The 144,179-nt window shown below is 37.4% G+C and overlaps 2 protein-coding genes, 2 long non-coding RNA genes and 4 other non-coding genes across 20 annotated transcripts in view; 2 read left to right on the plus strand and 6 right to left on the minus strand.

The window, feature by feature from the left end:
- The window catches only part of kalrna (kalirin RhoGEF kinase a), a 273,633-nt gene extending 225,482 nt beyond the window's left edge, over positions 1–48,151 (plus strand). For 4 of the 13 annotated variants that reach the window (XM_017357741.4, XM_021478826.3, XM_009304454.5 and 1 more), the window contains 26 exons: positions 6,341–6,606; positions 9,222–9,365; positions 12,874–12,969; positions 14,899–15,014; positions 15,261–15,327; positions 17,500–17,603; positions 17,689–17,758; positions 17,844–17,930; positions 19,921–20,013; positions 20,119–20,169; positions 20,815–20,892; positions 22,536–22,721; positions 23,968–24,139; positions 24,225–24,433; positions 26,878–27,134; positions 29,710–29,845; positions 32,015–32,077; positions 35,239–35,266; positions 37,439–37,601; positions 38,514–38,635; positions 38,748–38,879; positions 39,902–40,066; positions 41,741–41,819; positions 41,915–42,115; positions 42,853–42,991; positions 47,119–48,151. In XM_017357741.4, coding sequence (XP_017213230.2) covers positions 6,341–6,606; positions 9,222–9,365; positions 12,874–12,969; positions 14,899–15,014; positions 15,261–15,327; positions 17,500–17,603; positions 17,689–17,758; positions 17,844–17,930; positions 19,921–20,013; positions 20,119–20,169; positions 20,815–20,892; positions 22,536–22,721; positions 23,968–24,139; positions 24,225–24,433; positions 26,878–27,134; positions 29,710–29,845; positions 32,015–32,077; positions 35,239–35,266; positions 37,439–37,601; positions 38,514–38,635; positions 38,748–38,879; positions 39,902–40,066; positions 41,741–41,819; positions 41,915–42,115; positions 42,853–42,991; positions 47,119–47,664 — 3,770 coding nt within the window. In that variant the 3' untranslated portion in view covers positions 47,665–48,151. Of the gene's footprint in view, positions 1–6,340; positions 6,607–9,221; positions 9,366–12,873; positions 12,970–14,898; positions 15,015–15,260; positions 15,328–17,499; positions 17,604–17,688; positions 17,759–17,843; positions 17,931–19,920; positions 20,014–20,118; positions 20,170–20,300; positions 20,893–22,535; positions 22,722–23,967; positions 24,140–24,224; positions 24,434–26,877; positions 27,888–29,709; positions 29,846–32,014; positions 32,078–35,238; positions 35,267–37,438; positions 37,602–38,513; positions 38,636–38,747; positions 38,880–39,901; positions 40,067–41,740; positions 41,820–41,914; positions 42,116–42,852; positions 42,992–47,118 lie in introns of those variants that run through there. The other 9 variants (XM_009304450.5, XM_073912398.1, XM_073912399.1 and 6 more) reach the window with 6 other exon arrangements.
- An 8,766-nt stretch (positions 48,152–56,917) lies between these two features.
- Positions 56,918–63,517, minus strand: LOC141376050 (uncharacterized). Its single transcript, XR_012385131.1, has 5 exons — positions 58,797–63,517; positions 58,440–58,612; positions 57,796–57,895; positions 57,591–57,694; positions 56,918–57,125 (listed from the first exon to the last, which is right to left on the minus strand). It is a non-coding gene; the product is annotated as an uncharacterized lncRNA (long non-coding RNA).
- Positions 63,518–65,420: 1,903 nt separating this feature from the next.
- Positions 65,421–65,492, minus strand: trnap-cgg (transfer RNA proline (anticodon CGG)). The gene has a single exon. It is a non-coding gene; the product is annotated as a tRNA-Pro (tRNA).
- Positions 65,493–65,921: 429 nt separating this feature from the next.
- On the minus strand, positions 65,922–65,993 carry trnaq-uug (transfer RNA glutamine (anticodon UUG)). Its single transcript has one exon. It is a non-coding gene; the product is annotated as a tRNA-Gln (tRNA).
- Positions 65,994–66,597: 604 nt separating this feature from the next.
- Positions 66,598–66,669, minus strand: trnaq-uug (transfer RNA glutamine (anticodon UUG)). Its single transcript has one exon. It is a non-coding gene; the product is annotated as a tRNA-Gln (tRNA).
- Positions 66,670–66,766: 97 nt separating this feature from the next.
- trnap-cgg (transfer RNA proline (anticodon CGG)) lies at positions 66,767–66,838 on the minus strand. Its single transcript has one exon. It is a non-coding gene; the product is annotated as a tRNA-Pro (tRNA).
- A 16,541-nt stretch (positions 66,839–83,379) lies between these two features.
- kcnj3a (potassium inwardly rectifying channel subfamily J member 3a) lies at positions 83,380–118,116 on the minus strand. Its single transcript, XM_002663310.8, has 4 exons — positions 117,411–118,116; positions 112,166–112,834; positions 107,734–107,950; positions 83,380–86,025 (listed from the first exon to the last, which is right to left on the minus strand). The coding sequence occupies exons 2-4, from the start codon at positions 112,826–112,828 to the stop codon at positions 85,433–85,435; spliced, it is 1,473 nt and encodes a 490-aa protein (XP_002663356.3). The 5' UTR covers positions 112,829–112,834; positions 117,411–118,116; the 3' UTR covers positions 83,380–85,432.
- LOC141376053 (uncharacterized) lies at positions 113,063–115,834 on the plus strand. Its single transcript, XR_012385134.1, has 2 exons — positions 113,063–113,161; positions 113,981–115,834. It is a non-coding gene; the product is annotated as an uncharacterized lncRNA (long non-coding RNA).
- Positions 118,117–144,179: the final 26,063 nt, after the last annotated feature.

Consider the following 144,179-nt stretch of genomic DNA (forward strand, 5'->3'; position numbering starts at 1 on the left):
TGTGATGAAGATTTGGAATCAGAACCAGAAAAGGCTTTATTGCCAAGTATGTTTACACACTCAATGAATTTGTCTTAGTGACAGAGCTTTGTAATTAAAATGTTAAAAATCATTTAGGAAATATTTTTAAAAAATAAAATAAAATCAAAAGGGGGCTAATAATTCTGTCTTCAACTGTGTGTGTGTGTGTGTGTGTGTGTGTATACAGTTGAAGTCAGAATTATTAGCCCCCTTTTGATTTTATCTTATTTTTTTTAAATATTTCCTAAATGATTTTTAACAGAGCAAGGAATTTTATACAGTATGTTTGATAATATTTTTTCTCCTGGAGAAAGTGTTATTTATTTTATTTCAGCTAGAATAAAAGCAGTTATTAATTTTTTAAACCATTTTTGGGACAAAAATTATTAACCCTTTAAGCTAATTTTTTTTTCCATAATCTACAGAACAAACCATCATCATACAATTACTTGCCTAATTACCCAAACCGTATTAACCTAGTTAAGCCTTTAAATGTCACTTTAAGCTGTATAGAATTGTCTTGAAAAATATCAAGTAAAATAATATTTCCTGTCATCATGGCAAAGATAAAATAAATATGTTATTAGAAATAAGTTTTTAAAACTATTATGCGTAGAAATGTGCTGAAACAATCTTCCCTCCATTAAACAGAAATTGGTGAAAAAAATAAATAGGGGCGCTAATAATTCAGGGGGGCTAATAATTCTGACTTCAACTGTATTCAACTGTATATATATCTTACAGGAGATTTCCAGAGACTAGAATCTAAAATGTGTCAGTGGGATTTCCTGGCAATTAAGTTGGCCATAAGAGCAGTCATATGATCCAGTCGAAGCTTTCTGTGGAAATGTGATGTGCTCATTCGAAACAACAAAGAAACCTCTGTGTCTATCTGTCTGTCCGCCTGTCGTTCTGTCTTTTACAGAGGCAGGATAAGTGTGTGTTTGTGTGTAAAGGGCAGCTCTTAATGACTGCTCTCATCAAACCTCGTCTTCACTCCACACATAATCACATGCTCACAAGACTGCGTATTTGTCGTCAGCCAGTCTGTGTTTTACGCAGGTTCACTCTTCAAAAAGCACTGTAGGGCTCAACATGGACACTTCGTCACACTTCGGCACACCGTGATGGCTAGATCTCAGGAACTGCTCTCGTGTGTGATTTGTAACATTTTTGAAGAGTCCATTTTTGTTTTTTTGCAGAAATACAGGTGCTTTCAATACAACCTTTATGATCTACTCTTCTTAGGTCACTTCCTCTAATAAGTCAGCTGTAAAAGACCATACTCAACAGACACATACAGATTTTAAACTGAACACAAATCTGCAGATTTTTTGTGATTTAAACATTTTGAAATGAAACTAAAGAGACAGTTGTTGTTTAATTTTATTAGTGATTACGGATATGAAATTGAATCATAAGTTTGGCTACACTGTAAAAAATAAATCCGTAAAATTTACGGTAAAAAAACGGCAGCTGTGGTTGCCAGTACTTTATCGTTAAAAACATGGTACAAACCGTAAAAGTAATTTCTCATTTTTACAGTAAACGACAGTATTTTATTAATTTATAGAGGTAATATGTCTGTATTTTGAATGATCAACATCTACACATCTTTTGTTACACAGTTAGACACGTTTGCACATTCATATTCAGGTAGTGATGAGGAAGTTACATAATGAGCCAATGCTCATCAAAATCAACTTTTCCCACAAACAGAAATGAGTATCAGCAAATAGAAGGTGCTCAGTGTCATTCACACAGCTACTAAACACCGGTATGGTAACACGCATAAAATTAAAGTCATGAAGTAAATATTGTTTATCAAAATTAGATGTTACATAAATCTCTAATGTACATAACTGATGGGGACACAACTAAGAAGATTCATATTAATGTCAACCAAATGCAAAAAAAGTGATGTGCCATGCAGGGAATTCTGGGAAAGTAAATTTACGGTTATTCGTCGTTTATATTAAGGAAACATACCGTTAACCAGGTTACGGATTTGTACTGTAGCATTTTTACAGTTTTTTTACTGTTGAAATCACGGCCATTTATTACAGTGTAGCAATTTTGGAGATTTTGATGTTTCCATATTCAAACAAAATGCCCAAGCATCCTGCCCAAGAGGCATTTTAAAGATGGCTACAGAGTAAAATGATTTGCCTTAAAGAGACTTTGCTTGAACCCTGAAATGCTATTTCATACATCAAAATTTTGCATTAAAAACCTGCTAGAGGTTCCAGCACTGTTGTGTGTGTTGAATAGAGGAATGGACCAAGCACTGAACCCTACTCTTTAATGTGCCATTAATACTAATGTGTTTTTGTTTTAAATGTCTACACCAGTGGTTCTCAAACTGTGGTACGTGTACCACCACTGGTACGCAGGCTTCCTTCTAGTGGTACGCGGAGTTATCAAATATGTCATATGTACATGCTACATATAATTAAATGTATCAACAATTATTTATACATGAATATGACATAAACTATTATTTATTTTATGACATATAGCATATAATTTTGAGGCCCAGGCAACATTTCCAGGTGTTGATGAATTGGCTACTATATATGTTAATACTTTACATTGAAGTACAGCAGTTTTCTGTTTACTTTTAAAGAACATTAACCTACCATTTTTAACTTTTAAAAGCACATTTTAATTTAAATGTTGACGTTTTTAGTTGGCTTTTTTTTTTTTTTTTTTTTTACATATTAGCACAGTACAGTGTTAACGTTCAGACTATTTATACTGTTTAAAATGGCTGACAATAATAAATATTCTTAATAATAGAAATTAATCTGCCACGTTTTAGAACTGTGCAGAGCTGCAGATGCTTTACTGGGCCTACTACGCTGCTGTATTTCAATACTGCTTATTATGGTGGTACTTGGAGAGACAAATTTTTTCTGAGGTGGTACTTGATGAAAAAAGTTTGAGAACCACTGGTCTACACTAATTTGCTTCTTTGACCCACGGACCCACGGTGATATTGTACCTTTGGAAACCATGTCATGCCTATCAGTAACTCTCTAATATGACCGTTACACAAGAGGCATACTACAAGTATGTATGCCTGCAAAAAAATGCACTTGCCCAGTAGGCGTAAATGTTAACGGATCTTTTTTGAGCTGTAAAGTGTGGACGACGATTGTTGCAATAAAAACAAGATGATGAAAATAACTTTTATTCCAAAGATTCAGTTTTTTAAACACTCATGTAAACAGACTAGGGTTTTCTTGATACTGGAATTCGGTATCAATTGATACTGAATTTTTTTTAAGCATTTGAGTGCTGTTGAGCACGTTCTTAAACACAGCTGATTTTCCAGTGTATACACATGCTCAACAGAAATGACTGTGATTGGCCATGAAGGTCATCAGTTCACCTAACGCGATTCCTCAGCGCATCACTCGTATGTCAGCTTATAGACAAAGCAGCTGACTGACGTAACTTTGAAACTCTCCAGTGTCCCTGTATCTGTGTTTACACTCAGCTTTGAGTAAACAGCTGTGAGTTTGGTGAGTTGAAGACCTTCACGGCCTATCACAGTCATTTCTGTTTAAGAACGTGCTCAACAGCGCTCGAATGTTAGCAGGAAATGGTTTTTAAAACTTCAATATTGATTGGTACCGAATTCCAGTATCGTGACAACCCCAAAACAGACCCTAATAAAACCCTGGAGCATCTACCTGTAAGCTAAGAGCAGGTAGCCTGGTGTTAAAGTCTAGGTGATGTACACTGATTATTTTGGGAGAATCTGCAGTTACTGTTTGCAAGATTTCAGTGAATATCCCATTTTAAAGTCATTTTTTTCCTCCCCCTTAAGAGAAAGGCTAGATTGTTGGAAACTGGTTTAAGGGTTTTTAATTGAAAAAAGGGTGACACCAGTTTTCCAGTTGTATGTTTGAATTTGTAGGCAATTGAGATACCCAAGACTGATTAAATGTGGTGAGGAAAGTTCCAGTGAGGAATGTTGTTTTGATGATGGTTGACCAACTTACATCAGTAATGCATAAAGAACTTACACACCCTTAGAAATGAAGAAGAAAAACTAATGGAAAGAGGCATTGGCAGCCAAACAACTCAAATAATAAATGTTTACTAAAGGATTGACGTAATAGACTTGACTTCCATTATTCATGTTTTTACGTATTTAATTATTTGTTTATTGATTGGTTAATGGATGGAGTCTCAGTCTGTGGCAATCAATGAACACTGTCTTTAGTGTTTAATTCCAGCAAAAGCCCAATCACTGTGGCCTTCTGGTGCTTTTGAAATGCTATTCTGTTTGTTTGAGCACCTCAACAATTGCAAGAGAATTGAGGGTGTTTTTCTGTGAACTGGGTGTTTGGTCACCCTTTGGTTGTATACAGGATTGCAGAGTTGTTGAATATATGTAACTTAATTACATATTTTAAATAATACACAATATTGGTCATATTATCTAATCACATTAAAATTGAAAAGTATTTTAGAGTACTTCAGTTTGGATAATTTTCATTGTTACATGCATGTTTCTCAACTGCTTTTGGAATGGATGGATGGATGAATAGATTGATTGGTTGATAAATTGACGGATTGGTTGGTGGATGGATGGATTCATTGGTTGATGGATTAATTTGTTGATAATTCAATGGTTGATGGATGGACAGATGGATTGGTGGATGTATTGATGGATTAGTTGATGGATTCATTGGTTGATTGGTTAATGGGCGGACAGATGGAGGGAGGGATGAATGGATGGATTGGTTGATTGGTTTCATTAATGATGGATGGATTGGTCGATGGATTCATTGGTTGATGGATGGGCCGATAAATTGATTGATGGATTGCTTGGTTGATGGATGGATTGAAGATGGATAGATGGAGGGACAGACGAATGGATGGATTGATTGAAGAATGCATTTTGACATTCATCTTTCAAACACAGGAAAACTGAGGCCCTCAAACATGAGCCATGAAAGATTTTACTAAGAGTAAAATCATTACTTTTAGAACAGAATGATCCATATATTTTCCTTATCATTTTTTTTGACTATATATTTTTATTTTGCTTTTTCAAGAATTAACAATACAGAACATCAAAACAACAAACAAACTAAATTAAAACATACACAGTATATTAAATAAATAAGTAAAATTTAATTAAATAAATAAATGAAAAGGGAGGAGATACAGTATAAGCTAGTAGAAACAAAAACATTTTGTCAAATCAAATCAAGTGGTACTGTTCTAATGTAGTTCAAAAATGGATTCCAAATCTTTTTAAATACTTCATCCTTTCCTCTCAAGGAATATGTGATCTTCTCCAATGGTATACAGTTGCAAACTTCTGAGATCCACAGTCCAATTGGTACATCAAGGTCTGTTTTCCATTTTAAAGCAATGCATTTTGTAGCTATTGTCAGCAACATTTCTGTAAGGTTAATAGCAGAGTTATGCTGGAGGTTAGAATTTGTGTAATTACGCAATAAACATATCTCTGGATCCAATGGAAAATCAATTCCATGAATCTGTGATAAAATATTACATACTTGTACCCACAACACTTTCACTTTAGGGCACAGCCATGTAGAATGCAAAAAATGTACCTTCTTCTATACCACATCTGAAGCAGAGAGGAGAAATACTGTTTTTAAATTTGTGTAATCTGGACGGAGTATAATAAAGCTGGTGTAAGAAATTAAACTGGATTAGTCTAAATCTGGAATTCAAAGTTGAGGTTACCCCATCTCTACATAGCTGACCCCACAGGTCATGTTCCAGTGTTATCCCCAAATCCTGCTCCCATCTAGTTTTAGACTTATCTGGGTCAGTCAAAGGTTGTCTAAGCATCAAAGCATCATATATTCTAGAAATTGTTTTATGTAATGGTTTATCAGAGAAAACAAGTTCCTCCATAGCTGTTAAATTGGGTATCTTGGAATAATTTTTTAATGTGACCCTTTTTCCTTGTCTTTTATTATGCCGATTTTTAAATTCAGTACTGAAATCCAAATGCAAATACTTGCATGTTTCCCAAAAAAAAGTACAATGTACCCCAGTCATCCATTTTAAAATCCCCATCAAGTTCCTGCTGCAAGAAAGCAAGAAAGGCTTTCTTTTCTTTAGAAAGCCCTACTTATCTTACTAGTGTACTCGTAATCTGTAATGAAATATATTTTAAAAAGTAACCTTCCCAACACTGTTTCTATATTGTCAAGTCGCATTTAACCTGGAATATTTCTTTAAAAATTCTCTCAGGTTTGATCATTAACATTGTCACAAACTTCAGTTCCATTCACCTCTCACTGTGTTCTTCCTCCTGCAGAAAACTATACAGTTAGTGGCCCAGAAGGAAAGACAGAGTCAGTGGCCACACTGCAGCCACAGCCATCCCTGAACTCTCTGCAGAGTAGCTCTCCTGGACCCAAGCGCTCTGGGAATACACTGAAGAAATGGCTGACCAGTCCTGTCCGACGTCTAAGTCATGGCAGTAACATCAAGAAGATCCCAAGTAAACAGAAACAGAAACGTGATGGTCGCAAGAGTATTGATATGGGGCCGCCCGAACTACAGGATGACACCTTGGAAGAGGTATAGCGCTGTTTTTCAGTTTTTCTATTTTATTTATTTATTATATTTGTCTGAGTTTTTTTTTTTTTTACAGTATAATGCCTCCTTCATTTCTCCATAGCAATTTTTTACACAATCATTACTGTACAGAGAAAAGTAGCCCTCTTGTTCTGCAGCCAGTATTAACGCCATATTAAAGGGTCTCTTTGGCCCCGTTCAGATCAGAGGGTGATGATTAGCCTGACTTTTTAAAGCTGTGTGCCATATAATGTGCTGCTACAAAAGAGCTTTTGTATTTCTACAGCGGGGTTTGTGGAGCTCACAACAATGGAAGATATTACCCATGCCTGCTGTCTTCCAGAGCTACAGCAAATTCTCCAACGATAAATTCAAAGCATTTCATCTATTTCACTAGAAGCCAAACAATAAATTAATAGAAGTGCTTGAGGCTGTGAATCAAGAAGATTTCAACACAGTTTGAAAACACATGGTTTTCAGATTTGTGTTGGTGTTTGAACATACTAATGTACAGTTGAAGTCAGAATTATTAGCCCCCTTCAATTTTTTTTCTTCTTTTTTAAATATTTCCCAAATTATGTTTAACAGAGCAAGAACATTTTCACAGTATGTCTGATAATATTTTTTTCTTCTGGAGAAAGTCTTATTTGTTTTATTTTGGCAAGAATAAAAGCAGTTATTAATTTTTTAAACACCATTTTAGGGACAAAATTATAAGCCCCTCTAAGCTATATTTTTTCTCGATAATCTACAAAACAAACCACTGTTATACAATAACTTGCCTAATTACCCTAAGCTGCCTAGTTAACCTAATTAACCTAGTTAAGCCTTTAAATGTCACTTTAAGCTGTATAAAAGTGTCTTGAAAAATATCTAGTCAAATATTACTTAGTCATCATGGTAAAGATGAAATGAATCAGTTATTAGAAATTCTTTCTAGTTCTTAAAACTATTATGTTTAGAAATGTGTTAAAAAAAATCTCTCCGTTAAAATGAAATTGAGGAAAAAATAAACAAGCGGTGTAATAATTCAGGGGGGCTAATAATTCTGACTTCAACTGTAAGTAGCTAAATACTTATGTAAAGCAGCTAATAGTAATTTATAATAAATTCTATAGATACCATTAACTTTTTTTTTTTTGCTTTTTCTTCACATAATTTTGTAAAAAGAAATAAATAAGAAAATCTGTTGATGTATGTGAAATGTTTTTATGAGTGCGGCAACTTAAAACCTGAGATAAAAATAAAAATACACTCAAAATCCAAAAATATACCGCATTTTTTGGTAAACAAAGCTAAAGCAGTTTTCTTATCTAATACTGTACATCTACTTAAAGACAGAAGATATTACTTTATTCTATACATGTACATAACTTATCTAATCATTTGCATATCACATTATATTACAGAGATGAAATAATATAGGAATAAATATGTTTACACACAATTACACAAGTAAATAAATCTATTGAATAATGGGCTCAGAAATCTGTGGATTTCTTTGTGCGCAGACTTTGTTTCCGCATAACCATAACCTATATAATAAAGTGTATTTTACTGTACATATTATATTTACAACACTTTTTAAAATAGAATCGACTGTAGTTAACTGAAAACATGTAATAAATACTTTAGTGTACTTCAATTTTACTACATTAGTTGCAGAAAAAAATTAGTTGTATAAAACTACAAAATGTGGGAAAATTGTTTAAATTACTATAGTTGTGTTATATTAGCAACAATAGAATTACCATAACTGATTAATTTGAGTTCATTGCATTCTAGTATGGTTCAACAACACTATAGTATTTACTATAAGTTGCTAATAGCATATTTTCAGGTGGCTCAGGTGATTTAAATATGTCCGGGTTCAATATATAAAGCAAATAATCCTCAGCGATCGCTTTCTAAGCCAGATTTTGAGTGTGTTCTCAAAAGATTAGCATGGTTTTCTTGGTCTTGTTTTTTTTTTTTGGTTTGTTAGTTTTATTTAATTATCTTAATAAATTATCTTATTGTTATTGTTATTTTATAGTTTTTTTTTTGCTTATTTGTTTTTATTTATTTGTTTGTTAGATTTTAATTTAATAATAATAATAATAATAATAATAATAATAATAATAATGTCATTTATTTGTAAATGTATTCGTTTGTTTATTTGATTGTTTATGTTTGTTTCTTTTTATTTATTTAATTGTTTTTTATTAATTTACTTTGAATAATTTCTGTGATTTATTTTTTGTTTGATTTTATTTGTTTATTTTATGTTTGTTTTTATTTGTTTTGTATTATGTTTTATTTTGTATTTTATTTTTTATTTTTTGTTGCTGCTCTATTCATTTCTTTATTTATTTTTGTATATTTTTGTTTGTCTGATTGTTATTTATTTATTTATTTATTTTATTATTTTTTTTAAATAATAATTAATTCAATAATTTTTTCTCTAATTTGTCTGCAGAAAAAAACACTGTTGTAATAAAAATAAACATGTAATAGACTGTGAATTTCAGACACTTTGCAGAATAGCTCCGATGTGAACAATAACAAGTCAGTCTCAGTCTGAAGTTCAGGATGGAGAGGAAGAGCTGCCATCATGTTGTCTATTCTTGTGTTTCCAGCGAGTGCAAAAAGAAGAGGGCACACTCTCCAAGTCTTCGTCTGGGATGCACAGTGGAGGAGAGGAAGAGCCTGAGGACGAGTCTCACACTCCTCTACCTCCACCAATGGAGATCATTAAAGACCCGTCGGCTCAGGAAGAGAAGGTACACAAGCACAATACAGACAATAGATTTATTCAATACATCACTCATCATGTGTTCATAACTAACTCCACCCGCCCCCCTCATACTTGTATGCAACCCCTTCACACAAAGGGGCTTTACTAACTTTACTAATGATTTTTTCCTCCCTGATGTCAGTGTTGTTCATAACTCTTGGGTGGAGGCGTCCCATCTCAGTCAACTAACCATAAGTACATCCTATTGTTGCAGGGAAGCTTAAATCATGTAGTTGTGAAATATTATTGTGAAATTCAACTCTGGTTCTTTTTACACACTGTGCCTTGCAGTTGTAGTAGTAATGTTTATATGACCCCAAATGTATCTGAATTAAGTGAATGTTGGATGAATATTTTCATATACATACATACATACATATATATATATATATATATATATATATATATATATATATATATATATATATATATATATATATATATATATATATATATATATATATATATATATATATATATATATATATATATATATATATATATATAAAAGAGCGTATATGTTAACATTATATGGAAACATTCGTTTATATTTTCCAGAACAACTGACCACAGAGTTATGAGACCAGAAAAATATCAGTCTGTAAACATGTTTTGTACTATATATGAGGGAAATAAACATGCATTATGGATGTGACCATAAAAGTCTGTGGGTTAACAGTATACAACATACTTTGTAGAAATTCTGTGAATTAAACTGCACAACGCAAAAGAAACAATGATAATCAATAGGATAAGACTTGGCTCTCTATAAAACAAAAATTATTTATCAGGAAAAAGTGTCGTTTTGTATGTGACGTCTCTCCATTATTGATCTGACAGATGTGAAACTGCCACTTATGTGATTTTGGCAAATCAAATCGAATAGTTTGAAAACATTGACGGATACATTTTTGAGTATTTCTAAAGTACTGTAAAATACTTGCTTACCCAAAAAACCCAGAAACGGTTTTCATGGTAAGGTTGACATTTGCACAGAATTGCTTATAATATATATATATATATATATATATATATATATATATATATATATATATATATATAACAAGACCTTTTTTGTACCCCATTTTTAAAATAAATATTTGTATTTATTTTTCAGTAAATATAAGTGATATATTTTAATACGTTTGAACAAAACAGGTCTATCAAATATCAATATATTTATTAAAATAATTTTTAGTCACCGAACATTTTTTCGAAATAAAAACATTATACATTTCCATGCGAATAAATTGAGGGGTAAAATTACAAACTACAAAATGTTATAATTTTTTGGATTCTTTAGAATTTTCCTCTTTTTTTATTTTATTTTTGTTTTAGTATTTTTCCTAACATTTAAATTTGGGTGTACTGATTTTAGATGGTTATCAAAAGTTATTTTGTTCGATTAGCTCTAGATGTGGCTTCAGTACTGACTAATCTAATGTATAAGCACAAATATAATACTGTACAGCTTCATTCAGAAAATATGAGAGACTTGTGGGCGGTGAACTCGTATATGTTGAGAACTGTGTGTATGTGTATTTATCAACACAATCTCACGGCAATTCCTAACTTTTTAATTTAGTGGCTAATTCGTATGAATTTGTACGATCTAATTTATACAGTTTAGTACAATTTGCTCATCCCCCAATGACTGTTGGGTTAAGGAGTGGGGTTAGGCGCCACACCTCCTTTTTAAAATCTTACAATTTCGTAAGACTGAACTCGTACAAAATCATACGAATTAGCCACTAAACTGACAAAACGTAAAATACTTATGTTTTCTCGTGAGATTAGGCTGGTATTTATATATTGCAAATATCAGTATATATATATATATATATATATATATATATATATATATATATATATATATATATATATATATATATATATATATATACTGATATTTGCAAATATCAGTATATATATATATATATATATATATATATATATATATATATATATATATATATATATATATATATATATATATATATATATATATATATATAGTATTAATATTATATATAGTATACACACCAGTATAAATAAAATATTACAAATGTTCTATACCATTCCAAATAATCCAAGCTGTTCTAAAGCAAAACACTTGCTGGTTCAATATAATTTGTTCGTTTAAATCTATCATTGTAATGAGCATTTGAGAAGATCATGTCAACGTAAGATTTGTAGTGGCCATTGAAGTACACTGTAAACAATAGTCATATATACAGTTTTCCCTATTTTGTGATTCATGTTTTAATTGTGTTCTCTTTTATTTATGCTTTTGAATTGCATTATAGGACCTTGATCTTTCTTACAAAAACTTTACCCCGTTAAAGTTAAAAAAGTGACTTTTATTAGCATTTTTAATAGTTTGCAGTGATGTATTGTCTGGGTCGGTGTTGCATATTATAATACCAAAACCTTGTAATAAACTGCCAGTGCATTTTCTGTTCTTTTGCAGACTTATATCTCTATACGTTAGTTTATCATTAATATTATCAATAAAAGTCACTTTGTTAATCTGTAGAGTTTAATTTTCTACATCAAAAGTCGACAGAGACTAGATTAAGCTCCCATAATGCAATTCACAATTGTTTTTAAACGAAAAAACACTTGTGAATCAAAACATGGAAACTGTGAATTTACGAAGATTATTTTACATTGTAGGCCTTATTTACTTCATGTAAAATAGAATGAAAATTTTAACTAGATTCGGAGCAGAAATGTTTAGTGTCAACCTTTTCTTCACACGTGTAAAGGCTGATTTATACTTCTGCGTCAAACGCCGGCGTATGCTACGGCGCTGACGCATAGCCCTTCGCCGTGGCCGTCGGCATCGCTGACGTGCACCTCTCAAAACATGTAACTACACGTCGCAACGACACGTAGCGCAAGCTCTGTGATTGGACGGCTTGGTAGCGCTGACGAGTCTGGGCGGGACAGAGAGCCGCGTGAATGGTGCGAGCCTGATGGAGCGATTGTTTACAAGTGTGGAGTCCTGTGAAGGAGCTCCGGATGGAAAGTTTTGTTTTGTGTTTACCTCATAGTTAAAGTTGTTGCACGTCCGCCGCTTCCTACCTCAAAATGAGCGAGTTTGAGCCACTTGTACATCCCGGAAGTGTTCAGGAAAACAAAACAGCAGCGAAGAAACTCGACACAGGAATATTAACACCTCACTGCCAACTAGTGTTTTGAAAGTGTAATGCAGACCATTAGAGACAACGCGCAGAAGTATAAATGCACAGCTACGCGCGTGCATGCGCCGTGGGTTACGCCGGTCACTTGACGCAGAAGTATAAACCAGGCTTAAGATTGTCACAGGCCTTCTCTTCTCTTCTCTTCTCTTCTCTTCTCTTCTCTTCTCATACCAAAGCTTTATCATGCTAACTGCTTCTCCAGTACCCTGAGCAGCTGCTGTTCTGACCTGCCTGTGTGTTTTTCCTCCATCTAATGTCTCTCCCCTCCTCCACTGCTGTCCCCTGTAGTCGTCTGTGCTTCTGGCTTCCCGGCAGAGCTCGGCTGATGTCCCCAGTGCTGCTGAGCTTGTCAGTGCTATAGAAAAACTGGTCAAAACTAAAATGGTGAGTAGGGCTGCTGAACCCAAACCTGATTTCCCTCCTCTGGCAGGAAGGGACTGATCCAACAACCTCCGGGTTTTCCTCTTTTTCTGTCTTTCTTTTCCCCCTTGCTTTGAGACAATCACTAATGCTTGGGCATGTGCTGCATTAATGAGTTAATCTGCACACAAGTCACAAGTGTTGATCTGTTTGATGTACATTTGACATTTGTTTATACACTGTAAAACACGATTAGTTGAAAAAAAAAAGAGTAAACGTGTTGCCTTAAAAGCAATGAGTTGACTTTACTTTAAAAATGAGTCAGTTGTAACTTGGAATGGTTAAGCTGGCTTAATTAAGTTGGCTTAGTGCTTTCCTTGCTATTGACAAGATAATGTATACATTACAAAGTAGTTACTTTTTCATGAAATCTACATGGATTTAAGTGGATATAAAACATGAACACATGAAGATAAAATAAATTGGTTTTAAAGCAGAGGGTGGGATCTTTAGTTTGATATATATTATATTACTGGATGAAAATATTCTGAGGGCTGTCAAATTTAGGTGAAAATCAAAAATGCTGGCAACTTAAAAAAACAGTGGCAGGGAAAGAGTTAATAAGATTAACTTATTTTTTAAATAATTATTGAAATTTTAAGGCAATAAGTTTACAGTGGTCCCTTGTCATTCACAGGAGATTTGTTCTAAAAATAACCTGCAATAGGCAAAATCTGCGAAGTAGTCAGCTTTATTTATTTTTTTACAATTATAGATGTTTTATATAGATGTTCAGGTGTGTTTGAATAGGGTTGGAGCTAAAATCTGCAGGACACGGGCCCTCCAGGAACAAGTTTGGTGACCACTGCTATACACTATTAAATACAGCTCATTACACCAGTATTATAAGGATATGGTTCTTCTAAGCTTTGTACTGTTGATAAGGGAAAACTGTCTTTTTTAAGGGGACTAAGCCAAAAAGAACATGAATGAATGAATGAATAAATTATTATTATTAATAATAGTTATTATTAAGTCTAGTAGTTAGTGCGTCGACATGTAGCACCCAGGTGCTCGCGGCAACCCGAGTTCGATTCCAGACTCGAGATCCTTTGCCGATCCTTCCCCTCTATCTGCTCCCCATGCTTTCCTGTTTGTTAATCTCTACTGTCCTGACAATAAAGGTGAAAACCCCTAAAAAATAATTATACAAATGTTTTTTTTTTGTTTTTTTTTTAGAAAGAAAATCAGATTCGGTCAATATCTGTAGCGACGATCACACTTAGCAAAAAGGAAAATTGGAATCAGCCTAGACGATTGCAAAAAGTGCATCTCTTGCAGACAGTACATCAACACACTGAAATAAAAGTCTCAACAACTTCCTGACAATAAATGAAGTCAGCTCTGATAATGATAAAGTGACAAACAGCCTTCAAAACTCTTAAAAAACCTTTCAAACTTGCCCAAAGAAGGAACATCGATACATTTGTCATTACTGTCATTATATGACTTGCCTAATTACCCTTGTCCAATTAACCTAGTTAAGCCTTTAAATGTCACTTTAAGCTGAATACTAGTATCTTGAAAAATATCAAGTAACATATTATGTACTGTCATCATGGCAAAGAATTCAGTTATAAGAAAGGAGTTAATAAAACTATTACGTTTAGAAATTTCTGTTAAGCAAAAATTGTAGAAATAAAACATACAGTGGAGGGGGGCTGATTATTCAGGAGGGTTAATAATTCTGACTCCAACAGTTTGTGGTTCACTTTGTTAGCTTAAGTGAATTTTCTTTTTCTCCTCAGAATGTCTTGAGTAGGTCTGATGATGTTTAGGGCTGTCTCACACACACAGAGACACACACTGTTTGTGTTTTCCCACATCAGGTCTGGCTTCTGCCAAATACAGGGATTGAATCTGAGCGTGTTTGTCTTGTCTGTGTTCCTCTAGACACTGGAGCCAGGCTCATACCCGGGATTCAGCTCAGTCAATCCAGCAGAGCAGAGCCCGATTCCACCCAGAAACCCAGAACTAGAGCAGAAAGCCAAAGCGCTACGAGGACGAATGTAAGAGACACCTGCCTTTCACTTATTTGTAAATTGTACATTTCATTTATTATCAGGAACTATTAAAGTAATTCTTGATGTATTTATTCATTATTATTTATGTTTTGTTTGAATAAAATTGAATTTTTACCACAAGACCATTAAATAAAAAGTGTATTGTGCCTGATCTAAAATTTATAGATGAATCCTTTCGTGTCAGTTGAAAAAACAATCTTTATTAACTATACTATGCTTCTTCTTTTGTAGGTTTGTAGTCAAGGAATTAATCCAAACGGAAAAAGACTATGTTAAAGATCTGGGAATTGTGGTTGAGGTGAGAAACAAGCTTTTAACAGAAAACAGCAAACATAACGACACTCTGTTTACACTGCCCGTTAAATGAGACCCAATTCCGTTTTTTTGCTCCTATGGGACACAGATCGGATCTGTTCTATTCGGATATTCAGAGATCGGTTTCAGAGATCGGCCTCCTTCATATGTGGAAATAAATCAGATATAGATCGGATATGTGACAATGCGACTCATGTAAACAGGCAGATCGGATTTATTGAGGCATTCCGTTCTGTACATCATTAAACTTCTGACAATGTGGTGCTTCTCCACGGTTTAATGACAGAAGGAAGAGAGTGTGTGGAGATGCCGACGCGATAAACAACAACAGAGGAAACAGAGGAGGAAAGTGGTCGATCGCCACAATTTGCTCCCACCAGACCTGAGATCTCTCTCGTACCCACAAATTCCTCTGAATGGTGGAGGACATCATAAAGCATATAAACCATAAGCGCAGGCTGCGATGACGGCCCTTTCCCACCTCCGCCTCAAAATCATTTTAAAGTTGGGCGAACTTCGTGTTGTAACTTTTGCTTTTTGTCGCTATTAATACACGCACTGCGGGCTACACATAGAACAACTTTATTCACTCCAACACCTGTGCATACCTGTCAACCCTCCCGTTTTTCCCGGGATTCTCCCGTATTTTACAGTTCTATCCCGCTATCATCCCGTAAAGGTATTTTCCCGTATTTCTCCCGTATTTTTAGTCTTTCTCTCTATAGCCTCCCTATACGCAACCCATACCCCCGAACCACCAGGGGTCGCTCCTTGCTCTACAACGTGAGTCTTCTGTGCTTTCACTTTGTTTAGGAATAAAAACACTTATAAATAAATATTAAAAACGCCGCAATTCCATTTCCTTTTGATTACAAGTGCCGTCGCTCATCCTATACAATCCTCAAAACAGTCATATAACTTAATGTTCCATGACTGTCAGCTGACGTGCTCCATAGTGATAAACAGATGGTCTGGCTTTTATGTGCATGTTTAAACAGACATACACACATAATTATTAATAATAACATATAAAGATGTCGATCTTGGTGTTTTTTTTTTTTTCCAAACACAACTAATTTCGTCTTAAATGAGCATAAAAAGTTAGGAAAGCAGTCGAATGCTTTCATTATAACATTAGATGTGTGCATTTTTAAAGTGACACCTCTTATTTAATCTAATAGAACAATCTTAATAAATGAGAGATTCATTCGTTGCTCTTTAATCAGAATGTGTAAGTTATACAGTGGAGTAACGGATAATGAGATTGATAGCTGGATTCTATTTCATTATAATAGCTATTGATTTTAATAAGCTGAACTGTTTGCTAATGTATTTGCTGCTAATGTATATATTTATTTTTCTTTTGTTAATAATAATTTAAAAACGTATTACTGACCATTTAACTGTTTATTTATTTACAATGAAACAGCTCCAAATTAACCTATTTAGTAATTTGGGGATATTTTTAGGGGGGAGGGGGGGTAGTTGGGGGAATCCCTTATTATGGTGGGCATATCCCTTATTTTCACATCCCAATGTTGACAGGTACAGTATGCACCAGTGCGCACACAGGCAAAGGCTACATCTTCAACTACACACACACACATCAGGGCCATACCATTACATAAACTGCGTGGGGGTAAATCTGGACTGAACCATTCACAGCTTATACTACACCACGCATATTTCGCAGAGCTAAAAACAAGACAATTTCTTCCATCGTGGCTAGTGTGGCACAGATGCTAGAACCCGCCTTTATGCATACGCGACATCGTAATTGTATAGCAAGTGTAAATGCATGAAATAGATATGCGTCACAATTAAAACAATGTGTAAACAGACAGGCAAACAAATCAAATATAAGCAACAAATCGGAATTGGGCATCAAGACCTGACAGTGTAAACGGGGCCTATGATAGTGACTGAAGGCACATTTGATGAGATGTAGCATCAATATAAGTCCTTTCTCTTTAAACTTTATTCATTTTTCTTTCCTACCTTGTTTTACTCTGCTTTTGCATTTGAATCATAAGAGCTTTTACTTGAGTGGAAGTGATGTCATCCTACTGTTTGTTTATTATCATTTACAAACACTATAGATGGACATGTGCATTACTGTTGCTTATCATTGCTACAACATTTGGTTTTTCTGAAGGGGTTTATGAAGAGAATCGAGGAGAAAGGAGTTCCTGATAACATGAAAGGAAAAGATAAGATCGTCTTCGGAAACATTCACCAAATCTATGACTGGCACAAAGAGTATGTTTCTCAGGTTGTCTTATTCTTATTTGCGGACGACAAATGGTGGAAATGAAAGTAATTCTGTTGTCAATTGCTGTTGAAGTTTTTTTGTTGGAGAACTGGAGAAATGCCTGGAAGATCACGAAAAACTGCCTGAACTGTTCTGTAAACATGTAAGTATGTGTTTGACATGAGCTGTGATTTGGTTGAACTGTGTTAAGGCATTGCTCGTTAAGTTCTTGTGTCTTGTGTGTGCAGGAGAGACGGTTACACATGTATGTAGTTTACTGTCAGAACAAACCCAAATCCGAGTTCATCGTTGCAGAATATGATTCATACTTTGAGGTAAGATGCACTTGGTTTACTATCATCCTGGTTCCCTTTGCAAAAAAGCCAGACCTTTGCCCTCATTGACCTTTGGATTATTGGGCTGACATTTATGATACATGTTTTGCTCGTGAAGAAAATCTCGGGAAACGGCACTAAGTTTAAATACAACTGAAAACATAGGGCTGGGCAATAGGCATGGGCCTGTTTAAGACTGTGATGGTATAATAACCTTGGATAAAGATATCCTGGTTTCACGGTATTGTGATTACTGCTTTAAAATATGTTCTTTTAAAATGTCATTAACTTTTTCTCCATGAACACAATATATTTTATTTTATCGTGCATTTTCTTTTCTTTTTTCTCTCTCACTGGTTTCATGTTGTGACGTGCTCTTCTATCATCAGCACACTCATTTCACTTCCATAGCTTTATCATTACTTTGCTTCATACTATAGTACCATGATAATACGTTTTGAATACTTCAGCTAAGTATGACTCTGTACTTTGCTGAATACTAGGATGTTATAAAGATGACAACATCCTTGATTCCACACTCAGTCATTCCATCATCAAAGTACGCCTTTCTTTAGTGTGGATATGTGAAAATTACATACTCTGCCTTTAGGGATTATGCAACCAGAATTTCAAAAACTTTTTTATGTACTTGCAATATTTTGAATCCATAAATATTTACATTAGATGTTGCCTACGATATTGTTGTCTATTGTAAGGAATGTGTCAATAGAGCCGCTATTTTACTACAGAGTAGCACACCTTTGAAATGAATGTGGGGCTAAGGTGCACTAAGGAAATTTTCACAGTATGTCTAATATTTTTTTCTTCTGGAGGAACTGTTGTTTTATTTCAGCTAGAATAAAAACAGTTCTTAATTTTTTAAAACCCATTTTAAGGTCATAATTATTAGCCCATTTAAGCAATATGTTTTTTGATAGTCCACAAAACAAACCAACATTATAAAATAACTTGCCCAATTACCCTAACCTGCCTAGTTAACCTAGTTAAGCCTTTAAATGTCACTTTAAGCTGAATACTAGTGTCTTGAAGAGTATCTAGTCAAATATTTTTTACTGTCATAATGGCAAAGATAAAACAAATCGGTTATTAGAAATGAGTTAATACCACTAATATGTTTAGAAATGTGTTAAAGAAATATTCTCTCCGTAAAACAGAAATTAGGAAAAAATATGGTCAGTATGCAAATATATATTTTTTGAATTACACAAATTATAATTTGACATCACTTTTCTACATTGATGGATAAGTGACCGCACGGGCATTGCTGATAAAGGGCATGTGTTTGTCTGCATGGAAATGTATTATCCTCCCTACCAGTTAAATTTGATCTAATTTGTGTCCTGAAACACACCCCCTCTCCTGCTTTTACTTCTGATTCTAACAGAGGGAGTGATTCGTTTGTGAATAAATCTTCGTTATGAGTGACTCGTTCACTCAGCGACAATAATACAAGTTTCAACACATTTCTGAACATAATAGTTTTAATAACTCACTTCTATTAAGTGATTTCTTTTATCTTTGCCATGATGACAGTAAATAACATTTGACTAGATATTTTTCAAGACACTTCTATACAGCTTAAAGAGACATTTAAAGGCTTAACTAGGTTAATTAGGTTAACTAGGTGGGTTAGGGTAATTAGGCAAGTTATTGTGTAACAATGGTTTTTTCTGTATAGTAAAAAAATACATATAGCTTAAAGGAGCTAATAATTTTGTCCTTAAATGTTGTTTAAAAAATTATAAACAGCTTTTATTCTAGCCGAGAATAGATAAATAAATAAATAAATAAAACTTTCTTCAGAAGAAAATATATTAAGACATACTGTGAAAATTTCCTTGCTATGTTAAACATAATTTGGGAAATATTTAAAAAAGAAAAAAATCAAAGTGGGGCTAATAATGCTGACTTCAACTGTATATCTATGTTTTGAATCTCATTAGCATGTTTGTGTGTGTTTGGGTCACAGGGGATTCAGCAAGACATTAACTCCAGACTGAGCATCAGCGATTTTCTCATTAAACCCATTCAGAGAATTACTAAATACCAGCTTTTATTAAAGGTACTGTGGACATCAGCGGTTTGATGCAAGTAGTAAATAATACTGTTTAATTGATGTACAACATTTAAATTTATTTATTTTTTGTTTGTTTTTGTTGTTATCAAGGATGTTTTGAAGTACAGTACAAAAGCAGGACTGGATTGTCAGGATATAGAGGTAAACATACATTCAATTTTGAAGAAGTTGGTTCAATTTCCCCATGATTATGGATTCTGTGAAGATTGTCCAAATAAGAAGTGGTAAACTAATAATAATAATAATAATAATAATTCCTTACATTTTTATAGCACTTTTCTGGGCACTCAAATCACTAAACACAATGGGGGGAATCTCCTCATCCATCACCAGTGTGCAGCATCCACCTGGATGATGCGACGGCAGCCATTTTGTGCCAGACCGAACACCACACACTAGCTGATTGGTGGAGAGGAGACAGAAGCTGCGTCTCAAATGGCACACTATACACTATGCATTCATGCACTGTGTACTTCTGGCAACTATTCCACAATGGCCAAAGCCCAGTATCCCTTTTTTTTACTTTTATTTGGGAACATTTACGATTTCTGAACATTTAGCAGATGTTAACGGTCACAAGTTTTAGATAAATAAGAAGATCCAAAATAGTACAATTTAAAACTCCATTAAAAGACATACCAGCAACCAGTGCAGAGAGAGAAATTGTTGAAGAATGAACAAAGTTTACTGTTTTATTGCACTTTTGTGTCATTTGTTGAAGCATCTTTTATTTCGTGCCCGGAGCTCAATTGTTTTTCTTGGCCTTATTGTTTGTCTTCACAACAGAATGCAGTTGACCTGATGTCCCAGGTTCCCAAGCTTTGCAATGACATGATGAATCTGGGAAGACTGCAGGGATATGAGGTATGAAAGGGCTTCACTCCTGAGGTTTCATCAAACTAAAAAATGTAGTAAAAAACAAGATGATTTTACCATGATTGAGCTCAGGTTCTTCAGTTATTCACCCTCAGGGGATTCCAAACACATTCATGTGTTTGATTTAAAATGTATTTATTTTTTTGTTTAGAAGCTTAATCAAGGTCTTGTGGGTTTGAAACAACATGAGGGTAAGCTAACAATGACTACGTTTACATGGATATCAGTGATCGAATTATTTGCCCTAATCTAATTAAGACAATAATAGGATTAAGCTGTTTACATGTCTGTAATGCACTTTAATAATGCGACTAAAATCGGCATACTCTACACGTCTTAATTCGATTTCTCTTTAGTTCAGATTATGTTAGTTAGATTTATATATATATATATATATATATATATATATATATATATATATATATATATATATATATATATATATATATATATATATATATATATATCAGTTTAGTTTAGATTATGACCTTAATCTGATTAAATTAATCAAAAATTGCTGTTTACATGGTCGACTCTTAATCAGAGTAATCACATTAAAATCAAATTATTGGTGTCCATGTAAACATAGTCACTGGCAACCAGTGTTGGGTGTATTTAGTTACAAAGTAACTACTTAATGTTATTAGATTACTTTACCACAGTAAAAGTAACTAAAGTAAGGAGATACTTTTCATTTTCAGGTCATTTAATTACAGTTACTTATAATTTATTTATTTTGCAATGTAAGAACTGTTCATAAATTCAACAGTTCTGGATTAATCGATTAAGAGAAGCAGAGTAATTCATTTATCAAGTAGACTGAACATGCTTGAGAACCTATGCACAGAAAGTCAGAAATCCATGTCAATGTATGGTAGGTATGAAATATTGTGTCATTGTTTTTAAATGTTTCGTTAGGATACATATCATTTTTAACCATTCTTAAAGGGTTACATTTTAAATAAAGCTAAAAGGTCATGTTTAACTCCGTTTTAAGGAATTAAAAGAGTTTTATTTCTATTGTCTATGTGGCATTAAGATTTATTTGAAGTGCATTTATTAAGTTCCGCCAACTTCAGCATGTTCCAGCATGTTTTACACAGCAGATGCCCTTCTATATGCAACCCAGTACTGGGAAACACTAATTCACATACACTAAGGCCAATTTAGTTTATTAAATTCACCCATAGTGCATATCTTTGGACTGTGGGGGAAAACTGGAGCACACAGAGAAAACCCATGTGAACACAGAGAGAACATGCAAACTCCACACAAAAACACCATCTGGCCCAGCCAGGATGCTGCTGTGAGGCAGCAGTGCTAACCACTGATCCACCATGTCACCACTAAGTTTTAAGTTGTGTTGAGTAAATTCATTTAATTACTTATTGAGTAACTAAAAATGTAATTTAAATACAATTTTAAATATGTAATTAGTAATTACTTTTTTTACACTTATGGCAAGAATTAACATTTTGTGGTTGAAATGTTGAAAATTAAAATTTTGACACAATTCAAGCTTCCTTCCGAATCATTGACATGTTAATGTTCTCTTCAGTAGCTTATAGTTAGTGAGTTCTTTGAGACATCATGATTTAGAATGTTAAGTTTTGTATGTTCGTGTCCTTCAGGGGAAGTTGACGAGTCAAGGAAAACTCTTGCAGCAGGAGACGTTCTTTGTGACCGAGCAGGACTCTGGCGTTCTGTCCCGCAGTAAAGAGCGCAGGGTTTTCCTGTTCGAACAAATTGTCATCTTCAGCGAGCTGTTACGTAAAGGCTCTTCCACTCCAGGGTACCAGTTCAAGAAGAGCATAAAGGTAACTGAACCACTGTTAATTATTGACTTTATTTTAGAATAAAGTATATTAAGCACAAAGTACATTGTTTTTTATGTATACTATACGCTAAGCTTATATTGAATGTGACAAATTTCATCAGCAAAATAGTATTTTGCAGTATTATTTGTATGATTAGACTATTTGTACATCAACCTTTTTATTTTTATTATTATGCCACCCTGGAGGTTAACAGGGTTGCTTATATATTTTTGTCAAAAAACAGGCATATAAATGTGCATTTTATTAATGTTTTTTGTAGAAAAAAGCTGTGAAAAGTGTTGAATTTGCATCGTATTTTAAAGGGCTTGGAGATTCATCGAAAATAAACAGCAATCAATTTCCTATATGATAAATCGATTGTCATGCACAACTAGTCAATGAAGCATGGTTGTGTGATCAGCAGTACATCTCCTCTGAAGCTAGAGGGCACTCTTGTGCAGAAACTCCAAACACTCATGAAGAAGAAACTCATGAATGCCATTAGCGTTGCATAATAAACAGTATTTAACTTAAAATAATAATCAATATAAGTGGTTCATTGATTCAGCGAGACTAATATTCACACAATTACGGAATTATTCATTCTGATCTCACGGGAAAACGTAAGACGTTAATGTTTTGCCAGTTTAGTGGCTAATTCGTACGAGTTCAGTCGTACGAAATTGTATGATTTTAAAAAGGAGGCGTGGCACCTAACCCCACCCCTAAACACAACCGTCATTGGGGGATGAGCAAATCGTACTAAATTGTAAGAATAAGATTGTACGAATTCATACGAATTAGCCACTTAATGAAAAAGTTACAAATTGCCGTGAGATTGTGTTGTATCATTCCACAGAAGAATTCATTTCAAACACTTGCCAATAGTTATGAAGTGAGTTGAGCGTAATAACATTATTAAATGTGGTATTTTCACAATCATAGGTCACTGAGAAACGGTGCTAACAGCTGTCATAATCACAGTATGATTACCTTGATTTCACTCGATTTTAAATACAGTTTTGCGTAGCTTTTCAGGATACTTTTGATTCTGTGTAGTGAATGTTGCTCTATCTGAACTCAAGTGTTGGACATTTACTACAGCTGGCTTTACTCACAATATGTGCATGAAAACCGATTAATCGGCCAGCCCAAGTCATTAAATAAGGGATAAAAATAGACGGATGGAGACATAGCTAATGCTGCAAGACAGCTGAAGTCATGTGTGACTTGTATTTTTGCGCAGGTGAGCTTCCTTGACTTGGAAGAGCATGTTGAAAATGATCCATGCAAGTTTGTGCTGTCGTGTCGTGGGTCGGCAGAACGTTTTACCCTTCAAGCAGCAAACACGGACATTAAACAAGTCTGGGTTCAGCATATCACCCAACTACTAGATTTACAAAGCAACTTCTTGTCAGGTAAAACATCACATAAATCTTGTACATTTGAATGAACTCTCATTTTTGCTGAGCCATTAAAATAATTAGGTGCATGTATCTACAGCTCTGCAGTCTCCTATTGAGTATCAGAAGGAGCGTAGTGGCTCTCAATCTCTGACCCGGAACTCTTCTGGGCGGATGGGTCAGTCCAACAGCAGGCCCTGCTCCACGGTTTCACTCGGAGCAGAGAAACCCTCTCTGTCTGGACGGAGCTCCACCCCGCTAAAGCTATCTACCTCCAATGGTGGTCCATGCTCTGAAAGATACCGCAGGGTGAGAACACAGTACCTCTGTTAACCATAAATAGATCATTTAAGAAAATGTTTGTGCTGAAATTCTCTGTGTGGTGAATAGATGAAGATCGATTGTTTTGTTCCAAAACAGGGATTAAAAATGTCACAATGTAATCGAAATATTTTCTTTTATAAGGCAAAGTTCCTAAAGGGACCAAAATAGCTAATGGCCCGTTTCCACTGAGTGGTATGGTACGGTTTGGATTTGGTACGCTTTTATGGCCGTTTCCACTGTCAAAAAGCATAACGAACCAAACCATACCATACCATTTTTTTCGGCACCCTTTCTAAAAGGTAGCAAATGGGAGAAAGGGTATCAAAAGGTGGAGCTACACGTGCAGCTGAATGCTGATTGGTTACAGAGATACGTCACAAGCTTGTGGAGCTACACAGAACGTAAACAAAGGAACCGCCATGTTTTTTTTAAATAGAAAGCCGAGACATTACATGTAAATACTATAGAGACCCGGACTCAAACTCTACTAAACTCTACTCACATTGGTCAGAGTTCCACGGTTTGTTTTCCCGCTCAGCTGTTATACGTCATTATTGTAATTTATGACTATGAGCATTAAGACATTCTAAGCGAAAAGCTGTGCTGTGAGGTAAGACTATTAAATACATAAAATTTGGCTAGAATTATCCATTATAGAGAGAAATAACAGATAAACCAAGACTGCAGTTCGGTCATATTTCCTAATCTTTCACTTTTTTTATTTAACATGAAACACAAATTTACCGGTAGGAATGACATCCCACCCTACTCGCCATTCTCTTTTCATATAGCCGTATATATGCCTATTTGGGGTGTCACGATTTAGATTTTTAATCGAAATCGAACGAAATTTATGCTCAATTTCGATTATCGAATCAAAAAATAGAATTGTCGATGTTGCCACGCCCCCATGTCACGTCAGCTTGGCTTGCCAAGCGGGAAAAAAGCAGGCTTGTTGAAGTGCTTGTTAAACTGCAGAAGCAGGAGACCCGCCGACAGAGCTTAAACCCTCTCCTCTTTCAATGAAGTCGCCGGTGTGTAAGCATTTTGGATTTCCAGTGAGTTATGTTGACAACGTTCGTGTTGTCGACAAAAAAAAAAAACACAGTTATGCAATGCTATGTACGTATTACGTATGGTTCGTCCGATAGACAACACCGATATCGCGATCCTCCGCCCACCCCCGTTGCAAATCCGCTCGCGAAAAGTACACACTGAGGCCCTGTTTACACTGTCTTTGTTTTTAAATGGCATTTTAGAACGACAACGATTTGACATCCACAGTGGCGTGTAGCATTTCTGAGCAGCCCTCCTTCCTCTCTACCTCTGAAAATGCACATCACGTGACCACACAGACACAGACGCACACACAGCCATGCGCTCGAGACAGCAGGTCCAGGCAGTCAGAGGACTGCTTCAATCTTTCACTCACTTGTACTTAGTCATTTTAGCGAACACCTCAGATACTGTTGGCTGGTTCCTGTTGGTTGTGCGTCTTTTTTACCGACGCCATTATAACGACACAGATCACTGCCTATTCACGAGTCCCGCAGAAAAAGTGATTAACAGGTGGTAATTATGTGTGTATCTTGCCTTTATTCATTTACTGTATGATTTGTTTATGGGTAAAACAAAGACCATGCAGGTCAGGTAGTTTAAACGGTAGGCTACAAATAATTAATTGGTCATTCATTAATTAATTATTCATAATCGAAAATCGAATCGAATCGTGCCTTTAGAATCAAAAATGTAATCGAATCGAGGATTTGGAGGATCGTGACACCCTTAATGCCTATTACATAACCATAATTCGCTGTGATGATCCTGGTTCATTAGTTTGTTAGATCGTATTGCTTACTTCACTGCAATCAATCCACTCCAGAGTTCGTTTCAATCTAACCGACACCACCTCATTCAGGTGATCTTGGACCAATTGTTTTGCCGTGGATCCGAGTGCGATGGTCCCACTTTATATTAAGTGGCCTTAACAAATATGTACTTACACAGGAATTAATAGTTCCTAATTAATAACCCAACCCCTATCCCAACGCAAGAGCACTACAAATGTTCTTAAATACATTATGAACGCAGTAAGTACATTGTATTTATTTTTTTGATGCAAGTACATAGTAGTTAAGGACACTTAATATAAAGTGTGACCGAAATCAGTTATTAGAAATGAGTTATTAAACTATTATGCTTAGAACAGAAATATACAGGTTGCTAATAATTCAGGAGGGTACTTCAACTGTACATATATGACAACCAAGGCGAATACTATAAGCTACTCCATATCCTAGTCATCCTTGCTAACTATTATATTGTTGACCATTGAAATTTTAGATGGAATTGTGTTTTTACCATATTATAATTATTATTTATTGTGTGTTTTGTGTGTTGTATGCTGCGTTTGTGTGTGATTTCTCCAGCAGTTTGAAGGCTTGGGCTGCAACGGTACATCGTCCTCCTTGATGGTGACTCAAGATTATACTGCACTGAAAGAGAATGAGATCTGTGTCACACAGGGTGAGGCCGTGCAGGTACTGGCCACTAACCAGCAGAACATGTACCTTGTGTACCGACCCGCAAATAGCCAATCACCACCTGCAGAGGGCTGGGTGCCGGGACACATCCTAGGCCCCGTCACAAAACCTCTCATAGACACTACTGCAGACGCAAGCATCAAGTAAGTGTCAATCAACACTAACCGGAGCTCTGATTGGATTGTTTAAGACTGCACCCCTCCCCCGCCCCCTTCATTTTGAGCACCCCCACCCCATTATGTTGGAACTAACCTGGATGTTTTGGAGCTTTTTGCACGGGAGGTTTTGATTTTCTTCTTGAGTTTTTTTTTTTTTTAAGTTAAAAAGTGAACATACAAAACATTTTTCAAAGACGCGTCGTTTTGTAGAATGAGGATTTGTGAAGAATCTTACATCAGTGTGGAAATGGAAATGTCTGGACTCTTATTTCAGTTCCTAACACCAAGTTTTTATTGTTTCTTTGCTTTTGTTGATATGATTATTGTTTTGTTTGTTCGTGTGTGTGTGTATGTGTGTGTGAAACTAAGAAAGAAATGAAAAGAAAGCTAGCAAGGCCTTTTGAATGATTTGGCCTGTTTCTCCTGGTGGAGGACATATACTGTTGTCTATGGCAATTTTTTTATATATATAATTTGGGTTTGTGTTTTAATTGTATTTTTGTACAGATTTTTTGTTCTACAGGATCACATTTTTGGCAGTTTATTGTAAATACTGTTGGTTTCTTTATTGTTTGTAGCACATTCCTGTAAAGAGCCTTTTTGCACTATTTAAGTGAACCTTAATTAATGAAGTCAGGTTTGTGCAATAGAACTACAGTTGCAATGTTGTAGTGTAACTAATGATTTTAATTGTATATTAAATATGTAAAATAAATTTTTGACATGCGCATGACTTAACAATTTATTCTGACAGTTTTATTTTTGTTTTATTATGTCCACCATGAAAATTGATACTAAAAAGGTGACAACAAAGGGGTTGTCACGATGATTTTGTTACCAATCAATACTAAAAAATTTTAAATGTTTGAGCGCGTTCTTAAACCGCGCTGATTTGCCTTTGTGTTCACATGCTCAACAGACATGACTGTGATTGGCCATGATGGTCATCAGTTCACTAAACTCACTGATGTTTACTGAGGGTGCTTCACACAGGTCCGCACCCCGGTTTGTTTGACGTCAGAGTACTGTAAGTTTAGCTAGTGTGAACGTGTCTTCTGAACTCGGTTGCGCACCCACGAACCGTACCCGAGTCCGCCAGAAAGAGGTGGTCTGGGGTACGGTTAATGCAAACTCTGGTCCGGTTTACTTCTGGTATGAATCTAACCAAATAATGGAAGTAAACCGCAAACAATACAACAAACTATAGTTTGTATAACGTTTATTTTTGTGTGTTTGTGTGTATGTGTTTATCACATTGGTGACAAGCGGGACTGAGCCAGGGTAAGCACAGTGATAATGTCTGCTTGCGTTATGTTCTGAACGTTTCTAATATTTTTGCGGCAGATGGACGCGAGTCGCTTTCCAAAACCAAAAGATTCAGTAACAGCAAAATGACCGCAATGTGTGGACGTCATTCCATTTAGGTGCTTTGCTTTTGTCTCTGTCACCTAGCAACAGCAGTACACACAACAGCAGCTCGATGACACAAGCGTTCCAGGGTTCAGAAGGAAAAAAGACAGTGTGAACACAAACTAACCGAAAAGGTGGCAAGCAGGGACAATCAAACTTGAGTACGGTCCAGGCAATTGAACCAAGTGTGAAAGCACACTGGAGTGTTTTGAAGCCACAATTCATCAGCAGATCGCTCGTATGTCAGCTTATAGACAAATCAGCTATGACTTTGAAATGCTCCGGTGTGCACAGCAGTGAGTTTGGTAAACTGATGACCTTCACGGCCAATCACAGTCATTTCTGTTGAGCATGTGAACACAATGGCAAATCAGCAGTGTTTAAAAACGCGCTCAAATGTTATTGGAACTTTTAAAATGTCAGTATCGACTGGTACCGAATTTCAGTATCGTGACAACCCTACAGCATAGCAAGTTATAAGAAATTCCTCATTGCTTTCACATTGTAAAAGTGTGCTGCACCTTATTTTTTATTTGTTTTAGGTTGTGTTTTTATTTCATAATGTAGTATAGAGTACATTTCATTTGTGTTGTACTAACCTCTTTTGTCCTTGACAGTAAAGGTTTGTGTGTGAAGCAGTATTTGATGAAAGATATGAAGGACTGCCATTCTCACACAAACTGTGCGTCCACCTTGGTGTAAGGATGTAGATTTCTATACATACAGCATTTCGATATTTGAACTTCATATGATTTTTTATGTTAATGAAAATAAGAGAGGTCTCATGCATTTCAGACTGCATTTATTTGCTTAAAAATATAGTTAATATGTGAAATAATATTATACAAAAATACCTATTTTCAATACACATTGTTATTAGTATTGCGATAAAGATATTTATGCTTTTTATCTTAAACTTTTTTCAGTTTGTTTTCCCCTTTCTATAAAATCATTTTGGTAATATTCAAAATATTGTAATGTGTATTTTTTTTTGTTTGGATTGGTTTGTTTTTTGGGTTTTGTTGACCTCCCTATTTCCCAGCCCAATTGATTTTCCCCTGTAGCACGTTACTATGCATTTTCCTCACTCTTAGATTTGCATTTCCGCCACTGCATGCGGGATTGACAACTTGATATTTTGACACGACAGGAAATCTCTTTCGTGGAACACACTTCGTGCTCGTAAGCGTGCAGAAAAGGACAGCACGCCCCTCAAAAGTGACTTTAAAGTTGAGAATGGACTGCGTAAGCCAAAGGAAATTCTCAGCAGCAAAGTCAAAGTGAAAGTAAGTAGGGGGGTGTGGAGGGTGTGTGTTAATTTCCACCATTGTGGAAATTCAGACTGAAAATACTAATCCCTCTTGTGTTTTTTTGTCTTAACAGCGTAATAAAGACAGTATTCTTTTCATGCTTTTGTTCCATTTTGTTTAAAGTGTCCCACGGCGCATGCCTTGTGTGTAGCCATGCATTTATACTTCTGCGTGCTGTTTATGTTGCAATAACACTTCCAAAATGCTAGCTGGCAGTAGGTTATGGTATGTTCCTCTGTATCGAGTTTCTTCGCTGGTGTTTTGCTTTTTCTGAACACTACCTTAATGTACAAGTAGCTAAAACCTGCTCATTCATTAACTGGTGGACACGCAACAACTTCAATCATGAGGTAAACACAAAACATATGCAGCTCCTTCACGGAATTTGACACCTGTAAACACTCGCTCCATTGGGCTCTCAGCACCGCCCATACTTGGCACAGCTACCAAGCTGACCAATCACAGAGCTTGTGTTACGCGTCATTGCGATGAATAGTTACATTTTTTGAGAGGTCAGCGTCTGTGTCATCCACGGCGAGGTCTATGCGACCACACGAAGGCTGCGCCAGACCATACACATATGCCTGACACAGAAGTATACAACATGCTTTAGGTTCAGTTTTATTTCCATAACCAATACATGTGCATAATGCCAAGCTGTAGCTTTTTAGTGGTGTCAGCAGCAGCATCTTGATAAGATTCAATGTGAAAAACAAAACAGTTCACTTTAAAACAAAATTGTATATGTATTGAGAATGTATATCGTATATGTACAATGTTCTGTGTCCAATTTTACAGTAGATGTTTTGTTTTTGTGATTAATGGCATTAATATCCCTGCCTTTTTGCCTTGGCATTCTTTAAGACTAATGCAATCTCGCAACAATTGGTAAGTTTTTGATTGAGTGGCTAATTCGTATACATTTGAATGATCTCATTCGTGCATTTTAGCATTATGTGCTCATCCGCTAATGAGGGGTACGAGTGGGGTTATGATATCACGGCTCCATAGTTTAAGGATGCTTTCACACCTGTGAATTGATTCATTTGTTCCGAAACAGGGATTCAAATTGTTCCATCGTTGCTCTTTGTTCATGGCGCAGTTCGCTTTCACATTGCAAAGTTTCTAAACGGACCAAAATAGCTAAAACTAGTCATGTGTGAGTAAACTCTCCTCACGTTGGTGAGGAGATGGTCAGGGAGTTTCACGGTCAGGGAGTTTCACGGTTTATTCCCGCTCAGCTGTCGAGAGGATGGTGGTTTTGGTGGTGTTTGACAGGGTGCGCGCGACGTGTCTGAAGAGTGAGGAGGGATGCGGTGGGGAGGGGTGAGAATGGTGCGCAACATATGAGGACCGAGAGGGAGACACGAGGTTACCGGGAGATTATTTCTCGTTTGTGCATTTGCGGGAGACTCCTGAAACTTCCGGGAGACTTGGGATATCTGGAATGACCTCCCGCCCTACTCATAATTCTCTCTTCATATAGCCGTATGCCTATTACATAGCTATAATACACTGTGATATAGCTGGGCTCGGATCGTATCGTTTTCTCACTACAATCGATCTGCTCCAGAGTTTCAATCAAGCCGAGACCACCTCATTCAGGCGATCTCGGAGCGGTTGATTTGGCGTGGATCCGAGCGTGATTGCTGGATTCACATATGCCAAACGAACCGCGCTAACTGGGCAAATGAGACGAAAACAAAAGTCTAGGTGTGAAAGCACCCTAAGTAACAATTCACTCCATTTACTAATGGCTTATTAGCTACCTATTATTAAGATATTTACTATTAATACCCATTATTAAGATGTTAACTGTGTATTAGCACTTTTAAAGAATGATCGTATTTCACATCCCTAATCCAACCCAAAACCTAAACCCAACTTCTAATATAAGAGGCTAATTAGTAGTTTGTTGAGCTAAAAATCTTAGTGGTTTGTTAATTTTATAAATTGTACATTTAAAATTTAACTTTGTACTTTAAAAGATTGTATGTGTCTGTACAAACAAAGTCATTTAAATATGTATGAATTAGCCACTTTTGCGACAATATTTTCCCAGTGAGATCAGGCTGGTAAATTCCACCTTTATATATTCCTGCATTGCGAGTGTTTAACTTTCTTCTCTCTCAACCCAAACCACAGGAGTCCCGCAGTTCTGATGAGTCTGAATGTGAGGATGAACTAGACCCCAAAACTAGTATGGAGGTAGAGATACTGATCCTTATGCATTACCATCCATTCATCAATCAATCAACCATTATCGACTATTGTAGACCTATAAAATAACACCATTAGCTTGTTTACATACTGTATGTGATCATATAGTATTTATTAAATTAGTGATACAAAAGCAACTAGATGTAATCTGTTACTAACATGTGATTTATTTATTTTATGTACTACATTCAAAAAATGTTGCTTGCTACTTGATCAGACTACTTATTTAAAATGAGTTGAAAACTCAATTCTTAACGTTTTTTGGGGGGGACAAACTAATTTTTTTATGTTCAATCCACTTAAATTTGTAAAAAGTATCAAGTTAACTAATTTGTGTTAGGACAACATAAAGGTATTGTGTGGAACCCAGCATTTTTTACAGTGTATACCATGAACTTTTGAAGTGTCAGTGGTTGAGGGTGGCCATTTTGTAAGTCTTGGGTCAGCACTTAAATCAGAATATGTCTCATAATTTATTTAAAAGCTTTTACTCTTAAACAAGTCTTACTTTTATGAATCATTTGTTGATGAATAATTAAAAGGTCAAGACTATTATCTTAACCCCCTAAACTGTTGGTCGCACTTTTTAATCAGAGTCTTTTTGGCATATCTAATCTTTGAACACATAGGTAAGCATGGTCTCGTTTTAAAGAAGGCACTTGTTAGACTGTTGCTGAAGTTAAAAAAGTTAACTCTTTACTCTTACTCTAAACCTACTTCAAAACTAAAGCCAAAACAGTAAGCATTTAAATTGAAATATGAATCAATATTACAAAAATGTGACCTCCAGTTGAAATCAGTCTTCATTGGTGACTATTCAAGGTTAATTTCTATTTCTAAGTAAGGTTTGAGTGATATCGCAGCCATTTTTTAAATACTTTTCAAAACATTTAAGTACACATCATATGCAAACCTCTCCTGTTTTTCCCAGTATTCTCCTGTACTTTACCACTCTCTATCCTGCTATCATCCTGTTTAAGTATTTTCCAGTATTTTTCAAATGTGACAAATACACATATTATATATAAACATGTCCTTCTTGTTTCCCGGTATGCCATTTTTTTTTACATCCCAATGTTGACAGGTATGAGTTTGATGGAGAATTTGCTAGGAATCTATTGCATTTTAGTGATATTTAAAATGTTAAATATAACAATATATGTCCAAATATAGAATGAATGTTATCAAACTCTTTCAGTGAATTGGTTTCTAGATATTCTTCATGATTTTACATGTGGATTGCTGGGAATTACATCCTAAATGTTCCCGCTTTTTGGCTGGGTCGGTTAGCATTTCTGTGTAGAGTTTGAATGTTCTCCACGTGTTCGCGTGGGTTTCCTCTTGGTGTTCCAGTTTCCCCCGCCGTCTGAAGACATGCACTATAGGTGAATTGAATAAACTAAATTGGCCGTACTGTATGAGTGTGTGCGAATGATGTATGGATGTTTCCCAGTTCTGGGTTGCAGCTGGCAAGGCATCCGCTGTATAAAATGTGCTGGATATGCCCTGATGAATAAGGGGATTAGGTCGAAGGAAAATGAATTAATGTTTTCGCTTTGTCTTGATCATCAAAAAAACTCACAAAGTAATATATATATATTACTTGGTGAGTTTTTTTGATGAACAAGACAAAGCAAAAACATTCATTCATTCAGTTATATATATATATATATATATATATATATATATATATATATATATATATATATATATATATATATATATATATATGTGTGTGTGTGTACACACACACACTTTAAACAATATAGCTTATTTTAAATAATGTAAGGACATGTCACACAGAAGGGATGGTGACAGGTAAGAGGTTTTAAGAACATTTTTAAATGTCTTATACATACAGGAGCAAATGTTAAAAGGTATACCACTCTTTCTGCCATTTCAACAGATTGTATTTTACAGTGTAAAAATGACATGACAAATGGTCATGACAACAAATGCTTTGTTACTTTCATTTTAATCAGTTAATCAGGTTTTAACTATTTATTTTGTTATACAGTTTGTAACTTAACATTTTAGTTCGTTTGACATGTAACTTGAGATGACTGGAAAAGTTCATTTGATTCAGAAAAATATAAATGAGATTGATTGAGTTGAAAATTAGTCCGTGTATATGTTGCCGGTCAAATAAAAGATATTTGTAATTTATATAATTTAAATAATTAAATGATAATACCAGAAATATATTTAAATCCCATATAATGTATGTTGTTTTGATTAAATAATGCATAATTATGTACTATTTGTTCAATATTTTTGATACCTTATAGTAGACAAAAGTGCAAGTACAATTTATTTCAAATTCATTCAGTATATAATTACATGCAATGATTGCGCCCTCTGGTGGCCAAATGCTAAAATAACACTAAAATGCTTGACTTTTTCTTTCTTTTTTAGAAAAATATAGGCTTTTTTTTGAGAAGTGTCTGTCTGCGAACTGCAAGTCTGGGGGTGTAACATGAAGGGGGCGTAAACTGTAATACGTTAGAGAGATAACCTGAACTTATGGAGACCCATATGTCAAAACTCAGTTATCGGCAAGATGGTGTTGTGCATCATCTACACCTATCACAACCCTAAACCCTACCATCATAGTTCTTGATGTCTACACCTACCACAACCCTTAACCTAACCTTCACAGTTATTAACGTCTACACCGTCCACATCCCTAAACCCAACCATCACAGTTTTTAACATGCAACTGTGAGTTGCAGAGGCTTTCATACTATGCACTCGCCATTGTACTGTTATTTGCAACCACAGCGGGCACTGCCTGGTAAGCTAATTGTCATGAAAAATGGGTAAGGAAGTCAGTGAGTTGCATGTTGGAGTTGCTAAATCAATGAATATAAAATATATCAAATGAATTGGTTGTGGATAAATTTGGAGAAATCTCATGAAAACATTTGGTGAAAATGTACTCTGGTAAGTATTTCTGCCATCCTGCCAACAACATCTCATGGTGTCATCTCACATGGTATGGGACCTTGATAACTGCAAGTTACGTCCTTTCATGTTACGCACCCATCTTGCTTTCCGCAGACAGATAGACTTGCATTTTTTATCTCTCTTGTAGTCTGAAGTGCTGAAAGTTATCAACTTGTAACAATTGTTTTGTGTCTGTTTTGCAGTTACTGAACCCTAATTTCATCCAAGAGGGTGAGTTTATTCATGTACAGATGCTCTATTTTTCTGTATTTCCCACTCGTAGGCAAGAAGCAATGCTTGTTTGATTTTAAACTTTAAAATGCAGATAAACTTTTAGCAGGTTTATGATTTGTCAACTAATGTATCATATCTACATCTCTGATTAGTATGCACAAGCAACACTTTACAATAGGTTGTCGTATTGTAATCCAACACAATCTCACGGCAATTCGTAACTTTTGATTTAGTGGCTAATTCGTATGAATTCGTTCAAACTAATTTGTACAATTTAGTACGACTTGCTCATCGACCAATGACGGCTGGGTTTAGGGGTGGGGTTAGGTGCCACGCCTCTTTTTTTTTTTTTAAATCGTACAAACTTGTACGAAATAGCCACTAAACTGGCAAAACGTAAAATACTTAAGTTCTCTTGTGAGATCCACCTGTTGAAAGGATTTAATGCTTTTTGATGTGATGAGCTTAAATACTGCTCGAATCAATGCATCAACTGGATTTTTTTTCTTATGGTAAATATTAATATTATCACATTTTATGAGCACTATTATTATTGGTATCAAATTAGTCATTTTAAGTTACATTACATTGTTAGGAGACTGTAAGGTCAGGGTTAGGGTTAGGGTAAGTTGACATGTTCTTGCAAACTTTCTCATAGTCAGTTGAATGTCTGTTGAAGCCAGCAGATTTTACTAATACTTTAATGATAACTAGATAGCATGTACTTGGAATGTAACTTATAGTCAGGGCCAGACAGAATCTGCAGACATTTTTCCTATTTCTGTGCAAAACTTTTTAACAGTTGTAACAAATCTGAGGATTTATGCAGAATTATTTTTGGGAGTATTGTAACTTAAAACTTACAACAGGAAACAAAAAAATAAACTTTGTATCTTTTAGGGTTTACAATGAAAATCCAATTAGATCCACTTGTTTGAAAATGAATATATAAACAGAATAAATATGTATTTACCAATGCTATCTCATGGCAAGTCCAGCCTGATCTCACGAGAAAACGTAAGTATTTTACGCTTTGGCAGTTTAGTGGCTAATACGTACGAATTTGTACGAGTTCAGTCATAAGAAATTGTATGATTTTAAAAAGGAAGTGTGGCACCTAACCCCACCCCTAAACCCAACCGTCATTGGGGGAAGAGCAAATCGCAATAAAATGTACGAATTAGATCATACGAATTCGTACGAATTAGCCACTAAATGAAAAAGTTACGAATTGCCGTGAGATTGTGTTGGCAAGTCAGAACTTTTTGATGTATTGGTTAATTCCTATGATCTCATTTGTTTAATTTAGTATGATTTGCTCATCCCCCAATCACGGTTGGACTTAGAGATGGAGTTTGGTGCCATGCCTTTTAAAAATATTACGACATAAAATAGTCACATTTTCTTGTGAGATCAGCTTGATATTTAAATACATTTACTTGATGGGTTAAAAAAATCAGCACTGGATCTCTGCATGCACAGGTTCCGTGTGGGCCTACTCGTAGTCAACAACATGTACAATAGGTACCATCAAAACAAAGTGATACATTATTATTTTTTAGTATTATTAGTAGTAGTAGTAGTAGTAGTGGTAGGAAGAACTGAGACAAAATTAGAGCAGTCGACCTTTAAACATATTACATTTTACAAATTCACATTCTAATGTGCTCAGATGTGCTCAGCCTGATCTCACAAGGAAGCATAAGTATTTTACGTTTTGTCAGTTTAGTGGCTAATTCGTACGAGTTCAGTCGTTTAAAAATGTACGATTTTTAAAAGAAGGCGTGGCACCCAACTCCAACCATCGTTGGGTGATGAGCAAAGCGTACTGAAATGTACGAATTGTATCAATAAATTAAATTGTATTAGATTGTACAAAATAATGCGAACTAGCTACTAAATCAAAAAGTTACGAATTGCCGTGAGATTACATTGGGTATTCAGTTTTGTCCCATCGTTGATAAAAAAAGGGGATAATTTAAATTTAATATTGTTGTTGCCATTGATTGCAAATTTGTTAAATGTTAATCTGTATGCCGTCTTGTTATTATGGTACCATGTTTAAGAGTATAACTATTCTATTAAGTGCTCATTCGGTCGTACATGCAGGTTTGTATTTTAATTGATTCTGTCATCTAATTTGAATAATTTCTTGCATCTGTGATACAGTCGCTCCAGAGTTTCTGACGCCTCTAACAGACGTGACGTGTGCTCTGGGAGAGACGGTGGTTCTGTGCTGTAAAGTGTGTGCTCGACCCAAACCCACAATCACCTTGAAAGGACCTGATCAAAGTCTGCTGGCCAACAATAACCGCTTCACTATTAATATCAGGTAATATCAGATTCAGATTAATATCAGATTCTTCATATCTAACCTCTAAAGAATTTTTATTTACATATATTATATTTTCTATAGCTATAACTTATTTTTTTTTATATCTAAAATTGTTAGATGCTGATTTCAAGAAAATATTTAACATTTGAAGAAAGGGTTCCCCAAAAAATGAATTTACTCAACCTTTTTTTCTTCAGTAGAAGATTATAGAAGATTTTTAGCTGATTCAGTTCTCCTTGGCGATTCTTATAAATTTTACGTAAGTTATTAGGAATACCACAATACTCATGGTACAATACGCATAGCCTTTTATTACTTGCTGGACTAGCTCTGTGCGTGTTTGAACTCATGTACATGCACATGGTACCAGAAGTGCACACTGTACGTTGATGTATGCTTTTGATATTTAATCACAGAACATTAAGACGCAAGGAGAACTTACACTCGATTTGAGAAGTGCCTCGTCTGAACATGATAAGGAAAGTTAGAATGCATAAATTATCAAGAAATTATCTTTCTTCTAGACGTTTTTTCAATAAACAATAAAACCCATTTATGTTCATTGTCAATGTGGCCTGGCTTGACGAATGTACAGTAAAATTATGGCAGATTCTGTGTGTCCTGTCTTAACTTGAATTCTTTACTTGGGTATTGTCCATTGGTCAATTGAACTTTCCTAAAAAAGCAAGCCCAATAATATCAAAGTAATTCTGTGGGAAAACTAAAGACTTTGCAACACCATGTGCTGTGTGTGTATCTTTGTGTGGATGTATTTTTCCACAATTAAAATTATTAAACCTAATTATTAAAATTTCCATAATTATATAATTATAATAGTTTTTACAGTGATCAAAGTGCCATTTCTGAAATTAATCTCCTGGTATCTGTGTTTTCTTTGTTTCATTTTAGAGAAACTGGTGACATAGTGTTGAAAATCTGCAATCTAATGCCGCAGGACACTGGCATCTACACGTGTGTTGCTGTGAATGACCATGGTACAGCCTCCTCATCTGCATCCATTAAAGTACAAGGTAATTTTTTTTTTTTTAAATAAGAAAACCATGTGGCTTGCGATCCATCTTTCCACATTTAAATGAGATTACAATCAATCTTTGATTGTTACAATGACAATCTTTGGTGTAGGTATCCCAGCAGCCCCTGCTCGACCGGTGGCACAGGAGGCAAGCAGCACTGCAGTGATTGTCCACTGGCTTCCTCCAGCCAGCTCAGCAAATTCTGCCATCTCCAGCTACACTGTGGAATATAGGCAGGAAGGTAAACTATTACACGAGCATAAAATCTGATGCTTTTTAAGAATGCAGTTTTTCACCTGGCAGCATGTAATTCACCATGTGCAGGGCCGGAGCAAGCTAAACTGCCGCTCTAGGCAAAGGACAGTCACGCCGCCCTCAAACCTAAAGTAAAACTTTAGGGGGGGGGGGGGGGGGCTTATTATTATTATTGGGGGTCTATTATATAACTGAGGCGCGGTGGCGAGGGTAGTTTAGGGGACGCCACCATCTCTATTCTGCCACGCTGAACGCGGATATAACTGAGGCGTGGGTGGCGAGGATAGTTTCGGGGACGCCGCTCTCTATATTCTGCCACCCTAGACGCGGATATAATTGTGGGCGCGGGTGGCGAGGATAGTTTCGGGGACGCCGCCCTATCTATTCTGCCATCCTAGGCGGCCGCCTAGGTCGCCTCTATGGAAGCGCCGGCCCTGACCATGTGTGGTTACAAGCGCTTTTTTTCTGACACAATGTTGTGCTTCACACAATACCCATCAGGTGGCACAAGAAGCAACTTTCAGTAGTTCATCTAAAGCAGGGATGCTCGACCCTGTTCCTGAAGACCTACATTTATAATATTTTAGTTTTATTTATTTCATCTTTGATCAACTAAATGCATGATTAAATCACACTGAACTGAGCTAAACTGAACTGAACTGAACTTTAACACTAAAACCTGAACCACACTGTTCCAGTTACTATGACCATTTATGTGAAGCTGCTTTGACACAATCTACATTGTAAAAGCGCTATACAAATAAAGCTGAATTGAATTTAATTGAATCCTTGGTTAATGGAAAAATACTGTAAAGAAAGAGACGGAAAACTGAGCTCAAATTTTAGAATACTAGTGTAAGATATAATGTAAAGCCTGTTTTATTAAAAGGGTTGGAGATGTATTGAAAATGGTTCTAAAAAGAATGACGATAAACCCAAAATTTGTTATTTTGTGCTTTTGAACATCCAGCGTTTGGTAAACGTATGTGTCTCTCTATTTGTGTGCAGATTCTCTGGTATGGCAGCAGTTGGTGGTCTCCACGGCAGATGTGTGTGTGAAGATTGACAATCTGATTCCTGGTGGGCACTACCAGTTCAGAGTCAGTGCCAGTAATCCCTGGGGCACCAGCCCGCCTAGTGAACCCTCAAACATGGTGACATTATCCAGCACAGGTAAATACAATTGAATAAAATATGAATACTTTCTGTCTGCAGGTGTTGTTGTCATCTACAGCAGCATCCTAACTGAAATGGATCCTCTTGGAAGGCTTTTGAAAGAATGTTTTAGGGTTCCTGCTCAAAGCCAACATCAACTCCCTGACTTTTTATTTCTCTGAATAAAAGGCTGAATTTTCATCACACAGATTTCCTGTAAATCCTGGCCACAGTAAAAAATATCCAAAAGTTCTCTTTTGTATTTAGTTTTCCCCCCCCTATTTATTTATTTATGAAAAAAGACTATGGCTATGGAAATCGCTTACTACTAAGTAAGTACTGCATTCGAATTTTAATTTACTACTCAATCATTAGAAAAGTACGTTCTATATAGCATGAATGTGAGTAGTATGAATGGAACTCGGACATACTACATTCACCATTTTGTCATGATCAGGTGACCCACCTGCATCAGTTGTTTCGCTTCACTCCTATTCATGAATTCTCTCGCGGTATACCAAGGGATATCATAGCATGAATCGGATGTGCACTTCAGAATCTCGGATGTAGTAGATCATCTGGGTACTTTTCGCATGTCGTTTTTCGAATTCTATAAATTCGGACATACTACTCGGCTCACTGTTTTTAGCGTACTATATAGTATGGATGCATTTTCGGACGCAGCTTATGTGTACACTGGCAAACTTTGGGAGGAAACAAAAGATGCACGATCAGTTGAAAAACAGGGGTCAAACACACTAACACATGAGCAAGGAAATCAAAATATACCACATATAAGTGACAGTATTTTTGTAATCTGGGATTAACTACTTTGCAAAAGATACACTACATTCTAGTATAACTAAAGTATTCACAAAAGCATAATAATGAAAGTTTTTTGTCAGAAGCATTACTGATGCTATGAAATACTGTTTAATTTAGCAGTGCTACATTTGAGAACCAAGCTTTACTGTTTATTATTTTCCATTTTCTTATACTCTGTTACGAATTAAATTAAAAAAAATCCTTAATCAAAAAGAGATGTAACCAAAAACGTAACAAAATAACAGGGATTAAAAATATAATCCCTGGTGCCCCCGCGCTCTCTCTCCCCAAAATATAAACCAAAAACACAACCACTAAGAATTAACAAGAAAATATGACTTATTTACAGAAATAAGGAGCAAAAATAACATCAGGAGGGGTCAGCCAAAATAAATGACAATAAACCAAGCTAACTAAATTAGATTAAACTTCCCTAGAAAACAAATAGAATAAAATACAGAAAACTTACCTCCCTACTAACAAACACAGGAGAAAACGAAAATAACAAATAAGGCACCAAACCTCCCTACATGCTCCAAGCCCGACAGGGAGACAGTAAACCGGGTTTCAATCGCCGGTTAAAAATTAACACAACGGCATCTCAATATACAAGCAAACACTCATGGGATCACGTTCTCCACTGAGTACAAGCGGGGAAATCGAGAGAGAGCGGGGAGCCATCGAACCCATGTTCTCTGCAGGTTTTTATAGCCGCCGCCAATCATGGTCCGTCCCAACGTAATCCGCTGCACCTGCGAATACTTAGAGTGAGAAAGAGAGAGAGAGCGAGAGAAAGAGCGCGAGAGAGACACACACAAGCCTACACTACACTACTCGTAACAACTCTAATTATTTTTTTTCATGCAGCATCAACATATGATGGCGCTGGAATCCAGTGGAAAGACAACTTTGAATCTGCTTTTACAGAATTATGTGAAATTGGGCGGTAAAGTCCTTATTTCAAACCTTCTTCAAAATGGATGCAGTAAACCCCCAGCCTGTCTGTAAGAAACTGAGCCTTTTTAATGTTCTGTGTTTAAGGGGTCGTTTCTCTGTGGTGAGGAAGTGTCTCAGTAAAGCCACTAAGCAGGAGGTTGCTGTGAAGTTTGTGAATAAGAAGATGCACAAGAAAGAACAGGTGGCCCATGAAGCTGATATTCTACGCCATGTCCAGCACCCCCAACTGGTGTCACTGATTGATACATACGAGTCGCCTACAGCCTACATGCTGATTCTTGAACTGTAAGTAAATCCATTTGGAATGCAAATATGGATGGTTGGCACTGTTGCCTCACAGCAAGAAGGCTGTTCTACATGCACTATAGGTCAATTGGATGAACTAAATTGGCCTTGGTGTATGAGTGTGCCTGTGAATTTGAGAGTGTAAGGGTGTTTCCCAGTACTGGGTTGCGACTGGAAGGACATCCGCTGCATAAAACATATGGTGGAATAGTTAGTGGTTCATTCGGTTCTAGAAATTCCTGATAAATAAGGGACTAAGTGTAGGGAAAAAAATGAATGAATGAATGAATACCCTGCTGAAAAATCCAGCTTGAACCAGCCTAGGCTGGTTGGCTGGTTTTAGAGGGGTTTTGGCCATTTCCAGGCTGGTTTCCAGCCATTTCCAGCCTGGTCCTAGCTGGTCAGGCTGGAAAATGACCAGCTAAATCCAGCTAAAGCTAGCTTGACCAGCCTGGTTTAAGCTGGACATAGCTGGTTTTGGCTGGGCTCCCAGCCTGGCTAGGCTGGTCAAGCTGGTTTTAGCTGGTCATCTCCCAGCCTGACCGACCAGACTGAAAATTGCTGGAAACCAGCCTGGAAATGGCCAAGACCCTTCTAAAACCAGCCTGGTCGACCAGCTAAAACCAGCCAACCAGCCTAGGCAGGTTTAAGCTGTTTTTTAAGTAAGGTAAGTCTAAATCTTTTAGTGTGTGCACACAATCAAATGCAATGCCATGATCATTTGTGTATGTTTTCAGTGTTGAGGATGGACGTCTGCTTGACTATCTGGTAGCTCATGATGAACTGATGGAGGAGAAAGTGGCATTTTTTATTAAAGACACACTGGAAGCTCTGCAGCACTTGCACACCTGCAGAGTGGCTCATCTAGATCTCAAGGTAAAACATAATGCCACCACATGCATCCACAGGTAGCTGCTAGCTGACACTTTTCTGCAATGCTACTTGTATACAAGTAATAGCATTACAATACACAAGCAATAAAGTGGAGGAACTACGACGTCACCTTGTAGGCTAATCGGCTGCTAGCATAAAACTGGTTTCCTCAATAAAATCCCTATAGGATTTTCCCATAGGCTTTTCAAAGATTACAAAAATTAAGCTCTGTGTTCAAACCGTTTTGTCCAGCCGGACAATCTTCACACGAAAATACAACTTTGAGCACTTTTGGATCTTAAATGCAAACGCAAGAACTGAAAAGCTAACAGTAGGCTATAAACGGACTACAGTGCCTTCAGGGTGCTGACCTGTGACGTCAGCACCACCCTGCTTCAGACAACTTTTCACGCTTATTTTTAGAAATATGGTCCATGACAAAGATTTAATCTCTCTGTTTATTATATTATAATCCACGCTATATATTCTAAACAAATAAATACGGAAAAACACATAAACCTACATGCCTTTTGGATCGTTTTTACATGGGAAATACATCTGTTTTGCTTTACGGTTGTTGTAAAAGTTTTAAAACCGTATGTAAACATGTGCCTGCATAGTAATATCATAAAACATTTTAAAAAGTGTTCACTTACCTTAGCTGAACAGATGGTAACTGCCTGCTTACCTTAATGAATGACAGAAATGAGGCGTGAGGAACAAGTCTATCAAATGCTGGCAAGCTCCATGATGGATCGAGAACAACATTTAATATTCTTCTTTTGTCACTAAGTACAGCGTAAAGCAACCTATACAGTCACATCTGCTATACATTTTATGGAGGAGTGTAAATACTGCAATTATGACCGTTAAATGTGTTCAGATCAATCAATTGATTGCATTAAAATAACAGTTAATATGTATGTATTTTTACACAATTATTCACACGTTTGCATTACTGAGAGCAGGAAAGAGACAGGCTGCACTGATAACGTTTAATTAAGATAAATGATCAACAAATTATTTTTCTTGACAGTATTTACAAGTGAGGACATAATCTACACACAATATGATTTCCCGATAAGAAAAAACACAACAGACTTTAAAATACTATTCATAAAAACAAACAAATGGAAATGCCCAACACAAGCAAGCTGCGCTCCAGATCAGCTCAATGACGTATAATGTCTCCGACAGCACCTGTAGTCCCATTTAGCAACTTGATAGTAACTGTCTTTTTAAAGAAGCCTAACTCATTTAACAAATCAAGAGTGTGATGTAACTGATGTGTTTTATGTCATAGAATAAAACATAAACATAACACAGAGTTTGTGTTAGCCACGAACCTTATTTAAGCGATTTAACTAAAATCCCATTGAAAAATTCCACTGACTTTGTGACAAGGGAATCTAAACAAAAATGCTAACTCACTTCCGGGTTTTTTTGCATACAAATTGACATTATAGTTCCTCCACTCTATACTCTATTAATTGTGTAGTTGTAACTAAAAGCCTAGCAACTGTATTACATTGTTATAAATGACACCTGTCATAGCAACTGTATAGTACACATAGTACACTCTTCTTTTGTCATTTTGATTTTATTACACATCAATTCAATTCATCTTTATTTCTGTAGCACTTTTACAGTGTAGATTGTCTCAAAGCAGCTTCACATAGAAGATTATAGTAAATTGAAACCGTGTCAGTTCAGTTTTCAGTGTTGAAGTTTAGTTCAGTTCAGTGTGGTGTAATAATTTCTGGTTGACAGTTCAAACAGTAAACAGCAAATCCAGCGATGGGCAGCTCCACAAGTCCCAAACCATCAAGCCATTTGGCGAAAGTGAAGTATTTAAAAACCTTAAGAGAAACCAGGCTCAGAAGGGCACGACCATTTCTCCTATGGCCAAATGTCTTGTGCAAAGCGGCAGTCTAGGCACCGGAGCCTGGAGAACGAAGAACGTCCATCATGGAGAAGCTGCAGGTGGGAGTGGTCACCGGCTGGCGTACAGGCTTGCCCTTCAAGATCAATGCACAGACTCGTCTGTCACTGGGGTCTTACAGGGATCAGTCTCATGCTCTCCACTCCTCCATGACTGCAACAGTAGCTGCTCAGGATACAGCCTGGTCCAGGATTATAGAAACCTCATGAATAATAAGAAAGACTAACACAAGCACAGATGCCGTTCAAATTGTAATGTCTTTTGGGAATTGTTTCCAGCTCTGGTTGCCTAAATAATGCAGACTAACAATCCTTTAGAGGATTTGGATTTCAACAGCATTTGTGTTTTATGTGTATGCTAATGCAAAGAGATGCGTCTTTAATCTAGTTTTACATCACTAATTTTTCTGATTTTTTTTAATGTTTGTATTTGGGTTTTTACCAAAGCCTAATTCAATTCCATGTAAACAGCTCCAATAGATGGTGGGCAAAGCGAGGCTTCGTGAAACAGTCGAAGCAAATGTGTCGAAGCTTCGAAACCCCACTCTACAGTGACACCTAGTGGTCATTTTTTATATATTGCACTGAAACAGCTTCAGCAAAGAACAGTTGAGCAAATTGAGGCTTTAAACCCCACTTTGTATACTTGGACGTTCAAGTACTTTAATGGAGTGGTTAAGGTGTCTGACTACCATGCGGGCATAGCGGGTTCGAATCCCGGCTGATACAGTTGTTTTGAAATGCTTTAATACCAGTTGATAATGCTTTGCTCTTGTATCGTTTTGTTTCAACATTGGTCTGATATACGAATAAACAATTTGTGAATAAATATGTCTTGTTTTGGTCTCAAAACAGGGTTGTTGCTAGATCAGAAACTGTGGCCTGAAGTTATCAAGAATTATTTATATTATACATTAAATTTCTCATTTCTTGTATTTTATTAATGTTTACCCAAACCCTAAACCCAACTATCACAGTACTGTAAAATTATTAATTATAGTTTTACAGTGTTACAAAAAATGATGCTATATTGATGGCGTAACTGCAGCTGTATCCTATTTAGGCTACACAAATCAAAAACATGATTAAATACATCAAACCATAATTTCAGAGTACTTGTACAAGTCGGGATTCGAACCCAAAACGTCATTCGAAGCACAGTAACAGGCAGCGTGCACATGCACAGTCCTGGCAGTCAAATGGAGATTTGCCGGGTCTCGAAACGCTTCTAAGCTGATCCATGCTTTGAACAGCTTTAGTCACGTGACCAGGTGTTTCAAAACACTTTAGTCACGTGACTTGGGTGCTTCGGTGCAGTCTTTCGAAACGCTTGCGCTTCAGGATCTCGACACTGTGGCTGTTTCTCAATTCCAAGAACGCAGAGAACGGACTTGTGTTCTTGTGGAGACCGGTCTTGCCAGGTGTCCTCGGAAGAATGAACTCAGGAGACCGCGTGGGCAGAGAACGCGTCCTTTGAGAATTGAGATGCTGCGTTCTTCCTGATGGTCACATGACCTTCACATGTTTTAAATGGTAAATTATTTAAACATTACAGCCTTCATACAACGATTTATTGTTTTTCCCCTTTTCAAAATATATACTTTGCATAAAAACATTATAAATATATGTTGCACAATATAAATAAAACAGATTTTAATACAAATTTCAGCAAACAAACACCCTTAATGTGTTTATTCCTTTATTAAGATGTCCATGGTAATGTTTACTTCACCGTTTCATTTAGGGAAACTCTTGAGGTAAATATCTATGAACATTAATAAGTAATCTAGATAAAATGCTGCGCTTCCCACCTCCAGTCGCAATGACTTCTGGGACTTCCAGAGCGAGTTCGGTGCTCAAGTCTGCATCCGTGCGTCCTCGATTTCAAGATATCATCCGGGAAGTTTTACGCGTCCTCCGTACTTGCGGTCTTGAGTATTGGAACTGAACTTAGGCAGCTGATGATGACTTTTTACGAGAACACGAGGACGCAAGACCGCTGAAGAACGCATATTGAGAAACAGCATGTGTAAAAAACGTCAGTTTCACGTCCGCCATCCCTACCGTTAGATATATTACCCCAGGAAAATACATGGCATGTTTATTACTTATTCCTCCCACTGCAAGTGGCAGTTAAATGAAAATATAGAAATGTACTCAATAAGCTAATATGATTATCTCTTTTTCAGCCTGAAAACTTGTTGGTGGACCTCCACGTTCCGGTACCCTGCGTGAAGCTCTCAGATCTAGGTGATGCTGTACAGGTTTCAAGTCACCGCTACGTACATCTCCTCCTGGGTAACCCCGAGTTCGCTGCTCCAGAGCTCATCCAGGGCACTCCAGTGTCCCTCTCTACAGATGTGTGGAGTGTAGGGGTGCTGGCCTACGTCATGCTTAGTGGAGTCTCCCCATTCCTGGATGAGAGTCTGGAGGAGACCTGCGTCAACATCTGCAGGCTGGACTTCTGCTTTCCTCAAGAGTACTTCTCCGATATAAGCCAGGCAGCCAAAGACTTTATTGTGTCCACGCTTAACCAGGATCCCAGGAAGAGGCCAAGCTCGGCCTCGTGTCTTCAGCACCCATGGGTCAGTGCTCATAGTGGAGATTACTCCAAAGCACCTCTGGATACTGTCAGACTCGCTGCATTTATAGACAGACGCAAACAGCTACATGATGTCAGGCCTGTCACAAACATTAAAGGAATGGTCAGCAGCAGTATGGGACACACCTTATGAGAAAAATTCATGGACTCTAGCATGTTCTATGCTGTATTTCAACATTATATGTAAATTACATTATATCATATCATTTGGAATGTGCACTTACTGTTTACGGTGTTCCTGTACATGTGAATTTACTGGCCGGCACCATAATGATTTGTTGGACTTTGAGTTCAACACCATTGGTGAGATCATTAGCAATTAATAGGAAAATACGTGCCCGGGAACAGTGGAAACTGAAGAGCTAGGAGAAATAACAATGAATGTCATATTAAAGCTTAGGCATGTGTTTTGAAATGTTAGCAGCCCTAAATAGACTAGCAGTTGGTTGTGTTTAGGACTCGCGAGAAAAGTTCAACCAAAAATAGCAATTTGTCATTACTTTCTTGTCACTCCAAACCCACAAGATGTTTGAAAATAAATAGGTGTTTTATACAGTGAAAGAAAAGAATGAACGAAATGTATTTGCGTTTACATTTATTTTAATATAGCACATAAGGTCTGATTTCCTGACTTTGGTTGTCTTGTTTCACAAATGTATTGCAGTTTGAATATATACAGGTTCAAATGTAATTAGATTTTTCGATAATAAAGGCTCCTACACACCGGGACGCTTTTCGTTTGCGTTTAACGTTAGAGTTTTATAAGACGTTTTTCAGTATTCAAACCCAAGTGCTTTTCACTGGCGTCAAGCTGAAGAGTATGCAAAATCACTCTTTTGAAGGTAGATGGTGCTGCACAACTTTAAAGGGTCATGAAACACTAAACACATTTTTTGAGCTGTTGACAGTCGTATATGTGTCCCACACTGCTAAAAACACTATTAGGACACCTATATTTCACTAAAAAGTGTAAATTGGTTGTTTTTGCGTTATTTCAAGCAAATTCGTACTTCCGGTTTGAAACTAATTTTTGAAGCTGCGTCACGGTCATGACATAATAGCATGTATTCCAGCATGCAGACTGGACGTCTGTGCCAAAGTGTGTCTTATTACGTCTTACAGCCTGCTGCATTAATGCATGAGTAAGGCTTGGTTCAAACCAATCAGCGTGCTCTATTGTGCAACTTTATATATATTCATTACTGTCATAGTGTTCAGACGGCAGAGACGCCACGTTGTGTTGGCAAAACAAGCGTGAAGTGTTGCTTTTATAGTTTGCTGTAGTTAAGTTTTGTTTTCATTTTCTCTCTGTGAGAGCGCAGACTCACGTGTGGATTAACAGTGTACGCGACGCTCGACAACAATAACTTACGTGTCTAAGGAGAAACATTGTTTACCTGAGAGCTGTTCTCATCTGCAAACGCTGAGATCCGGATTCGCTTGTAGTCTCTTAATAAAGACGCGGCTCTAGTTGCTGTGGATTGTTCTGTCTCTACAGATTTGGTAAGTGAGCGACCAGTGCTCTTTGTTTATTCAGTTCGTATTTTATTCGTATCGAACAAACTATTGCACCGAGTGTAAACAAGTTAGCTTTACAACCAAACTATAACCTCATGTAGGATTTTGTGACCGGAATAACACACGCAGCTTTCTGACACTACCTGCCAAGTGCATCTAAGTTTCCGGGAAATGCTGAGTTTTTTTTCTCTCATTCGGCGTGCGGTATCAAACATTGCATGAAAATACACGCTTAGAGCAGCTCCTCGAATCAAATATCTCGTTTGTCGAGAGGGACATGAATGAATTCCCTGAATGAAAGAGCCAAACTGCAGTTAAAGTCCACCATTTAATAATTTGGCAAATAATTCGACTACAGATGTCTATGTAAACACAGTCACTTTGTCCCCTGTTGGGTGTGTGTTTTGACTCTGAAATTCAGCGCGCCCAAATAGACACTCCCACACCAAGCCTCTTTTCTTCCTCTGACACTCCCCCCTAAACAGAGCTGGACACGCCCACTTTTCTGACTTTTTCCCAAAGTAGAGGTGTGAAAACACTCTGCTGAAACCAGGGGGTTTCATGGCCCTTTAAGCTTCTGACACCCGCTTGTAACACAGAAGAAGAGGAGTAGAGGAAGTTCACACGATTGTTGATAAAGTTACTGGTGACTTAAACAAGCATGGATTATTCAAGCAGCAGCTCTAGCGATAAAGAAATGATTAGTGTTCACAAGAGCAATAAGCAGCTCCACGTTCATATCGCCTCTGGGCGTTGTCTTCAATGTGCGCTCGCATTGACAGTTTTGCGCTTGAGCGCCTTCAAGTGCTGTTTACTGTAACTTCAGCAGCTCCGTGCATGTGAGCAAAAGTGCTGATCTGATTGGTGGAGAAGGTTTTGACACGGCGCGTCAAAACCAAAAACATGGCCATGAGCCGTTTTTTTTTTTTTTTTAAATGACGCTTTTGCGCCTCGCGGTTTGCGGGTTGTGTGCATGATCACATTAACACCTGTTATTTAGTCCCGAGGTGTTAAACGTCGACGGAAAACGTGAGCAAAAAAACGTCTCGGTGTGCACGGGCCTTAAGGGTGCTTTCACATCTGTAGTTCGCTTCATTTGGTCTGGACCAAAGGCAATAAATGATACATTGTAGCATTTTCTGCCCTCTTTGCTGCTGACTTTGGTCCAAACCACATGAAAAGAACCAAAATGCAGTCATCTGACAAAATCCACATCTCTCATTGGCCAGATGGTGCTGAGCATAGTTCCTAAACTGCTTTTTGATAAGTCAGAATTAACATGCGGGAAAATGCCAGTGAACTCCCGCAAGTAAAAACACCGGCAGACACAAAATGTCGCTTTTTACTAAGGAGCTACGACTGATTGTATCCCTGCTTATAGTATACTATATAGTTTGTATACATCACTTTAGACAAATTATACATTTCAAGAATGAAGTGCGGCTGTGGCGTGGAAAACTATGATTTAATGCATCGCACATCACTTCAGGAGGAGGCGTGAATTAACTTAGCAACATGGTCATCTTGCGGAAATATTACCAACGATCCATCAGGTACGGTTTTCCTCTCTCTCTCTTTCTCTCTGTTGGTAAAGCGCTGTAAATGAATATTTTTCCTCCATATCCCATAATGCACAGCACATCGGCCTACAGCAGCTGGATTAGTCCAAAAGGCGCAGTACTTTTTGCGGTTGGGTCTGTTTTAGTACAGATCATATTCTCACCACAAAGGAACCGCTCTGGGGTTCGTTTGAAAGCGTACCGAGACCACCTCTTCAAGCCGGTCTCTGTACGCTTATTTGGTCCACTTTTGGTGCCCATTCGAGTACAATTGCTGCATTCTCACCTGCCCAAACGAACCGCACCAAAAGGGAAAACGAACTCGTGCGATTCAATCGAACTAAATAAGGCAAGTGTAAAAGCACCCTAGGGCTGGTTCAAATTAATATATATGGGAGACAGGGGTAGGAGATTCCCAGATGCACAACTATTGTGAATATATAATTACATGTATTATTTAACTTAATATCATCATGTCATCATTTTCTGCTCTGTAAGCAAAATGCTTGCAACATCTTTGGGTTTTCTACATAAATTACACATCAATGTACGCATTTGCAGAGAAGAAAACAGAGCTGTGTCACAAAGCTGGATGTCTGCAGTAGCCAGGAAAAGAGAATACCAATGGCTATGGCAAAGGGTGCAAAGAAACATTAGAAATGTGCACAGTAATGCAACTGTTCCTAGTACTAATCTAGACAGTGAAGCACACATTTCCAGACACACTCTGCCACTCCATAACTCAGGCCTAAAAAAATACAGGGACAGGAGATTTTGACAATATTGGCATTGATGCAGTCAATGGTGAGACACTGCTACATCATACAATGACTGTAGACACAGAAAACAGGGATACAGAATATTCCAGTAGAGACAGATGTTTGTTTTTTTTTTTTGATAGATGGGAGTATTCTGACAACATTGATATGCCCACTGACAACTTAGCTAAGGCGTTAAAGAAGTGGATTTGTGGCTCTAACATCAAGCACAATGCTGCAGACTCACTGCTTAAAGTTCTCAGGAATCAAGGCCATAAACACCTGCCATCCACTGCTAAAACATTGTTAAAAACTGAATATTGAAAGTCCAATGGTGTCTGGAGTGGAATCTGTTACATTTGGAGTGACTGAGCAATTAACAATGTGCTTGAATCAGTGTCCTTACAATTATGAAAGAGTCATCCTTGAGATTGAGATTTAACTCAATGTAGATGGACTGCCCCTCTTTAGGAGCACTGGTGAATCTTTTTGGTCTGTACTCTGCACAGTACATCTAAAATCAGCAAGCATATTTCCTTTTGGCCATTGCCCTTACTGAGGCCAAGCACAAATCACTTGACTTAATCAAAGTCATATCAGATGAACGATGTGAATGTAACAAATGGCTTCTCATGGGGAGAAACAGCAGTTAATGTGAGACTGAGGTGTATTACATGTGATGCAAAAGCAATGCTGAAGTGCATCAAACGATTTTCAGGTTACTATGGCTCAGACAAGTGCCCCCAAAAAGGCTTTTGAAAGGGGCGCATGACGTACGAAGAAGTGCATGACCTTAGTTTAAGGTATGATTTCTCATTCAGAGAGCAATATCAGCCTTAACACCATCAAGAAAATACTGTTGTCCCCTTTCAGCAATCTACAAATTGACATGGTCAAGTCTTTTCCTGTTGACTACATGCACCAGTGCTGCCTGGGTGGTAATACAAAACACGCTCCTCCTGTGGTCACGGGGCAATGGCTATCACCAGCTCAGCTGAGGGAGGTCAGTCAGAGGCTAAGGAATTTGAGATGTGACATACCCCATGTTTGCCAGGAAGCCATGCAGTTTGAGGGAATTAAAGAGATGGAAGGCCAATGAATTCTGACAGGTTAAGCTCTACATGGGCAAAGTTGATCTGCGGGAAGTCCTACCAGAAAGCACTGTACAGTCATTTCATTGCCTTTAGTGTTACTATGAGCAAACTAGTGTCTCCACACTTAACACAAACCTACAATACGTATGATCATTAACTCCTCACATGTATGGTGAAAAATTTCTAGTGTGCTACTGTATGTGCACTCACTGTTTCACCTCACTGCTGATGCCACCACAGAAAAGTGTACGTCTATTTATAAGTGAACACTAGAAAATGTCTTTTGATGTATTTATAACCACCGGTATTAAATGATTGATCCATAAAACTTACAAAATTGAAGAACTAACAAAATAACAAGAGCTTTAATTAGTTTAGCATGTCATGAAATCATAAGCAGACAATGTAGACCTGTCTGATTTCATATTAAGTCTCTAATTTTTAGGATGCCTGTCTGACACGTGGAGAAGAATTTTCTGCAGAAGTGATGCCTTAACCTGCAAATACATGTGGAGAAAGGTAGAAATGTTAGGTGTGAACTGTAGTAAGAGATTCTTTTTTTCTGTCCAAAACTAAGACAAAATAATGTACATAAAGGTCGTTACATCTTATAAATATATTCTGCTGTTTTGTTTAAAAACTTTATTAAAAGCCTAGATAGATGTTTAAATGAATAAATTGATGTTTATGTATTTTACTGTAGCTCCCCTGCAACTTTTACCTCGATTATAGATGGAAATTCTGTGGATGGAAGTGCCTCATCACCACCCCAAACCAGTACCAGACTACAAAGCACTACTCTTCAACTTGATCTGGATGATTTAACACCTAGACCATCTGTTTCAGCTGAAAGTGCACCTTCAGTGTGTGAGAGAACACTGCTAGTTTTGTTTTATTGTTTCCCAATATAAATTTTTTATGTAAAAGTTTCCTTTCCTTAAAGCCGTACTATGACATTTACATTTGTTGGAGCTGCAGAATGGAAGAGCATAAAAGTTCCAGAAAGAGCAGCAATACTGTACAGGCGGTATACTCTGACAAAAAAAGATGAACCCCCACTAAAAGTAAGAATTGATATTAAAGAAGACATGGAGGACCAGAAAGAGGCAATAATACATTTTTACAAGATCCCCAAAATTGATTGAGCTAGACCACTTCAATGCTAACTGTAAGGTACTTAAAATATTAAACAAAAATTGAGACCTTGACATTACCAGACACAAAACAGCCTGTTTCATTTGACGTTGCATGTCATACACTATAATCATTTAATTAGTTATGCTTTTTATATGATACAACATGCTCAGCTTGTAGGGCATCAACCTACGTTAAAAGATCAATCAGGGATTTATTGGGTCATTTCAATGAATCCGGATCCTGAAGATTCAAATCATTGATTCGACTCAATTGATTTCAGACTGAATCAGATAAAAAGATTCACACTTAATCTAACATTTGTCCAGCAAACAGAAGACATCGCATTTTACCAATCTTGTTTATATTTTTACATGGCCGATGATAATAACATAGCACAGTATTGGGTTAACTTTAGCAGGGTAACAAAATCTACAGCTCGAGGCAATGACTTAGAAGCACATATACAAGAAAACAGTTCTTATAAAATGAGAACAAAGATTTTTTGAGCTACACTACGATACATGAAACAAACTTCATAATAAGCAAACGACAAACAAACCACATGCGCACATACACATACACACAAAGAAGTTCAAAGGGTGCAAAATGAGTTGACAACCATCCCAAATTAATTTTAGTACTTCTAACTAGATCTTAGAATCACAATTGAGAAACCACAAAAGCAGAGATTTGGCTTATCTTTAACTGCTTAAGATCAATCAGCAAGAGACAAGGTATGTTTATTACTTGCATGTTTGCTGAAGTTGAGTTTCATTCGCCGGGCTGGCGAAGCACGGTGTTCCTGATTGCGTGGTGACTCACTTTGGTGACGGCTTTGGGTTTACTTGCGAGTGAGTAGCTGTCGTCCTTGGTAACCAATGGTGACAGACTGCTGAGAGTCAGTTTGCAGAAGTGCGGTTTCGGCGATCTCAAAGGTTTGCCTGGAAAGTTTGTGGTGACTCAATAGCGTGTGGCGGTGCAGTGTCCAAGCAGGCAAGAGGGGGCAGAGAGCAACAGCGAGCGTGAGCAAGCCAAAAGCAACATTTTCTTGTTGTAGGGTGTTTTTAAGTGACCTGGATTAGTCCATCCTCATGGCACTGTCTTCCAATGAGCAGTTGGTATAAAGGGCGGGGCCACGCCCTGTATCATTGTACTAAAGGTCAATCATTTACAGACCGCTTGTTAATTTTTATGTGGTAAAATCTCTTGTAAGTTTGTATCTTACATCAAATGTTACAAGACATTTACCAGACATCATACATTTCAGACACATAAAGAAGGTTTCATCTGCTATGAGAGTTAAAAACACATTGATTAATTTGGTTTGTTACAAAGGTTGCAATAAACATTTGAGGAAAATGATGGCGTATTTATCAAAGATGCATCTGCCTTGATTGGAACATTTCAAGAGATTGTTTTTTATTCGTATGCATTAATTTCCAGAGATCCTGTCTCTATAAGTGTGCATCTGGCAGGATGTACCATATCAGGAGCGCATGACCCGGGAGTCATGGAAAAGAATCTCGATAGGCAGTTTTTTCTTGTTGAAAATTTGTAAGACACCATTGTTAGGTGATTAAAATCATTTACCAAATTTGGTAAAGGGTCTCCCGAACATCTGCGCACAAAGTATTGGTGAAGATAGTTAAGTCTTTTGGCTTTCTGTTATGTGATGGTACCTTGAGCCAGTTCTAAACAGTCGCATTTTCACTATCGCGCCTAAAGCAAGCGAGCCAAGGGCAGTCGGGTTTCTACTGTCATTTCTGGGACCTGATCGGGCCAAAAGCGGGGATTTCTCTGAGCCAGCAGCCGGCCTTTTTTAAGCCCGCCGAATACCTTGGGCCAAAAAGGGCCAGCTGGGATTTCGGGGCGGAGTGAAAGGAGAGGCGGGCACTAGTTTTCTGATCGCACACAAGCACCAAACAAATAAATAAGGAAAAGAAAACATATAGCCTTATAGGCTAGTTGTCTTTTTGCTTATGATTTCCCTTATGTTTCCCTTTTAAATGTAAGGCTGTTGCATAAAATATTAAAGTTTTTATTTATAAGGGACATACTTTGCTGCGTCCTGCTTGATGTTTCAATAACGCATAATAATCTTTACATCATATTAAAGACACAGCAGACAGTAAAGGTTTTTGACAATATGAATACAACAGAAAGACATAAAACTTAACAAATTTCGTCTCCACTTTTGTAGGCTCAAAACAATAGTGTTATATCTTGATAAAATAGCACAAGCTGTATTGAAATCATTTAAAGATTTACAAATATTGGCTATAATAATAATCACAATTAATAAATAAACCAATATAAAACAAACAAAACCTAGCTATAACAATTTAGGTATATACAATACACAAATTAAACCGTTTTAAAGCCATATTAAACTTTCATTTTACAAAAGCCTATGTGAAAAAAAATATTTTTGATATTTTCTAAAAACAATAAACACTGGAGGAGGTTTAAAATATTTATAAAGTATTTGGATATGATATTAATCAAATCCTGAAAACAGAGCATTTTTTTGGGTGAGTGAAAACAGAAACTAAGTTACCGTTTTTTCAGAGCGATAACAAAGAGAAACAGAGAAACAATCGATAACAAACTGCACAGGACAGCAGATGAGGAGAAATAAGCAGAAGTGAATAAACACACAAACAGATGAACATAATTAACTAAAAATGGGTTAACAAGGAGGGTGGGACTAGACAATAGACGGGAGAGCACATGACACAGAGACAACACAAGCCAACATGTAGCCAATGAGAGAAACTTCACATTAAACTTAATGAGAGAACTCATTAACCATGCCTTCACAATAAAAGGACAAGACTGAAGCACGACACAATGTAATCACAGAGCCACGTGCTTGGACAACACAAACACAAATAGATGCAAGACACGAGCACAAAATAGATGAAAACACCTTACCGTGCGCTTACACATATGCAACGCGCATGTTTTATCTTAGCGCCAAGTGAAACCAAATAGACGTAGACGCTGAGAATGAACCAGCGCGATGCCGACAGAACAAAACACAAGAGAGCACATCCTAGACAGGCACGCACAGAGTCCGCATCAAGCAGGAGCGCGCATGGTCTGCGCGCGCAGAAGAAGGCACACACAATGACAGAAACAGGACAAGACAGAGACGGACTCTGCCACCAAAACAGAATTTACAAGACCCCTCCAGATTGAGCCTGTGTAGCATATAGTGTGTTAACAATCACTGCATATAAATTTTATTCTTGCATATCCAATTTTAGACCTTCAAAAATATTAACTGTCCAATGCATGCAATTTGCTAGTGTGCTTACCGATTATAAGCCCAACCTTTTCTTGGTCAAGGCTGGGCCTATTACACCCAAGAACCCCCTTTTTTCCAGTTACTAAACGTTTCGACATCTCTGCTGAAAAAACTGAATCCATTAAAGTCCTTGTGAGTTTTTTTTTTTTTTTTTTGGTAGTTTTCTAGTTTGTGTAATCCAGGGCATGGGCGTTCAGCAAATTAGTAACTGACTTGTTCTATAAAGATGAAAAAAATGACAATACATGCACATTCAATCTAACTATCTGTTCATATTTCATTAAAAAAAGACATTTCTTTTCTACAGATTAACTAAAGTCCTATGGATTTAAATGAGAACAAGATTTGATGTCACTTAATATAGAACATGCAGTAACTAAGAAATAATCAAAACAAGATTTACACATATTAATAACTATAAACATTGTACCTCAGATTTGTTAAATGTTTTTGGTTAACCTTTTTGTCATATTTTGATAGAAAAATCGTAGCTTAACAAATTAACGTCAACTTTTCAAAAGCAACAATCAGCTAGTAAACTTAAAAAGGTAATTGTGATTTGGCGTTTATTGTGTTAAATATTAATATCTACTGATATGAACAATTTTATCATAATAATATTGACAAAATCACCCAGACCAAGAAAACGGTTTAAATGTTTTTCCTCACTATATAAATAATACCTTTATCTCTTCTGCGATGACAGAAGTAGGCTCTGGCTGGCTGGGGGCACAATGAGGTTCCCGGAATGCATCTTTCACAGATTTTTCCATTGTATCTGTAAGTCCTACACTCAAATAAAATAATGTTTAACTTGAGAAATAAATCATCACCCGACAATTACTATATAACTATGGTTATGCAATATGGTTCACTTCATTTACATACCCTCTTGTAGTTGAAGGATCAACCTTCATAGTCTCCTAATCTCTTTGTCTTTTTCTTTCAGTTTCTCCTCAAGGTTATGGATTTCGTATTTGTAGTCTCTCTATTAGTGTAACAAAAGAAGTGTAGATAAGAGTGTACAGTAGAATTATTGTCTAAATTTTTTATAACTAAGCGTATAAAGCATACCTGACAAAATTGGCATGTGAAAATAAGAGGTATGCCCAGCACCCTCTAAAACTAAAAATCCTCAAATTAATATTATATAAAATGTATTAAATTAACTAAATATGTTAATCCGGAGCTGTAAATAAACAGTTAAACGGTCAGCAATATGTTTTATTATTACTAATATTTACAAAGATAGAACTATGGAAGTCTATGGGGAGAAAAGTGCAGAGTGACAGCAGCTTTGGTTGGTTTATTAGTTGGTTTGTTCTCCAGGATCGGGTACCCCTGCCTAATCCTTGCACACCCTTTGCATACTCTTCTGCTCGACGCCTGTGAAAATCGCTTGGGATTGAATCCGGAAAAACATCTTGAAAAACGCTGACGATAAATGCAAACGAAAAGTGTCCCAGTGTGTACGAGCCTTTAGTTGTGACTTTGTGATTTTACTCTGATACAGGTAAGAAAAAGCTTACTACCTCTGATGGCATCTGTGCTCTTTGGTCTAGAAACTGCTGGCTCGGGTAAGAGAGGAGGGCCTGTTAAGTTTCTTGGAGGTCGGACCTTTTTTTTTTTTGGCGTTTTAGGTGAGTAGGTCACCAGATGGTCATCTTCTTCTGATGGAAGTGATGGTGAACTGAGGCGTGTTGGTCTATGTAAGTAAAGAAAAAAACAACAACTATTATTTAGTCTTCATTCATAATATTATACACAAGCACATTAGAATAATAAATATGACATATCTCTCAGTCATAATGAAATAAAACAGTTCCATTCGTTTTTTTTTTTTTTAAGTTAGTCAAACTATTTCATATTCAACAGAAATATGAGCTTACTTCCTCCGTTGTGGTACAGATGCAACTTGTTCAAGTTCTTTGTCAGTTTTGAGGTTTGATATCACACATGACCTTTCCCACTTTGCTTGAATTTTGGTAATTGAATCTGAAAGCAACATTTAGCATGTTGGCTATTTCACTATAGCCTAATCTGAATAGATTAAGTCATAGTACAGGTAAATGTAGTGTTAGTTAACAATGTCAGAACATTTAATTAAAATAAAAAGACCTGATTCGTAAAGCACACGTTCAGCAAATTGTTTCCAGCCCTTTGATGGATTTGGGACCACCATTTTTGGGACCATTCATAGACTCTGGCACTTGTCTCTGTATGGAGGCCACCATAAAGGCAATCAGAAAACTACTCCTTTGCCACTGGACCAGCTTTGCATTTCCAAATGTAGAGGAAGATATGGGGTAGTCTTGATGTGCAAATGTGGAGTACACCATGTACACCTCGTCTTTTTCAGCAATTATATTTCTGATCTTTGCCACTTTTCCCTGAACATAGAGATTGCTGTTGGCTTGGTCGAGTTTTGGGGTGAACAGCTCTGTGGTGCATTGGCTGTACTGTTGCGCACACTGAAACACTGATGGTAATGGTCCAGACATGTTTTCTTCTTACACCCGAACTTCCCTCTCTTTCCATTTGTATTGACTCTCAATCTGCAAGCCTTTTTACAATCTTGCAGCACGCAGAATTTGGTTTCCTAACAAGCCTTCAAACTTAAAGGCACTGAAGGAATCCAGGTTTCCATGAACCTTTACATTGTGTGCAAGTTGTACAAGGTAGCCTCCCAAAGTGCTACAAAATAACACAAGTGCATCATTTGCATAGTCTGTGAACTCAAGCAGTGCTTTGTTTGACAGAATAAACACTCCTATAAACAGCGGTTGGAAATGCTGGTAAAAAGCAGTGTGTAGATAGTCATTTAGGAGCACAGGATCGGTGTAAAGAAAGAACTGGTGTAGTTCACAGGCTTTCCATCTGCCTACCTTTTTCAAAGTTCTTGGTCTGTACAAACTCAACTGGCCCATTTTTTTTTCTGAGAGCTTTTCAGAGAGCATATCTGCCTGCAAGCCAGTGGACCCTTGAGCCACAAGTACAGGAGTCGCCTCATGACCCCCAAACAGACAAGCTGCATGTATTCTAATGGAAACCCACTGACCATTCTCAAAGATGCGGCCAGAAGAGAAGATCAAAGATGATGTTCTTCATCTGTCATTTTCCTGAATTCTTTAATAGTGCGAAGCCGGGCATTTGTTTGAGGGAATATCACCTTATTGCTCAAATATTCACCTTCCTGCGTACATTTCTCGCACAATGAGTAACCTTGTGTGCCCTTTTATATTTTCAAAAAAGCTCTGGCTGGAGCAACACAGACCATTGAGCAGAGTTAGAGCCTCATTGATATGACCTGAAATTAAAATCTTTTCTCTAACAATACAGCTTCAGCCACAAAATCTTCCAGGTATTCGGGAAGGCTTGCTAGCTTGCCAGTGCCACAAAAAAGCCCAGTTACAAATGGCTTATGCTAAGGTAGGTTTTTGATGTCTCCAAGAATGGGCCAAAGTTGGGAGAATAAGCTTTTAAATACTGGCAAACCATCTACATTTGCTTGGAGTTCTAAGCATAAGCTATTAGCCAATCTGCATTTGTTTGCCTCCAAAGTTGTCTTCATTGCCTTCAGGATACCAAATTAATGGTATGTCCCACCAGCTTTTTCCCAGACCACTGGTGACTCACCGCAAAGTCCTGAGAAGAGTCCTTCCATCAGCCGGCAATGACGTATGATGCCCCTTTAGAATTCCTAATAATTTATTTAATGCACTGTGTTATGTTTTCTTTGAGTGCCCTTGTTGCTAGTTTGCTTTCTAGATGGAGCATCGTCTCCCTCGCCAGAGCTGCTGTTAGACTGTGAAGAATCAAGCTCCTTAGGCAAAGATGATTAATAGTCTGTGAAGTTCTCAAGTGTTTTCTGCATATTCGTAATTGTAATTTGGTAGACTTTGGCACACTGAACTGACTCCAGCTGTGTAACCCTTCCTCTAGATTTGTGTTTTAAAGTCCTTTAAGAGGGTGTATTTGCCATACTTGAGAGACACATATGAAACAAAATAAATACAGGTCAAATTAAACAAAGGACACAACAAGAAATGGCCATGAGTGTTATGAAGCAGATGCTGAGAACAGACTTGCGGATCCCAATGTGCAGTTTATTATAATTGAGGTCGTACAGGCAAGGCTCAAAAACAAGAGCAAAACAGTATAACAAAGGAAATCCAAAAGACACGGTCAGTAGGCAGGTGAGAGGCCAGACTATGAATCAGAACAAGGATGAAGTCAAAGTCAGCTTAATTGTCAATTCATCCACATGTACAGGACATACAGAGAATCAAAATTGCGATAATTCAATATCGATAATTATCACAATATATAATTTTTCGATAAAACGATAATGACAGTTCGATAATTGCTCAATATTATTTACGCACTATGCGTAACGCTGCGCAGTCATTTTGCAGCCTGCCCTTCCGAATGCCGCATGCAGTATACAAGTGTTAGCTGCACTTGAAGGAGTAAGGAAACAAAGTCACTAACATTGTTAACAAAAACGTCACTAGACTTCAGTAGTCTTGAGCTACATAGTTTTTTTTTAATCCGACACAAAACAGAGCAACGTGCATTGCAAACTGCGCAGACTACTCGTGTCATCAAAAGCAGGCAACACCACAAACCTGTTTCATCATTTAAAACAGTACCACCATTATGAAGATGCTAAGAAATTACAGACCCAAACAAGTGTTGGTAAACCAGCACAACTAGTCTCAAGTCATTTTTTCGAAAGTCGTGCCTTGCGGAAAAAAAAGCCCTCGAATTAGGACAAGATATGACAGACAACCATACCTGCCAACACTCCCGTTTTTCCCTGGAGGCTCCAGTATTTCAGACCCATCTCCCCTATCGTTCTATCTCCCGGAAAACGTGAGATTTTGTTTCTTTTCCTTGTGAATTATGCTCTTTCAGTGAACTTAGGACTGAAAATGAGTATTTTCTTCACATTGGTAATCCTCTAAAAAAAAATGAGACCTTAACATGTATGTTAAGAGGCTGTGAATTTAAGACAAATGTTCACAGTATTTTCAGGTCCCATAAAAGTCACAAACACAAATTACATAGCTTGGACAATTTTAAAGATGGTGTAGTTAAAAAGACTAACTGATTTAACAGAACATGGATCTGAAAAGGAGTCTGATCCAGGTAATTGAGTGGACTGAGCCTACATGTTCTGGAGACAGAGGTATTCTTGATGATCTGGAAGATTATGTAGAACACAAACTTGCCACTGTATTACTAAAGTTGGAAAATGTATATCTTGTTTAAAGTGCTGCATTAATTTCTGGAAACTCCATTGTTTATTGAGCACCGCTTCCCTGTGTAATGCAAGGAGTGTAATAGATGAGATGCTGATTAGACATCACTTTAACATTGACCTGTCACTGACAGAGGAACTTGCTTCTGCTTTGTGTGTTAGCAGTCCAGTTTGCAATGCAATTGGTAAAGGTATTCCATTTGGCACATCATTTAAACTGCAGTCCTTCTACAAACAGAAATTCAAAGTGATTGAACCAGTAGAGTACTTTTTGAATGACAAACACATAAGAACAATGTGTATGTCCCTATCTTGTTTTTACAAATGGTTTTGAGTAACAAGAACATTCTAAATGCACTAGACTCAGATGTCAGAAGTTGGACAGAAAACATTGGTGTACACATCCTACCGTGATGGTTTGCATTTGCAAAGCAATGATTTTTTTGTCATGCAATCAGTTAAAGATCTTGCTGATTTTGTATGTAGATGATTTTGAAATATGCAACCCACTAGGCACTTCAAGAAAAAACAATCTGTGCTGTATATTGGAATTTTGCCAACTTGCCATCAGGTGAAAGTTCTTCACCATCTTCCATATATTTGGCAATACTTTGTCAATGGCATTATGTGAACACCTTGTCTATTTAAAAACAGGGTAGTAGTAAGCAAGTGCATTAAGATGAATAAGAAATACTTTCAATGTGGTGCACAACTAAAAAGCTCTGAAATGCTCCCAATACCAGCACTCATTTAATTTATAATGAAACCCAAGCACTGTTCCACTACATTCATTTGGGCAATCTCAGCAAAAATTGGAAAGCTACCAGAAAGCTCACAAACAATAATCATGCCCCTTCTGTAGTTTATTCCATCCACAATAAATATAATAATCTAATAAATTAGTTTCACTATAACTTTTCAGTTATATAATTTCATTTTTACAGGGAAATAACACAAGTTCACAGTTGAAGTAAAATAAAAGAGTTGAAATAAAAGAAAATGCTAATTTAATAATGTTGTACAGTAGCTCTTTTTTTCTTTTAAAACACTCCAAATAAAATAACAAAACAAAAATCACAATGACAATTTCTCAATGAAACATATTTAACAGGAACTATTTTGCTTTTTACAATAAACAGTCTTTGGCACAGAATATTTATTTTAAAATGTGACAGAAGTTCAGTATTTTTTATACTTCTAGGTCCTTAATTACACGGAATGAAAAACTTTTAAAATTTCTGTTCACTTGCATCAGTATCAGTAAAAATGACTTGTGTGTGTGGACTGTAAAACATGTAATTTTAAATGTAAGGGTTCCCTGAACACAGGGATGGCTCGGCAGTCTCCATCAACTTGAACTTTTACAGCAAGTGGAAACAACTATCTCCAGCTCTTCTCCCAGTTCCTCATCCAGAATTGCGACAGATTTCAGGTTCAGCAGATGAAATAAAATAAATAAAGAACAGGGAAAAAAGAGGGGGGGTTGGAACCGAACCTTGCAAAACAACGTGAAAAATCTGCATTAATCACACATGAAATCAATTTTCAACCATTAACATTTAAATGGGTACATTTGAACTACAATAAACACATTAAAAAAAATAAATCTTTTGTACATATATTTCTCAGCATGAATCACTAATCGCATTAAACAGCATATGGAGCACACATTAGCCTGTAGCTGCAGACCGCATGGTTAGCATAACTCCACAAGTGCTGCATTACCCTATGCAGAATTATAAAGCTAAATCTTAAACTCATATAAACCACAATAAATAATCAAACTATATCCCCATTTCAAGAATTTTGCAGGAACAGTTTAACTGTTTTAAGCAATTATTTTCCCCAAAAGACAAACACACTGAAGTTTGCTGTGAATGCACGATAAAATTAAACTGTTTAATCAATCACTTACTAAGAAAATGAATCCTTGAAACAAATCCTTGATGGTGTAAGGAAAAAGTCAGATTTTTTGCCATCAAATCAGATGAATTTGATCCTGATTCAGCACAGTACAATTGGTACTAAATGAAACCTCTCTGATAACGCTTCTCTCTCTCTAACACTTCACTCAGGTATCAATTTTCTATGTCTCTACATATCAATTCTCCAATCTCACTTTTCAAAAACTTATCTGGGGTAACGCACTAGTTCGCTGTTGCCTTGTTTGCAGCTTGTTTCACTCTGGCCTCTGTGTAATGCAGCTCACTCTAGCAACTCGTGATGATGCAATCCTAATGGGCGGAGCTAACTCAAATTTTTCAATTTCATGAGTAATTATTATTTTTTAATATTTACTACTGTTCCTCAAATAATAATTGACTACGTATCATTCAAATATATATCTAGCAAACTATTTTTCTATGTGTTATAATATTTTTTTACTAGGTTACTATGGTTCTAGTAACCTGGGTTACATAGGGGTGGAAGATTTAATGTACATTCATTTGATCTCACAGAATGCGCTTTTGGATTAAGAGGTGCGTTTTTTGAATAGTTTACTATTCAAAATTAGCAGTTTGCATGCTGCTTATGGGCCCTGCGCCATAATGCCCTGTAAAACACAGGACACATGCAAGGGCTCATCCGGGATTTGACCCAGGACCTCTCACACCCAAATGAGAATCATACCCCTAGACCAACGACCCACCAAAATGTAAAATTTTCACATGGCATCAGAAGCAGCAGATCGTCAGATTTTCTTCTCTAACAAATGAGTCAGAACATACTTTCAAAAGCTCAAGCGTTGAAGCAGGGCTTGTGTCATGTGGACCCGGAACTTCTGCCCCAAAAAAAGAGTCGCAGCCCTAGACCGACAAGTTGAGTCACTTGTTTGCTTATAAATTGTTGTTGTTTTTTTCATCCAGTAGCTTCAGTGAGGTAAATTGATCTTATCCATTTCACAGATTTAATCTGCATGGCAAAACCACACAACATTATGTCAGTCATTGGTGGAGGAGGATTGTGATAGCATAAAATAGCTATCTCAGCGCATATAGTATCAGAATCACTTACTAATTGGTGTGATTGAAACAGGTCTCATTCATTTTACTGATTTGAAGCTGCAAGGAAAGTAGGAAAAGGTTGCACAGAGATTTGAACTCGGATCACTGGATTCAAAGTCCAGAGCGCTGACCATTACACTATGGAACCAAGGCCTTCACTAGAGGATATTTAATGCTTGCAAACTGGCATTGAAACAGGCCTCTGTGAATACCATGATGTCCCTCAAAACAACAGATAACTGCAAGGGCTCGTCCGGGATTTGAACCCGGGACCTCTCACACCCGAAGCGAGAATCATACCCCTAGACCAACGAGCCACTCAAGTGCAAACATTTCACATGGCATCAGAAGCAGCAGATAGTCAGAAATCCTCATTTAACATTTGAATCAGAACATACCTTCAAAAGCGTTGAAGCAGGCCTTGTGCGTCATGTGGACCCGGAACTTCTTCTGCCCAAAAAAAAGTCGCAGCCCTAGACCGACAAGTTGAGTCACTTGTTTGCTTATAAATTGTTGTTGTTTTTATCCAGTAGCTTCAATAAGGTAAATTGATCTTATTCATTTCACAGATTTACGCTGCATGGCAAAACCACACATAACATTATGTCAGTCGTTGGTGGAGGTAGATTGTGATAGCATCAAATAGCTATCTCAGCGCATATAGTATCAGAACCACTCAGTAATTGGTGTGATTGAAACAGGTCTCATTCATTTTACTGATTTTAAGCTGCAAGGAAAGAAGAAAAAGGTTCCACAGAGGTTTGAACTCGGATCACTGGATTCAAAGTCCAGAGTGCTAACCATTACACCATGGAACCAAGGCCTTCACAAGAGGATATTTAATGCTTGCAAACTGGCATTGAAACAGGCCTCTGTGAATACCATGATGTCCCTCAAAAGAAAATATAATTGCATGGGCTCATCCGGGATTTGAACCCAGGAACTCTCACACCCAAAGCGAGAACCATACCCCTAGACCAACGAGCCACTCAAGTGTGAGCATTTCACATGGCATCAGAAGCAGCAGATAGTCAGAAATCCTTTATTTAACAGTTGAGTCAGAACATACCTTCAAAAGCTCAAGCGTTGAAGCAGGCCTTGTGCGTCATGTGGACCCGGAACATATTCTGCCCAAAATAAAAGTCACAGCCCTAGACCGACAAGTTGAGTCACTTGTTTGCTTATAAATTGTTGTTGTTTTTATCCAGTAGCTTCAGTGAGGTAAATTGATCTTATCCATTTCACAGATTTAAGCTGCATGGCAAAACCACACAACATTATGTCAGTCGTTGGTGGAGGAGGATTGTGATAGCATCAAATAGCTATCTCAGCGCATATAGTATCAGAACCACTCAGTAATTGGTGTGATTGAAACAGGTCTCATTCATTTTGCTGATTTGAAGCTGCAAGGAAAGTATGAAAAGGTTCCACAGAGATTTGAACTCAGATCACTGGATTCAAAGTCCAGATTGCTAACCATTACACCATGGAACCAAGAACTTCACCAGAGGATATTTAATGCTTGCAAACTGGCATTGAAACAGGCCTCTGTGAATACCATGATGTCCCTCAAAACAACAGATAACTGCAAGGGCTCGTCCGGGATTTGAACCCGGGACCTCTCACACCCGAAGCGAGAATCATACCCCTAGACCAACGAGCCACTCAAGTGTGAGCATTTCACATGGCATCAAATACTCAGAAATCCTTGTTTAACAGTTGAGTCAGAACATACCTTCAAAAGATCAAGTGTTGAAGCAGGGCTTGTGCGTCATGTGGACCCGGAACTTCTTCTGCCCAAAAAAAAGAGTCGCAGCCCTAGGTCGACAAGTTGAGTCACTTGTTTGCTTATAAATTGTTGTTGTTGTTATTCAGTAGCTTCAGTGAGGTAAATTGATCTTATCCATTTCACAGATTTAATCTGCATGGCAAAACCACACATAACATTATGTCAGTCATTGGTGGAGGAGGATTGTGATAGCATCAAATAGCTATCTCAGCGCATATAGTATCAGAACCACTCACTAATAGGAGTGATTGAAACAGGTCTCATTTATTTCACTGATTTGAAGCTGCAACGAAAGAAGAAAAACTTTCCACTGAGATTTAATCTCGGATCACTGGATTCAAAGTCTAGAGTGCTAACCATTACACCATGGAGCCAGGACTTTCCTTAGAGGATATCTAATGCTTGCAAACTGGCATTGAAACAGGCCTCTGTAAACTCCATGATGTCCCTCAAAACAGCAGAGAACTGTAAAAGCTCGTATGGGATTTGAACCATGAACCTCTTGGACCTTAAGTGAGAATCATACCCCTAGACCAACGAGCCACTAAAGCTTTAACATTTTACATGACATCAGAAGCAGCAGATGGTCAGAAATCCTTATTTAACAATTAAGTCAGACCATACCTTCAAAAGCTCAAGCGTTGCAGCAAGTCTTGTGCTTCATTTGGACCCAGGACTTCTGCAAGGGCTCGTCCGGGATTTGAACCCGAGAGCTCTCGCGCCCTAAGCGAGAATCATACCCCTAGACCAACGAGCCACTGCAAAACAATTACTTTACATAGCAACACTATCTGCTGACAAATCGGCACACACGGCACATTATCATCCTGTCAGTGCCTGACAGGGTCTCATGGCATGAGAGATGAAGCACTTAACCACTGAGCTACTTGTGATATATCCATCCACAATACACTCTGATACAATCTATACACATACGATACACTCCATGCATATACATTACTAACGCAATACATTCTTTACATATATATTCCTGACATGATACACTCCATGCACATACAATGCATGCATGATACTCTTTACATGATACACTCTTTACATATACATTCCATACATGATACACTCTTTACATATACATTACTTACACATTCCTGACATGATACACTCATACACATACATTTCATACATGATAAATTCTTTACATATACATTCCATACATAAACACTCTTTACATATACATTCCCGACATGATACATTCTTTACATACATATTATACATGATACAGTCCGTACACATACATTCATTATACACTCTTTACGTATACATTCCACACTCTTTACAAATACAGTCAAGACATGATACACTCCATACACAATACATTTTTTACATATACTTTCCCTACTTGACATACTCTTTACATCTACATTCCATACATAAACATTCTTTACATATTCCGACATGATACACTCCATACACATACAATTTCTACATGACAGTCTTTACATATACATTTCTGACATGATACACTCCATTATACACTCTTTACATATACATTCACACACTACATATACATTCCATACATATTACACTCTTTACATATGCACACAATACCATCCTGCCAGTGCCTGGAATAGAACCCGGGTCTTATTGCATGAAAGGTGAAGCACGTAACCACTGAGCTACTGGAAGGTGATGATATCCCTGCACAATACACTCTGATACGTTTCATATACATACTATGCATCTACATTCTAGACATGCTACTATCCATACACATACATGATACATTCTTTACATATACATTCTATACATGACACACTCTTTACATATATTTTCCTGACATGATACACTCCATACACATAAATGATACACTCTTTACATATACATTCCATACATTATACACACTTTGCATTAAAATTCCATAGATATGCATTCCTTACATGACACACTCTTTACATATACATTCCTGACATGATACACTCCATACACATACATTTTATACATGATACACTCTTTACATATACATTCCCGACATGATACACTCCATACACATTATACATTCCTGACATGATACACTCCATACACATACATTTCATACATGATACATTCTATACATGACACACTCTTTACATATACATTCCTGACATGATACACTCCATACACATACATTTCATACATGATACACTCTTTGCATATACATTCCCGACATGATACACTCCATACACATTATACATGATACATTTCTGACATGATACAGTCCATAAACATACATTCTTGACATGACAAACTCCATACACATACATTTTATACATGACACGTTCTTTACATATGCACACATGATACCAACCTGTCCGTGCCTGGAATAGAACCAGGGTCTCATTACATGATACTGTCTTTACATATACAGTTCATACATGATACACTCTTTACATATGCACACATGATACCATCCCATCAGTGCCTGGAATAGAACCAGGGTCTCATTACATGATACAGTCTATACATATACATTTCTGATATGATACAGTCCATACACATACATTATACACTCTTTACATATACATTCCATACATGATACAGTCCATTCACATACATTCATTATACACTCTTTACAAATACTTTCCCGACATGACACACTTTAAACTACATTTCTGACATGATACAGTCCATAGACATACATTATACACTCTTTACATATACATTCCATACACACACTTTACATGATACATCCATACATTATACATTCCATACATGATACACTCTTTACATATGCACACATGATACCATCCTGTCAGTGCCTGGAATAGAACCCGGATCTCATTGTATGAAAGGTGAAGCACTTAACCACTGAGCTACTGGACCCGCTCTACCCGCTCTCTCTCTCAGTAATTCCGCTAGTCCTGGCCGCTCCTGGCTCCAAAACAGAGCAAATTTCAATTGAGCCCACTGTTAGAATGGCCAACTTTACAGCAGAAAAAAAGGTGTTTACAGCCTGGTACAAAAAAACGATTTTGGTTAACACAGCTAATATTACCCTTCATGACAACTGTGAGGGGGGTGAATTTTTTTATAACTCATCCGTTTCCTTTATTTTAATTTATATTAAGTTTGCATAATTAAGGGAGTGGCCACTTGATTGACAGCTAGGTCTCGTTGGTCACCGTCACGTGACCTCAGCTGAATCCGGCAGGTTAGCCACTGAACTCGGCATATTTATCGTATTTCTGTGTTGTTTTATGTGGCTTTACACTGTCAACTGCCTTTTGGACTTGTTTCCTACAATTATTAGATGGCATGGCATGCTGAGGGCACTTAATTGTGCTCACAAACCATTCACACGGCCTCCGTTTCCCATGTGAGTAAAGTTACATACTTATATACCATCTCTATACATGTATTTGTTTTATTTAAGATCATTTATCGTTTATATTTATATTTAGAGCTGTAATGCACTCCAGAATCTGTCAGATTGATTAGCTGTAGGCTCTAGAACAGTCATCTGAAGCGTTGTCATACAGTGTTATGCTGGATTTCATCAATAGTCTTACATTAACTAACACAGACTATATCTGAAGAGTTTGGAAGTAATTCACGTTTTCCTCCTGTTGAAAAACGTCATAAGAACAATGTTTAGTGGCTCAATGTATTACAGCAGTGTTAAAGACTAAACACTTTATTGATATAGTGTACAACCAAGCACAAGTGGTCAGAATACAAACTAGTCGCAGGTGATAAAGTATTAAGCGTTCTCCCAAAGTAAAGTGTGTCTGAACCAGGTCCAAGCTAAATACCAGCAGGTGTCTGTAGCTGCGCTCACTCTCCGCCTCTTTGCCCTTGTTTGGTATCCCGCCGTCGGTGTGATGACGCGCGAACAAAATGGCGACGGTTGGCCACACCTACTTGTGGCTTCTTTTGCGCTCTTTAGAAACCTATGGGTGACCTCACGGATACTACATCCATATATTTTACAGTCTATGTTTAATACACATACATTCTAGACATGATACACTCTTTACATACACATTCCATACTTAACACGTTTTACATATACTTTCCCAACATGATACACTCCATACCCATAGATTTCATACATATACTTTCCATACTTAACACTCTTTACATATACTTTCCCAACATGATACACTCCATACACTTACATTTACTACATGATACAGTCTTTACATATACATTTCTGACATGATACATAGACATACATTATACACTCTTTACATATACATTCCACACATACACACTCTTTATATATACATTCCATACATGATACATTCTTTACATATACATTCCATACATGATACACTCTTTACATATGCACACATGATACCATTCTGTCAGTGCCTGGAATAGAACCCAGGTGTCATTGCATGAAAGGTGAAGCACTTAACCACTGAGCTACTGGAAGGTGATGATATCCCTGCACAATACACTCTGATACGTTTCTTACGCACACTATGCCTCTACATTCTAGACATGCTACTATCCATACACATGCATGATACATTCTTTACATATACATTCTATACATGACACACTCTTTACATATATATTTCTGACATGATACACTCCATACACATAAATGATACACTCTTTACATATACATTCCATACATTATACACATTATACACACTTTGCATATAAATTCCATAGATATCCATTCCTTACATGACACACTCTTTACATTTACATTCCTGACATGATACATTACATACACATACATTTTATATTGCTGACATGATACAGTCCGAACACATACATTCATTATACACTCTTTACAAATAATTTCCCGACGTGATACACTTCATACACATACATTTTATACATGATACAGTCTTTACATTTACATTTCTGACATGATACAATTCATAGACATACATACATTCCAAACTCTTTACATATACATTCCATACATACACTCTTTACATGATACATCCATACATTATACATTCCATTTACATATATATTCCATACATGTTACACTCTTTACATATGATACCATCCTGTCAGTGCCTGGAATAGAACCCGGGTCTCATTGCATGAAAGGTGAAGCACTTAACCACTGAGCTACTGGAAGGTGTTGGTATCCATGCACAATACACTCTGATACGTTTCATACGCACACAATGCATCTACATTCTAGACATGCTACTATCCATACACATACATGATACATTCTTTACATATACATTCTATACATGACACACTCTTTACATATATTTTCCTGACATGATACACTCCATACACATACATGATACACTCTTTACATATACATTCCATACATATATAGTCTAACCGAGAGACCATGAAAGTATGAATAAGCTTTTACGCATTACACATTGATAGCATATGTCGAAGTTTATCAACACTTTTAGGATGAAAAAATGCAGTTTTACAGATGCTTGAAATCTGACCTCAAAATCACCATTTGATGCAGATTATACACATATCATAAACCACAGCTGATAATGAAGGCCAGTCGGTCAGAGAGCTGTCAGTTTAGCTCTGGATAACAAGCTGATATACAAGATGTTTTGCCTGTTACTGGGTCATATTTCTGGCAAGATTTGTTGCCATTTACAAATTGTTATTTAATGTAAGGAATTTTCACCATTTTTAGAGTGTAGTTGCTGATAACAATACATCGATGGCCAACGTTGTATTGTCAATCTAAATTATTATCAACCTTTGAAAGGGTTCTCGCAATATACATTAGCCCATACAATACATAAAGATGGAAAAAGTAACATACTGGTAACATGATAAAAACATGTCAGGCTTCTTTACAAGTGTATGTTCTTGAGGTCATGTGTTTGTGAGTTTGTGCATACACACACACACACACATACAAAATGCATACAGGACGTTGGAGCGTGTGCGTATGTATGTGCGAAGAGTGAAATGAGGGACGCAGGTGCACCTCCATCTGTACACTCCACGGTGAAGAGGGCAGCTGCTGTGAATCAAATATTCCCTCATGTCTCTGTAGCCTAACTCTGACTAATGACATGTACGTCAGAGTGACCACACAGTGGTGCTCTCACAAGGGACAGGATGAAGAGAAAATACAGATAAAGGGAAAGATGAAAGGAAGCAAGGGAGAGGAAAGCGCCAATAGAATGTAATGTAGAGAAATAAGGGCGAACTTTTAAGTGAAGATTAAGCGAAGATTATAATTATGTAATGAGCTCTCAGTCACCCATAAATAAAATCAATAAACAAAGCACAAGTGCAGTTTAGTAAAATTTTAATCCAACCTGGAGGTGATGTAGCCTGCAGAACCCTACAGTCTCTCTGTGCTTGCTAGTTTGGGACCGACTGGATGGCAAGGGTCGAGTTACACTCACCGGCCACTTTATTAGGTACACCATTGTAGTGCCAGGTTGGACCCCTTTTTGCCTTCAGAACTGCCTTAATACCTCATGGCATAGATTCAACAAGGTACTGGAAACATTCCTTAGCAATTTTGGTCCATATGGACATGATAGCATCACACAGTTGCTGCAGATTTGTCGGCTGCACATCCATGATCCAAATCTCTCATTCCACCACATCCCAAAGGTTTGGATTGAGTTCTGGTGACTGTGGAGGGCATTTAAGTACAGAGAACTCATTGTCATGTTAAAGAAACCAGTCTGAGATGATTCACACCTTATGACATTGTGCGTTATCCTGATGGAAGTACCCATCAGAAGACGGGTACACTGTGGGCATAAAGGTATGGACATGGTCAGCAACAATACTTAAGTAGGCTGTGGCATTGATACAATGCTAAATTGGTACTAATGGGCCCAAAGTGTGCAAAGAAAGTATCCCCCACGCCATTACACCACCACCACCAGCCTGAACCATTGATACAAGGCAGGATGAAGCCATGCTTTCATGTTGTTGATGCCAAATTTTGAACCTACCATCTAAATGTTGCAGCAGAAATCAAGACTCATCAGACCAGGCAACTTTTTTTTGCAATCTTCTATTGTCCAATTTTGGTGAGCCTGTGTGAATTGTAGCCTCAGTTTCCTGTTCTTAGCTGAGAGGATTGGCACCCGATGTGGTCTTCTGCTGCCGTAGCCCATTCGCCTCAGGGGTCAACATGTTGTGTGTTCAGAGATGCTCTTCTGCATACCTCAGTTGTAACGAGTAGTTATTTGAGTTACTGTTGCCTTTCTATCTGCTGGAATTAGCCTGACCATTCTCCTCTGACCTCTGGCATCATCAAAGCATTTGCACCCAAGCATGCCACATTCTAAATCACCATAATCACCTTTCTTCCTCCTTCTGATGCTCTGTTTGAACTGCAGCAGATCGTCTTGAACAAAGTCTACATGCCTAAATGCATTGAGCTGCTACAATAGCTGCGTCCCAAATGGCACACTATACACTCATCCACTATGTACTTATGCACTTACACACTCAACAGGATAGTATATGTATGTAGTGTTGTCCCAAATGGCACACTAATGTGTTTTTACTAAGCGGAAATTCAAACCGTTTCCCTGATGACGTTTGACGGTTGCCAAATCAGTGAAATAAACGACCGAATTATCAGATAATACCTGCCGTGAGTATTGCCGCATTCACCATCGGGAGGCGCTATAATCACTCTCGTAGGAGAATTTTGCTTTCACCATTCAAAATAAATAAAGTTATTCAACATGTGCGTCCGATAGCTCCGCCCTTTCCCCTACGTAAGCAAACCTGCGGTCGTTGAGTGCGTGAAGTGTCCATCATTACACACTTCATTTAAGCGGCTGAATGAGGGCATCATCCGGGTAATTAAAGTGCACTTATTATTTTTAGAGTTTTCAGTGTGAACACACTACTTACACTATTTATACTACAAAATGGCGTAGAATAGTGCATAAGTATGCGATTTGGGACGCAGCTTATGTAATTGGCTGATTAGGAATTTGCGTTGAGCAGTTGGACAGGTGTACCTAATAAAGTGACCATGTCAAACAGGAAACAAAGAAGACAATTTGCATACAAATTTAGAAAATGTATATTATTATTATTATTGTTACTAAATAATAGAATTTTGATTGTTTCACATTTTACAGAGTAAATCAGGCTACAGGACAGCAAGAAACAAAAGCATAAAAAGCTTTAGGGAAAGTGCCAGACATCTGCCTGCTCTCCTTCACGTTGAGACTTGAGCCAAGCACCTGGGCTTCTAATGGAGTGAATCATTCAGTTTTGGGGCTGAATGGAAACTACTTTCAGAGCTTTCACTGACACTAAGAGATGCTTGGAGCAATCCTAAATATGAAATGCAAACGCAAAAAGAGAAAAATTACTGAGACTACTTTGATGCAACCTTTGTCATGAAATTGCAATTCTGCAGACTTTCACCGCATTCAGCAGATGCAATATGGAAAACTCAGCATCACTGGGGAATACAGAGGTGGAAAAGTGAAGGATATTATTTGGAACACTATAACAGATTGAATAAAAAAATATATAATTATAATCCATGGAAGTTCCACTCAGCAGTAGGTCAAGAAAACAGGCATGATTGGTGACTAAAGCCAACGCTCTAAATTTAGCATTGGACATTCAGAGGTGTTTTTTGCTGAAATTCTGAATAAAGCTCTTGTGAAAGGAATAGCTGACAAATCACACTGCTAGCAACAAAAGGATTGTATGTGAAGACGGGTGAATGACATACTTTAGCAGTGGTTCCCAATCTTACCTTCATGTGACTTAAATTTTAACACCCAAAGTTCTTAATGACTGCCGTCCTGCATCAAGCAATGATTGGATTCTAATGCTGCGTTCACACCAGACGCGGCACGCGCATTAAGCGCGAGTGATTTAGATGTTAAGTCAATGCAAACTCGCGAATAGACATCCTGCGGCGCGAATGACGACAATTGCGCGATGCGCATGGCGCAAATGGCGTGGCGCGAATTGAGCGTTTTGCACGTTTAACGCTCTTAATGCGCGTTTCGCGCGAATCACTCGCGTTCAAAAATCTGAACTTCAGCAGACATTCGCGCCACGTTAACCTATCAGGAGCTTGCTCTTGTGGGGCGTGATTGTGACGTATCGCCTGTTGTCGGTGTCCCAGGGGAAATCCCCCAGCAGACACCGACAAGAAGTTCATCAAACTGGGCTGGGCTCAGTCAGAAGCACCGCTGAAAACCTCCATCAGCCAGGTTCAGTTTCTGGAGGAGTCTATGAGCTTAAAGAGCTGGATGCACCTCTGAAAGGATGTAGTGGACTCAGACTCGACTCTAAACGTATCAACGCTGTTTATCATCCTTCATAAAGCACATAAACACTGTTATTTTCTTCATAAAACCCATGTTAGCCCTTTAGCTATGAAGCTAGAGTCATGGGGCAGACAGAAGTTCTGCCCATCACGCGAATCCGCGTCTGTTCTGAAGTGAATTTGACACGCGAATGAAGCGGGGTTTGACGCGCGAATGAATACGGGTAACCTCAAATGTTCACGCGACTATTTATGCACGAATAGCGTGATTTATCCGCGCGTTCCGCGTCTGGTGTGAACACAGCATAAGACTAAACGTAATATGAAAGCGATTAAGGAACACATTTTAAAACACATCAAGATACATTAATTTATTGTACATTAATTAATTTCCCTCATTAGTTTTAAACCTCTTCCTGCCTTCTGTCAAATGTTTACCCAAAACAAAACCTATTCTGCAACCAACATTGCTAACTTTGTTTAATGCTGCAGTATTTACTGTGATAATCTGGTATCTGCTCCATAGTTGTAACCATCTCCAGTCTCAAGCCAAAATGATTCAAATGGCAGCGCCCTCTCGTCGACGGAGAATAAGGTGATAAGGAAAGACTAGGATTACTTATTAAATACAGATGCTTCTCAATCAGGGGTAATTTTGCCACAGCAGGTTCTGCTGCCGCTAGTAATGTGTTTGCAGCCTCTGACCACTAGGTGGCACAACTCTTCTACAAATTAGCAGGCAAATGTTTTTCAGTCTTTATCAGTAGCACTCAGCCTTGCCTGGAAAATGAACTAAGTTTGACTGTTATATTCAGTGGATAATCTTTTTAAACAGACAGCAGTTCATCTGAACCTATTATAGTGTGCACTGCAAAAAATGCTTTTCTTAATTACATTTGTTTTTGTCTGAATATCTATATTTTCTTAAATCAAGAAGCACTCTAGACAACCAAAATTTATAGTCTTAATCTAAGAAATAATATGCCAAAATTAAGTGTTTTTTTTTTTATATATATAAAACAAGCGTAATAATCTGCCAATTGGTTAAGCAAAATAATCTTATTTTACATCGGCAACACTTTTTTTTTTGTTCTTAGTCTGTTGGCAGATTATTTTGCTTGTTTAAGAAGAAAATCACACAGTTTTGACACATAACAAAACAAAATGCACTTGTGTAGAAAATGCTTCTTGATTTAAATTGGACTAGAAAGAAGTCAAAACCTCTAGGTAAGAAAGGCAAGTTTTTGCAGTGTGGACATACAATGATAAAAATCCATTATTATTAATATTATAGCCTTTATTTTACCAGCACATTGAGATTAAAAATGTTTTTTTTACAAGAGCCATCACCATAGCCATAAATTGTCTGCACTTTCTATGATGTTGACAAACACTGCCGTATTAGCATATTAGCATCCTGAGCAGATTGTACAGTCCGCCTTTTTTCCAGGGGTTTATTGTACAGTCTGCCATTGTTAGATTATCAGAAATGGGAAGATTATCCCCTATACCAGCGGTTCAATCCTGGTCTTTGTAGTCCCCTTGACTGCTTTTTTGGCATGTCTATGTACCACACCTGATTTAAATAACCAGCTCATTAGAAGAGAGCTCCATAAAGGACCCATAAGCTGCGTTAGTACGTTACGTTAGCAATGTATTAATGTGATCTCGACTTTAAAAGTAAAATAAGGATTTGTTTTGGTGTTACAAAGCAATTTACTAATTTAACGGTAAAACAAAACAGTAATTAGCGCACTTTAGTGATAACATAACTTAAGAAAAGTACTTTACCTTCAAAAGACGGTTGGTGACTGTGCATTCGGATCGGCGACGTGAAACGAGTCATCTCAATGAATCGAATCTTTTCTCTGACTGATTCATTTTACCGGAGTTTATAATGTAATTTACACCGTTACGCCAGTAGGTGGCGAAAGCGAGCGTCTTTTTAATTGTGAAAGACTATCTGATTGAACCTGTAAAGCACAGATTCATTAAAACACACATATTCCACAAACAAAAAGTTTATTTTTTTAGAGAAAAGTCTGTTTACATAGAATGTTTATTTTAATGTGTCTACTCAAGTCAATTTTGCCAAATAACACACGCGCACAAACACACACACACACACACACACACACACAAATATATATATATATATATATATATATATATATATATATATATATATATATATATATATATATATATATTAGTTGTAGTCATTAATAACTTAAAATATTGTAATTACCTTATACATGCATAATATAGACCTATAATTTATTGGCAGCAATGTATTATCTAATTTCAATTTTGCATTTGTGTCTTATTTAAAGTGTGTGATAAAAGTTTATAATAATTTAGTAATTAAATTTACTCTAACATTGCAGAAAACACATTATGGTTACCAATCACACTAACAATAACACTAACCTGCTTTTTTTTCAAGGATAAAATGAAATAAAAAGTGTACTTAAATGAAGATGTAGAAAATACTGATGTAGATACTGATGTTGGATTACTTTATTTATTTTGGATTTTCAAAGCATAATTGTCCTGATTATACTGCCTCTCAATGGTGAATGTGGTTACACTCATGGTATTATTTGATAGCTTGGTCATTTATTTTTCTAATTTGGCAACTGTCAGTTGTCATCTGGAAAATGGTTTAAATTTCCGCTTAGTAAAAAAAAAGTTAGTGTTCCATTTGGGACTTCACTACATTCATATACTAAGCTATTGAGTGTGTAAATGCATAAATACATAGTGCAAAATTGCATAGTGTGCGACACAGCTGTGTGTTGTTTCATCAAATTGCATAGAGAACAGGATCCTACTACTACTACGGCTACTACTCAGTAAGTACTGCAATTGAATTTAAACGTACTACTCGGCCGTTAGAAAAGTACGTTCTATACAGTATGAATGTGAAAAGTATGAATGGAATTCGGACATACTACATCCGCCATTTTGACTTAGTCACGTGACTTACCTGCGTCATTTGCGTCGATTTACTCCCATTCATGAATTCGCTCTCAGGGCATCCTGGGATAGCGCAGCGTGCATGGGATGCGCACTCCGGAATCTTGCCGGAAGTAGTAAGTCATCTGGGTACTTCTCGCATACTGTTTTTCGAATTCTATGAATTCGGACATACTACTCGGCTCGCATACTGATTTTAGCATACTGTATAGTAAGGAAGTATGCAGTTTCGGACGCAGCCTCTGTGTCTACACAAGATGCGAGTGGTGAGAAGTGATTCAAAGCGATAAAATCTAATAGGGATGATGTGCCATTGTATTTCTAAGTACTACTGACACAGATGACAAAGTAGATGTAGTAGAAGTACGTAAGTGACGTGTATAAGTGAAATGATCCCTTTTGACTTGCTTTATGAATTTAAGAAAACACCAATACTCCAATTATTGCTACATGACTCCTCTCCACAATCCATTGTCAATTCTCCAAGTAAGAGATGATTAAAGAGAAGGTTGTTTTTTGTGATTATCTGCGGGCTCATGTCTATGTCAGAGCACAGCTCTATTTTATTTGACAGTGCTGTAATGACTCCTAACACATTTGACAGGAACGCACCTGGCTTATTGTTAGAAAGTGGCGCTTCTATTCAGAAAATTATCACCTACTATCGAGAAAAGGCAGAATTGGTGTTTTTCACTGGTAAATTTTCACAAGTTTATTTGAACAAAACTGTGAGATTAACTAGCAAGATGCATTTGATGAAAGAACATTATTTGCTGAAACTATCTTCTCTGGCATCCGGGGTAAGGTAAAGTCGGAAAATATGTGTACAGTGGTAAGCTGAATTAGGGTTTTCATATGAAAGTTTTTTTTTTGCTAAAGAAATATAATTAATAAGTATTAATCAATTCTTTATTAAGGAGTGACTGACTAGTTTCATAGACAGCATGTAAATAGGGATTGGTTACAGCCTCCAGCTTTGCCAGATGTACAATAATTATCGTATTTGTACAATGATTTCGACTTCTGTATGATGTTTGATCAATAATGAAAAAAAAAATTCTGATAATTTCAGAATTTTTTTGCTATTAAAATGAATTTCATTGTAATCTTAGGGCAGGGGTGGCCAACCTTGTTCCTGGAGAGCCACCTTCCTGCAGATTTCAGTTGCAACCCATATCAAAGACACCTACCTGTAATTATCACGTGGTGTTCAGGTCCTAATTAATTGGTTCAGGTGTGTTTGATATGGGTAGCAACTGAAATCTGCAGGAAGATGGCTCTCCAGGAACAAGGTTGGCCACCCCTGTCTTAAGCTGCGGTCACACTGGGCTTTTCCTCCCATAGACTTCCATTCATACGCACACGAATGTGTCAGACCGGAAACGCAGGGTCATGCGTTAAGTTTCGCTGGTTGCTGCGGTGCAAAGTTCAAGCTTGGTGAACTCTGACCTGCGAAAACGCATCACTTGACTGCGTGAGACCAACCAAGGATCAAAACATGACCTCTCTGGACAAAAATCTAAAACATGGAGCAAATTCTGACTTTTTTAATGCCTAAAGGAAGGTTAATTTAATGCCTTCACTGCCATTACTTTCACATTTAAAATGTAATGTTGCTCATCTGTGCAGTCAGTGAAGCATAAGCTTTGATTGGCTGATCCTTTAAAGTAATGAGGTGGTGTCCTGTTATATTTTAATGCTAGTTTATTCCCACCCCTTGTCGCAGCGGCGCACGACAGAATTTCACACACACAAACTCTAGTGTGACCGTAGCTTTAGGACTTCTATACTTATTGATCTAGCTCCATCATTTTCTATCTCATCTTACGTTACATCTTCTCATCCAATCAACATGGACAATGGCTCTCTCATGAGTAAACATTCCTGCCAGGCGCGTCCGTGCTTAGGTCAGTAGTTTTTAGGTTTTCAGGTAGGTATGGGACGATAACCGTATTCAAGGTTTACCGTAGTTTGGAAAAGTGAAGGTTTTAAATCTTCAAAATGTTCCATTCCTAAGGTATATGTATATGTAAAAAAAAAAAAAAAAAAAAAAAAAATATATATATATATATATATATATATATATATATATATATATATATATATATATATATATATATATATATATATATATATTTTTTTTTTTTTTTTTTTTTTTAGGACAACAGTATCTCCAGCAGAAAAGATATCTGATCATGCCATTTTAAACTCTAAAGAAATCTGTCTTTTTGAAACTAATGAAGACAGCAGAAGTCAACGAGATACATTTGATTTATTAAGCCACATTAACGTGTTTACTGATCCAAAATACTTTGAACGTTTCTTAAAGTAAAATACGTTGGCTGCTTCTAAAATCCCCTACTACTCAGTAGGTATTGCATTTAAATTTACTACTTGACCGATAGAAAAGTATGTTCTACACCCCTACTGAAAAGTCCAGCTTAAACCAGGCTAGGCTGGTTGGCTGGTTTTAGCTGGTTTTTGGCCATTTCCAGGCTGGTTTCCAGTCATTTCCAGCCTGGTCTTAGCTGGTCAGGCTGGGAGATGACCAGCTAAAACCAGCTTGACTAGCCTAGCCAGGCTGGGAGTCCAGCCAAAACCAGCTATGTCCAGCTTAAACCAGGCTGGTCAAGCTGGTTTTAGCTGGATTTAGCTGGTCATTTACTAGCCTGACCAGCTAAGACCAGGCTGGAAATGGCTGGAAACCAGCCTGGAAATGGCCAAAACCCCTCTAAAACCAGGCTGGTCGACTAGCTAAAACCAGCCAACCTAGGCTGGTTTAAGCTGGATTTTTCAGCAGGGACAGTATGAATGTGAGTAGTATGGAGCTTGGATGCACTATGGATGCCATTTTGTCATCACATGACATACCTGCTTCACTTCCATTTATGAATTGTTTCACGGTGCATCATGGCATAGCGTAGCGTTCATCACTTCTAAATCTTGCAGGAAGTAGTAGGTCATCCTTTTTACATACTGTTTTTCAAATTGTATGAATTCGGACATACTACTTTTCTTGCATACAGTTTTTAGCATACTATGTCATATGAAGCAATTTTGGACGCAGACATCATGTTCAAAGTGATAAAAGTTATTGTTTTTTTACCCAGACAATTAAAAAGAACATATTTTAGAGCAGTAATCACAATACCGTGAAACGGTGATGCTTTTATCCAAGGTTATAATACCATGAGAAACTTATACCGGCCCATGCCTAGGTTGAGGTCAGTCTTTAACGAAAAAAAAGAGAAGGATGGGAGAGTTTGTTTTTTGATGTTCTCCTTTTTTCCTATTTAAACGTGTCATGTAAAAGTAGTTTTTTCATCGAAACAAAGCCACGAATTGGCTCATTACAGAAACTCTGAATGGGTTCGTGTACACCTGTGTGTTAAAAATTTAGGAGGGTGCATTGCTTTCAAGCCAACCAGCACTATGTTGCAGTCCATGACGACATTTTACTTCTAAATGAATCCCTCAACATCTGCCAACAGGCAGGTATCCGATAATGGGGACTAGGAGGTTGGATTTAAACCTTCCCAGTAAGGTACACCTAGTTGTTGTTTTTTAAGGTATTGTAGTAATTTGCATGTCATTTCGAAACACTATTTGTCTGGATAATGGCTGTATACTCTCCGTTTTTCTAAAAATAAGATAATTTTTAGGTTCTGGTACTTTCATTGTTCATACGTTCAGGTTCTGACATTTCCCATCTGGCAACACTGACAGCCTTCCTTCTCTTGCTTTTGTTCACTGACAATGAAACTGAATAAAATAAATACATGTCATCGTCTCATACAGCAGTGGTTATTTCTAAGTGCTCAGGTCTGTGCTTTTTTCAACAACGCTGTGGCTAATAGGAAAAAGTACAGAGATTCCCATGGTAATTGAGGCAAAACAATCTGCTGGAAGAGAGGTGCTCACTGGGTGTGCATTAACAGGACACCACCTCATTACTTTAAAGGATCAGCCAATCAAAGCTTATGCTTCACTGACTGCACAGATGAGCAACATTACATTTTAAATGTGAAAGTAATGGCAGTGAAGGCATTAAATTAACCTTCCTTTAAATCATTTCAATAAAGGCAGAAGGTGCACTTAAGTCCAGGGATATTAAAATCTAATATTTCATTGATCCTTCACCAGATTTCTATAAAGAAATAACGAAAAATTCTGATAAAGAGCTTTTCACTGATTCCTAATGTCCTTAAAGCACATCAAAGGCATCCTATTTAAAGTCCCTGTCATGAAACCAAAAGCCATATATATTTATTTATTTCTAAACAGAATTCATGCGTGGGTAAAATTTCCGCATTTACAATTTAGGTATACAACTACCTCTGGTGGTTCTAGTGTTAAGAGGTGCAGCTTAGAAATACTGCAAACATTCCTGTGTTCCTAAAATGAGATTAAGACCAATTTCAAACCATTTGAGAGAAAGAAATATAAATCAATTTTTGGGTAAACTCTTCAGAATGATGTGACAAATAGCAGCTTTTAACCAAACTAATGTCCCTTTTTCTTTTGAGACTTTAAATTTTATTTTCATTAGGCATAGTCTCTTTATTCATTAGTGGTTGCCACAGCAGAATGAACCGCCAACTTAATCAGCATATGTTTTACACAGCGGATGCCTATCCAGCTGCAACCTAGTACAGGGAAACATCCATCCATACTCATTCAGACACATACACTACGGCCAATTTATTTTACTCAATTCACCAATACCGCTTGTCTTTGGACTGTGGGGTAAACTGGAGCACCTGGAGGAAACCCTCACAAACATGGGGGGAACATGCAAACTCTATACAGAAATGCCAGCTGATGCAGCCGGGACTTTAACCAGCGACCTTCTTGCTGTGAGGCGACAGTGCTAACCAGGGCTTGACATTAACTTTTTTGATCACCAGCCAGTGGCTAGCAGTTATCCAACATTACTAGCCACTCACCATTTTCACTAGCCACACTTTTGTTGTTGGGAAAGTATATTTTATATGCATAAATATGACTTTGACATGCTAAAATGACTTGATTTAAATTTTTTGGAATGTCCACATGCCTCCTCATTTATTTTACTTATTGTGTATGAGCTTGCTCAGTGAGCATGAGCACACTGGTCATGGTTTCATAGTGTTGTTTTGCAATTAGTTTTTATTTCACATGACTTTTCAGAGCTGAAAGGATTTACCAAATTTATCTCTGACCACATTAAAAATAAATAAATAACTTTTTTTTTGCCACAAATTTTAAATAATGTGTCAAAACAAGCAAAATATAGCTGTATACCATACTTTTTATTTAACAAAACATATCTTAAAAAAAAAAAAAAATGTTGACACCAGTTAACTACACATAAATGGGAAGTTAATATCCTGTATTCTGTTTAAATAATCGTTAAAGCGAAAGCAACCAGTGCTGCTTACAAAAAAGACTAACCAGGAGCTCTTGAAAGCAGCAGGACTGTGGGTGCAAGAACATAACGTTTTGTCTAGTCTCTTTGAAAGAGAACCGATTACACCATTTGCGTTTCCAGGCACGGCTGTTTCAGGTAAAACGGGAGCATGCACGTGTTTTAAACAGTTGCGCGCATCACATCAGCTGTTGGCGCGATTGATTATCCTCTCATTCAGTATTCAACCGGCTTTCTTTAGCCCGCACGAACAAAAATTATATTTGTCAGTCATGCTGCTTCTCGCTTCTATGGTCGCATTTGCACGAATATTGGGCCATCCTTATTGTCGAACCCTGCTTTTAAGAAAAACTACAATTTAAAAATTATTTTTAACCAGCCAAAGTGGCTATTGGAGATAGCTGTCAAACCAACCAGAGCTAAAATCTACCCGCATTTGGCGGGTGTTAATGTAAAGCCCTGGTGCTAACCACTGAACCACTGTCACTTTTCTGACATTTTCACGAAAAATAACAGCCATAAAAAGCTTAGTGTGTTCATCAGCAGTTTTTCTATTTAAAATAATCATCTAATTATTAATATTTATGTCTAATGTGTTAAACATGCACTGTAACATAAGCTCAGTGAAACAAACATTACGTTAATCAACATAACAGTGTGAAATGAATAATGCCTAATAAGTCACATAGGAGAAACTGTCCATCATATGGCTTGGAAAAAAATATTTGCTACCATTTCCTTGGCAAATAAATATGTACAGCAGGTCATACCATAAGAGGGAGAGGGATATTTTACCATGCAACAGTGGGTGTCATCCAAACCAGTCCACCAGAGGAACACATGTTAGCCTACTTCATTAGTACTAATGTGTATAATGAGTCTGTGTGTTTCCTTAATATGTTTATGTGAAGCGATCAGAGTTCATCTTTCGTAGTTTGGGCGGCAGGTGTCCATCCATGCGGCCTCCACCACCAGACAGTCTCTGTAGTTTCGGTGGCAAGTCCGCAACTGATTTGCTGATGGCCTCGCTGGAAATCCTAGTCGTCTTGGTAACCTGCATTTCCTCTAAGACCCCAGGCACTGAACTGATGCGCTGGAGCTTTATAGGCAGTTCGCCAAGGCTGTATGTCATCTCTGATGTGGTGGAGCTCATTCTCAGGAGCTTCCTGGGAAGCCCATCTCTACCTGTCATCTTCTGAACTTTGGCTGGTAATTTGGTGGTGCTCTCTGGATCTTCCAGTAGTTCTAGGCAGTCAAGGGAGCTGTTCTTTTCTCCGCTGTTGCACAGCGATGGGGCCATGAGTGGTGAGGACATGAGTAATGCCTCGTCCTGTTCCTTTGCACTGTAGGGAGGTGTGGGAACTTCGAATGTGGCATGGAACTGAGAATAATCCACTTTAAAGAAGCCCTCCTCTAGAGAGATGACTGGGAAGAATCTGTGGCCCCAAAGCACCTCGTCCTCTGTGTATGATGTCCGCGCTTGACAAGTCATGCCTATGGACAAAGGTACAAGAAAAGGAATGTGAATAAATAAGAGTAGTCAAAATCAAAGATTTATTAATTAGCGTAGAGGTCTGCATTCTGAATTTCTGAATAAAACGCGGTAGCGGTTAGTAACTCTGGTGTAATTTGAACGGGAGGGGCAGTCTAACAATATAGCGCTCTTGAGTCCTGATATTATTTCGGAACAGCATATCTGTGATTTCCTGAATGTTTTTGAGCACCGGTACAGCCAGTGCTCTCAACTGTTACATGCTAAATGCATGAATTAGATGCATGGTTTTTTCCCCAGTCTGTGTGCGCATCATCTGCATAACGGTCCTCAGCGTGGGCTTTACCAATATGGGAGAGCAAAGTGAAGGTGCGCTGTCCTTCAGCTTGCATTAAAAAATGGTCAGTTTACTGTCCGGAAACCCACATTAGGTGAGTCTTTTACATGTGTCATAGACACAAATGGAAAAAAAATAGGCTTTGCGCAATGTGATAATACCTCAACGTTTTACCCTTTAAAAATCACAAGACTGTGTGGGAATATTAATTTATATTATCTGTATTTAACTGAAAAGTTGTTTTTAGGGTGTGACAGACCTTAAATGTCTTAGTTTCCTGAGCCATGATGGTCTCCAAAGTAATGCAAATTGTCAGTTTCACAGCACTGCTGTATCTATCGTCTCTGTCTCCAGAATATCATTTGCACACTGTTTTAATGCTAAAATGTATGGTGAATGGGTAGTTAAATGCTGATGAGATCGGGCCTGGAAAGGCATGTTACCCTGCTGACAACAACACTTCATTTGCATGCTTTGTTTTAGACCAGGGGTGCTCAATCCTGTTCCTGGAGATCTACCTTCCTGCAGACTTCAGTTGCTACCGATATCAAACAACCTGCCTGTTATTATCAAGTGGTGTTCAGGTCCTAATTAATTGGTTCAGGTGTTTGATATGGGTAGCAACTGAAATCTGCAGGAGGGTAGATCTCCAGGAACAGGATTGAGCACCCCTGTTTTAGACTGTCCCCACCAACATGTATCAAATGTATTTCAAGAGTTCACACTTAGCTGATGATTGATTATAAGCAAGTTTGGCATGCTGTCCCAGGAGAGAGCCCTGAGCTCAAAGGTTCTTGAGCTCTGGGCTCCCTCCCGTTTGGAGGGCGAGAGGGGAGCCTTGAGCTCAGGTAGATCTCGACAACTCCCCCTTGATAAAAACTGATGACTAAAAATTGAATGCTATGAAAATATAGCAATAATATTAACTGTAGTGCAAAATTTATGTGTTTTAGATTTATCAATTTCCTTGTTGTGCATGTTTTTTGGAATGTGGGAGGAAACCAGAGGACCCGGGGAAAACCCACGCAAGCACGGGAAGAACATGCAAACTACACACAGAAACGACCACCGGCCTGTTAAAGGACTAGAACCGGTGACGTTCTTGCTGTGAGGCGACAGTGCTAATCACTTGGCCACCATGCCGCCCTATGGAGGGAAAGGTGAAGAGGTAGGGTGGAAGGGGGGATTCTTCAAATCGAAGATGACTGTAGTGAAAAAACCCTGGCTCTTTATAGTGGGTTAGGAATGGCCTGATTGGTGGATCATGCATGCTAATGCAGAACCAGCCGTGTTCAATCATAATCACGTGCTCCTCTCGAAATTAGTTTATGAATAAACTTCACTTAAACTGAGTGTCTGTTGTACCAATTGAGAGTTTCTTTCGATGCGCCACAGCCATGCTGAGTTCTTCTTATTAAAGGATTCTGCTTTGAAGACAACCGAAAGTTCTCCCTGGTTTTTTGGGCTCGTCTTAGAATTTCACAACAGTTTGGTGCCGCGAGCCAGACTACAGAAATTCACAACAACTGGAACCTCAGGTTTAACTCTTGATGGTAATTTTGTCATAAATTAAGAACATGGACCTGTTCGTTGATAGCAATTTGTCATTTGAAGGCCATATTTCAAACCTTTATGAAACAGTTCTGTTTATTCTTATGATTGTTTTAAAATTAGAAGTTAAAAAAGTAATGCTATGACATCATGCTCTCAGTACCTAATGCATAAAGCAAATCTGTGCTTATCCAAACTAAATTGCAAAAAGTAGTGTATTTCTTCTTATCTTGATTTGTCTGTTTCTCTCATATACCAAGGTGAACATTGTCATTTATACCAAATGTAATTTATAACATTGAAATCGTCATTGTCAGGAAATAACCTTGACTGACGGGTACCTGCACTTCTATTAAGAATCATGTTCATTGAGCTCAAGGCCCCTGAAGAGGGACCTCAATTCTAAATTGTTGTGCAAAAATCATTTAAAAACCATGTGTGGACAAAAACCTGTGCGTATGCCTCTCTTCCAGATTTATAAATAGCAAATGATCTTGAAGATCTTGACTTCTGTCAGATCTCCACCTTGTAAACGCCCCCTAATTAATATCATTACCATATGAAAGAGCACATGCCAATATCCAATTTTCTCTGCTTGAGATTGAAGAGCACAAAGAAAGAAAAACTTGTCAGAGTAGGGTAGAGGCTCCATATAGAACATTATAGAAAAAAAAATATTACTTTTTTATTTATGGTTGTGGGCAACGCAGTGGGTCAATTTTATCCTGTAAAAGATTGGATGCTTTTACTGGATGTTCGAACAGCTGCAGTACTTCAACTGCAGTGTGTATGCCTGCAGTAATTTTCCGTGTTTTACAAATATGAACGTTGTTATGAATTTAAGTGCACACACACACCAGGGCCGGAGTGGGACTCCTTATCAGCCCTGGAGTTTCAAGCCTCAGACCGGCCCACGACTGACTGTATTAAAATAAGTTAATTTCCAATTCAGTTTCTAATTACACTATCACGTCTTTTTTTGAGAAAACAGCTGCTTTAGAACTTCAAATGTTCAACAACCCTAACAGTATTATATGTGTTAACAATAAAAATGAAAATAATTAATTACTCAGACGAGGATCAAACCCGGGTTGGTGGCGTCGTAACCTAACGTGCTAACCCTCATCTGAGTTATATCATCATTAACCTGCAGGCTGCATCATGCCCACGAGGCTGCGAGAAAATAGATAAAAAGAGCAGAGCTAGTCAAATAATGAATAAGAACATTGTGGTCAAGTAAATAAATAAATTAATTTTAAAAGTGTGACTGCTGAGAGCAACAGATTCTGGAGCTAGGGACACTATTCTCCCGGTCCTCCCGATTAGCCAATACGGGCCTGACACACACTCTAATGCTGCGTTCACATCAAATGCGGAAGAAGTGTCAAGCATGAGGGATTAACATGTTAAGTCAATGCAGAGGCGCAAATAGACATCCTGTGGCGTGATTGATCTCGCACAAGTTTGCGCGAGTTGGAGAAATCAGAACTTCAGCAGACATTCATGCCGCATTAACCAATCAGGAGCTTGCTCTTTTGGGCCGTGAATATGACGTAGAGCCTGTTGTTGGTGTCCCGGGAGGAAATCCTCCTGCCGACACCGGACAACAGTTGATTAAACTGGGCTTGGCTTAGTCAGAAGAACCGCTGAAAGCTTCCAACATCCAGGTTCAGTTTTTGGAGGAGTTTATGGGCTCACAGAGCTGGGTACACCTCTGAAAAGATGTAGTGGACTCAGACTTGGAAATTAATCGATTTTCAGCCTTCATAAAGCACAGTTATTCCCTCAATAAAATCCATGTTAGCCATTTAGCAACAAAGCTAGAGTCACCAGGCAGACAGAAGCCCAGGCCATGACACGAATCCGCATCTATTGTGAAGCGGATTTGATGCGCGAATGTAGCAGATTTGACGGGCAAATGAAGCGAGTAAACTCAAAATGTTCACACATCTATTTACACGCGTATAGCATGATTTATCCATGCGTACCGTGTCTGGTGTGAACACAGCATAAGATCGAATATGAGCATGCACACATTTTATAAATGAGGACCCAGCTCTGCCTCTTCATTTGTTTGACTTGTCCCCTGACTGAGCCTGGTTTCTCTCAAGTTTTTTTTTTTCCTTATTTCCATCAGATGGTGGAATTCGCGTTCTTTGTCAATGTTTGAAGGAATTGGCCACATGTTGCAAAAATGTGATTAAAATAATAATAATTTTACAACAAAAAATAATAGACATGAACTGGACTTAATGTCTACAACAACTAATGTCTCTTCTCGAATCAAAGCCAGCTATATTTACATATGTCAGCTTCCACCAAAACAAACTTGTTTGTTGCAAAAGTGTTAAAGGACAATATCTTTTCCCTGCATCATCCATCTCTCTTGTGTGCCACTGAACTCAACCTAAATGGCACACACACCAGGTGAGTGCTGGAATGACCACAGGACATGTCGGCACCTAAGTGGACATGTGGTTGACACTTCCCACAAGGACAATGATAATACCATGCAGCCACAAAAACCACTGCTCATGAACACCTGCACACTAACACTGAAAGTCTATGACATATTGTAATGCTGAGTTCACACCAGACGCGGAGGAATTCATAAAGCGCGAGTGATTTAAATGTTAAGCCAATGCAAAGACGGGAATAGACATCATGCAGCACGAATGACTCGATTCACGCGAATAAAACGGCACAAATTGAGGATGTTTCGTGCAAATCGCTCAAGTTTAAAAATCTTAACTTCAGCGGACATTCACGCCACATTAACTAATCAGGAGCGTTTGCTCTTGTGTGGCCGTGATTATGACGTAGAGCCTGTTGTTGGTGTCCCGGGGGAAAATTCTCCTGCCGACACAGACAACAGTTAAACAAACTGGGCTTGGCTCAGTCAGAAGCACCGCTAAAAGCCTCCATCCTCCAGGTTAAGTCTCTGGAGGGGTTTATGAGCTCACAGAGCTGGGTGCACCTCTGAAATGATCTAGAGGACTCAGACACGGCTTCAAACAAATCGATGCTGTTTTTCAGCCTTCATAAAGCCCATAAACGGTTATTTCAGCCTGATCTCGCGGGAAAACGTAAGTATTTTATGTTTTGGCAGTTTAGTGGCTAATTCGTACGAATTCGTAAGAGTTCAGTCGTACGAAATTGTACGATTTTTAAAAAGGAGGCATGGCACCTAATCCCACCCCTAAACCCAACCGTTATTAGGGGATGAGCAAATCATTCTAAAATGTACGAATAAGATTGTACGAATTCTTACAAATTAGCCACTAAATGAAAAAGTTACGAATTGCCATGAGATTGTGTTGGTTATTCTCTCTATAAAATCCACGTTAGCCATTTAGCAACAAAGCTACAGTCACTAGGCAGACAGAAGACACCCAAGGAAGTGATCAATACCTTTTTTCACCAGCACAAACCAGGTGCTAGTTTGGAGCCAGTGCTATTGCCAGTTCGGAGCAGATATGTCTGGTGATCCTTTTAAGACCTACTTTGCTTTTTTCATTGTCTAGAGAGCCACCGTAGAGGCACATAAACAAATTTTCCCTCAATGCTATTAATATGAACCCTTTCACGTGTATGATCACACCAGTGTGATCACCCTTAGCTGGTCCCTGAATCATATGATCATACCAGGGTGATTAGAACATTTAGAACGCACGTCATCAACTGCTAAAATTTAAATCTTCGTTGCACTGAAGCTTAGAAAGAGATACACTGTGCTTTTTTAAATCCCTATTTATTAGTTTTCAAATAACATTTATTTTAGGTAACAGACGTTCAAATACAATATTTAAACAATGCATTCAAACATCTAAACTAAACATGGTGGCATTCATCGCCTACCATAAAACAAATAAAATTATGATTATTAAGCTGTGTAAATGATGAAATACATGTTCGTACACATATTGGACAATATCAGCTATTTATTTTTTACAATATAAGTAAAATGATTGTTAATAATTGTAAAAAATGAAAATAGACAAAACATAATGGGCTCTATTTTAACGATCTAAGCCAGGGGTCACCACTTGTTCTTCAAGGGCCGGTGTCCAACAGGTTTTCAGCTCCAACCCTAATCAAACACACCTGAACAAGCTAATCAACGTCTTACTAGGTATACTTGAAACAACCAGCCTTCCAGGACCGAGATTGGTGACCCCTGATCTAAGTGAAAAGTCTAAAGCACATGGCACAAAACTGTTAAGGGCATGTCCAAATCCACTTTTGCTATTTTAAAGACAGAAAAATACAGTCTTAGTGCTGGCGCAAGGTCTGTGAGGGTTGTTCTTATTCTCTTAATGCGTTATGGGTGTGTTTTGAGCATAACATGCATTAAACCAATCAGAGTCTCATCTCCCATTCCCTTCATTAGAGAGAAAACAGTTAAACAATGCATCTACATGTAGATAAACAATGAGCCTCCTTCTGTGGCCTCTTTGCTTCCTCTTTTATTTCCTTTTACTCTTTACTTTAATTCTTTACATTCGTGGATCAAAGAAACAGTGGTAAACACACTCCACTGAAGTCTTGGGCAATGTGAAACATGCATTATTCTCTGATGACGTCACCTTCACTGTCTTTCCCACATATGACAGAGTTGCGGTGTGGAGAAACCCCAAAGAAGCATACCTCATAGGCTGTTGCATGGCCAGAGGGAAGTATATTATTTATTAACATATAATTTATTAATACAATGTTATCGCTAAAACCTAAAAGAAAATAATCAATTTGCTTTTAAACAGTGATTCTCTTTCAGATTGTCTCCCATTAAGGGATTTCTATGACAAAGTGCCAATGAAATGGCTATGAAATTGGCAAGTGCAATCCACAGGTGCAGCCACTCACTCTCACACACACACACACACACACACGCACAATTCAATAAAGAACAGTTTTCTCTAAAATAGCAGTCCTGAGTATGGCGACTCCTACCTCTGGATGACAGTCGCAATCTTTGTGATACGTGTTTTGGAGTCAAACATAAGGTCACAGAGCTTGTGAATAGTGCATGACCTCATTCCAAGAACATATCTATGGCTGTGTAAGATTGTGGCGTGCAGTGTTATAAGTGTGTGCCCCCTCTGTTGTTACCCACAAAAACAGTTAAGACTTGGGAAGATTAGATTATTACAGTTGGCAACCCCAGATTCATAAAGGGACTAAGCCAAAAAGAAAATGAATGAACTAGTCTCTGAATGTAAAAAATCTTTGCATGTATTGAAATGATTGTTGGCTTAATGAGTCTAATGAGATTTAAAAAAAAGAATTATTTCACAGGAAGCAGTTTTAAGACGCATTAAAGCATATAAATCCCACAAGTGCAATCTAGAATTCTTAGACACTATTGTATTACAGACAATTATTTATGGTATTCTATGTTTTATAGGGTAAATGCTCCAAAAATCATGTCGTAAAAAGACGTAGTGTAACCCCGCCGTTCTTATGCCACCCAACCCGCTCCGAGCTGGTAGAGGAGTGAGGTTTACCTGCACTGCACAGCACACACTAGCTGGCCTCTGTTACACTCACCCCCCTTAAACCTTATTCCCATCTGGGTCAAGGCACCAATGTAACCCCGCCAGTCTTATGCCACCCAATCCGCTCCGAGCTGGTATCGAACCAGCGACTTTCCTCATGGGAGTCGTGTGCTCTACCAAGGAGGCTAAAGACCATGGCCTCTAGCATTTGTCGCTAGAGCTCCTTTAGAGGTCAGTGGAGTGATGTTTACCTGCACAGCTCTTACTAGCTGGCCTCCATTACACTAGCTGACAAGTTTTATGTCCTACCTAAGAAAAAAAACAAACATTTTATTTGTTTTGTTTTGCTTTGATTTTTTCCAAGTGTGGCACCTGATGGCACCTCACTCATGGCACTCACCAACCGGCCACTCTGCAATGTGTTCCTGGATCAACATCTCTGTTGACCCTGAAACAGCATTACAATCAACCAGTCAGATTTTAGTTACAAAATATTTACACTTTATGTCAGGGTACGGTGCTTTGACATAGTAACTAGGCACCTAATATTTCCCTCGGATTTTAGTATAACTTAATTGTAGGGTTAGGTTTATGATGTTCAAAAAACATGCTGACCTATGAGCGTGACCTGAAAAATCAGGTTGTGCCACCAACTATTTAAGAATCACAGACAGACTACGGGTTCAGTCTTTGTGCATGATTTACCACCTCTTCAGTTTACAATTGCACTAACAAATAATGCACCTCATCAGTCATCAATGGGTGGAATGAAACCACATCAATCATAGCTTATTATTAAGGACTCAGTACTTTCCTGCAACAACGGATAGCAATATACGGTGATTTCATTGGTCATCTCAGCCTGAACACTCCATCATCATATGACAGTACCCAATACATTACCATTAAGTAAGGTGGGTGTCACTGTAATAACCCCCTCAACATAGCCTACATAGGTTGCATAGATTCTAATTCTGCAGGTAATAATATTACATCTTCCAAAGAAACTATGTTCACAACCTCTTAATTTCCTTTCACAACCAGATCAAATTAAAATAAATTTTTATCATTTATTGGTATATCAAATTGTTTATTTGTTATTGTTTATTTAGGCTTCAGATTGTGAGGAGTGTTTTAGATGGAGTGTGCTGCTAGTTTTGTTTGTCTTGTTAAGTATATGTACGTTATGGGGTGTTGTACTCTGTGTGATTTATTAACTTTTTAGGGACCCCCTCTAAAATGAGATGATTCATCTCAAGGGGCTGTCCCATTCATTAAATAAATTCAAATTCAAAGATCTGTGTGCTGGAAAAAGTTGGGATAATCAACATTGAGCTACAAACTGTTTTGATAATTGTATGTCTTTCAGGGTTCATACACATATCTACTACAAAAATTCCATGACTTTTCAAAGGCTTTTACAAAACTTTAAGGTAAATATTTATAATCTTGTTTCTTGTAATCTCAATGTACATGTGGTAAATAAGAAAAAAAAATGCACGTTTAAATTTATTTGAATGAACCTCTGAAGGGAAAAGAGCAACATATGAAATGTGCAGCATGGTTGGGCATGAGGACAAGGATTGAGAAGTGCTGCTCTGGCGCTTTAAGCTTCTTCTTTGTTGCTGAGAAGGATAGCAGTTTATAACCCTGCATTGATTACCATGCTCTCGATTCCCAGACAATCACATTACTGTTAATAGTGAAAGCTTTGACATTTGATGAATCTACATTTGACTTAATATAACAGCTCTCAAGAGATTATTCAAATGTGACTGTCCTTAATGTGTCCCATTAAAAATGTCCTTTAACAATATACAGACCCACACTTCAGCAGAGCTGCAGGATGCCATTCTATTTTTTATTTTATGTATTAATTTATATATTTTTATGATACAATCATGATATAAATACATCACTGTGTCCTACTGAGCATGGCAGGCCTGGAAATATATAAACTAAGACTAAAATTACTCAAACTGATGTTAAGATACTTTCTTTAAATCACAAATTAGAAAGGAACATCTAAACATTTCATTCATTTATTTTATTTTCGGCTTCACAGCAGAATGAACCACCAATTTATCCAGCATATGTTTTACACAGCGCATGCTCTTCCAGCTGCAACCCATCTCTGGGAAACATCCATACACACTCATACACTACGGACAATTTAGCCTACCCAATTCACCTGAACCACATGTCTTTGAACTGTGGGGGAAACCAGAGCACCCAGAGGAAACGCAGGGAGAACATGCAAACTCCACAGAGAAACGCCAACTGACCCAGCCAAGGCTCGAACCAGCGACCTTCCTGCTGTGAGGCGACAGATTTACCTACTGCGCCATCCATCTAAACCTTTCTTGATTTCAAAAAGGCTATTGATTCCTGCACGTCCCGACCAAAACTTTTTCCACTAGAAAGGTTTTGCTTTCCATTTAGGTAGAGCTGAAGAAGAAAGAGAACATTCCTATGTAGAGTGTCACTGGGATAGATTGAAAGAGACAGAGTAAATGAGGTTGTCCAGCAAGGGAGGTTAGAAAAAAAGAGCAAATGACCATTCCTTTTCTGCTTTTTGGGGTGTCTGACAGGTGTAGCATAACAATGGGGCCCTATTCAGGGTTGCCAGGTTTCACAACAAAAGAAGCCCAAATAGCAAATAAAAAAGGGGTGGTGGGGGGTATGGGGAATAGGGCTATGTTAGATATAAAAAGAAAAAAAATACTCACAGATCAAAAGTTTCTGAATTCCATAGGAAAACCATAGACGTGGCAACATGCCCCCCCCCCTTTTTTTTAAAGAATTTTTTGATTTTTTTCAGTGTACTACATTAAGGCCCAATCCCAATTCTACCTCTCAGCCCTTTCCCTTAGCCCTACCTCTCGTTGTGCATGTTCACGTGAATGTCAAGATTCTGTCACTTTGGTCTCTGGACTAGTCCAGACACTAGTCCTGTCCTGTCTTGTATGTTGTGCTTTGCTTGAGTTTTCCCGGGTCGAGCTCTTTTATTCCGTTCTTGTGTTTGTTTTGTTTTTTAGTACGAGCGCAGTCTTGGCATGCTCGGAATGCGAGCTCTCTATCTGTTGTTTGTGTTTGTTTTGTCTGCAGCATGCTGTTTCATTCTCAGAGTCTAGGTCCAGTTGTTTTCGGTTGGCACTGGGATTTAACATGTGTATTGCATGTGTGAGTTCACAGTAAGTGTTTTCATTTATTGTGTGCTCGTGTCTTGTGTTCTGTTGGTGCTGTGTTTACATGCGCTGCATGCTTTACTGTTGTTTCATGTGAACAAGTGGTTAATGAGTTTACTCATTGGCTCCGTGTTCTAGTCCCGTTTTATTTGAGCACATGGTTTGTGTAGTCTTCGTGTCATGTGCTATCTTGTCTATTGTGTAGTCCCATCCACTTTTTTATCCCATTATTAGTTTATTCAGTTCACCTGTTAGTTTGTTAATTCTTTCTGCTTAAAGCTCCCACTTGTCTGATGTCCTGTGCCAGTTTGTCCTCAATGCTTCCCCTTTGTTCCTGCTCCAGTCTTGTTGTGTTTTCCCCTGTTCAGCCCTGGCCAGCCAAGTTTAATAGCCTTTTTGTGTTTTAGTCATGTTTTTCCCCCTCGGGTGGTTTTTGTTTTCTTTTTGTTTTCTTTTAATTTTTAATAAACCATCTTATACTGCACTTGAGTTCTCGCTCCCTCATCCTTCCTCAGAAACCCCAACAGTGAAGGGGTTGAGATGCCCCACTTCTTTTGAGCTTGGAGGTGTAGGGTTTAGGGTAAGGGCTACATAGTCCTTAAAACCGAGACTTTTCAGGACCACACTCACAATTTCCTAGACTACACCATCTACAACAGCAGTAAGGTTGTATATTTTGTCATTATTACAGATTTTTAAAACAAACAAGCACATGTTTTATTACACTCATAACGACATTCGTGTTTTACCATCAAGCTTAAAAACTATAAAAAAAAAACACAAAATTTTGCTATCTTTAATCCATAATAATAACTCCTGTATAGTAGTCCCACAACATTTTTTCATATCTGTCATTCAATGACACTGGAATACTGTGTAAAACATTAGAATACACTAAGGTCCAGTCCCAATTCTACCCCGTACCCCCACCCCTCATGTTGCACGCTCCCGTGAAGTTGTAGGGGTGTTCCAATTCTCTTTAGCTTTAGGGCGAAGAATACAGAATTCCCAGAATACATAAGCCACAAGGGCACATTCGAGCACATTTGCATGATATTAACTATGATGAACTAATCAGATGCGGCTCTGTTGGGCGGCTGAAATATGAACAGCATCCTGAGTCGACAGCAGCCGACTTGCGGCGCGGGTGTGTGTACCCTGATAGAAACCTATGTTTAGAATTCTAAAATGCATGGCGCTGCGTGGAGCATCGCCGAGCGGTGCTTCTGGTGTGCGACCTGCTTTAGCTTCCCACCAGTGCTAATATACAGCCATATCACACTCCTACTATATAAAAAAAAACTTTTCAAAAGACATTTTTCTTGATTCTCCATAATTATCCTGTACAAAAAAACTTTTTTTTGTTTTTTCGCTTTAATACCATTAAGAATTTTTGTTTGTAAATGTATTCATTATTGCCATATAAATATTAAAAATGGATGTTGTTTTTTAAAAGCATTACTGACTGTATTTCAGATGCTTGCAATGCAGGTGAGATAATCGCATCATTCATGAATGTAAAATCACACAAGCCTAACCTTGAAATGAGAACAAATCATTTACACGACTGAACAACATCAGCTGCCAATTATTGCTCTCTCTGTCTCTCTCTCTCTCTCTCTCTCTCTCTCTCACACACACACACACACATGGCTATTTAAGGAGAAAAGACAGAGATCTGGAAAATGTATTGTCTTGATTAAGTCAAGGATTAGAATGGAATAAACATTTTATCAACTTAGAGGGAATTTACTTGAATTTAAATGAAAATGGTGTGGAAATGAAGCTTTGTGTATGTTATGTGAAGAGAACATGCTATTTTTGTATGGTGATGTTTGGTGTTCTTGGTGTTGTACTTTTCCTTTTGAAATCTTAATGTAAATTAAAGAGGTTTTAAAGCCTCTTTCTCTCTTTTATAGATGTATGACAGAACTTTCTAAGATATTTTTCCCTCACATGGTTCACATGGGGCTGTGTGCCACACTCTTAAATAATGCATCACCATTTAGCTCATCCATGGGAATTCCCTAAAGACTCGATTACCAGGCCTATTTCACGTATGAAACAACACACAGATATACAACATACACATCAGTTATCTTCATTGGCATGTCATTTAAAAGCAGTTTGTTCTTCAGCATGGCTAATTATTGCATGCTAACACGTTGTCTAATATGAAGAAATACTCTACTTTGACTGAACTGTTTGAATTTTTTATTTACTTGATCCTAATGATCTGAGGGATCGGTTTGGTTTGTATTCAGTCAGCATATCTGTCATGTATTGAGGTCCTAGGCCATTTATTGATTTATGAACAAGTATTAATACTTAAAAATCTGAATGTAACTGGGAGCCAGTGTAAAGACCTGAGGACAGGTGTGATGTGCTCTGAGTTGCTGGTTCTGGTCAGAATCCTGGCTGCAGGGTTCTGTATGAGCTGCAACAGTCTGACTGTCTTTTGGGGAAAGCCAGTGAGGAGTCTATTACAGTAATCCACCCTATTGCTGATAAAAGCATCAACACGTTTTTCTAAGTCTTCACTGGAAACAAAGCATCTTATTACTGCAATGTTTTTGAGATGATAGTATGCTGATTTAGTATACTGATTTGACATGAATATTAAAATTCATATCTGACTCCAGAACAACACCAAGATTCATTTTCTTGTCAGCTTAGTCCCTTTATTAATCTGGGGTCGCCTCAGCGGAATTAACCACAAACTTATCCAGCAAGTTTTTACGCAACGGATGCCCTTCCAGCTGCAACCCATGTCTGGGAAATATCCACACACACATTCACACACATTCACATTACACCACGGACAATTTAGCCTACCCAATTCACCTGTACCGCATGTCTTTGGACAGTGGGGGAAACCGGAGGACCCGGAGGAAACCCACGCGAAGGCAGGGAGAACATGCAAACTCCACACAGAAACGCCAACTGAGCCGAGGTTCGAACCAGCGACCTTCTTTCTGTGAGGCGACACCAAGACTCTTGGCATTTTTGACCCCTAAAGCCAGAGCCATTCATCTTGAAAACCTTATCTCTGCTAAATGTCAAATCATGTTTAATACCGCCCCTTTTCGCAGAGTTGTACGACAGAATTTTGCCTGCTCAAACTCTAGTGCAGGGGTCACCAATCTCGGTCATGGAGGGCCAGTGTCCAACTTGCCTCAACACACCTGTCTGGGTGTTTCGAGTATACCTAGTAAGACCTTAATTAGCTTGTTCAGGTGTGTTTGATTAGGGTTGGAGCTAAAATCTGCAGGACACCGGCTCTCCAGGAACAAGTTTGGTGAACCCTGCACCCGTATGACCGCTGCAAGTTATTTTCAAAGTAGGGTGGCTTCGTTTTTTATAAGATGACTGAAACTCCTAAAAATTGTCCCGGCACAAGCTTCAACCTTCGCCAGCAAGATGTCAATTTCAGATTGTGAAAAGTTTTTCTTTTAATTATTATTATTAATTTGTGCTCATCATTCTTAAGCATAATAAGCCAGAAATTGGCATGTGCTCTTGTGTATGGTAATGATATGAATTAAGGGCGTTTACAAGACGGAGATCTGACTGCAGTCAGCTGCGCACAATTTAAAGCTCATTATCTCTTTATACATGTCACATCTGGAGGACAGGGCTTTTGTGCACACGTTTTCTGAATCGCACTTTTGCGGAATGACCTTAGTACAAATTTATCATGACTTCTGCACAACATTTTATAAATGACGTCATACAGTACATTTTTGTGTTGTAAACTCAAATTACATCAGTTTAGATTTAGATCACAAAGATTGAAGCATTTAATACACTAAAAATAATAAATGACCTGACCTGACACTTCAGGTTTTACAGCAGGCAATGGCCACTAGCATATCTCGGCATCTATAATTCAGCATATGGTTTTGCCAGCAAGATGTGCTATATTTAGTTCACTGGTTTCATCATTTATGGAACTCCTTATCACCGGTTGCAAAACAGCTGAGCAATGCTCAAAGCTTACAGTCTGTATTTATGAGAGCCTTTATCAGACTGATCTCAGTGCAAGGCTAAATTTACACTGTGCGTTTGAGAGGATTTTGATTATTCTTTGTGAAGGGATTTTTTTGCTGCAGGCTGCATCCTTCTAGAAAACATCAATAGGCTTTGCAGAGAAAATAAGCAGGAAATCCTCTTCATGAAAATGATAATGTGGACAGGGACACAAAATGCTGGGATAAGTTTAATGGAAAATAACAACAAACAGCATGTGTATATAACTAAAAAGGACATAGACCCAATATACTCTTTCTTGTATCTATGGATACATTTTTTTTTATTTAATTGAAAAACAAGAACAATATTAACATGAACTTCACATATGATTAACATCAATCTTAACCTTCTCCAAACAGCGGTCGGTGTTCTCAAAGCAATTAATACAGCCACCTGAACACTTTCCCTAATGTATGATCACTTCATGATCATTTCTCATATCACTATTGTTTAACCACCTGGTCCCAAGCCAGCATTAAAACTTTGAAGCCACTTGAATCATTATACAAACAATCTATAAAAACCCTTGATAAGAAACCAGTTCAATTTCACTATTGTTCAATATTAAAGAAATACAAACTGCTTAGTTGGGATTATTAAATTTGTACATATTTGTTTAATGTTTAAGGCCCTACATAACCCGACTTCACCACTAAACCAGTTCATGAATATTACGGTGCTTTCACACCTACACTTTTGTTTCAGAACCAGTCTCGTTTGCCTAGTTAGCGTGGTTCGTTTGGCATACGTGAAACCACCAATCGCGCTCGGATCCGCGCCAAAACAATCGCTCTGAGATCACTGGTCACACTTTACAATAATGTTCATTAGTTAATGTTAAGTAATGCATTTACTAACATGAACAAACATTGAACAAAACATTTACCACAGTATATATTCATGTTATTAAACGTTAGTTAATGAAAATACTGTTGTTCATTGTTAGTTCATGTTAACTCATGGTGTATTAACTACTGTTAACAAGCACAGACTTGAATAGTAATACTGCATTAGTAAATGTTCAATTATGATTAATAAATGCTGTACATGTGTTGTTCATGATTAGTTCATGTTAGTAAATGCATTAACTAATGAACCTTATTGTAAAGTGTTACCAGATCACTTGAATGAGGTGATCTCGGCTAGTTTGAAACGAACTCTGGAGCGGATCAATTGTAGTGAGAAAGCAAACGATCTGAGCCCGGCTATATCACAGTGTTTTATGGATATGTAATAGGCATACGGCTATATGAAGAGAGAATTATGAGTGGGGCGGGAGGTCATTCCAGACATCCCAAGTCTCCTGGAAGTTTCGGTAGTCTCCCGCACATCATGCACAGAGACTCCCGCATGCTGGTAAATGAGTGATAATCTCCCGGTAATCATAATATATTATAAAGAGTTTAAATACTAAAATATATTTAAACTCAAAGCCTTAGATACTGTAGTTACAGTACATTACATATTAAGTAGCAGCACAAATATAGACAGTCAAAAAAGTAAACAGAGAAAGTTTTCAGAAAGGCGTTCAACTAACATTCCTAATTATTTTAAATAAAAAGGGCCAATTTTACAGCAAAATCTAAATAAACTGCAATGTGTGTGTAGTTATACTTAATTCCTCTAAAGCCTTTGCTGAAGTGTTAGATATTCAGGAATGTTTGGTGAGTGAACTGAAAGCTCAGTTTACCGTGTTTAAAAAGGTAAGGTTTGATGGATTATAGAATCTCTCATTGTTATTCTATTAAAATTGTAAAACCACAGACATAAAACAACTTGTCAGTTCCTGGACATCAATTTGCCACTTTATCTGTTCACCTGAATATATTTTTAATAAGTGCAAACTTTTAGCCTTTTAGTACTTTGACCTCTTTCTCTGGTCTCTCTGATGCATGCCTCTGATGCATGTCCGGTCTGTCGGAGGAAAAAGTACTTGTTACACAGTTTTCATGGCCTCATAATAATCATACGTAGGAAAGGAAGCTGCATGGAAACATACATGGATGGGGGAGGGGTTTACAAAGTGGGTTGCCATAGAAACAGTGTTACAGCCACCAGAAAACTGGAGTCTTGGGATTTGGTACTTGCACTGTTCATCAGTTATTAACATTGTATTGTGCTCATGCCACACGACTCTCTTACAGGAGAAATGCTTGTGAAGTGATGTCTAATATACTGGGATTCTGCATTGATGAAATAAATGTGTTTTGTATACTCTGCATGTTTGGTGAGAAGTCCTTCTTTTACTTACAAATAATGTTGTTCCATCAATATGCAATAATATATTCACAGAGCTTGATTTAAGTGGGTTATGGGGGGATGGCATCCCCCTTATTGAAAAATAATGACAAACATTTTCTGGAAACCGTGTATCCCCTTTAGATTAATCAAGCAGATTGAACAGTAAAATCTTTTATCTATGCTAATTTAGCAACTAAATAACAGCAGCTGGCCAATTAGAAGTGACTGCGATGAGATGCACACAAGCTTTTATCCTTTATGTTTCATCTGTTGTTCATAAAGACTTAAGAGCAACTTTTGTCGTTCTTTTGAAAGAGAAGAATTAACATCTTTGGTAGAAATATAACTGAGACATCTTTGGTAAAAATACATTCCTCTGATATAACATTATCTGTACTATATGTAACTGTTAAAGACACTGAGATGAGAGCGAGAGAGAGAGAGAGAGAGAGAGAGAGAATAATTGGCTCAGCTGAGCAGCTGATGTTGTTCAGTTGTATTTGTTCTCAGTTCAGGGACAGGCTCTTGTGATATTAAATGATGCGATTAGCTCACCTGCATTGCTAACTTTGGAAAATGTAGTCAGCAATGTCTGAAATAAATGCATTCTTGAACGACTTGTATACTTTATGACAATAATAAATACACTTAAAAACCAAATTTAATAAACACTCCTCTTAAACAGATAAACAAAATCTTACTTCGTAGAATAGGATGATTGTAAAAAAAAATCAAGAAAAATATGAAATCCAAACTATAAACTGAGCTCAGCAGAGAGAAATCAGAGCAGGAGAATGGTAAGGAGATAATTAAATCCTGAAGATTTAAACTCCACTGAAATACTGCAGCAATTACTGAATTGCCCTTCTAATATGATACCATGTTGTTGGCTCTAGTAAAATTTGTAAAATAATATTACTAATAAATGTAATTGAATTTATATATATATATATATATATATATATATATATATATATATATATATATATATATATATATATATATATATATATTCATTCATTCATTCATTTTCTTGTCGGCTTAGTTCCTTTATTAATCCGTGGTCGGATTGAACCGCCAACTTATCCAGCAAATTTTTATGCATCGGATGCCCTTCCAGCCGCAACCTATCTCTGGGAAACATTCAAATACACTCATTCACACACACACTCATACACTACGGACAATTTAGCCAACCCAATTCACCTGCACTGCTTGTTTTTGGACTGTGGGGGAAACCGGAGCACCTGGAGGAAGCCCACGCGAACGCAGGGAGAACATGCAAACTCCATAATATATATATATATATATATATATATATATATATATATATATATATATATATATATATATATATATATATATATATTTATATAGCAGAAACAAATACATCATATATACATTATATAAAAACTATAATGTACATACAATGCACTTACTAATATAGTGAAACAAATGTGTGTGTGTGTGTATGAAAATTCAGCTACTTTGGACAAAAACAAGATTCTGGCTCTGTTACTGCCCACCTAGAGCCAAATTACCAACAATTTCTCCATTCTTGGAGGAAGATAATGAGAAATTGGAAGAGATCTGCAGCTGAGACTTCCTGTCGTGTTCTTAGCAGAATGACAAAGAACAGCTCTAGTGAGATATGCAAACATGTAGGCAGTATCATTAAGCTGAGATGTTTCTAATAACTAAACTTTTGGATGACATGTCCACCTCTAAATGTCTGATATGAATGTTTTCTCCTTGATCATGTTCCAATATAAAACATATCACAAACAAACAGTATCCAATTGTGAATAGTGATAGTTATCTGCAATTAGCAAGTTTTAAAATGATCGATTTCGCCTAAAAAAGGTCAAGTATTTGCAAAGTGTGAACTGAATGGCCATAATAAGCATTAATTACATACAGAAATCAGGGTGGAATACTATAGAACACACTGCACACTGTGACCTAAACATGTGTTTAAACTACTGACCCCTGTTGTCTGTTTGTCTTGCTTTTTGTGTTAAGGGATACACACTGCTAGAGACTGGTTTTACCAGTGTCCCCAAACAGCATGTTTACAATCACACTTCATTTGCTGATCAATAGAACGCAATCAATTGTGTTCACTTCAGGGCCAGTGAGATACCCCATGCCTCCTGTTTTAGAAACTCGTCTTAACAGGAGGTGAACAGCTACAATGTCCCTTTTTTCTGGTGCATGCAGCTTTATGCTGGAAATAGCTTTTTAAATCTAAATATATTACAAAACAGGGCATTATATCCATTTTGACTTCAGTTTCAAAGAATTAAAAGAGCACAGACATAAAAACATCTGCTAATTTTGTGGAGGATGAACGATAAATGAGAATAAGATGTTCTAAAATACCAAACGTTCGAAACTCTGAAAGTCTGTGGGCTTCGTACACAACACAATTTTCTCTGGAAACTTTTAGTTTTTGAGACACTGCAAACCCTACTGAAGAAAAACGTAGTCAAGCTGGGAGTCCAGCCAAAACCAGCTATGTCCAGCTTAAACCAGGCTGGTCAAGCTGGTTTTAGCTGGATTTAGCTGGTCATTTTCCAGCCAGACCAGTTAAAACCAGGCTGAAAATGGCTGTAAACCAGCCTGGAAATAGCCAAAACCCCTCTAAAACCAGGCTGGTCAACCAGCTAAAACCAGCCAACCAGCCTGTGGCAAAAGAAAAAATGAATATGCTGTTTTGAAAGACATATCTGAAGTAAAGTTATGTTTTTGCCAACAGAAAGTTGTTTTGATACCAGGAAGTAGCTTGGCAACAGAGGCATGCATATTTATTTACAGGAAAAAGTAGCAGACAACTGAAATGTATGCGGCCATGACGTATAGTAGTTCTAGTTACACTGCAAAAAAATATTGTGCCGATTAGTTATCACAACTTATTATTTTAATTAATGTTAACATATCTGGATTGTGAATTATAAATGTGTTGATTTATTTATATATATATATATATATATATATATATATATATATATATATATATATATATATATATATATATATATATATATATAGCTAACTTTACAGTGTTAAAATAATCATAACACTTTTGTGTTTTGTCATTTTAATAAAATAGCAATGTTAAAAGGAAAATCACACATATAAAGTCATATAATAAAAGTCATATAAAGACATATAAATAAAAAAGCGAATTATAGATATGGCTGTTTAATTTAATAAGTAATTAAATTGCAAAAATTAGAAAGGGTCAAAATGACTGCCTCGGTAGTTCTAGTGTTAAATTAATAATAGCTATTCAATCCTCCGGTTGATTCCCTGAGCCTTTTCTTTGTGGCATATTTGCAGTTACACTCTGAAAGAAACAATTGTTGACAAATCTCTGCCTCACACATGGGGTGATAATGAAATAAGTCACACGTGAGGCTGCAAAATGGTACCCTTAAGTAAATTTGCAATCCAGATTGTTTGGGAAAAGGTCAAAAAAGAAAGAAAAGAATGTTAAGGAGGGGAGATGCAGGAACAAGCGTTGTGTGTTCTGCTTAGAGAGTTGAAGGTCAATAAATAAATGTTTCTGCTTTCTTTCTGTTTATTGTTATTGTAAAGCTTAAGCATATCGATTACAATCTCTGAATGTATATTTTAAAAAAGGAAAGTTTGTCTGCGGTGGGAAGAAACCCGCAAGTATAGGATCAGCACTGTAAACATTGCAACAACATGCTGTGAACTACAAACCTCCAGCTGTTGCCGCGATTTCAAAGTGCAGATATGGTGTAAACTTCATTTTAATATCATTCAGTTAAGTTTAATTTAAACGATTAAAAGCATATTAGGCATCAAACAAAATCATAATCTCTTTATGAGTAATAATCTTAAGCTTCTTCATAGGTTTCAGTTCATGGCACCAAGTAAACACCATAGGGACACTTCCCTCCTTTAGCCCATGTAATACGATGAGCGATAAAACGAATGCAGTCCTCTGTAGTGTTGTCTCACTACTAACATTTTAAAAACGTCCATTTCCCTCTAACATTTAGGCAATTTAAACGCGTTCTTAAACACCACTGATTTACCATAGTATTCACCAGTGCTTAACAAAAATGATTGTGATTGGCCGTGAAATTCATCAGTCCACTGCTCTTCACCGAGTGCAATCAAAGATACAGGAACATTGGAGCATTTTAAAGCTCATTTTTACTCAATAAAAATAGGTGAGGTGCTGATGACCTGCATGGCCAATCACAGTCCTTTCTGTTGAGCACTGGTGAATACTATGGCAAATCAGCTGTGTTTAAAAACGAGCCCAACAGTGCTAAAATGTTGGGATTTCAGTACCGAAATTCAGTATCATGACAAGTCTAATATAGAGAAAGCATCAGTTTGTTAACTTGAGTTTGATAAATGGCATCTAAAACATCTGTTTTTGAAAGAAAACGTTATCTAACTAGTGCCATTTACATTGACTTAGCTGAAAATGAGGTCTGATATCCCTTTTTATTTTCACTGTCCATTCAGAACGGACTTTCAAATCACTCAGAAAGTGGTGAAATGATAAATGCGTGTCACTTTCTTTTCTCTAAAAAGATATACAGCCAGGTACACAGACGTGGACACTGTTTCTGTGTCACTCCAGGAGATATGTCTAGGTTTCTTCCCATTGCAGTCTATAACTTCTCCCCAAACTTCCCAATGCCCTGTCTATTGGTCTCTGATCATAGTTGTTGAGTTTTTCAGTCAGAACCCATTTCACACAGCATGATTTAGAATCTGCGTAAAAGTAGTATAGTGTATTCTAGTGTTTATTTAATCTTACAGCAGCTTATTGACTAGAAAATGGCAAAAAAGGATTGAAATAGCAGAAAGGAAACTTACCTGTTGTTTCAACAATACCCTCCAAAATCACAACAATTTCGAACTGTTCTGTCTGCATGGAGTGTTGTGAAAGTTCATAGAAGGGGCTCTTAGTGTCAATCACATGGCAGATTGTGAGTGGCGACACAAGAAAGAGCTGGTCCGCTCCAGTGCTGAAGCCAACATCCAGCTCCAGCTGATCCAAGGGAAGGAACTCGCCCTCAGGCGTCTGACGAGACTGCAGGGGCAAGAAGAGAAAGGGGTGTAAACATTGCTTTAAACACTGCAGCGTGAACTGAGCTGAGAGGGTAGACAGTCATCAAAAGGGCAGAGAGGTTGAAAATTACATTTTAATACAACTAATGACCAGATGTAGCATTCCAAACAACATTTTGATGTACAGTTGCAATCAAAAAGATTTAACTTTCCTCAGACTGAAACAATATACAAATTCTTTATAGAATCTTTTTCTGAAGCTCCAGCTGTTGGTGGTGGTAGTTCAGTTTAGTGGCATAGAAAAGGATATAAAAAGTTCTAAACCCCCATATTCAACATTGCTGTTTTAAGTCGTCTATTTGTGTGCTTTTTTTGCTGCTTGTTCAAACTACTTATTTAAAGGGCCATGAAACCCCCACGTTTCAGAAGGGTGTTTTCACACCTCTACTTTGGAAAAAGTTAGAAAAGTGGGCGTGAACAGCTCTGTTTAGGGGGGAGTGTCGGAGGAAGAAAAGAGGGATGGTGTGGTAGTGTCTATTTGGGCATACGCAAGTTTCAGAGTCAAAACACACACACAGACATGGGAGAAAGTGACTGTGTTTACATGAATATCTGTAGTTGAATTATTTGCCAAATTATTAAATGGTGGACTTTGACTGCGACAAACGAGATATTTGATTCGAGGAACTGCTCTAAGTGTGTATTTTTCATGCAATGTTTGATACCGCACGGCGAATGAGAGAAAAAACCCTCAGCATTTCCCGGAAACTTAGATGCACACAGCAGGTAGCGTCAGAAAGCAGCGTGTGTTGTTCCGGTCACAAAATGCGGTATAAATCCTACACGAGGTTAAAGTTTGGTTGTGGTGCTAACATGTTTACACTCGGTGCAATAGTTAGTTCGATACGAACAAACTGAATAAACAAAGAGCACTGGTCCCTCACTTACCAAATCTGTAGAGACAGGACAATCCCCAGCAACTAGAGCCGCGTCTTTATTAAGAGAAGACTACAAGTGAATCCGGATCTCAGCGTTTGCAGATGAGAACAGCTCTCAGGTAAACAATGTTCCTCCTTAGACACGTAAGTTATTGTTGTCGAGCGTCGCATACACTGTAACCCACGCATGACTCCAGCTGAGCTCTCACAGAGAGAAAATGAAAACAAAACTTAACTGCAGCAAACTATAAAAGCAACACTTCACGCTTGTTTTGCCAACACGTCTAAACACTGTAACATTAATGAATATTAATGAAGTTGCACAATAGAGCGCGCTGATTGGTTTGAACCAAGCCTTACTCATGCATCAATGCAGCACACTGTAAGACGTAATAGGACACACTCTGGCACAGACGTCCAGTCTGCACGCTGGAATACACGCTATTATCTCATGGCCCTTTCAAACTGGAAGTACGATTTTGCATGAAATAACGCAAAAACAACCAATTTACACTTTTTAGTGAAATATATGTGTATATATGTGAAATATATACGACTGTCAACAGCTCAAAAATTGAGTTTTGGTGTTTAATGACCCTTTAAGAAAGAGCTGAAACAATACAATTATTGAGTTTTTTGGAATAACTTAATTGTTTTATGTGCACTCAACTTAAAATTGTAAATACAATTAAGTTAACTTAATCGGTTTGCGTTGGGATGACATGAAGGTCTTGTGTGAAACCCAGCATCGACATGATGAAAACATCTTGAGCTAATACATATACAATAAATACATTTACCCAGAAATTCAACAAGATATAACCAAATCCAAACTGGTCTAGCAAAAGCTTTAGAGAAGATTGTCTTTATTGCATTATAAACTCAGTTGATACATTTAAAGCTCTATTTTAATTATCTAGGTGCAAAGTCTAAGTGCATGGCCTCAGCAGGGTTGTTCTTGTTCTCTTAATAAATTCTGGGTGTGTTTTGAGCATAACGTGCTTTAAACCAATCTCATCTTACACTCCCTTTAAGAGTCAGTTGCTTCACGCCATGGTGCATTTGCTATTTACATGGCGGACTTTGTAAGTGGAAAAACTGAATGCTTCACTAGTGAGAAAACAGTTAAACAGACCATCTGCAGCACGAGGATAAAGAATGAGCCTCCTCCATTCAGCCTCCTTACTTTCTCGTTACTATACTTTTACTCTTTACTTTACTCCTTTCCTTTCATGGATTAGGAAACTGTGTTGTACGCACTCCACTGAAGACATCCATTAGCCTACATATTTAATTTTGTTTGTTATGTGCAAAGATTTTTTTCAAAACTATTTTTAAATTCAGTTCTAATTTCCTGCAGACTAATAAATGGATAATAATATGATATAAATATTTATTTTGGTTACATCCAAACACACATCCTTTTCTTATTAAATTAAACCTTGTTTTTATTGAAACAAATATAAATATGCATAAAATAAATAATACTGCTAATAATAATAACATTCTACAAATGCAAATTGTCATGAATAAACTGAAAAATAGTAGTCATTGGAGTGAGTGTTTACAAGTGTTGAGTCCCGTGAAGTAGCTCTAGATGGAAACTGTGTTCAAACTGTTGTTTACCTATGATTAATGTGGTTGCATGTCCATCGGTTCCCTCCTCTGAATGAGCGAGTTTTAGCTTGGACATTAAGGTAGCATTATAGAGGACACCAAGGAAACATGAAAACCTACTGCCTCCTAGCATTACATAAGTGTAATTGCAGAGATGGACTTGGCGCAGTCCATTTAAGTTTTCCAAAATAGCAACGCACCAACAATGCGCCTTAACACACCTCCTTTTTAGACCAGCACACCCATGAGTCCACAAAGTGACGCAAATTGATTTACTATTTAAACAACATGATGCAAAATGTGAAAATCAGGGTTGCCCTGGTCTGAAAATAGCAACAAATCGCACCATACATGTCTTGCGGTTTATTGTGCTGGGTGTATGATAGGGCCCATAGACATTAACAGTTCTTAGAAACACACATGGAAGCTTTGTTCATGTTTGAAATTTGTTTTACCAGAAAATCATTGAGGATTTTGAAGAAAAAGCATGTTTACAGACAGTAGGCTCTATTTTGACAATCCATGCGCAAAGTGCAAAGCGCAGGACGCAAAAGCAATTCGGGCGTGTTGGAATACACTTTTTCAAGCAGCAACTATAGCTGCCGGTGGGCAAATACCTTATAAATAATGTGAAATTGGGAAATAATGTGTTAATAAGTTAATAAATCCAGGATATTGGTCTTGTATAATGATTTTTGCTTTCATAGTACCCTATCTAAACATAACTATTTAACTGATATCTTAACTTTAAAGTAACCTTTTTTAATACACAATTTAATATACAGTAAAAATTCTCAAATGTCTCCCACTGGCCCCACTCCCCCAAAGAGTTAAAATAACACTGGAGCAGAGTTAAAGTGCGGAGTGAACAGAGAATAATCAACTCCTGCTGTTAAAAAGCGGAATCACTGAGAAAAACACAAAACTACAACCAAATCCAGTCACAACCTTAGGCCCTACTTCCCACACAAACATGGGATTGAACTGCAGCTTTTTTTCTACACAAAAACACAATATCAGGTCACTGAAAACCACATTTTCAAAACTCTTGCCAGGGTGAAGATTTTTAAAAGCACTAGGGTCTGTGTTTTTTTTTTTTTTTTTAAGGAAAATTGAGAATTCCTGAAAAATTCCTGTGCATGTGTGGACATGGTCTTGAACTCAACTGGAACCTCAATAAATCTCTCAAAATCTCAGCTCATCAGATCATTAAACAACTCCACAAACAGAATCAGCAGCTTTACTTATTACTAAGCTGTTTGCAATTTTTCAATTATCTTTTTGACACACAGTAGTCTGTAGGGGAAACTACTGTGTGTGTTTCATCACTTCATGCTTTCAAATTAATGAAATTATATGGCAGATCATTTTCAGGGGGCTCATATCAAATGGTTTTGAATGATCTGTTGAAAGCAGTTGTTTTGAGTGAGAATGCCAAATTTTCTCCTCCTATTCAAATTTTACATTGAACATATTTGCCCACCAGCAACTATAATTGCCACATATTCAAATACAATTTTCTAAAAAAAAATAAAATAAAAAAACTGGAAAATAAAATGTTCATAAAGGACACTATTAACAAGGCGACATGCATGAAAACATTTTTTTAAATGGCACAAAAGAGTATATGTATTTACATGCAATTTCACAATGTAATCTTATTAAATAAGGCAGCTCCATACCTTGAGTAATTTACACCGGATTTGGGCTGAAACCATGTGGCTGTTGCGCAGGTTTCCCACTCTGAACATCAGCGTGAGTTTGCCGTCACGCATGGAAATGGCTGCATTTTCACTGAACATCAGAGTTTCCGCCCTCTTCTTGGGTTGAGACATCTTTATGAACATACAGCCTATTAGAAAGGCATCCACTATGGAGCCTAGGATGGACTGAAATAAGAAGAGAATGATCCCTTCTGGACATTTATCAGTGATGTATCTGTGGCCATATCCTATAGTGGCCTCCGTCTCAATAAAAAAGAGGAAAGCAGAGGGAAAGTTATACACGTTGGCCACGCATGGCGTGTACTTCTCATCATGGGTTCGGTTCAGGTCGCCTCTGATATATGCAATGACCCACCACATAAACGCCATGAATAACCAGGCCACTGTGTATGTTAGGATGAAGATGAAAAGGTTCCACCTCCATTTAAGGTCTACTAAAGTTGTGAACAAGTCGGAGAGATATCTGCTGGTCTCTCCGCCCAAGTTTCCGTGTTGGACGTTACATCGTCCGTTCTTATCCACAAATCGTTGTCGTTTCCTCCTCTTGTCCTTCAGATGGCTGGAGGAGGTAGTGGTCACTACCTGATAGTCATTTCCAAATTTCTTACGGAGTGCAGACATCTTATCCTGCAGAAACAGAAAGAAAAATCTTGAGCAGCCTATTAGACTTGTCATTGTCTTTCCCTCAATTAAAAGAGTAGACCAAAGCCAATGTGTAACTATATAATGCATAACTGTATAATCCTGTATAACTCATAAGTACCGTATGTTGAATGTTATACAAGCTTTTGAATGATATATTTAGCCCTGGACCACAAAACCAGTCATGAGTGTATTGTTATTTTTTTTGTTTTTGAGATTTATACATTGTCAAACACGAAAGCTGCATAAATAAGGTTTCCATTGATGTACAGTTTGTTAGGATAGGATTGGGCAGAGATTAGGCATGGGGCGGTTGTCATGACTTTCTGTAACCACCAGAGGGCACTGTAGTTCACTAATGAACTCTGTGAGCGAACTACAGTTCCTAAAGACTACGGCTGCGTCCGAAACTGCATACTTCCATACTATATAGTACGCCAAAATCAGTATGCGAGCCGAGTAGTATGTCCCAATTCATAGAATTCGAAAATCAGTATGCGAGAAGTACCCGGATGACTTACTACTTCCGGCGAGATTCCGGAGTGCGCATCCCATGCATGCTGCGCTATCCCATGATGCCCCGCGAGCAAATTCATGAATGGAAGTAAAGCGACGCAACTGATGCAGGTAGGTCACGTGACCAGGACAAAATGGCGGATGTAGTACGTCCGAATTCCATTCATACTGTATAGAACGTACTTTTCTAACGGCCGAGTAGTACGTTTACATTCAAATGCAGTACCTACTGAGTAGTAGGTGGTTTCGGACGCAACCTACAAGTTCATACATACCTCGTGCGCACACACCCGGAACCCACTTATACTGATTGCATCACAACTGTCTCCGTTTTTCCTGTTGATTCATGGACTATTTATACACCATTCACCCATTGTTTGTCAGTTTGTTGTTCGTCTTATGTTGTTCCTAAGAAGTGTTTTGTATCCTGCCATAGTTCCTGAGCCTTGTTCTAGTTATTCAGTCATAGTTCTTTGTTTTGTTAGTTTGTTGTTATTTTGTTACTTTGAATTTTTGGACATTCCTGTTTTTTTTTCTGTTACTGCACTACATCATCATTAAATACAATTGGATCCTACACCTTTTTGTCTCCGTCCCGTCAACATACCGTGACAGCGGTATAAGATTCTGAGGTAACACTTTATAATTACACACTATAAATCATTTATTAAGCATTAGCAAATAGTGAATTCATTATCTGTTAAGCATTAGCTCTACATTAACAAGCATTAGTAAGCAGTTTATAACTGCAGCTACAAATGTTCTATTCTTGACTTACAAACATATTTATAATGTGCTTAATAATTGTATTTTCATACTTACTTAATGATTTATTTTTCATTACTAAATTAAGTATTGCATTATTTACAAACCTCTAGTATTTAAGAGTAGTTGAGGGTTTTAGGATCATTCAGAATGAATTAGTAAATGATTAATAAACTATTGAAATCAACATTTATATGTCTTATTATTCAGGCCTATACTAATAGTTAACTAATATGTTAATAAATGCTTTATTAACTCAACTTCATCTAGCTTTGTGACCTAATCTAAAGTGAGGACTATTTATGCTTTATAAATCCTCTATAAATGACAAATAAAGGCTCAGTTTAATTCTAAACAGGAAATCTGACATTATTCATTCCTATTCATTTAAAGATACACAAATGAAATCATACTTCAAATGAAAAATAAATCTTTGCATCATTATCTAAAATAAAATCACTGTAGAGCTTAAACATTACATCTTATTATATTGTTAAATTATTATATTGTTGTTGTTGTTTTATCCAGTTGGATGTCATAGTTTGGCACTCCTGTTATTCAGCAATGTTTAAACTTTACAGTAATTTTACTTTTTAGATAAGATTGCAAAGATTGTTGTTCATTTGATTCTGAGCCTTTAATTGTCATTTATGAGGAATTTATAAAGCATAAATAGTCCTCACTTTAGATTAGGTCACAAAACTAGATGAAGTTGAGTTAATAAAGCATTTATTAACATATTAGTTAACTATTAATATATGACTAAATAATAAGAGACATAAACGTTGATTTTATTAGTTTATTAATCATTTACTAACTCATTCTGAATGATCCTAAAAATCCTCAACTACTCTTAAATACAACTGGTTTGTAAATAATGTGATTTAGTAATTTAGTAATGAAAAAAATCATTAACTAAATATGAAAGTACAATTATTAAGCACATTATATAGGTGCTTATAAGTCAAGAATAGAGCATTTGTAGCTGCAGTTATAAACTGCTAACTAACGTTTATTAATGTAGAGTTAATGCTTAACAGATAATGAATTCATTATTTGCTAATGCTTAATAAATGATTTATAGTGTGTGTTACCGATTCGAATGGTGTGATAACCTTGGATAAAAATATCACGGTTTGACTGTATTGTGATTACTGTTTTGAAATATATTCTTTTTACATGTCTGGCTAAAAAACACCATTTTTTCCCCTTTGTGCGCAATATATTTTACTTTCAGAATTATTTTTAAAAAATTGGAACCGTAAACATGTCAGGCTATACAAATCAAATGAATCTATGACTTCTGCTGTCTTCGTTTGTTTCAAAAACACAGGTTTCTTTACATTTTAAAATGACATCTTTGGATATCTTTTCTGCTGGAGATACTGCTGTACTAAAAAAACTAAAATAAATGAAAAAAATTATCGTAAATAAAAAGTGTGTCTCATTTCTTAGGAACAGTAAAGCAGAAAATGTTCAAACCTTGACTTTTCCAAATCGCGGTATACCTTATTATGGTTATTGTCCCATGTCTAGCAGGGATACAACTATTTAAATATCTGGAAACTGAAGATTAAAATAAATCTAAATATAAAGGAAATTTAAAATCACAAATGCATTTTTGATATAACTTCCTTCGTTCAGGAATGAGCTAGTGTGCTGACATTCATATTACATATTCTCAGTCAGACCCTCCTTCAATCCGAGAGAAATCAGCATTCAGTATAAAACTCATTTTTAGGTAAAAAAAAAAAAAAAAAAGTATTTTCTTTTATTGTTTAGAAAATGTACTTTCTAATCTGTTTTTGTGAAACATTATTTCTTATAAATTAAATCACAGTTTTCTTAGCTTTCAGCTGTCAAGCGTTAAAGCTATTGTATCTCCCTATAGCATTAACAGTTTATTCAGGGTTGACAGAGTTGGGACAGTCACAACATGCTGTTCATTCATAATTCATTTAAAAGCTTGCCATATTAGCAAGGTACAATTTTCATTTGATCACAGTTTCAATGTTATTTAATTTGAAAAAAATGAATTCTTTGATTGATTAATTCAACTTAAAGTTGAAGTAGTACTAAAAGAAGTAGTTTAGTAAAGATTCTTTCTAGATTTTCAGTAAAATATATATTTTTGTTCAGCTTTTTAAAGGTCTGATAATTGGCTGCTGCTTGTTTTTTTAATAGTCTGTATTTTTATGGCCAACGTAACACATTTAACAATTTAACCAATTTACATTTAGCCTGTTTACCAAAAAATAAAAATAAATCCAACCTGATGTTTTAGATTTATTTCATTATTACATTTTAATGAATGTTGTAACTGTCCCTCTGCTCAGGGTCAGTTGCGACATTCGACTTTGTCTGTTCAATAAGTTCTTAAATTCTGCATATATTATCATATATACACATTTTAAAGCAATGTGGGTGAGTGTCTAATAGATGTGGATTTACTATATTAAAAATCTGAATTCCAAAAAACCTTTCTCTGTGAAACTGAAGGGAATGTAAAAAGCGTTGAAACTGTCCTCATTCTCCAATATTTACAGCAGGACATTTGCAAAATATCTTCATGGAACATGATCTATCTATCTATCTATCTATCTATCTATCTATCTATCTATCTATCTATCTATCTATCTATCTATCTATCTAGCATCCATCCATCCATCCATCCATCCATCCATCCATCCATCCATCTATCTATTGTTTTTTATACATTTTATTTTTACTTTTTTAGAAATATTTCCCAAATGATGTTTAACAGAGCAAGGACATTTTTACAGTATGTCTGATAATATTGTTTCTTCTGCAGAAAGTCTTGTTTGTTTTATTTCGGCTAGAATAAAAGCAGTTTTTAATTTTTGATGAATCATTTTAAGGTCAAAATAATTTGCCCCTTTTAGCTATATTTTTCCGAGACTACAGAACAAACCATCATTATACAATAACTTGCCTAATTACCCTAACCTGCCTAGTTAACCTAATTAACCTAGTTAAGCCTTTAAATGTCACTTTAAGCTGTTTAGAAGTGTTTTGAAAATATCTAGTCAAATATTATTTACTGTCATCATGGCAAAGATAAAATAAATCAGTTATTAGAGATGAGTTATTAAACTTATTATTTTTAGAAATGTGTTGAAAAAATCTACTGTTCGTTAAATAGAAATTGGGGAATAAATAAACAGTTTGTTTTGTTTTGTTTATAGAGAAGCGTTTAAAAGACTAGCCCTTGGTTTAATGAAAACCGGAAAGACGAGAAAAGACAGGAGCAAAAACTTACCTATATTTCAGCATGCAGGACTTTCCTCTCTCTTTTCATCGCCTGTGTTATCCGATTTCAAGATAAACCGTGGCTTGAAACAGTCGTCTTTTTATTTACGGAAAATGACACGTTTCCTTGTCTGAGATGAAAGAAGATGTAGGAAACTGTCCACATGCGCTGTCCAGCAGCTCTGCTCCTGAAACACACGGTCTGTCTTCGCGCATCTGTTCATTTGAGTTTCACAAACCCAGCTCAAAGTTGTGGCTGATTGCTGATCACAACTGAGCAGTCTGATCACAGATGCGCGCGGTCGACTTCTCCAGCGATTGGCGCAACTACTGATTGATACTAAAATGTGATGATTTTCGTTTCGGTTTTTTTTGTTTATAATCTGTCTTTGTTTGCTCGCAAGTAGATAATTTGTCAACTTAACCAGATTTTGTTTTTCAGAGCCAGCGTTTGCGTAAAACCCAAATTAATAATTATGATTTCACCCGGACGCGCCTCAGTCATACAGATGAACAATATGCTTCGTTCGCTCCGTAGTAGTTCCCATCGTTCTCGTTTCATAAACAATAGAAAATAAAAATTAAAGGAAAATTGTCAAATGGTTGCAGGGACATGCAGGTCGCGTCCTTCAGACCCTCAGCGTGAGCGCGCGAGGCTGTTCTTTGTCTCTTCTGCGCGTTTCTCTCGCAGCGTCCAAAAGCTCCTCACGGTGTGTATCATTCACCAGTGGAGGGCGGAACTTCACAATCACAATTCGCGTTTATTGGTTAAGGAAGTTACACTTACAAGGGATTTGACCCCACAGTGTGATATTAAAAATCAACATGCTGTGTACACATAGCCTACCTTCCGTGTAATGCAAATATACGCAGGTAATACAGTGCACGTGAAACTATGCTCATACTTGAAGACTGCCTGCTCTTATCAAACGTTTGACCATGTTTTTACTGTTTTAAATAAAGACTGATGAAGTAATTTAAAGAATGACTGTTTTAAATAATGGTTTACACACATAGCATTATTGATTTACAAAAAAAAATCAAACAAACATAATCCTGTTGCACTTCTACACTTGATTTTGGTTGTAAAAAATCAAAACAAAACAACAAAAACAAGAAAGCATGTTAAAAGAGAATCTGCAATATTTTTTGTCATTCTTCAAAAATAAAGATGATTTAGAATTCAAAAATTCCCAGAGATGGGTTGCGAGCGGTTCATTCCGCTGTGGCGACCCCCGTAATAAAGGGACTAAGCCAAAAATGATTGAATGAATAGTATTCAAAAATGCTGTATTTTGAATATTTTTAAATAATAAATTGGTCGTACACTTCATATTTGGGTTTAGGGTTGTACTTTTAGGTAGGTACTTTTACCATAAACTGACATTTCTACCATTTGGTAGAGGTTAATATTTTAGAAATCCTGGGATTTGTTGAAAAAAAAAACATTGAGTGTGTTAACTAGCAACACAACTAGGAGTTATGAAATTAAATTTTCTTTTCTTGGGGTAGTTAAAGGGCTAATACTTACGAGATACTTAATGGTTAAAGGCAATAACAAAAATAGATAACTTTTACATCTTCCTGATTTGAATTTTGTACAACGGTTGTTTACATAAATATATATTTATCCATTTATTTATTTATTATCATTATTAATAATTATTATTAATTATTTATTATTTATTCTTATTTGTGTATTTTTTAGCAAGCATTACCCTATTGGCATTTATTCATCAGTGCAAGCTGTACACAAAGAGCAAAAGGGCAAAAGGGACTGTATGCAAGGCTCAGTTTGCACAGCCAGATCCAATACAATTAGATCTTTTTTTATTCATCAATTTTTTCTTTTATTTTGTATTTTTTTAACACAGAAAAGCATGCCATAGACAATCATCAGCATATAGCAGTGTGCATATATATATACATGTAATAATCAATATACAGGTTGTGAAATAATAATATTGATAATAGTGCTAACAACAACATAGGTGACAATAAAAAGAAAAAAACTGAAGAGTAAATGACAAAGACATACTAAAACAAAATAATAAAATAAATTTATATATATACATACAAAAATACATATACATAAAACAATTTTCCAAGCCAAAAAGAGGCAATAAACCAAATCTGTATTTAATCTTAAGTAAGGGTAAAGTTAAGCCAGTTAAAAACGAACAAACAAACAAACAAATAAATAAATGAATGAATAAATGAATGAATAAATAAATAAATAAATAAATAAATAAATAAATAAATAAATAAATAAATATGTAAATTAAATAAATAAATACATAAATAAATAAATAAATAAATAAATAAATAAATAAATAAATAAATAAATAAAATAATGGTAATAGACGAATAGAAATAGGAATTCAAAACTGTGCTGACAGAGGTCTACGACTAAGCCGAAACGGAACCTTAAATTACTAAAAAGAAGAAAAAAACATAAAATAATAAAGAGGGAAACAATTAGATCTTTTATTATGTGTTACTTATAAATAGGAGTTGTCAGTGCTGTGAAAGCTGTTTTCCAGCTGTTATGCAGAAATAATTTTTTTTTCAGTGAGTAAATGAAATGCACACAGAAACAGATGCTGCTTATTCACTAATTGTGCTGTTTTAATGAAGACTACTCTCATGTCCTACAACTGAAATACATGAACTCCACCAAATGACACTGATCATCAGGTTGACTTATATGTGTATCTACCAACCTACATATTTACATTGAATGTAACAACAGAACAAATGCAACTAAATTAAACAACATTGGCTCATTCTGAAAGCTTAGCCCTGTGTATGTTCCTGGAGATAGAAACTTATGTAGCCAGAGCTACGTATGGCTGCATTTCATCTTTAACACAAACACTACAGGACAGTATTACACCATCCTTTTTGAGCCCGCTGACGGCTTATCTGGATGTGGACAGTTTTTCCAGTGTTAGCACTTTGTCAGGTAGCTTGATACGTATGTCGGTGGACTTGAGACGCAGAGATTGATTGCAGTGACAGATTTCAATCTGGTGAAGAACAATTCCAGAAAGCAGGTAAGACAATAATAATAGCCATATATAAATAAACAAGTAAATAACAGGGTGAGAATGTGGTAAAATCTGAAAACGTTGTAAAAACCAGGTGAGGGCTTTTCTTTTTCTGGATTGCTTTTCAAAACAGTGCGTTGGGTTTGGTTTGGGGAAGGGGGTGGGCAGGTCAATAGGTGCTTTTTAAAATAGTATTGGTTGCGTTTAGGGAAGGGGGAGGGAGTAGGGTCTGTCTGCAGACTGCAAGACAGGGGCGTAACATGAAGAGGCCTTAGGGGCGTAACTTGCAGTACGTAAGAGATGTAACTTGGAGTTATGGAGCCATGTTAAAACTATGTTGTCAACTTGATGGTGCTGTATATCAGTTATAAACGTCTACAACTACCCCAACCATCATAGTTATTAATGTCTACACCTAGCCCAACCCTAAACCCAACCATCACAGTTATTAACGTCAACACCTGCCCCAACCCTAAACCCAACCATCATAGTTATTAACGTCTACAACTACCCCAACCCTAAACCCAACCATCACAGTTATTAACGTCAACACCTGCCCCAACCCTAAACCCAACCATCACAGTTATTAACGTCAACACCTGCCCCAACCCTAAACCCAACCATCATAGTTATTAACGTCTACAACTATCCCAACCCTTAACCCAACCATCACAGTTATTAACGTCTACACCTACCCCAACCATTACAGTTATTAACGTCTGCATCTACCCCAACCATCACAGTTATTAACATCTGCATCTACCCCAACCATCACAGTTATTAACGTCTACACCAACCCCAACCATCACAGTTATTAACATCTGCATCCCTCCCAACCATCACAGTTATTAACCTCTACATCTACCCCAACTATCACAGTTATTAACGTCTGCATCTACCCCAAGCCCTACCATCACAGTTATTAACGTCTGCATCTACCCCAACCATCACAGTTATTAACGTCTACACCTACCCCAACCATCACAGTTATTAACATCTGCATCTACCCCAACCATCACAGTTATTAACGTCTACACCTACCCCAACCATCACAGTTATTAACGTCTACACCTACCCCAACCATCACAGTTATTAACGTCTGCATCTACCCCAACCATCACAGTTATTAACGTCTGCATCTACCCCAATCATCACAGTTATTAACCTCTACACCTACCCCAACCATCACAGTTATTAACGTCTGCATCTACCCCAACCATCACAGTTATTAACGTCTACACCTACCCCAACCATCACAGTTATTAACGTCTACACCTACCCCAACCATCACAGTTATTAACGTCTGCATCTACCCCAATCATCACAGTTATTAACCTCTACACCTACCCCAACCATCACAGTTATTAACGTCTGCATCTACCCCAACCATCACAGTTATTAACGTCTACACCTACCCCAACCATCACAGTTATTAACGTCTACACCTACCCCAACCATCACAGTTATTAACGTCTGCATCTACCCCAACCATCACAGTTATTAACGTCTACACCTACCCCAACCATCACAGTTATTAACCTCTACACCTACCCCAACCATCACAGTTATTAACGTCTGCATCTACCCCAACCATCACAGTTATTAACGTCTACACCTACCCCAACCATCACAGTTATTAACGTCTACACCTACCCCAACCATCAGTTATTAACCCCTACACCAACCCCAACCATCACAGTTATTAACGTCTACACCTACCCCAACCATCACAGTTATTAACATCTACACCAACCCCAACCATCACAGTTATTAACATCTGCATCTACCCCAACCATCACAGTTATAACGTCTGCATCTACCCCAACCATCACAGTTATTAACGTCTACACCTACCCCAACCATCACAGTTATTAACATCTACACCAACCCCAACCATCACAGTTATTAACATCTGCATCTACCCCAACCATCACAGTTATTAACGTCTGCATCTACCTCAACCATCACAGTTATTAACCTCTACACCTACCCCAACCATCACAGTTATTAACCTCTACACCTACCCCATCCATCACAGTTATTAACATCTACACCAACCCCAACCATCACAGTTATAACGTCTGCATCTACCCCAACCATCACAGTTATTAACGTCTACACCTACCCCAACCATCACAGTTATTAACATCTGCATCTACCCCAACCATCACAGTTATTAACGTCTGCATCTACCTCAACCATCACAGTTATTAACCTCTACACCTACCCCAACCATCACAGTTATTAACCTCTACACCTACCCCAACCATCACAGTTATTAACATCTACACCAACCCCAACCATCACAGTTATTAACCTCTACACCTACCCCAACCATCACAGTTATTAACATCTACACCAACCCCAACCATCACAGTTATTAACATCTGCATCTACCCCAACCATCACAGTTATAACGTCTGCGTCTACCCCAACCATCACAGTTATTAACGTCTACACCTACCCCAACCATCACAGTTATTAACGTCTACACCTACCCCAACCATCACAGTTATTAACGTCTACACCTACCCCAACCATCACAGTTATTAACATCTACACCTACCCCAACCATCACAGTTATTAACATCTACACCAACCCCAACCATCACAGTTATTAACGTCTACACCAACCCCAACCATCAGTTATTAACCTCTACACCTACCCCAACCATCACAGTTATTAACGTCTACACCAACCCCAACCATTACAGTTATTAACGTCTACACCAATCCCAACCATCAGTTATTAACCTCTACACCTACTCCAACAATCACAGTTATTAACTTCTAAACCTACCTTAACCCAACCCTCACAATTATTAATGTAGAGCTGTGAGTTGCGAAGGCTTTCATACTTGACTTGCTCGCCATTGTACTGTTATTTGCAACCACAGGGGCGACAGAGTAGACTAACGTCAGCGAGTGGAGTTGCATGAGTTGCTAAATGGATGAATATAATAATATATCAAAGGAATAGGTTGTGGATAAATTTGGAGAAAACTCATGAAAACATTTGGTGAAACTGTTCTCTGGTAAGTATTTTCGCCATCTTGCCAACAACAAATCTCGTTGGTTCAATGGAATGTCGATAACATCAAGTTACGCCTCTTACAACAAGTTACACCCCTTCATCTTACGCCCCCTTCTTGCAGTCTGCAGACAGATACACTTGGAATCAGTCCATTGGTCAGTCAGTCAACAGCGGCCTCTGGTGGATTTATGTGAGAACAGCAAGCATGAACGGCACTCGCGAGAGAAATTTGTGATCTAAAAAAACACACACAGCGCCCTCTGGTGGATTCCCGAAAACAAAAACTGCAAAAAAAGGAACCTCCTGAGACGTATTTTTCTCTCTCCTGAAATGTATATAGAAGTACATACTTAGAATGAGCTTGCGTTAAAATTAAACTATGGTTACACAAAAACAGTCCAACAACACAAATAATTGATTTACATTATAAGGTTATCTTTCTTTTGTTAAGATCAAACATCTCGTTTTGTGTGTGCGTGTCTATTTATAGTTTGTGTGGATGTCAAATGTAATTTACCCATCAAAGGAGAGCGATGACCAGCCACCTGCCTGGCATATCGCTGTAGTCTACCTGCCTAATTCGATTTGTGTTGACAGTCTGATTTACGAGGCAGTGGGAGGATGTAGATGCACTTTGAAAATTCTCAACACTTTATGTAAACAGAGAAGCTCTTCGGGTCTTATCTAAAAGGAGTGGACACCTGAAATCATCCATTCTTTCAGGGAGCCGTTTGCAAGTTTGTTATATGGAGACGTAAATGTTAGTGTTCATAAATCATTGGTATGTGTTCATTTATTCATTCATTTTCTTGTTGGCTCAGTCCCTTTATTAATCCGGGGTCGCCACAGCGGAATGAACCGCCAACTTATCCAGCAAGTTTTTACGCAGCGGATGCCCTTCCAGCCGCAACCCATCTCTGGGAAACACCCACACACATTTACACACACAATCATACACTACGGACAATTTAGCCTACCCAATTCACCAGTACCGCATGTCTTTGGACTGTAGGGAAACCGGAGCACCCGGAGGAAACCCATGCGAGAACATGCAAACTCCACACAGAAACGCCAACTGAGTAGGGGCTAGAACCAGCGACTGAAGCCTGGTTTATACTTTTGCGTCAAGTGACCGACGTAATTCATGGCGCATGCAACGCGTGTAGCTGTGCATTGATACTTCTGCGCGCTGTCTCTGTTGGTCTGCATTAACACTTCCGAAACACTAGTTGGCAGTGAGGTGTAAATGTTCCTCTGTGTCGAGTTTCTTCTCTGCTGTTTTGCTTTTCCTGAACACTTCCTGGATGTACAAGTGGCTCAAACTCGCTCATTTTGAGGCAGGAACCGGCGGATGTGCAACAACTTTAACTATGAGGTAAACACAAAACAAAACTTTGCATCAGGAGCTCCTTCACGGGACTCCACACTTGTAAACAATCGCTCCATTGGGCTCGCGTCCAGCTCGCGCCATTCGCGCGGCTCTCAGTCCCGCCCAGACTCGTCAGCGCTACCAAGCCGACTAATCACAGAGCTTGCACTACGCGTCGTTGCGACGTAGTTACAATTTTTGGGAGGTGCACGTCAGCGATGCCGACGGCCACGGCGAAGGGCTATGGGTCAGCGCCGTAGCATACGCCGACGTTTGACGCAGAAGTATAAATCAGCCTTTAGCGACCTTCATGCTGTGAGGTGACAGCACCACCTACTGCGCCACTGTTTCGCCCATTGGTATGTGTTATATAGGAAAAAAACAGTATATTGGCAATCTAAAACTGATCTCTCTCTCTCTCTCTCTCTCTCTCTCTCTAATCTAACTATTGCTGTGAGAACCAAGTATCACCACAAAAATAATAAAAGCAAACATTTTTGGTGAGGGAAATTGTAAATCTACAAACTCAAATGCTTAGATCATATAAGTCTCTAAAAAGATAGCTGTACAAATAGCTGTGTGTGTGTGTGTGTGTGTGTAAGGAATTTTCCATTTCACTACACCTGGGAAAATGAACTGCTCCTCCCATCATTCATGCATAAATAGATTATTGATCTGTGTTTGTTAAAGCTAGACACTTTCCTTTAAAACCACTGAAGCTGACTACTGAAAGCTACTGGAAGTACTGATAGCAGTAAATAACAGGTGTGTTGTCTTTATGGCAGATTGCTCACCAAAAATATGGATTGATGTGTCCTTTCAGATTCAGGCTAAAGAAATCTCTATGAAATGTAAATGGTACAGACTGTATCTCTGGAAACAAAGCTTGTATCTCAGTGACTTTGGGTCAGAAGTCCAATCATTCATGTTCTTTTCGGCTTAGTCCCTTTATTAATCTGGGGTCACCACAGCGGAATGAACCGCCAACTTATCCAGCATATGTTTTACGCTGATGCCCTTCCAGCTGCAACCCATCACTGGGAAACACCCATACACACTCATTCACACACATTCTCTACGGACAATTAAGCTTACCCGATTCACCTATAGCACATGTGTTTGGACTTGTGGGATACTGGAGCACCTGGAGGAAACCCACGCAAACACGGAGAGAACATGCAAACTCCACACAGAAATGGCAACTGACCAAGCCGAGGCTTAAACCAGCGACCTTCTTGCTGTGAGGCGACAGCACTATCTACTGTGCCACTGCGCAAGTCCAATCTAACAAATGCAAGTTTTATTTATTATGTGTGTATTTAAATTTAGTATTCATTCATTATTTTGTGTGTATGCCAGTCCAAAATAAAATGTAAAAAGTACTAGTACTGGGTTGGACCCCTTTTTGCCTTCAGAACTGCCTTAATCCTTCGTGGCATAGATTCAACAAGGTACTAGAAATATTCCTCAGAGATTTTGCTCCATATTGACATGATAGCATCACGCAGTTGCTGCAGATTTGTCAGCTTCACATCCATGATGCGAATCTCCCGTTCCACCACATCCCAAAGGTGCTCTATTGGATTGAGCTCTGGTGTCTGTGGAGGCCATTTGAGTACAGTGAACTCATTGTCATGTTCTAGAAACCAGTCTGAGATGATTCACGTTTTATGAGATGACGTGTTGTCCTACTGGAAGTAGCCATCAGAAGATGGAGACACGGTGGTCACAAAAGGATGGACATGGTCAGCAACACTACTTAGGTAGGTTGTGGCATTGCCACGATGCTCATTTGGTACTAATGGGTCCAAAGTGTGCAAAGAAAATATTCCCCTATTACACCACCACCACCAGCCTGAACAGTTGATACAAAGCAGGATGGACCCACGCTTTCAAGCTGTTGACAGCAAATTCTGACCCCACCATCAAAATGTTGCAGCAGAAATCGAGACCAAGCAACATAGTCGCAAAAGGCTGTCACACCTAAAAACACATTCTTAATCCATTGTGTCAAGTGCGGTGGTAATGGTCCTATTGAACTGTCACCCACTGTATCTAGATTTTCAATGGTTTATTCACCTTATTCTTCGCCATTGAGCAGGCAAAGCCATTTCAATCTTTTTGGTTTGAGACTTCCGGTCTCATTCCCTTCCATTCACTTTTAGACATTAAAAACGGCTCGTTTCGCTGTTTGATGTTGCGAAATGATATTATCTTATTATATTATTCTACTACTTTGTCTGTATAGGCAAGCAAACATTTGTTTGTAGAGCAAGTAGTTTGACCGTTTTCTGTCGTTTATTATTCCTAGTCATTTCTCCCATACGCGACTGAATTGGAAGTTCTAAAACAATCGCGAAAACAGCCGCACTTGTCACGACTGTCAGTGACCACCTGAGGGCGCTATAGTTCAATGGACAATGAGTGGAACTACAGCGCCCAAAATTACTACATTTCCATACATTCTTTCGCGCAGACACCCGGTCTGTCATCTACACTGATTTCAACCACAGCTGTCTCCAATCTTCGTTGATTACCTGGACTATATATTCAACCATTCCACCTCTGTTTGTTACTGCGTCGTTTGTCTATCTTGTCATCAGTATCTAGTAAGTCTTGTATATCGAGTTTGTTGTTACCTTAGTCTTGTTCCTGTTTCTGTCATAGTACCTTGTTTTTGCTGTTTATTTGTTACTTTGTTATTTTTGAACACCGGACACCTTGCTTTTCTGTTTGCTGCATGATTGTAAATAAACCTGCACTTGGATCCGCACCTTTTTGTTCCTGTTTTGATCACGCTAACGTGACAGCACTTCCGCATTTTAGAGTAAGGTCAATAGCACTTGCCAGCTATACGAATTTATTTACTTTAGTTACTAAATATTTTTAAAATCTACTGAATGTTAAAAGATTTTTCTCTGAAAAATAGGTTTTAAAAGGAGCCTTGCTTTTAAAATTATTTTATTTGACATAATATTTTTCTGTCATTCATCAACTGATCATGATAAATGACTGTTTTTCTAAATGAAAATCTGAATATCCGCAGTTTTTCTGAAAACGCCGCAGTTTTTCTTTTATTACAGAGGGAATAATTATGTTGGCTTGAGAAAGCCAACATACTGTTATACTACTCTGTCCTTGAAAACAAACGTATCTCCTCCTAGGCCGTTCATGCCACAAGGCCCAAATGCGGTCAAAATGTGCCTTCTGCGTTCAAGATTGTTGCTATATCTCCTCATGCCTGTAAGACTTATTGTTTTTTTTTTTATAAAAAATGTTAAATATTAAATTTTTATAATCCGGGCATATAAAAAAATTATACAAGCCCCAAATTTGGCCAAAAGCTGTATTTAGATGCGTTAGATTTTGTTGCTATATCTTTAAGGTTTATCAGACTTATAGTTTTCCAATAAATAATTTTTAAGCATTATTTTTCTCAAAATATGGCAAGCCATTTTTGATTTAAACTCCATATTTTTACTGATATGGCAAACCATTTTTGCATGTATCACTTTCACACTTTATTAAGCAATGTATTTTCAAAAAAATACGGCAAGCCATTTTTACATAATGTTCATTCCCTTAGTCCCTTTATTAATCAGGGGTCGCCACAACGGAATGAACCGCCAACTTATCCAGCATTTGTTTTACACAGCGAATGCCCTTCCAGCCGCAACCCAACACCAGGAATACATAATGTTCAAGTCCAGTTTTTGACACTCATAAAGACTGTCATAGAAACATCGGGGTTGATTTAGATCACTCATATTGTCAAGAAGCTTTGATGTATCATCACTAACCTGTCAAATCTCCCCATAGCAATAAAACAGTACAACCTAGCAACCATTTAAAAATAGCGATATCTCTACATCAGAACATCGTAGGGACCTGACTCAATCTAGCAAATGGGACTTCCTGTGTACTATGCATGGTAACAATGATAATAGAAGCCAAGTGCTAATAACGATTAGCTACATGCTATGAATGATTATCTAAATGAAATAACATATGCTAGAAATGCCTACTAAGTATTAGCATTTGATCAAACGTGTACACGAGCATTGCCATTTAGCAACTGCTTAGCAACCACCTAACAATGCCATAATTGTTTTAGCAACTGCCTAGCAACCACTTAGCAACCGCCGCCGTGCTTCCTGCCAACTGCCATTCCCAGTCCTAGCGCAGTGACGTTGGCTTTCTCAAGCCAACATCAAAGCTTATCAATAAACTTTAGGTTCTAGTTCCTATTAAATGTCTTATTGAAATATACCAATACTGTCTGGTATTAAAAAGGTTAATATCTTATAAAGGTTAACATTTTATTGTAAAGAAAATAATTGCACACCATTTTTTTTACCACTAGAACTGTCCACATGCACTACAACATTTATTCAGACTATCTTGTTGCGTAATTGGATAATGTCAAGGAAAATGTTTGATTTCATTTATAGAGCTATATCCAATTAGCATTCAGATTCTCTTGGCCTTTCTTTCAGAGATAATGAACTTTTCCTGTGGCCAGTCTTCTTAAGTCTTAAATATGGAGAGTTGTCAGATTAGAAGAGCAGTAGCCTCAGCTCATGGAAGCGTCAGTGGTTATTAATGAGTTCTGGGTGAGAGTGGGTCAGTGTAACGGCAGCTCTTCCTTTCCTTAATGAGCAGAAGAGGGGCTGTTTGTCTTGAGTCTCTGCTAATGGTGTACTCTAAATAAAAGAAACGTACGCCGTCTTGCTGGAGCGCTACAAGATCTGATGCTGATGCCAGCAAGGTATTTGTGAGACCAAAAGACTTTTTAAAAAAATGCAGTGTGATAACAGCATCGCAGCTTTTATTGAAAACTATTTTGTTCCAGACCTTTGGAGAATGATTGAATATAAATAATATGTACATCTGAAAAATTGTAGGAGCTCTTCAGATTTAAAGATTGCTACAAAACGTTCTGTTGGAATCATAACATTATTGATAAACACCTCAGGCCTAATTTTTAAGTGGCTATTTGTAACGAGGAGCCTGAAGGCTGATTTATACTTCTGCGTCAAACGCCGGCGTTAGCTACGGCACTGACGCATAGCCCTTCGCCGTGGCCGTCGCCGTCACTGACGTGCACCTCTCAAAAAATGTAACTACACGTCGCAACAACGCGTAGCGCAAGCTCTGTGATTGGTCGGCTTGGTAGCGCTGACGAGTCTGGGCGGGACCGAGAGCTGCACGAATGGCGCGCGCGATTGTTTACAAGTGTGGAGTCCCATGAAGGGGCTCCGGATGGAAAGTTCTGTTTTGTGTTTACCTCATAGTTAAAGTTGTTGCACGTCCGCCGGTTCCTGCCTCAAAATTAGCAAGTTTGAGTCACTTGTACATCCAGGAAGTGTTCAGGAAAAGCAAACCAGAAGCGAAGAAACTCAACACAGAGGAACATTTACACCTCACTGCCAACTAGCGTTTCGGAAGTGTTAATGCAGACTGACAGACAGTGCGCAGAAGTATAAATGCACAGCCACGCGCGTTGCATGCGCCGTGGGTTACGCCGGTCACCTGACGCAGAAGTATAAATCAGGCTTAACATGGAGGGATCCATTTGCAGTATTTGATAGACAGTTCAATCACAATCATACAATACGCACTAACGTGCGAACTTACATCAACAGCATGCAATAAGGGTCGAAGGGCTGGCGGCTGACAGACACATAGTGATATATCAGGCATGGATCAGTGGCAGGCGGCGTGGTTCAGAGTCCAGATACAAGCAAGGTTCGGGGCAGGCAGAAGGCAACTCAGAGTCAGAAACAGGCAGGGGTAATACACAGGAGATCAGGCAAGGGAATAACGCTCAGAGATGTTAGCCGTGGCAAAACAAGACTTCGCACTGAACTAGTGTGAGAGCGTGGCTTATAACAGGTAGCGTGGGTCGTTAACGGGATTGCTTTCAGGTGTGTGCGCTATCAGTATAAGTGGATGATGTAATGCTAGAAGTCTAGGAGATGGTGGCCTCTGCTGGCCAGCGAGGGGAATGACTGGGACAGAGTCGGTGACACTTTTAATAAATGGCATTATTTTTTACATTTATATAAACATGATAATAATAATGCTTTACATTTTTCTAGCACTTTTTCTGGGCACTCAAAGCGCTTTACACATTTTTGGGGGGAATCTCCTCATCCACCAGTGTGCAGCATCCAACCTACCAGATCAGAAGATTGGTAGGGAGAAGACTTAATTGATTAATTGGGAAGAGTAAGGAGGTCATGGTGGACAGAAGCCAGTGGGCAAATTTGGATGCTGGGGTTAAACATCCTGGGATTTTTAATGACCATGGAGAATTAAATTAATCTTGTTTTTCCTTTTGACATAAGATTAATTTGCTTACCCCATTGGCAGATTATTTTGCTTGTTTTTAAGGAAAAACTCACTTAATATTAGCATATTATTTCTCAAAACAAGACAATATGTTTTGCTTATCTAGAAAACTCTTCTTGATTTGAGAATTTTTTGATATTTGGACTCGAAACAAGACAAAACATCTAAGAAAGAAAAGCATTTTTTGCAGTGTATTAAACACAAAATTGTTTGCTGGGTAGTGGCATCATAGCCCCATAGCTAAAATGTAGCCAGATGTATGCCAGGGCACCTATTTATAGTTTCCCAAATATGTAGCCCTGGGTGTGTATCCGTGACAGGCCTGTGTTTGTTAACTTGAGGGTTGGGAACAGAGCAATTGCATTTTATAATGACAAGCAGCAAGAAAAGAACCTCTATATTATGGCCGTGCATCATACACAGCACAACATTCTGCACAGACACATGCTATAAACTACAGGAAAACAATGACATTTCCTGCTCATCCTTCCCACCTTATCTTGATTTTTGTAATGCACTAAAAACAGCCTGGGACAAATGAAATTTGACTGCTGTTATCTCTAAGAGTGACTCTTAAGTGGCGCATTAGGACAGTCTGAACTGAAGCGGTCCCGTCTGTGCTCAGCAGCATATGGCGAACAGTATCTTGCTATTTATGGCCAGCCTCCTGCAAATGCTGTGACAAGGGACTCTTCCAGCACGGCTCCAGCAGAACAATTATTTGAATAGTGCAGATTATCTCTCATCAGCGAGGAGCAATTAATGCCTTTTAAACTTTCAGTGTTAACATAGCAGCAATGAGAATATCTTACAAAAGATGCGGGGGTGCTTTGTAAATAATGATTTAATTAGAAATACCTTATGAAACATTTGCCAGGGAGACAGATTTAAACGAAGAAAGAATTGCTTGAGAGAAATGCCACACTTTCCTGGTTGATGATCTTGCCGTTGTTTTGTGGCTTGCCAAGCCGTTTTTACGGTACATTTGCACTGTTGCAGCAGATATCTGCTCAGTGCTATTGATGTCATTGACGACGCTACAGCGCATCAGTGCGAGGCCAATATAATCCTCACATGCATGCATAAGCAGAATTGGGGAGGTTACTTTGAAAATGTGATTAGTGATGAGTCATTCATGAACGATTCGTTCATTTTGAACGAATCTTCAATATGACTCGGGAACTACGAGTCCTCTCAGGGAGTGATTCGTTCATCCGCGCGTGCGCACATTTGTGCAGGTAGTATCATTAATTTCAAGTCTTCATCACATTGGCAGAAACCAATCATATGTGTTTAGAGCCGGAAAAAGAATTGATCCGCTCACCTCTCGAGTCCTCTATCGGGTCTGAGTCACTCGTTCATCATGGGCCAATCATACGCGTTTAGAGCCGGAAAAACTTTTGATCCGTTCATCTCTCGAGTCCTCGGGTTTGAGTCATTCTATCACGTGATGAACGAACGATCATGGCTCCTATTGGCTTAGACCAGTGTTGCCAGACTTACGATAATTATCGTATTTGTACGATAATTTCGACCTCTGTACGATCAACAATGAGAAAAATCCTATATTGTACGATAATTTCAGAATTTTATGGCATTTGAAAGTAACTTCATTGTCATCTTCGGGCTTCTTCACTTATTGATCTAGCTGCATCTTTTCTGTGCTGTCTGTCAGGAGTAGGTGGAGTTAGGCACGTTTTCTATCTCATCTTACGATGCCTCTTCTCAGCCAATCAATGTGGAGAATGGCTCTCTCTCACGAGTTAACGCTCCTGCTGCCATGCCCGTGGTTAGGTCAGTAGTTTTCAGTTTGAGGTCGATCTTTTAAGCAATAATGTTAAAACAATTCGTGCTGTAAAGGAAGGTGAGAAGGACGGGAGTTTACCCTTGATGTTCTCGTTTTTCCCCATTCAAATGCGTCTTGTGAACGTATTTTTTTCAAAGTTAGTCTCATCAAAACAAAGCATGCACACCGGAGTGTGCACTGCTTTCAAGCCAACCAGCACTATTTTGCAGTCCATTACAGCATCCAATTTGTACGGAAAAATAAATCCCTCAACATCTGGCAACATGCAACATTCAATGACAGCAACTCAGAGGTGGAGTTTAAACCTTCCCACTAAGGTACCTACTGTAGTTTTTTTTTTAACGTATTGTGGTAATTTGCACGTTGTGTCAAAACGCTATGTGTCTAGATAATAGCTGTATACTCTCAGTTTGACTCGTGTATGATCATTTTCCTCCAAATACGATAAGTTTGAGCTTCTGGTACGATTTTTTGACATTTCCAATCTGGCAACACTGGCTTAGACTGTGCATTGGGTTAAGATTATATGTGACTGTCAGTGTAACGTGAATGAACCCCTGACATTTGAAGACATGAAGAGGTGAGCTGAACAAAGAGACAACAATGCCTTCATAGACAAAAGAGCAGGTAAAATTTGAATTATTATTTTCTCCTTCTTATAGTATTCTAGTTATGACTTATTTGTCGTGCAATCAACCTTTTGGGCTAGTTGTAGATGTGTTTGGAAGCAATTCGTAACATTTTGATAATATTATGGCAAATTGAACCAAATGAACGAAATGACTCGAAAAAAGATTCGTTCATCTTAATGAACGAGACTCAAAGATTCGAGTCAGTAAAATGATTCGAACTTCCCATCACTAAATGTGATAGATTACAGATTGCAAATGACCCTATTTAAAATGTAATAATAAGTAGTGTACCTTTTCAATTGCTTTATAAAAGTAAAGTAACTGATTACATCTGATTACTTTTAAGTTATGGAATTAAGTTACTTTTTTTCTAATGGACATTTTCAACTAAATCATTTTCAAGCATTAATACCAAGCAGGCGTGACTTTACAGTAGCTCTGTTTACTGTTAGAATTTCAAAATCACTTGAATTTAATTTTAAAGCACAGCCACCACAAAACCAGACCTTAGAACAAAAAACGTTTACTGTTTTTAAAAAATCTAAATGGTAGTTAGTTAGTTGTGCGGGTGGTTTTTGGGATTTGCAATAAAAATACATCAAAGCTAGCTTTTGCAACTTTCATTCTTAAATAAAAGCTACTTAAATCCATGTCAATCATATCTTAGTGATCGATAAAACTGTCTATGAAACATATGAGGCATAATTGTTCAGATCAGCTATTTACTGTAAACATTATGCTGGACCAAACAGAAACAAGGTTTAGTCTATAACAGTGAAAACAAAATAACCAATAAAACCAGGTCACATTTAAAACACTATAGTAATTTATAGTAGAGAGAAATATTTTAAAATAAGCAATATATTGTATATATATTTACAACTCTTCATTAATAAATCACACCACATAATGTAGTTTCATTAGTAACCATCATGAACTAATAGTAATTATCATAGTAAACTTAAGCCTTTACTACAGTAAACTATATACAGTTGAAGTCAGAATTATTAGCCCCCCTGAATTATTAGATGGCTTGTTTAATGGTGAGATTTTTCCAACACATTTCTACACATAATAATTTTAATAACTCATTTCTAATAATGGATTTATTTTATCTTTGCCATGATGGCAGTAAATAATATTTTATTAAATATTTTTCAAGACACTTCTATACAGCTTAAAGTGACATTTAAAGGCTTAACTAGGTTAATTAGGTTAACTAGGCGAGTTAGGGTGATTAGGCAAGTTATTGTATAAAGATGGTTTGTTTTGTAGACTATCGAGAAAAAAAATAAAGCTTAAAGGGGCTAATAATTTTGTCCCTAAAATGGTGTTTAAAAAATGTAAAACTGCTTTTATTCTAGCTGAAATAAAACAAAAAAGACTTTTTCAGAAGAAAAAAAAATATTATCAGACATACTGTGAAAATTCCCTTGCTCTGTTAAACATCATTTGGAAAATATTTTAAAAAGAAGAAAAAAATTTAAAGGGGGCTAATAATTCTAACTTCAACTGTATATAGACCTCCTCTCACTCAGTCATCTTTCATCAAGCAAATTTCTAGTGTTAGCCTAACTGTTCGGAGATATCACTGACCAGAGCGAGAGGTGGCAATAATTGACCAAAAAGGTTTCAGATTACAACCAACTTGTGTATTTTCATACATACCTACAGAGGATAAGAATACAAGTTTCTGTTAACTTGAAAATTTCACCAGATGTTGGTAACAAACCAGCAGGCACAACAAATCAACAAGACATCAGACTGACATTGTACCCCAACATCGTGGGATGTTGCATTTTGTTTGGAAATGAAAATCAGGTTGATGTCAGAACCCAACATCAGGCTGACGTCAATGTCCAATGTTGGACAGATGTTGCATGGTTGCTTTTCAACTACCAAATATCAACGTGTAATGATGTTACAGCTTGACGTTATGTGGACATGACCACTATGACGTCTATCAGATGTTAGATTTTGGTTGCCGTACTTGATGAATAAATATCAGTGTTTGATGCCAATAAGATTTTGGCTTGACGTTGGATTTTGGTCACTTTCCAACACAACACAAAAAGGTTAATTTTATTTTTTAATTAAAATTACGTAACGCTGTTACATGGAACTAGTTACTCCCCAACATTGTGCATAAGTTTGAAAGGATGTAAACTTTGCTTCGGAGTTCTCAAAATAGTGGTACAATTTCATTTAAAAATGTTGTACACACCCAATCTTTTCCAACGAAACTATCCTTACAGGAAAATATACAGTCATATGCATAAAATAACTTCAATGGATCAAAACTTTAAGCAGCAGAAGTGTAATGGAAAGAACAACTGAAAAATAAAGTAATCTACACGAAGCATTCTACACTACTCTCCTGCCTGCCTGAATTGCTGAAATATTTCAACATTTAAAAAAAAATGGCTTGTTAAAAATATTTGACACAATCTACACTGAAAAAACTGCAAGAAATAAAGGTAAATTTAATGAGGTTTTTTTCAAAACAAGAGTGTATGCATGTGTGATTTTCCTTCATCGCTTCATCAACTAGGAAAAGAATCTAAACGCTTCACTTGTCAAGCCATATAATTTGAGAGATCATTTATGTCGGTAGCACAAACACCCCTAATTAGGTCTCCAGCACTGTAGGGCAGAAAACTCTGATTGGATACCCCAATTCTATTTATTTCTGACTTCGATTTGCCGCCCCATTTCTATCTATTTCCGATCCGAACAAATCCTTTGAGAGCAACGACCCCTTATACCTCCTCTCTAAAAGACGTTCTCTGCTCGCTAGAGACCGGGGCAAAAGATTTGTGTAACCCATTTCATAAAAATAGTCGGGTTAAAGCCTGGTGGGGGTCTTGGATTTATCTTATTAATATAATCAGCGCGGAAAGGGGACACAAAAATGACTGAGTTTAATTCTCCCACAGCACTTCCATGCAGGGTCACTCAGCCAATCACTCCAGATAATCATCCCCTCGTTTCCCACCGTGGGCCTTAATCACTCTCATCAGAGTTATTGCATGAGGTTGTTCGCCTCCGTTTTGAGATCACAAAAGGTTTATTAGAGTCTTCTTTTGTGCGTCTCGGAGACTTGCGAGATGGTTTGGGAGCGCTATTTCACAGATATTGGAATGTGTTGTTGTGTTGTGAAGATATTGATTACCAATAACAGCTTTCTGGGTCACGTTTTTTTTATCCTCAAAGAGGAAATGCTATAGAAAACTCATTTCACTCTTCTTTGAACTTTTATTGGTTACCTTGTTGATACTCCAATATGTTCTCTACCTGTTATTGAGGGATAAACGAGGGTAAAAACATTTCAGGGTTTCCAAAATTCAGCAGAGGTGTTCGCATCATTTACTTTCCTGTTTGTTTGTTTTGTTTTTGACAGCATCCACTGTAGCATGAACAAATCTTCACCCACTATTACTTATTTCCCATCTTAGATCAGATTACAACCAACTTGTGTATTTTCATACATACCTACTGAGGATAAGAATACAAGTTTCTTAAGGTTCTTAACTGTTTGACGAACTGTGAGCATCTCAGTTAGAACCAAATGAATCATTGAACTGTTTGAACAAACTGTGAGCATCTGAGTTACTAGAACCGAATGAATCATTGAACTGTTTAAACAAACTGAGCGTCTTGATTATTAGAACCGAGTGAATCATTGAACTGTTTGAACAAACTGTGAGCATCTGAGTTATGGAAACCGAGTGAATCATTGAACTGTTTGATGAACTGTGAGCATCTCAGTTAGAACCGAATGAATCATTGAACTGTTTAAACAAACTGAGCGTCTTGATTACTAGAACCGAGTGAATCATTGAACTGTTTGATGAACTGTGAGCATCTCAGTTAGAACCGAATGAATCATTGAACTGTTTAAACAAACTGAGCGTCTTGATTACTAGAACTGAGTGAATCATTGAATTGTTTAAACCAAGTGAATCATTTAATTGTTTGAACCAAGTGAATCATTGAAATGTTTGAACCGAGTGAATCATTGAACTGTTTGAATTGTTTATATTGAATTTCTGTATGACAGTAATGAATGTATTGTTCTAACAAATTGATGTGAATCAGTGGTTTAATCTTTTTTGCATGGATCAAATTAATTTCAAGCAGACCGAGGTACCTCTTTATTTTGTTTATTATTATTATTATTATTTTGTTTTGTGCATTTGATTTGTGTTGAAATATTCATATGCTTGTTGGAATGGGTTTGAAAATTTTTCTGTTGTAAACATGTATATAGTGTTATTTTGAGGTGGTAAGGACACCTAATTGAATAATATTAGAATGCAATTTAAGCTGGTTTAGTTCTGTCTGATTTTTTTTGTCTTTAGCTCTATAAGGGGTTACTAGGGTTATTGCACTGCTAGTGTATCCCATGTAGCACTGACTTTATAAATATTATTTTTTATTTTTTACTTATGAATATATAAGTTGGCACCCTTACCCAGTCAGATCGCTACACTGTTAACTTGAAAATTTCACCAGATGTTGGTAACAAACTAGCAGGCACAACAAATCAACAAGACATCAGACTGACATTGTACCCCAACATCGTAGGATGTTGCATTTTGTTTGGTAAAGAAAATCGGGTTGATGTCAGAACCCAACATCAGGCTGATGTCAATGTCCAATATCGGACAGATGTTGCATTTTGGTTGCTTTTCAACTACCAAATATCAACGTGTAATGATGTTACAGCTTGACGTTATGTGGACATGACCACTATGACGTCTATCAGATGTTAGATTTGGTTGCCGTACTTGATGAATAAATATCAGTGTTTGAAGCCAATAAGATTTTGGCTTGACGTTGGATTTTGGTCACTTTCCAACACAATCTAAAATCAACAAATATGAACTTCATTATTGGATGTCAAAATGACATTATCCTTAGACGATGGCAACTTAAATCTCACTTAAAATTAAGGTCTTATGATGTTGTGTGTCTGCTGGGAACCAGGGCTCAATTTGTGCCAGAACAAGCCGGATCCAGCACCTTATTTTACTGATCCCCCTCCTCAACCACCCTTCTCTGCTGTCTGCTTTTCATTCTTACTTTCTTCCACGACTCCCCCACCCTCTGCACTTTCATCCTAGACAAATCCCCCTGCTCTTCACTTTTGTCCACGACACCCCTCAGCCATCCAATGTTTCGCCATCTCAACCCCCCGCTCTCCACTTTCATGCACGGCGCCTCTACATCCTCAGGTAACGTGCTGGATCCATTACCCCGATCTGTTCCGGGACTTCGCAGTTCACAAATTAAGCACCACTGGGAACCAAAGTAATCCATACATACAGTACAAAGAGGAAAAAAAAGTGTCTAAAAGGAGTTACAGCTATGTGTAATAAACTGAAGAATGAAAGCTCAGACGCCCAACACTGGGCGAGGCAGTGGCGCAGTAGGTAGTGCTGTCGCCTCACAGCAAGAAGGTCGCTGGGTCGAACCTCAGCTCAGTTGGCGTTTCTGTGTGGAGTTTGCATGTTCTCCCTGCCTTCGCATGGGTTTCCTCCGGTTGTTCCGGTTTCCCCCACAGTCCAAAGACATGTGGTTCAGGTGAATTGGGTAGGCTAAATTGTCCGTAGTGTATGAGTGTGTGTGTGGATGTTTCCCAGGGATGGGTTGCGGCTGGAAGGGCATCCGCTGCGTAAAAATTTGCTGGAAAAGTTGGCGGTTCATTCTGCTGTGGTGACCCCGAATTAATAAAGGGACTAAGCCGACAAGAAAATGAATGAATGAATGAATCCCAACACCTACACTACCAGAATGATGATTTCAGAAGGACAATGATCCCAAACACAGCCAAGAAAACTCACAATTGGTTTTGGAAAAGAAAATAAAGTTCAAGTTCATTTATTTATAAAGCTCATTTTAAAGCAGTCACAAGACTGACCAAAGTGCTGTACATAAGACAAGGTAAAAAAATAAAAATAAAAAGACAGAAAATAAAAGCATAGACATAAGGCAAGAGAAATGTCTGTAAAATTTAAAAAAAAAATAGCAGTAAACCGAACTTTTAAAATAATCTTAAAAAGCCAAGCTAAAAAGTTACGTTTTAAGAAGTGATTTAAAAATGGATAATGATGGAGCCATTCTAATCTGACGGGGCAAGGTGTTCCACAACCGAGGACCTGCCACAGAGAAAGCTCTGTCCCCTCTACGCTTCAGCCTAGACTGTAGAACTGAAAGAAGATTCTGCTCACTTGACCTAAGAGATCTCACAGGAGTGTAAAGATGAAGCAGCTCTGAGAGATAGGATGGGGTTAGATTATGGAGGGATTTATAAACCAGTAAAAGCACTTTAAAATCAATTCTGAATTGCACAGGCAGCCAATGAAGGCCTCTTAGAGAAGGGGTAATGTGGTCATATGTGGTCATTTTTATTTTATTTTTTAACCGTGATGTAATGAATGAGTGGACAGCCATCTCTTGAGCTGTGGGATTTAAAAAGTGTTTAATTTAGACAGCATACGCAGTTGATAAAAACTGGAGCCAATAACCGAACTGATCTGTTTGTCGAGTTTCAATGACTCAAAGATGACGCCCAGATTGCGGACACGGGGCGTTCTGAAGGCAGATAAGCAGCTCTAATCTAATAAAGCTGCTAGAATAGCCTGTCACAGAAGAAGACTGAACCAGAGAGGTACATATGATTACAGTTGATTGTAAAGGATGGCAGAATGTAAACAATGGAGGTTTGATATGGAATGATCAGGCGATGAAAGTGAAGAACGTGGGGGGTATAGTGGGTCTCGCAGATGAACGTGAAGTACTCGGGGTATGGTGGGGCTTGTAGATGAAAGTGAAGAACTGGAGGTATGGTGGGGCTCGCAGACGAAAGTGAAGAACTGGGGGTATTGCGAGGCTTGCAGACGAAAGTAAAAAGCGGGAGGGGGTGGGTTTGTGGGGCAGGAACGCAGATGAAAGTGAAAAACAAGGCTGTATGGGATAGTGTTGTGTGTCAGGGACAAAAGTAAAGGGTGGGGGTGGTTTGGTATTTCTGAAGGACCCCTAATAATAACTCAAGGGGTGCCAAAATGGCGTGGGCCCTTAGAATCGTCCTAACTATTCTCCCCCTAGTGGCACCCCTGGGTTCGGGGGCAAATCACAATTCAGATCAAATCACGACGTGTTCAATACTTATTTCATACCCACTGTACTTTCCATATGCATTTGTCAATGTTTAGGCATATTATTTTGTTGTATTCACAATCGGGCTTTCCAATAAGACTCAAACTTTTAACACCCACCATTAAAAAGAGGTTTTTTGTTCTCTGCAACCCAAACCACAGGCACTACCCCAATTAAGAGCGGAAACATTTCTTAAATCAGCGGGAGAAAAAGAGAAATGAGACACTGACCTGTCTAGGTTTTGCTTACATTTGCACAATCATCTCAGTTTTATGAAACCACAGTACCTAAGGGAGATGTGTGTACACACACACACACACGCACAATGTTCAGACGATGTATTCTTAATCATGTCTCCCTCTGCCTTTTACTGTCTTTCCCTCTGGAGAGATAATCTTCAGCTGTTATTTTGCAGTGTTATTTAAAGAAACAAAAAACAAGCCTAAACACGAAGAAGAGTCTTACTGGGGTCTTAATAATGGCCCTCTTTAGACAGAAGGCCTGTCAGTTCGTTTGCTGATCCTCTCCTCCTTAATATGGTTTAAATGTCACGTCGGGTCACATCTGACAACAAGCAGAGTGTACATCCATTGAGATGACATCTTGAACAAATTAAAAGTTCATTCTTTTGAGGATGCTTTTAATAGCTCCAAAAACACCTTATATATAAACATATCACAATGAAATACACTAACCGGCCACTTTATTAGGTACAACTGTTCTACTGCTTGTTAACACAAAATTCTAATCAGCCAATCACATGGCAGCAACTCAATGCTTTTATTATGTATTATTTTATATTATACAACATTATATATTTTCTTGGGCCCATTAGTACCAATTGAGCATTGTTTCAATGCCACAGCCTACCTGAGTATTGTTGCCGACCATGTCCATAGCTTTATGTCTTCTGATGGCTACTTCCAGCAGGATAAAACACCATGTCATAAGGTGCGAATCATCTCAGACTGGTTTCTTGAGCATGACAATGAGTTCACTGTACTCAAATGGCCTCCACATTCACCAGATTTCCATCCAATCGATCACCTTTGGGATGTGGTGGAACGGGAGATTTACATCATAGATGTGCAGCCGACAAATCTGCAGCAACTGCGTGATGATATCATGTCAATATGAACCAAAATCTCTAAGGAATATTTCCATTACCTTGTTGAATCTATGGCACAAAGGATTAAGGCAATTCAATGACAATTGACAATTCAATTAATTGAACAATTCAAATAATTGAATATTATATCTTAAGAACATTAATAAAATCTTAATCATTACTTGAGTTTTAAGTTTTACAATAGAGTACATACTATGATATTTATGCCTACTAAAATGCCCAAAACATTTTAAAGGGACAACTTAATTAACTCACCCTCTTGACAATGAATGAAAGTATATATATATATATATATATATATATATATATATATATATATATATATATATATATATATATATATATATATATTAGGGATGTAACAATATTGTAAATACCGTCATACCGCAATAGTAATTTTTTTCAATATTACCGTAGGCGCATGACTCAACAAAACTATATTTCTGAGAAAAGTTTGCTTAGGCGAATGAAGAGAAGAGGTAGCTGGAACTACAATTGCCATCAGCCTAGGCGTGGCCATCATCCTTTGAGGTCTGTTGTCACTACAGATCCAGTAATGCGGAAATGGAGTGTGTTGCTAGTAGCGGGGAAGAAAAAGAGCTGGAAATGATCGAATGTGTGGAAGCATTTCGGTTTCCTTCTAAAAACATACGAAAAATTAGAAAAGGTGACAGACAAAGAAAAAAACAGTATGCAGGCACTGCCAGACTGTGGTGAAATATAAGTCATGGGGACTGCAGAACACAGCACACTTGTTAGATTGATGCAGACATTGACTTGTACCGCAAAGAGACCTCTATCTCACTCATGGCTTGTCCTCTCAAGTGGTGGAAAGACAATGCACAACGTTACCCACTGCTGTCAACCTTGGCTAAATCTTATCTCTCAGTCCCAGAAACCTCAGTCCCAAATGAGAGGTTTTTTTTTCTGTTGCAGGGGACATGCCCAGAGATCCCAGCTTTTACCAGATTATAGTTATATGATAATTTTCCTTAAAAAACCCATCTCTATCTAAGTGAGTGAGTGATTAAATGTTGAATGTGATGAGTTTTCAACAATACTAAATTGAAACTTTATTTTTTTATATGGTTTAATAGTTTTTTGGTATTAAATTAAAAAAATTGAAGTTCCTGTTTTGAAACTTACAGATAGATGGCTAATAAGTATGTCATTGATATGTTCAGTGCTAAGGTAAATAAACACTTTTAGCACTTTTTTCGAGTCTTTTTATTAGTTTTGTTTTTCCTGTAAATTATTCAATAAATACCGTACCGTGCCTTCCATACCGAGGTATTATCGTACCGTGAAATTCTGATACCGTTACATCCCTAAAATATATATATATATATATATATATATATATATATATATATATATATATATATATTTATATATATATATATATATATATATATATATATATATATATATATATATTAGGGATGTAACGGTATCAGAATTTCACGGTATATATATATATATTATTATTTTGTGTTTAACAGCAATAGTAATAATAATAATAAAAACTTAAACTTAAAAAACTTAAAAACTTAAACTGGTTTAGAACAATTAAAGGATGAGTAAATGATGACAGAATTTTCAATTTTGGGTGAACTATGCTTTTCACATGTATTTGTTAAGCAGATGCATTACAATTTATTATAAAATGTGTATACAGTGCTCAGAATATGTAAGTACAAGCCTCACAAATCTCTCTTTTATATTCATATTTTTAATAGGAAGCTCAACAATAATATATGTGTGCATATACATTAGATTAGTCGATACTGAAGCCAAATCTGGAGCTAATCTAACAAAATAACTTATGATAATGGTCCAAACACTAGTTTACCCAAATGTACTGTAAATGCTTTAGAAAAAAAAATTAAATACACTAAAAAAAAAGAGGATAAATCAAGAGAAGCAATTTTTTTAGTCGTTATTAATTAATTTATTATTAATTTTATAGGTTCTAAGTGTTCTTTAGCAACATTTGCTTGAATTTAAATGTATTATATTTGGATCTCTAAATTTGTTTGGTGACCAAAATATTTTGGTTGTATGTTTAATGAATCTGTTTTGTTTAAATGCACCAAAATACATAGCCTATTTCAAAATGAGCTGTACTCTATTATGCTGAGCACTGGATTTATAAAGCAAAAAGGTTCTGTTGTTTTTTGTCAACAGACATGTAGCTAGTGAATGTGTACTGATTAAATTTAGTCAAAAGTCCCAGCAGATGA

This window comes from Danio rerio, chromosome 9, assembly GCF_049306965.1.
Source record: "Danio rerio strain Tuebingen ecotype United States chromosome 9, GRCz12tu, whole genome shotgun sequence".
NCBI classification, from domain to species: Eukaryota; Metazoa; Chordata; class Actinopteri; order Cypriniformes; family Danionidae; genus Danio; species Danio rerio.

What these genes read in the sequence shown, in the direction of transcription:
- kcnj3a (XM_002663310.8), bottom strand. Translation starts at nt 112,828, where the DNA reads ATGTCTGCACTCCGTAAGAAATTTGGAAATGACTATCAGGTAGTGACC. An exon ending in TCCGGTGTAAATTACTCAAG is followed by an intron (nt 107,951 to 112,165) that starts GTATGGAGCTGC and finishes TTGCCCCTGCAG; the next exon opens with TCTCGTCAGACGCCTGAGGG. An exon ending in GGGTATTGTTGAAACAACAG is followed by an intron (nt 86,026 to 107,733) that starts GTAAGTTTCCTT and finishes CTTTGTCCATAG; the next exon opens with GCATGACTTGTCAAGCGCGG.